The sequence below is a fragment of the Anabrus simplex genome, chromosome 1, assembly GCF_040414725.1.
Source record: "Anabrus simplex isolate iqAnaSimp1 chromosome 1, ASM4041472v1, whole genome shotgun sequence".
NCBI classification, from domain to species: domain Eukaryota; kingdom Metazoa; phylum Arthropoda; class Insecta; order Orthoptera; family Tettigoniidae; genus Anabrus; species Anabrus simplex.
The window spans coordinates 1,525,812,265-1,525,956,443 of record NC_090265.1 but is presented as its reverse complement, the minus strand read 5'-3'; positions in this window follow the sequence as shown (position 1 = coordinate 1,525,956,443).

Genomic DNA, 144,179 nt, shown 5'->3' with positions numbered 1-144,179 from the left:
AAGTTGCAAAAAATAATAAACGCGTATATGTGTAGAATTATTATTATTATTATTATTATTATTATTATTATTATTATTATTATTATTATTATTATTATTATTATTATTATTAATATATATTAATACTACTACTTGAAAACAGAAAAATCAAGCAAGATAATATCTAATAAGAATAGTTACTCTACATTTCTAAACTGCAATTAACCCTCTCCAAATTACAACTGTAGATTTCTAGTAAGAGCTAAATTCTTAGAGAAATTTCCCCCTACTACATAAACATAACACAATAATAAGCGTGTTAATTTCAAATAAAATCACTGCACTACTATACTTGTAAATTTCGTTTAGATGTCCCCTAATTACAATAGGATAACTGAAACAACAGAAATGCAGTTAAAACTAAATACTTATTAGAATTTTTTTCAATACTACAAACCGACAAAGTTACTAAACATGCATCATACGACAGTAAAGTAAGCAATACACTAACTAATAAAATACATACACTACAATACGAATTATGTTATTATTATTATTATTATTATTATTATTATTATTATTATTATTATTAGTATTATTATTATTACCGAACGACTTGGCCGTGCGTTTCGGGGCTCGCAGCTGAAGTCTTGTATTTGGGAGATAGTGGGTTCGAACCCCACTGTCGGCAGCCTTGAAGGTGGTTTTCCGCGGCTTCCCATTTTCACACTAGGAATATGATGGGGCTTTACACTAATTAAGGCTACGGGGCCAGGGGACAACATGTCGGAAACAACAAACTTTGTAAACTGTTCTCGTGCCTCTGTGGTAAAGGTGTATCTTTGGGTGTACAATGGCACCATTAGGTATAACTGTCGCGTCGTGGAAACTGTGGAACTCCACCCGCCTTTGACGTCGGAGGTGAATGTCAGCTACGACGGAACGCGAAGGCCAACCAATATGCTACAGTGGAACAGTTCACCGTCCAAATAAATCAGGCGGCTTCTAGAAACGTTTCTATCGCAAGAGTTCAGCGATTCCTTCTACGAATGGGTCTCCGGAGGGTGACAGCACCCATACTAGCACAGGTGCATCGTTGAAAACGGCTGGAATATACTCGACGGTATAGTGACTTGATCGCTGCTGATTGGCGACGGGTAGCCTCCTCTGACGAGTCACGTTTCCAGCTGCATAGAACGGATGGACTTTAGCGTATCCTGTCGGAGAACTATCAGCCTGCAACCCTTGCTGGATGAACACAAGGCGGTGGGGGTAGTTTTGTGATTCGGGGAATGTTCCCTTGGTGTGTTGAAGGTACTCTTGACCGATTCAGTTATGAATCCATCCTAGCCCCAGTTTCAATAACGTAGAACATCTATGGGACCACCTCGATCGTTGTGTTAGCCGTCAGTCTCCTCCATCACTGCACTGCAGACTGCACGCATCAGTACCCGTGGAGACTTACCAGCACCTGACTAAGTCACTGCCAAAACGTCTAGCTGGTCACTCTGGATACCAGAAGGTGTTCATAGAAACGTGTTTCGACTGTGTATATGGTGCGAAATTTGGGTTTGGTATTCCCTGCCTCAGATTTAACAGAAAATATTCAGATCAACGTGTTTTATATCGCTCCGTAACTAATTAGTGATTATGGTATAGGTTATTACTAAATTAAGACGAATATAATATGTTTCATGTCTGAAAATAACACTACGAGCTAAATACTGAAACACCATTGGCCTGTTAAACAAGGGCTTACATTTTGTTCAATTTAGCCACTATGAACCGATTGATTAGGAAACGTGGCCTTTATGGATGTAGAGCAGGGCTCGTACACACCATAGCATATCTCGGATCTAGTTGTCATGTTATCTTTAGGGAGACGATACCAATTGTCTACACAGGCATCACTGATCACTTTGTGGGTCATGGAAGGTGTATTCTCTGAGGAATAGTACAGTTCTTCATTTCTCACGTACAGTATGTTCTATACCATTTATGTTCAGAGATAGTGTAGATCATTGTATTGGAGCATTACTGGACTTCTTCAGATAGACCACTGTGGTCTTGCGTTGACATTCAAGAAAATGAACACATCGCAGATTTCTTACCATGGGAGCATTTTTCACAGCAGTATCTCATGATATAGCCCTGACCCATCAGAGTGCCGTCAATAGGCACAAAACGGGTCCACCATCCTACCATTATCCCTACCCGAAACTCTGCGTACGCTTCCTCGACGTGCAACAGGCCGGCACGTGAACCATGCTGCCTCCGGACCTTTGTGTGACGAGTGCCAGGATGAAATACAACCCTGATATTTTCCCTGAACGTAACTAAACACCACTCTGCAAGTTTCTAATCATGGTGTGCTTTGGTCCACATATGACGAGTAGCTCAGTGGTTGTCATGAGGGAGACACGGCAGAGGAACCTCTTCGAGTCTAGAGTCCTCGTATGCCAAAGATTGGTGCTAGCGTGGTTGAGACATTGGATACCTGAAACTCATCGCAGGTCATCGCAAACTCTGAGACGCTGGCCATCGTTTGCCTCCTGATGCTTACCGCAAGAAAGCGGTCTTGAGCCAATGTTGCTACGTGAGGATGACCTGTACGTGGACAGTCTGACACTGAATCTGTCTGCCGAAACTTCATCCATACCCCTGATACGCCACTTTGGTTGACTTCAAGGAGGTTTGCAAGACTATGTGACGATGGCTGCCTCGCTGAATGTGTGACTTCGTCCGGGCAGGTACAGGTGTGACACACAACACGCACCGAAAGTGCTGTAACATGCGCAGTCTACACATTTACTGCAGGCAGTAAAAACTGGGGAAAAGGATTGGTCACAAAAATAAATAAATAAATAAATAAATAAATAAATAAATAAATAAATAAATAAATAAATAAATAAATAAATAAATAAATAAATAAATAAATAAATCAATCAATCAATCAATCAATCAATCAATCAATCAATCAATCAATCAATCAATCAATCAATCAATCACAACTGGCCTGCATTTAGGGCAGTCACGCATGTGGCAGATTCCCTATTCGTTGTTTATCCAGTCTTTTCGTAAATAAATTCAAATAAATTGGAATTCTTTCGAATATTAGCCTTGGCCAGTTACTCTAATTCCTAACTCTTCTTCCTATAAATGAATATTTGCTCCAATTTTTCCTCTTGAATTCCAATTTTAACTTCATGTTGTGATCTTGATCTTCCCTACTCTTAAAAACACCACTCAACCTTATTCGTCTGCTAATGTCATTGCAAGGATATCTCCACTGACAACTCGGAATACGGTATTCCGCTTAGTTGAGCAGATTATATCATTACTCCCAAGTCATCCGAGCCCAAAGTTATTTTCATAACACTATATTTTTGTCCACAATAACCCATAAAAAGAATCCTGCTGCGTTTCTTTTGAGTTTTTTAAGTTCTCGAATCAAGTAATCCTGTTGAGGGTCCCATTCATTCGAACCATACTCTAATTCTGGTCTTACCAGTGACTTATACGCCCTCTCCTTTACATCATCACTAAAACCCCTAAATATCCTCATAACCAAATGAAGGAATATCTAAACTTTATTTACATAAACGCGTATGTGATTGCCTCAATGCAGATATTCCCTCACATTAACACCTAGGCTCTTACAGATATCCCTGTGAATTACTTAACCCCATCAAAACTGTAATTTAAACTGAGAGAACGTTTCTTCTTGGTGACACTCACAACCTACATTCCCACCTCTCTTCCCATCATACCACTGTCTGCTGCTCATCTCACAACATTGTCGAGGTGTAAACAAGCCGTAGGTGAGCCGGATTTATGGATGTCTCACACCGCTACATTTCATACCACGAATGTCATTGCAGGGGCCCAGCAATTTGATAAGCCTATAGGTTCATTTTATGTGAACTGTCTTCATGTGTATAATTTCGTGGCTTATGTATGTGAGTTTGCGTCAGTAATATTCTTATACTGACAAGTGGTTGGTTATCCAGAATAGTAATATCCTTGGAATCACCACAGTACATAAACCACAGTATGTTCACTTGCTTCGTATAACCAATGTTTGGTCCCTTTGAAGATTCACATATAACGGTCTCGGAGAGTATTTACTTTAACTGTGCGTGTGTGTGTCTGTTCTGTATGTTCATGGATCTTCAATATCCCAAGTTAAAACAGAGACTAGTTACAGTCAGATAGCTGCAAGCCCTTGGGCATATATTTGGAATTCTTTGAACATTTCATGATCTGGGAAGAAACACTAAGTTTTAGTCCTATATCGTTTCCTGTAGACATTAATTCTACTATTGAAATGCTCAGTGGTTTATTATGCCTCTTTGTTTGAGAATGGAGTTAATAATAATAATAATAATAATAATAATAATAATAATAATAATAATAATAATAATAAAAGAGCAAGTTACTTATCTCATTTCTGTCGTAACAGTTGCTGGTTTCCACAGATACCCAATAGTCAGTTTTCCCTTCAGAAGCTCTTTAATCTGCGTGAAGTCACCGCCGTGGTGTGGTAACATTTAAAGAGCCGCAAGCAGTACCAACTTCAGCCTGGATATAACTTGCTATTTTAAAACAACTGGCCAAAAATTGCCGACTAAACCTCTCAGATTTCCATTAAACTGTACTAAAATTTTCTCACTTGGAGAAAAGGAGATCTGTGACCTAAGAAATACATCGTTCGACCTTTAATACGTACCACATTCAAGCACGTGTACAACTTAGTTAATAACTCGCTGAACTGGGTGTCCTTGCTTACATATACTTCCCCTTGCAACAATTATCACCATCACCACCACTTTCTGAATGCTCTGTGTTCCTCTGTAGAACATTTCTAGAAAGGAAAAACTAACAATAATAGTAATTATTATTATTATTATTATTATTATTATTATTATTATTATTATTATTATTATTATTATTATTATTATTATTATTATTATTGCCCACTCCTTAGCTGAATGGTCAGCGTTGAGGTCCTCGGTTAAGGGGGTCCCGGATTCGATTCCCGGCCGGGTCGGGGATTTTAATCGCTTGTGATTAATTCTTCTGGCTCGGGGACTAGTTGTTTGAGTTTGTCTCAACACTCTCCTCCTCATATTCAGACAACACACCACACCACCAACCACCACAGGAACACGCGATAGTGGTTACTTCCCTTCACATAGGGTTGGCGTTAGGAAAGGCATCCGACTGTAAAACAAGGCCAAATTCACATGCGTGACATGGTTCGCACCCGCTATCCCATATGGTGTGGAAAAGCGGTAGATTATTATTATTATTATTATTATTATTATTATTATTATTATTATTATTATTATTATTATTATTATTATTATTATTATTATTATTATTATTAGCAGCAGCAAATGTACCCATGCTTCGCTACGGTATTCTACATTGTAAAGGGATTTCTCTCTAAATTAATGTAAAGGCAGTGAGTAAGATTACATTAAATTGCATCTACAAACAGACTTCACCATGAGATGCCCCGTTCAGTGTTCTACATGGTTGGTCCTATGACATTTTCTCGTATCTCCTATGTTTATGGGTTAGATCCAGTTAGTCATTGAATAGGGTGAAATTTGGTACAGTTTTCACATACTACTTTATGTTGTTGATACCCATGTGACACTGGAATCATAACATTTGGCGAACATATGGTCACAGGTCATGTCAATGTGGGTGCCCAATTTCATGATTGGATCTTTCCTATAAGTAAGCCCAACGATAACATAAATGTGTAAAAAGTACAAAATTAACTTGAAATCGAGAAATACAGCTCTATTTAACGTATAAGGGATAGAAATACGATAAAAAGTCATAGGACCAAAGTTATAGATCTCCCAAAAATGAAAGGCGATTGTGCTTTCTGTTTTGTGATACGACTTACCGTTTAGCCACCAATTATCCCGATACGAAGGTCTGCAACGTCGTTAAAATTGCATCCATATTCCGATATTTTCCGGAGCCAAAAGTTATACATTCGTACGGCTTAGAATATTAGAAAAGAGTGTTCAGGCTTCGGGATTAGCATTCGAATATGCACGGAGTAATTGAAGATGAAAATAATACAGTTAAGAAAGTTGAAATTAATAGAAAATAGATTTATAACTGAGGACATCCGGATAGGACAATAACATGTAAATACCAAGTGAATGTATTGTAAAATCAAATTCCCCTCAATAAATTATGCTGATATGAGTTAAGGATATAGGAAAGTGGTAACAGGATAAATTCAGGCAAACAGATAAGAAGATGACCAATGGTGTTATTACTTAAGCTATTCGAGGACGGTTATAACCTCAACCGATATTCCGCCAATATCCCGCAGAATGGACGATTGACGCCTCTCTCGCTTTCTACCCAAGGAACAACCACGAATTTACAGTAATGATGACGAAAATGGCAATACGTTACTTCCCTGCTGGTAAGCAGTCAGAGACGTTACTACGGTAACTTGTAGATTCGTTGTCGTTCGGTGGGTCACTCAATGTAGAGCATGATACCCGAAGAAAATAGTAGTTTTCTCTGTCATTTGAAGAGTAAGGTAAATTATGAACATAACAAAAGTTGTTTACGATGAAGAGACGTTTCACATACAGTCCACGGCACTCACAGGAAGTCAATAGTATAAGAGAAAATGGAGGGAAACGGTTCTGGTTTTCCTATAAATCCCCCGTTTGTTCAAATATTCTAAAATGATATGCATATCAAAACCTTCCCCGGGATGTGTACACACTAAATGCGACGTTTGGTCGAGATCTATCCAGCCGTTTCGCCGTGATGGTGGAACAAAGAGACAAACAGACAAACGGACAGACACGAAAAATAAAAACCACCGATTCGGTATTGAGTTGACCTAAAACGGATAAATATCTAAAAAAATTGGCAAAATAAACGAAACTACAGACAGCAGACCCCCTACAACTTTATTGATATAGATAAGCATGGACACATCTAGAAGTGCAGGCCTTTATTTCGAGAGTTACTGCTTTGAAACTGTACCACATATCTACAAACGGACTTCACCATCAGACGCCCCTTCCAGCATTTTACAAGGTTGATCCTATGACATACTCTCGTATCTCGTATATTTATGGATTAGATTGAGTTAGAGTCATTGAATGTGGTGAAATTTTGTACAGTTTGCCCACACTACTTTACATTTTTGATACTCATGTGACAGCTAGAATCATAAAATTTGGCTTTCGTATGGCAACTGGTCATGTCAACGTGCGTGCCAAGTGTCATCATTCTATCTTTCCTATAAGTGTGCCAAACGATAACATAAACGTGTAAGAAGTACAAAATTATCTCGAAATCGAGAAATACAGCTCTATTTAACGTATAAGGGATAGAAATACGACAAAAAGTCATAGGACCAAAGTTGTAGATCTTTACAAAATGAAACGCGATTGTGCTTTCTGTTTTGTGATACGACTTACCGTTTAGCCACCAATTATCCCTATACGAAGGTCTGCAACGTCGTTAAAATTGCATCCATATTCCGATATTTTCCGGGGCCAAAAGTTATACGTTTGCATAGCTTAGAATATTTCCTCAAAGAAAAGAGTGATCAGGCTTTGGGTTAGCATTCGCATATATACGGAGTAATTAAGGAAGAAAATAATACTGTTAAGAAAGTTGAAATGAATAGAAAATAGGTTTATAACTGAGGACAGCCGGATAGGACAATAATATGTAAATACCAAGTGAATGTATTGGAAAATCAAATGCCTCTCAATAAATTATACTGATATGAGTAAGGATATAAGAAAACGGTAACAGAGGAGAAATTTAGGCGCAGGTATTCTCAGGAAAACAGATAAGAAGATGACTAATGGTGTTATTACTTAAGCTATTCGAGGACGGTTATAACCTCCAACGATATTCCACCAATATCCCGCAGAATGTCCGATTGACGTCTCTCTTGCTTTCTACCCAAGGAACAACCACGAATTAACAGGAATGATGACGAAAATGACAATACGTTACTTCCATGCTGGCAAGGAGGCCCTGACGTTGCCATGGTAACCTGTAGGTTCGTTGTCGTTCGGTGGGTCACTCAGTGCAGAGCATGATACCCACAGAAAATAGTAATTTTCTCCGTCATTTGAAGAGTAAGGTAATTTATGAACATAACAAAAGTTGTTTACGATGAAGAGATGTTTCAATACAGTCCATGGTGATCACAGAAAGTCAATAGTATAAGAGAGAATGGAGGGAAACGGTTCTGGTTTTCCTATAAATCCCCCGTCTTTTCAAATATTCTAAAATGATATGCATATCAAAACTTACCCCGGGATGTGTACACACTAAATATGACGTTTGGTTGAGATCTGTCCAGCTGTTTCGCCGTGATGGTGGAACAAAGAGACAAACAGACAATCGGACAAACAGACACGAAAAATAAAAACCACCGGTTTGGTATTGAGTTGACCCAAAACAGATAAATATCTGAAATATTGGCAAAAAACGAAATTACAGACAGCGGACCCCCTACAACTTTATTTATATAGATTATTATTATTATTATTATTATTATTATTATTATTATTATTATTATTATTATTATTATTAAAACATTCATCACTATATTCTGACCGGGATATTCCGCTACGGAATAAAGAGTAGATCGTATCGCCGGCGACTCAGCGCCTTGTGTCGTGAGCCGGGAAATACCTCGACTCCCAAAACAGGCATGACCCTCTATGTGGGGTGACCATCTAGAATGATGGTTCCTCGTGTGGAAACAATTCCGCTAGAATCCATCTGCGAGAGTTTATACTCTGTGTTAGGAGTGGCTACAAAATGCTTTAGTAAAACGTGACAGCGGTTTGAAATTACTATCTATGATTGAGGAAATGACACGCACGTTAGTTGCGTTATCATCGTATCTATGGCTCCGTCCCATCGGAAATTTGACAATGCTAGGGAGTTTCAAGGGTGGGGTGGCAAAGATGTTAGTGGAAATTAACAGGTTTGGATAAGGCAATTATTATTATTATTATTATTATTATTATTATTATTATTATTATTATTATTATTATTATTATTATTATTATTTACAAGTTGATTTACGTCGCGTCGACACAAATAGGTCTTATGGCGATGGTGGGGCAGGAAAGGGCTAGGAGTGAGAAGGAAGCGGTCGTGGCCTTAATTAATGTACAGCCCCAGCATTTTCCGGGTTTGAAAATGGGAAACCATGGAGAAAACATCTTCATGGCTGACGACAGTAGGGTTCGAACGCACTGGATACTGGATACTGGCCGCACTTACGCGATTGCAGCTATCGAGCTTGGTATGATTAGTATTAGTATTAGTATTAGTATTAGTATTAGTATTAGTATTAGTATTAGTATTAGTATTAGTATTAGTATTAGTAGTAATAGTAGTTTTTAATTGACGTCTTGTGTTCTCCGGACAGGCCTGATGCAGGACTTTCTAGCTGACACCTGTGGACGCCCAGCGCCTCTGGGTGTGGAATGATGATAATGTCGTTCCCGAAAACTCCAGCAACAGCTGTCAAGCTGCCTACGCCACACAGAAGAGGTGTACTAGAGAAATGTGGAGTGAGATCCTTTCCAGTCGCTTTCGTCACTAAGCCAGGGGGAGCAAGTACCTACCAATTTGCCAAGTCCACTGAAACGTACACACCAACCGACACTATAAGAGACTTTTCACACCATTCAAAACGGGGACTGACTGCATAAAGAGTGGCATTTCTAACATCACTCCTTTTTCAGTCATTTCCATATTTTCAAATCAAGAATGAGACTGATGTGTAGAAATTCGATTTCGTGACCTTGAATATTGAAGGTTAGGAGAACAAGCAACTGCTCTACGAGCTGGGGCTGTACCTTAATTAAGGCCACGGCCGCTTCCTATCCACTCCTATCCCTTCCCTGTCCCATCGTCGCCATAAGACCTATCTGTGTCGGTGCGACATAAAGCAAAAAAACAAAAAACAAAAAAAAACTGCTCTACGACCCAAGTCCTATGTATCGCTTTAAGGTTTCCCTTAGTTACGTTTTAAACAAACTTACAAATAAGGATGTTATTACAGCAGGTGTGATAATCGAACAGAATTACTCGCACTGCTGTAGTTGGTAATGGGGCTGAAGACACATCGCGTGTCCAGGGAGTGTCACCACACTATTAAACATTTCAGCTCGCGGGCTTCAGCAGCAAGAGTAATGGCCATCACTCTGGCCTCGTATATCTTCTGCCTGGTTACCAGGTAGAACAAATCTTCCCATTGCGTACGTTACACAGTTACACAAGGACTAAGTGAATCTGCAAGAACTTAAACTTCTCTTTATTTTGGCTTATAGTCATGATTCCACGTTTAATAGCAAACTTCCATTTAATAGTAAACTCACCAAGTGATCGAGCTGATTACATACTATCGCATTCTATACAATGAATTGTGATTTTATTACGAACTAGCAAATGTACCCGTGCTTCGCTACGTATTCTACATGGTATTCGAATATCGAAGTAAATACTGTACATGAAGTAAATAAGATTGTTTTAAAATTGGATGTCTCTTAGCGTTATCCGAGAAACAGCATGGGGAGGTCCCTATACGTTGTTTCCAATGTAAAGTGTTTGTTACGGATTTGTGATATAACAGCAGGCTCACTTGCCTTCTGCCATTCACAATCGAGTTGGGAAGTTTACATTATAATTGCAGGCTCCATTGCCTACTGCGCGGACACAATCGATTTGGGGAGTTTCCGTTAAAATGGCAGCCCCACTTTCCTACTTCCAGACAGATTACAGTTGAGGTGTTTTTATTATAATGGCAGGCAATTACCCTACTATCACTCGAAATTGAGTTGCGCAGTTATCATTATAATGTCAGGCCCATTTTCCTACTGCCAGCCAGCTTACTGCCAGTCACACCGAGCTGGTGAGTTTCCATCAAAATAGCAGGCCACTATGCCTAATGCCAGTCACATATTAGATGAGGACATTTGTTTATAATGGTGGGCACCCTTGCCTACTGCCAAACACAATCGGGTAGGGGAGTTTTAAACAAAATTGCATGCTCCCTTGCCTTTTGCAAGTCAAATCGAGAAGTGAACTATCCATTACAATGGTAGGCCTTCCTTACTAATGACAGTTACACAGGAGTTGGAGAAGGACCCCTTTCCTACTGCCAGTCAAAGTCGGTGTGGGGAGTACTGATTACAATAGCAGACACCCCCTTTCTCGATCGCTACAAATCGACATCAGTGAATATATATAGATCGACATACGAAAGTATATGCGTGTTTACAATATTGCAGGCCTTCATTTACAGATTAACTGCTGCTATACGTACGTCATATCGAGAAAGGATTATAACATAAGACGTCAGATTTAGTGGCCTAAATGGCTGGTCCTATGATATCTCAAATTTTCTTGGGTCAGACTGAGTTAGAAACATTGAACAGGGTAAAGATTTTGTAAGATTATCTCACATTGCATTACTTTTCGGATAATTGTGTGACAGCTACATACATAGCATTTGGCTCACATATGGCTACTGGGTGGGCCAATTTTCGTGAAGAGTTTGATGATTCTGTATTTCATATAAGTAATTGAAAGTATGAGTTATGCATGTGAAAAGTCCAAATTTACTTAACATCGATTAATAGAGAAAAATCAAACGTAAAAGGGATGCAGATACGGCAAAAAGACGTAAGACCAAGGTTGAAGATCATTCCAAATTGAACGGAGATTGTGCAATTCGTTATGGGTTAGGACTTTCCGAGGTCTGCACCATCATTAAAATTGCCTGCATCTTTCGATATTCTTCGGGGATAAAAAGTGAAAAAATTAATGATCTTGGAAGTTTTCAGTCCGTTACAGGCTAAAACGTATAATTTTGTCTACTTTCAATTATCTTTTTTCTTCTGGCAGATTATGTCGCAATCTGTATTTTGGGCGAGGAGGGTAAAAATTAGGATTTTAAGGAAACTAAACCAAAAATTTTGCAGATGGTCATTATTACCCCTTAAACGGTAAGCTGTACGAATATTTCGCCAAATTAGTCATTGTAGAGGCACACAGTCGTTACGATTTGATTTATATAGATAAGGAATCTGCTCCATCTACAACACCTTTTGGGCTATGTCCGCTGGACTTAACCTGCAAAACTGACCATTCATGATATCTCCCTTATTAATCTTCCTGACGAGAAAATGCACATGGAAAAAAGTTTTAGAGGTGGAATTCCATCACGTTTGGTCGATTTCCAGTCAGGTTGGTCTTGTTCTGTATATATTGTGGAAGAGTAAAATCACCATTTCGGTTCCCTATAAACCGCCAGTCCATTCCGAAACATGAAATGTTATTGACATTTAAAACCTACCTTTGGACAGGTGAATGATAAATATAAATTTTGGTTCGAATATCTTGAGTAGTTTTCAAGTTGTAAGGAATACGCTTTACACGCACCCGTTCTTGAGTTAAGTCCGATGGGACTTGCACCGAAAAACGGTCCGTTAATGATATCTCCCTTATCAATCCTCGTATCGAAATGATGCACATGAGAAAAAAGGTTTAGAAGTTAATTTCCATCAAGGTAGGTAGATTTCCATTAAGTTTGGTTGTGTATATTTTGTGGAAGTGCAAAATCACTGCTTCGGTTTCGTATAAACCCCCAGTCAGTTTAGGGATTTGGAAACAATATTTGCCCTAAAACCTATCAAGGACAGGTGGATTCTAAATATTAAGTTTGGTGGAAATATATCCAGTAGATTCTAGCACTCGCGTACATACGGGGTAATTAAGGAAGGAAATAATACAGTTAAGAAAGTTGAAATTCATAGAAAATGAATTATAACTGAGGACAGCCGGATAACGACAAATATGTAAATGCCAAGTGAATGTATTGGAAAATCAAATGCCCCTCAATAAATTATGCTGGAGTGAGTTATGGATATAATAAAGCAGTAACAGAGGAGAAATTTAGGTGCAGTGATTCTTAGGTAAACAAATAAGAAGATGACTAATGGTGTTATTAGTTAATCTATTCGAGGGCGGTTATAACCTCCAACGATATTCCGCCAATATCCCGCAGATAGGCCGATTGACGCCTCTCTTGCCTTCTACCCAAGGAACAACCACGAATTTAAAAGCATGATGAGGAAAATGGCAATACGTTACTTCCCTGCTGGCATGCAGTCAGGGACGTTGCCATGGTAACCTACAGGTTCGTTGTCGGTCTGTCGGTCACTCAATGCAGAGCATGATACCGGCAGAAAATAGTAAATTTCTCCGTCATGTGAAGAGTAAGGTAAATTATGAACATAACGAAAGTTGTTTATAATGAAGAGGCGTTTCACGTACATTAAACGGAGTTTACAGAAAATCAATAGTATAAAAATGGAGGAAAACCATTCTGATTTTCCTATAAACCCCCCCGTCTATTCAAAGTTTCAAAATGACATGCATATCGAAACCTTCACTGGGATGAGTATACTCTAAATATGAAGTTTGGTTGAGATCTATCCAGCCGTTTCGACGTGATGGTGGAACAAACAGACAGACAAACAGACAAGCAAACAGACACGAAAAGTAAAAACCACCGATTCGGTCTTGAGTTGACCTAAAACGGATAACTATCTGAAAAATTGGCAAAACAAAAGAAATTACAGACAGCGGACCCCGTACAATTTTATTTATATAGAATTCATCCTTTACTTTATGAAAACCGAGTGAGTTTGCCGTGCGTTAGGGGCTCGCGGCCGTGAGCTTGCATTCGGAAGACAGTGGGTTCGAACCCCACTCACGGTAGCCCAGAAGATGGTTTTCGGTATTTTCACGTATTTGCACCAGGAAAATGCTTTGGTTGCACTTCATTATAGCCACGGCCACTTTCTTTCCACTCCTAGCCTGTCCCATCATCACCATAAGACCTATCTGTGTCATAAAGCCAACTGTAAAACAACAAAAAACTTTAGCTTATGACGGCATAATCAGTTTCAATACATGGGCGATTGAATTTAGTCCCTTCTCAGAATTTTCTGATATATATATAATGAAATCTCGACGTAATACGTACAACACCTATGCACTTAAGTAGCAGCATTATCGTCGATAGCATAACTGTACGGGGCGGAAAACAGTTCGTCCACTGGAAATTTGGGAATTTTAAAATTCTATATAGTTTCAGAGATTTTGAGTTTACAAAGCAGTTCATATATCGACATCCTGACAATTGCAAATCAATGGGATATCTTTCTCTCTCCTTATTTACATCGCACCAACACAGATGGGTCTCAAGGTGATCATGGGGCAGCAAAGGGCAAGTTGTGAGTAACTATAGACCGTGGCTTTCATTAAAGTACAGCCCTGGCATTTGCCTGATGTTGAAAACGGGAAACGACGGAAAAGCATATTCAGGCCATTGACAGTGGGGTTCGAACCTACCATCTCCCGAGTGCAAGCTCGAAGCTAAGTCACCAAAACCCTGCTAAAATGGGATGTCAACAGTATATTCAACCACTATAAGCTTTAAAGAACAATATAAAATACTCGATCCATTCAAATAAGTGCAAATCGTTGTTGCGGCCAGAAAAACCGCTATGTGATAATAGTGCATTTTAGCTTAGAACTCTGACGAGAAAGGTTCTGTCGTCTGTCTTCACACGTACCGCTCTCTAACCACATCACAACCACACATCAGTGTGTGGCTCTGGGCAGTCTCAAACTCTTAGGGAAGTGATATATTGCTTTCGCACGTACCACACTCTGCAGTCAAGTTCAACCACTGCCGCAATCTGTGGGCGATATCATCCGCAATTGTCGAATACAATTCACACGGGCGACACGCCAACCACACGCCAGTGATACTGCTGCGAACCTCGAGCACACCCACTCACTTCAATCGTTCTGTTTGTTTCCAGCCGGTGGTACGTTGAGTACTCCCACTCTAGTGATGCTGCAAAAATGGCGAACGAAAGTGATACCTTTAATACGGAATTATTTATTGAAGACGTACGAAACTATCAAGCACTTGGGAGTTTAAAACTGTTCCTTATAGCAGCCGTATAGAAAAAGCAAAAGCTCATGTTTTCTATAATAGGATAAATCCAATAAAGTCTATTTCGTTGACGCCGTGTTCGTCGACATAACAAAAGCAACAACAGTACTTCCACTTCGAATTCCAATTCAGTACTGTATACTTATGGGTCTACACCCATGGCTGGAAAATTTGTGGTCGATACGAACTTCAGATAACAACAAAGAACCACGTAAGTGTGGTTAAGAGCGGTCGATTGTAACCACAGATGAACCACTCAAGAACCACCGTTTCGCAGTTGCAAAGTGGTACGTGTCAAGGCAGCCTAAGGTTCAGTATTGCATGATACATATCAACGAATTTTCGTTGTAAATGGTGCATGTGCTGCGGGTCAGTATTTCTCTCCTCAACGTTGTCACTTAAACGGTATTTCGAGGCGCAACGACGAAATGCATTTATGTTACAATTACTGTCCTTTATTGAAATCTGTCTTATATACTGCACCCGCCCCCTACCCATAGCGTCTCCGGCGATAAATCTACAGGGTCGTTATCTGGGTTAAAATCAAGTGGGCATCAAAATATATAACTTAGCGGCATAAAGGGTGGGAGAATACGGGTGTCATATAACTACAATCGATGAGAACAATATTTTAAATTTTAAAATGCAGTACGTACCCATGGCCAGTTGGCAGTAATGTTCGGTCTTTGAATGTTAAAAGCTTAGCGTGAAAACGTGAAAAATCGTATATATACCCCGTTATGGCAATCCACATCACCTATGAGTGTTAAGCTATAAGCCCCAGTTAAGAATTACTGGTAAATCTAAAACACTGAACGTAAGTTGAATGTAATGTTACCTCGACGAATGTATTGCCAAAATTTCCGTATTCTACTTTCCTTATTTCATGGTGTTTGATTTTTATCGCCAGTGTGCATCACGGAATTGGGCGAAGGGTGCTTTAACAAGTACCCCTACTTCCCTCCTGGTCGCGTCAATAAACCAGACCCCCGAAGGACGAACAATATGCTTATTAATCTTCCAAAATGATCTAGGAATAGAGATCCACTTTCACATGATACTTGCTTTAGCTAACCATAATCTCTTCTTAAAGACGTGATACTGTATAGGTTTTTGGATTTATGCCGTGTCAAAAAATTAAGGTGAAATTAACGTTTCGCAGGGAACTGTGCTCTGCGTCCTCAGAAGAAATCTCAACTGTCCACGAGAAAGGCTTCTTAAACAATGACACTTTTAATTTTGAACGTTATATTAGAAGTAGAAGATGGTATGTTTATTCGCCACCAGATGGCACCCAGGACGTGGCAACGGTAGCAAACTTTTATCTTATATAACAATTGTGTCTTATGACAAGCACATGTAAAATAATAAAATTTTGTCAGTGTACCGGTGTCCAATATTTTAAAGGTCGTGTATTTTAATTAGTCCACCTCTGTGGTGTAGTGGTTAGTTTGATTAGCTGCCACCCTCGGAGGCCCGGGTTGATTGTAATTCGTCAGTCGGATGAAAGCGTTAAGCTTTGAGCAGACCATTTGGTGCTATTCAACAGGAGTAGGCTTTATGCCGTCACCGGGTTTCACCCTCTCCCTCCATACTAACATATATAACGTCATTAATTTCATTTAACATATGCCCTCATTCCGAATGAAAACTGCGGGGAGGTTTGGAACTGAACGCAGGCTTTTGGCAAGAAATCTAGTGATTAGAAATTAGATATCACCCCCTCTCCTAACCTGCCGGCAAATATTCTGATGGTGATTTTTTCCACCAACGAGCTAGTAGTAGTAGTAGTAGTAGTAGTAGTAGTAGTAGTAGTAGTAGTAGTATTGTACCCGACAGGGACATGAACCAAGGACTGGCGATCAAGTGGACGCGCATTTATTTGTCTGGCAGCGAGTTCGTGGGGTTCGATTCCCGGCTCTGCCACGAAATTTGAAAAGTGGTACGAGGGCTGGAACGGGGTCCACTCAGCCTCGGGAAGTCAACTGAGTAGGATTAGGTTCGATTCAAACCTCAGCCATCCTGGAAGTGGTTTTCCGTGGTTTCCCACTTCTCCTCCAGGAAAAATGCCGGGATGGTACTTTGATCGTTTACGATACTGTAAATTGCATGTCGTGACACCCTGTGAAAGTAATATGCCGTTTTCCGCGTCATTCTATGATGATTAGTCCCATAACTAGCATATTTTAGCACTATACGGGACACGAACGCCTCGCCGCTGTTTCAAGGGACGAGAGCCTCATCACGCGTAATGAAGAAAGCAAGTCATGCGCTAGCCATCAATTAGAAATTTTCTCTCTCTTGTGGGAGTAGGTAAGAAGAGGCAAATACCACGTGACAGCCAGTGGCTGTACTTATTTAAGTCGGGTTAACCTAGGGAAATATATTTCCCTAAATATTTGTTAGTGTATTCAGTGATGCCAGCCAAAAACCTTCACTTGTTAAGAAAATCACAACGATAAGAATAATAACATTAATGATGTGGATCCTGACAAACGCAACGAATATTTACAAGTAAGAGCTCGTCATAATTAAAGAATTTTCTATTTAATTATGACGATAAAAATGTATTCCACTTACTTAATGTATCATCAATTACGCGATGCTTATGGGTACGGCGAATTACGAAAAGACGTCATGAGTCTGGCCGTGCGAGCCTAAGCTGATTTTTTCCAAGGCGTAGTGTCAACTACCAGAAAAATACTAGGTGACGCTTTGAAGATTCTGATTAAACCTATGATCCGGCGAGGATGAGATTCGATCAATGGGATACAGAAGGTCAGAGCTATCTTTTGATACGTTAATCAATTTCGAGAAATGGTTATTAGCGGAACGATGTTTAAGAAGTAGGCGTTCATCCACATAAATCTTCTTCTCAACGCCAACTTAAAATTCATAAATCTTACAATGGACTATACATCCATCCCTAGTTAATACTTTATCCCCCATACTGAGAACCATAAGTACAATCTATCTGCCGTGCTAACTGAAAGCAATAAATATGGTCACTTTAAAAAACTTTTCTCCTAAAAACGTTAAACAATTTATACAATTGCAAAAAGTTTGGTTAAAATATGCCCTAAAATGTTTTAAAAAAGGCTATGTCCCACAAAATCGTTAAAACATGCACAAATAAAATGCCACTAAAATAATTAATTTGGCTTCTTTGTTGTCTAAACCACATTTATAACTTGTTTTGCGATATATCTCCAACGTCAAATAATAAATAACGTAAAAGTAATCGAAATCTCAACACTTATGATGATGATAAATGCAATGTAGTCTGATTAAGTTAAATGGTTATATGGTCACAGCTCAAAGACAAGAGACAATCTTATAGTTTCATTAAATTTGAGGAATAGGAAGGAATGCGAAACAGAAAGAAAAACCACGCCCTTGAGGCACAACAGCACCATCCCTCTACTTACTGGGAGTACAGTACCTATTGACAATAAGAAAATAAATATAAATAACCCTAAAATGCCCGACCCCGTAGCATAACGGTTAGCGCTATTAGATGCCCTCCTCGGAGTCATGGGTTCGATTTCTGGCACTGCCAGGCTGAGGGGACACAAATTTACTTACCATAAAATCACAATGGTGGTTTTTGTATGAGTCTAGTGCAAATACTGTAGTTAATGAAATATCGCCCTTTGAATCTTTTGTCTTGTTCATACTAAAAACATAAACTTCATGGTAGAAGTCCACTGTTCATTGTTGCGAGCTCTGTAGAGGCTATATTTCTGAGCCACTATTTTCACTTCTGTTATGTGAAAATAGCGTATCAACTGCCCTTCTTTCAATAATCTATGTTATATGGGTCCACCAAGTCAGTGCTTATTTATGACAGCAAATTGTTATCTACATTTTATATACTTCAGTACGTGTTTCGGGATTCTATTACAATTCCTTCATCTGCCTTCTTACAAAATACTCTTAGCATATTCAAACCTTTCATTCTATTGCTATTAAATGTTTACAAAAATAATTTAAATACTTCTTCTTCTTTATCTGTTTACCCGCCGCCCCCCCCCACCACCCAGGGACGGTTTTTCCCTCGGACTCAGCGAAGGATCCCACCTCTACCGCCTCTAGAGCAGCATCCTGGACCTTCAGACTCTGGGTCGCGGGATACAACTAGGGAGAATGACCAGTACCTCGCCCAGGCGGCCTCACCTGCTATGCTAAAGGGGGGCCTTCCGGAGGGGATGGGAGGATTGGAAGGAATAGAAAAGGAAGAGGGAAGGAAGCGGCCGTGGCGTTAAGTTAGGTACTGCACCTGTCCAGGGCTTCAGTGCATAATAATAATAATAATAATAATAATAATAATAATAATAATAATAATAATAATAATAATAACACGTAAGTGCATTAGCTGAAAGGAATGTACATGATGAGATCTTCGAAGAACTACATTAGAGTCGAAGTCCCATCACCCCCACTTCATATTAACCGCGACTAGACTTTAGAGCAAACGGGCCGATGGAACGTCCTTATCAATGGGCATTTTATAAAACAATATAATGTACCCACCCCCTACCCAAAAACAGGCTTCGGCAAGAAATCTACAGGGCGTTAACGGGTAAAAATAGGCGCTTATCTAAATTTATCTTAACGGCATACAGGGTATATGACTATAATGAGAACACATTCCATTAAAGTTTAAATTAAAGCAAACGGTTTATTAAATCCTGATGTTTATGGTAATGATGCATATATACACAAATGAAGTACATAATTGGTTTTACATCTGTCGTGGTTTATTTATTGACTTGTAGTCTTGTGTGATAGATCCGAGTACTGTTTATCGCGAAGCGATATGCCATGACCCAACGTAAACGGAAACATTTATCATAAACACTGATGCTATCTCACATTATTGAAAAATGAAATTAACACTCATGCCACAAGTCTAAGCGATCCATACTCAAAAAGCACACAATTATTTTCCCAACGAAATACCATAAAATAAATTATACAAACGTGGATCAAACACCCGGGTTTGAACCAAACCCTCGCTGGAATACAACTCGCCGTGCCGATGAGATAAGCCATCGCCGACGCCAATTACTTTCACAGCATGTTATACAAAACAACATAAAGGAACACACATTATGTACAATAAACTCGTAAGGCACACATCCTTCATTCCAGCATTGTGGAATACCAATGCTCATGTAGAGGACTGAACTGATGACCACAGAGATGAACATGTGGCACTGAAAACCCTAGCTAATTTGTACTCAAATAAATAATAATAATAATAATAATAATAATAATAATAATAATAATAATAATAATAATAATAATAATAATAATCTAACAAATATTAGCACCAATTACCGTGCCAAGTATTAGCGAATACATTATTCTGGCGTGTTGAATATTTCCAACTGTGAGCCTATTCACTCAGGCCCTGTTCGCAGCAACACGCTACCTCCTTTAGAGGCGAGACACACCCAAAAACACATCTGGCGCAACGTTAAGCATTTCCTCCCCCACATCGGGTGGTCATTAGCCTCGGCCTTCACAGGCATAACAAACCATTTATTTAAAAACACCTCGTCCCGAGGTACACTATCGATAATACTGGCCAACCCATGACTTCAAATATCACACCTATCTCACATCACGACACCGGTTTTATAATACTAATATTTGCATAATTACTATCATCATTATCGTTATTATTATTATTATTATTATTATTATTATTATTATTATTATTATTGGTTTCAGCTGTCCACTGCCTTACGTGATTTACCTGGTAATTAAATCATATCATCACACAGTAACTCCCTCATAATTACAACGTAATTAAATAATCACACGATAATTAGCTCTTAATTAATTTATTATTAAACTCTTACACGGTAATCAACTCATAATTAAATATTCACATGGTAATTACTCATAATTAAATAGTAACTCAATTGTCTCACGGTAATCATCTCACAGTTAAATATTCACACGGTAATTAATTAATAATTAAATATTCACACGGTAATTAACTCATAATTAAATATTCACACAGCAATTAATTCATGATTAAATATTCACAGAGTAATTAATTCATAATTAAATATTCACACGGTAATTAACTCATACTTAAATTGTAATTAAATTATAATTAAAATGATCAAAATAATACAATTTAAATTGAAACACTCCCTAACTAAATATTTCAATGGAGGTATGGGGTATCAGTCCTGTAGACATCTCTCGAAACTCTGGGACTCCTCACGTAGCTTAATTATATTACTTACCACTCATGAAATTATCGATACGGTATTAACTACAACGTAAATTAAATTATCAATCCTTGAATCTACTGAACTACTGGTATTCTGACGCATTAACTGACTACAAGTTTCCCAAAATTAAGTAAATAAGTGAATCTTCTCCTGCATGCAAATCTCTCAGAATAAAAGTATCCCTATTTATAATTAAAATCACTCTGACCTGTTCTTAATCAAATTAAGTGAGAAACAAAAACTACGTGAACATCTTTGGCACTTCTACATTCGAATAAAGTTACATCCCTAACATTATAGAGTCAGCTTATGATAAATAATTCCCGTCCCCTCTATCCATGCCATTTACATATGAAAATAATCATCTCTATCATCTGACGACAACTTGGTCAGCTAGGGTGATCCATATCGGGGTTTACTGCTGACCCATTGGCACCAAGGCGATCACTGGTAGCTCTATTTCACCATCAAGATGGAAGTCCATGGTCCTTGATCGATGAAGTCACTTACAGTATCCTAAGCACAGAACAGGTCACTATTTTATTTCCACAATACGGTCAATTGCGTTCAGCGTGGGCGTCGGGCCACTTTGTAATCCGCGGTTCGGTATCGAATTCCTTCTACTTCTCAGCCACAACTCATTTATTACTACCCGACACGGTCGTGCAGTAGTAATAATAATAATATTACAATTCGAACTGAGTGTTCGCGACACGTCACAGTTTTAAATGTTTAATTACTAGCGTTACGTATGTCAACTCTATGCGGTATTCACACGAATCACTCTATTGCATTTGAAATTTAAGTTTGAAGTCACTAAACAAAGAATTAATACGAGCTCAGCTAAGCATAGCTTCGCCCTTGGTGAGCTGAGAGTCCCGAATGAATAGCTGAGCCCTTGGCAGTGTTTTTTACAAGAAGGCTGTTTCCCCCACTCAAAATCTGCATATGGCCTATCCACGGCTCACTAAAGGTCAAATAGTACGATCATCAGGTGACCAGTATTCACACGATGTGATTGAGACATATCCGTACGATTATTATTCATAGGATCTCCTGTCATTAATTAAAGACTTTCCTGCTACCCCCTTTACTCTGGCGTAACTTCCGCATTAAGGAGGTGTTTTGACACTAACCAGATGGCCCCTGGTAATTTTCAACGCACCGGGCGAGTTGGCCGTGCGTGTAGAGGCGCGCGGCTGTGAGCTTGCATCCGGGAGATAGTAGGTTCGAATCCCACTATCGGCAGCCCTGAAAATGGTTTTCCGTGGTTTCCCATTTTCACACCAGGCAAATGCTGGGGCTGTACCTTAATTAAGGCCACGGCTGCTTCCTTCCAACTCCTAGGCCTTTCCTATCCCATCGTCGCCATAAGACCTATCTGTGTCGGTGCGACGTAAAGCCCCTAGCAAAAAAAAAATTTCAACGCAGAAATAACGAAGTATTCTTTCTCCATCCGTAAGTTATCAACCAAGAGGATATTAGACACTCTAAATAAACGCCCCAATTATAGTTATCTCTTCTAAATCGGAAAACGACTCCAGTATTCAGATTTTATTAATTTTCACATCGTAGACAATCAAGTTGGCTAGGCTGAATTAAAGACGGCTTCCATATTTCACTTCGCAAAAGTTTGCCTCCCTCGCTTCCTTGGTCGTGAGGTCGGGATGACTTCTCTCAAGTTACGTCACGGTGAACCACCGATTGCAGCCCCACCCAAGACTTCACGGGCTTTACTCTCCTGCGGGCTCCCCGCTGGACAAAGGAAGATATTGTGCAATAGATCGCAAATAATAAAATTATGTAGAATAAATTTTGTAGACTTATTTTATAGGCCTCAGTGATAATGATATTAATTAATTTCGATATTCCTTTCCTCAAATAGCATTGCGTCTGCTATTTAAATGATCAGTCTTAACTAAAGGTCCTTGGATCATGCTCCTGTCGGGTGCAATAAGTAGTGGGTTCTAAATATAAGAGGAACACAACGTCACTACTAAATTAGAAGAATATTATCCTAAGTTTTAACAAATATAAATTTTATTGAACTGAGAAAAGAGAACACATAAAATACTGCTATAGAGTGTGCCATGAAATTTAACATTAAACATAAAGGATTTAAATTAATGGTATTATGTTCATCTTTCCTTTCAAAAAAAGAAATGCCCTTCACTTGGTGTTTCGTAGATCGAACTCGACTGATTGTATTTTTCGCCCGCACACGAATTACTTCTCTTTACACCACAATATTTTAAATTTACAAATACTATTTCGGTATCTGGACCGTCTTTACATTAGATTAATCTTGTGATTAACAACTACCTCCACTTGTAGTCAAGACCCAGCCATATCGGCCCAAATATATGTTCGTGGGACTTAGTCTACTTCTTGACGACCGATTTACTGAACAGTTCAATCCTCTCTCTCACGCTTCAATAATATAAATGCCGGGGTTTCAATATGGCTTCCCTTCTTATTTTATAGGCGCAATATCCTCTCTTCAGGCATTTCTCCCTTGCCGCCAAGAAATTTGCATACTTTTTCCGACTTTAGCGGAACTGTATAAAAGGAGTTTTTTGCTGGAACCGCGTACTTGCTAACTTGCTAGCGGCAGTGTTCACGAACATTTAAAATTTATTCTTACCAAATTAACTGGTTAAATGACCTCATTTGATAGGCACTATTTTCTGTCGACTTAGCGTGGGTAAAAAAGACACGCGCGTCCTACCTGGAAAATCCATAGAAATGGCTTAACAGTCTCAAATCTGTCTTACTAAAGACCAATTATCTAATAGATAAATGCAGGACCTTCATTATACTGCGTTCACCACTAATTCTTTCATTTAAATATACTTATTCAACCTAAACTTTCTCCTGTATCCATCCACTTTCGACACGTGCGGATGACGTCGCATCTCATAGCGTGGGACGGAAGCTAGCCACTTTCTTGCCTCGTATCGCCTCTGCGATATAAAAAATATGCTCGAGATTCTTATTACAATTGACATGGGCCTCCAATGGTAACTTTATTACTTAAAATTCCTAGGGCACAAAGGTCATGGGTTCAGTATATAATCCGAAGTTCTGTGCGTTCTCAGAAATACGTATTGGAAATTTTATACAGACTCTTCAAGAGAAAAATGTATGTAGGTTAATGCGAAAATTATGCTGCTGATGAAGGCAAAAATGGCAGGGAAACAATTCTCGGTGTATAATGGCGAAAATACAGACTCGATAGGTTGCTATGTTGTTAACGTTGGTGCAGGAGTATTCAAATAAACTATTCTAGGTGAATGTTTTAGTTAATTGTGAACAGCTGGAAAAACTGATTTTAAAAAATTGGAAAGGACGATGATGCTTGCTTGTTGTTTTAAGGGGCCTAGCATCGAAGGTCATCGGCCCCTCAGAAAAGACGGAAAACCATCTTTAGGGCTGTCAAACTCCTCACCTCCCGAATGGAAGCTGACAGTTATGTGACTCGTGCCGCGTAGCCAATTCACCCGATACACATTACACAACCAACCACGATAGATGCAATACTCAATACATAGGGTTGGAACCACGAAGGGCATCCAGCTCAATGAACAGTGCCATGTTAATGAGTGTGACAGTTCGCACCACATCAGTATGTGGGAATAGCAACGAGAGAAGAAGCAGAAGAAAAGAGGGACGTATGCAGAAATTATTCTTGGGGGGGGGGGGGGATATTAAATATTAAAATTTCAGGTCTTTTATAAAATAATGTTGGGTGCATATTATAACCTTCCAATGGTCTGCGGGTCAGAGATAGAGGAACCATTGAAGGTTATGAGAACAAGGAAATTAACGGAAATTATACGGAAGTATACGTCCAGCTGTTATACGTCCAGTCACCATTAGTCCAGCTCTGTCTGTGGGCCGAGATAACTCGCTCATTTGAACAGAAACGTTGATGGAAATGGGATGAATGCGTACATTCATAAGCTCAGTACCCCGTGGTTTTCTGATAATTATGTTCAGAAGCGTACTGTCTAGTTTTCAGGCGGAAACTAGTAAATGAAAAGATCACATATCAGCGGAAAAATAACGCAACTCTTTATATACGACATTCAGGTACAGGAATGACATATACGGCGGAGGCCATGGAATGGTTTGAATGATGCAAATTCAGTGATCAAGAAGGCGTTTGTGAAATAATCGATTTGGATTTATAAATTATGGAGATTTGAGTTTAAGTTAGTCAATCGCCAACATATTATTAATTTTATGATGAACGAAACCAAATTGCATATAGTGTTAATTTCCTTATTTTCCAATCATGTTGTCATGTTAAACATTATTATTTTTATCTTCTTGTGAAAATATTTAAATTTGGATATCCTAAAGAAACTGAAATTCTCAATATTCTCATTTTTTTCTAGTTTAAGAATTAGCATAGCCTTACACAGTTAAGTGGAATGGATTTTCATTATATTAATAATAGCCTGATGTTGAATAAAAATGGATTGTAACCGGTGCTCGTCGAATGTCTATGCCCGTGAGTGGAATATCCTGAACTCCGTTGACACCAGCCGAGGCGCAACTACATTATTTCGAGTCCTTAATGAAACCACCCACGAACGGTTACAATATTTTGAAATTGGAAACACTAAATTGAAACTTTCAAAATAGCACACTAATTTAATTAAGACACATTTGTGTTCGTGATGATTACAATAGCAAACGTCTCCTGGCATTTTTGACCGGCTCATGGATAATATTTTCTACGGGCACATGTTCTCCTTTGTTTATATACAAACGAGGTAACAATTTCAGTCTTTCCTGTGCAGTCATATTCTGCAAATAACCTTTTAAATACCGTATTTCAAAGTTGAGAAAGAACGTTCTGGTGTGGCAGTGGTTACTAGTAATACAGCAAATAGTTTTAGTACTCGATCTATTGTTGGGAAAATATCACTGTCGTAAAATGTTTAGTGCAGAAATGAAGTCCATTGGTACAGGATGATTGCTTTTAAAAGAAAAATAACATCTAGTGGAAGTATCAACACGTTGTTGGAAAATGCATAGTTCAAATTACAAGCAAAGCAATCAGCTACCTACAATCTTCGTTTACATGGTTGCCACAATTAACCACAAGTTCTAAACTTCAAAATCTCGGGGGGGGGGGGATTTATTCCCCCAATCTCTCCCTTTGCGTACTGCCCTGGAAGAAGACTATCTAACGCTGGCAACCAGGAATGAGTTAGCCGGAAAATGTATAATATCCAATAACGGACCATTTATATTGGTACTGACACTTCTGTTGGCTCCTTGACAGGACTACCATCGTTCACTTCCAGCACCGATGAGGGTGAGTTATTCAGTTAGTCAGTGGCTAGTAATAAATGCACTTCGACGCCACTTGTGGTCCGTTATCACCACAAAGGAGGTGATTAAAAATCCCCATGATATTAGCAGTGCTCTTAACATGTTTTCCGGTCATGAGAATTTAATTTTCATTAGGATGAAACAGCTTAAATATTACGATATAAAGTAAACTTTTCATTTGGAATAGTTGGATTATTTTATAAGACTCTAAAAACAAATGGTTTCATTTTTATGAAATGCAATTATATGTAATCTATCTTGTTTATCTATCCCGTTTATTGAAGTACAGGATAATGTATCACCTCGCAATACCGCTATGATGCGAATAAAAGGTATTTCAATATTGCTACCGAGTGAAGTGGCTCTAGGATCATATAGCCTTCTAATGGTTTCAACCACTAAAGTAAATTTTTTTCACTCCTCGCCTTTCACTTCTCACCTAGGGTTGACCTTCGTCCATATGACTATGGGACATGCCATAGCTGTAGTCAAACACGCTCCAGTATCGCGAGATAAGTGGGTTCGATCCCCATTGTCGGCAGCCCTGAAGATGGTTTTCCGTGATTTCAAATTTCCACACTTAGCCAATTTTAGAATGCGCCTTCAATAAGCCCACGGTCACTCTCTTTCCATTTCTAGCCCTCTCCTATCCCATCGTCGTCTGTATCAGTGCGATTTAAAACAATCCATTATTTCAATCCCTTCCATGTTGTGCAAAATATTGTCGCTACATTTGATTGGGATGGAACAGTTGAAATGTTAATCTACAAATTAACATCATTTGCAATCGTCTTGTTATTTTATGCTAAATACAATATTTTAACATTGCTCCCACTCGGTGGTATAGTCGAATGCACGGTATCTTGCGTATCGTAATTTATGTCGGTAGTGTACTGTTGCATCGCCCCTGCCCCTCCTGAACCAGCACCTTATTTGATTCTAGCAATTACCTTGTGCTGATTGGCAGTCTAGCCTTACGCTTAGTTCGCAGAGTCCAACGAGCTCAAGATAGCTAAACTATCAACGTAAAAAAATTGATAGGCTGGAAAAATTAATCAATATTGAAAATTAATCACATATATATCCGTTTAGTCATACGGCCAGTGATTGAACAAAAAAGTGAGGTGAAAGCCAATATTTCTACCCTGCAAAATTCTGTGGCTGCTTTTCATTAGGATGAAAGAGCTGAAATATTACGCTATAAAGTAAACTTTTCATTTGCAATAGTGTATTATTTTATAAGACTCTAAATACAAATGCTTTCATTTTCATGAAATGTAATTATGTGTAATTTATAGAAACGGTTCCTTGCCGAAGGAACTGTAACAGGACTAATATAATAAATCATAATTATTTTATGTTTCATAAAGATTTGCTGGCGAGACCTAGTGTTTACACTGCACTAAGTCTTCTAGTGTGGGCTAGAACAAATCTGGTACTTACATTCACCTGTCTCAGTCTCGTTCTCGGCTTTGACAACTTGAAATTGACAGAGTTATGAATGATGCTATTGATACCATTCCGTATGCAGCCAGTCCCTGTTATGAATCGTGTGAAAATGTTGCTCATAGGGTCGGTTGATGTGGGCATTTCAGTGGGCTTGGCATACTTGGCAGACTTCTGGCTCAGAAAGGAAAACAACGTGAAACTACCTCACTCGTCTCATTTCCCTAGTACGGCTCTTCAGCGACGCCTGGGTCATCTATGATGGCAGATGGTCCAAACCAGCCTTCGGACTGAGAACACAACATAACATACACAAAGAAAATAAATACGACAATAGGACGCGCCACTGCTACGGTAAACCTCGCTCCGCTGCGTGGCTGTTTGTGTGTTAGTGTCACTGAGCTACTGTTAGTTGGGAAATCTTCATTGGGGTAATCACATAAATTGGATTGTAAATAAAGGGTACAGATCTCTGCACATGATTTTGAGGGGGTTTAGGGGTTTAGGGGGCATATAAGTCTCTGGTAAGACCCCAACTAGAGTATGGTTCCAGTGTATGGGACCCTCACCAGGATTACTTGATTCAAGAACAGGAAAAAATCCAAAGAAAAGCAGCTCGATTTATTCTGGGTGATTTCCGACAAAAGAGTAGCGTTACAAAAATGTTGCTAATTTTGGGCTGGGAAGAACGGAGGGAAAGAAGACGAGCTGCTCGACTAAGTGGTATGTTTCCAGCTCTCAGCGGAGAGATGGCGTGGAATGACATTAGTAGACGAATAAGTTTGAGTGGCGTCTTTAAAAGTAGGAAAGATCACAATACAAAGATTGGAATTCAAGATGACAAATTGGGGATTGGAATAACTTACCAAGGGAGATGTTCATTAAGTTTAAAATTTCTTTGAAATCATTTAAGAAAAGGCTAGGAAAACAACCGACAAGGAATCTGCCACCTGGGTGACTGCCCTAAATGCAGATCAGTATTGATTGATTGATAATGTCATTTTACTCTTTGCTTTTCACTTTCACCTAGGGCTGTCGTTCGTTTGTGTGCGGGAATTCACTGCAGAGTAATGAGGGACTGGCTCGTCATGAGGCTGGTGGTCCAGAAGGTTCTGCCAACATTACATAGAGAAAACACTATTGGAGATTAGATGCATCGACACAGTTCCGTGCCCATAACTGTACCTCCCAATGTTTTGTCATATAAGTGTAATTTGAACCTATTTGTCGGTACGAAGCTTAGGTCTGGCTATTCCAATTCCCTACGGAATGCTGTATTCGCATAAGAAAGCTCTTCGGAAATGCTTGGTGTAGGAAATATATGAGGTGAGCTGACGAAGCTTGTGATAATCCATTGTCTCTGAATTAATTACGTTCGAGCTAATTAACCACTGACGCTGGTAAGAACCACCGAGCAGTAAAGCGGTGACAACAACGTGCCGTACTTCCTTTCACTTCACATGATCTCTTAAACCACCTGCGCTGGATTCCTTCTGCTTCCCTAAAATCAACCCCACTCCCTAAATAAGGAAAATAATATTCTTCCCCCACCAGCTCACCCTTCTAACGCGAGCCTCTGTTAAGTGAATTTGCGTCCTCCGAGGCTTCTTTATAGACCCTGTCTATTTTCTTCCCTGTTTTCTTTCTTTTAAAAATATACAATGCTATTAAATCTTTGATAAACACAAGCGAAGGCTTCCTCTACATTCTCTTTGTGGGATTACAGCAATACAGACGCCCTCCACATCTTCCCCACCGTAAAGACGACAATCCCTTCTGCTCCCTACCTTACCTCATCAAGGCGCCTTCAGGAATGTACGTACGATTACCAGCTACAGGTGTATATCAGACTTCAACATCATGAATATTTGAAGCACTTCAGAGTATGTTTCACAAGTTCAACTCAATATTATCTAAAATTATTCTACTCGGGAAATAAATCATCATCAGATTAAAAAGCATTCTGTCGAATGTTTAACAATATAGAGTATCTAAATGTCGGGATGACTTTGTCACTAGTGCCTCACTGAGGGAAGTAGTATTCAAGTTCCATTTTTGTACAACATTTTAATGTAAAAATGATCAACACTAGAGTTTGGTCTCTTTATATACATGTATGTCGCAAGCCACACCGAAGAGAGGAATAAAACAATCTACTCCCTTAACCACGGGTGATGGGCTGAGAGAAGGCAGAAAGCCCATATAAGTGCAGTTAGTAACGCACAGACATTTCTTAGTTTACAAAGCGCGAGTAACATGCTGAATCATGATATTAACAAGAAACAGGTTAGAGATGCACAGTGCTTTCAACCTTTGCTCACAACCGGCACGTCGAAGTACGGAATAATTTTCATTAATAATCTGATTCACAGCCATACTTATAAGAAATTTAACGCGTACTATTCCAAATGTCTAACATATTGAAATTAATTCACACTCTCTTCTATACTTACCTTAAAATGAAGGAGAAAATTCATCTATCACTCCGTATTATTTACCATTGCCCTAAAAAACAAAACAATATGCATTCGATAGTTGTCAATAATAAAGTTCCTGCCATTACCTAGACAATGCTCATATTATGGAAAACACCCTTGACATCTTCTGAAGTTGTAGCACATATTTAAAATGTAATGCATCATTAAAATTTTTATCTTGCCCACTCTTTTGTTCAAAATTACCACGGGTAAAAAATACTTACCGTACTGTTGTACTTTTCCTTTACATTTTCAACAACGGGTCCAGGTTCTGCCAGATCAATGTGTGGCAGCTTTTCCACAATTTTGGGAGCTGTGGACATTCGTAAATTGGATGTTTAGATTCGTTTAATGGTTTTTAGTAAATTTAGTTTTGATGAAACTTAAATTTGTTAATGAATTTATAGAAACTTCACATTTTACCAAGTTAATTGAAGATACTTCATCGTTTAAACTGTCGGCAATCGTTGCAGTTGCAGTATTCAAGTTTCATTCAAGTTCCTACCCAATTTCTTAGGGTCATAAAATACATATAGCATTTTATAAATATCTCGATTGTTGCCATATTCAGTATAATGTATAACGACTTTCTACCAGCTCCCACACCGGATTAATGCAGGTTGAGGAGAAGGTAAAATGTCTGGTACTATTTCTTTAGATTTTTGAATTTGTAAGGGGCTTTTAGTATAGGATATGTTCCTACATTCGTTTTAAAAAGTGTCAACATCGGCAAAGGTAAGACGAACCACTTCAGCCACTGTATGTAGGCCACCAGGTAGTCTGGTCAGGTGAAAAATTCTTGAAATCGATCTTGTATGTGCTTACCTGTCTTTACCATGTAATGGGAAGCATTCGTTATAAGTTGCAAAATTATTTCTTATCTACTATTTTTAGAAATATAATCGATTGTTGCATGGTTTACCTTTTCCATAATTCCAGAATCCTATAAGAAAATCCCCTGAATTATTAGATGAATATTTGCCAATACTTTTTTAGTTTTATCGACTGAAACCCAAAACTCATTGCAATTTATCCTTTGTACACATGAAGGTAATATTTGGCTTCCAATCACCGTTTCGCTAAGTATCTGATTGTTTGTGTATTTCTATAGGAACGCTTTAAATTCCTAACTTTCTGAAGCTTTATATGGAATATTATCACGGACTATCATTCTGCACAACGTTTTGTCAAATTTAGAGATCATATGTACAATGGAGTTTACTTTTGAACCTGTATTTACTTTCATAGTACATTCAATGTTATGTGCATGTTTCTACTACTGAAACATCCAGCACCGAATTCCGATATTAATGCACCGTCTCGATGCAGGGTGTGTCATGAGACCCTCTGAGATCTTACATTTCAACAAAACAAAAGCCAAATGAGTTGTAAAGAATGAAACTATGTCAACAGATTGGAAAATTGCATAAGTTTTTACCTTATCTCACAAACGCTCGATATGTGCACCGTTAATAACCCAACAGAAATCAGTTCTATAATCAAGTTCCTGCCACTCACGTTGTAGCAAACCAAGGTCGAAGCTAGCCACACATTCAACGTTTCTTTTCTGAAGCCTTGGTAAATCCTGAAGTTAAAAGTAAAAAAAAAAAAAAAAGTGACACGATATTCACAAAACTCCTCAGTAAGCCTAAAAACTCAGATGAAGTCAGGTCGAGTGACTTCGGGGGTCACGACATGGAAGTTAAGTCTTCCGATCCAGTGCTTAGGAAGACCAGCATTAGAATGCAATGATAATGTGGCGGTGCTCCATCCTGTTGAAAAATTACGTTAGTAAAAACGATGGGGATAGGAATAAAAAATGGGACTAATTAGTTTCATTAAACCGAGAGCATTACTCTGAAGATCCAGAAGAAGAGTTCGAATACAAGCTTCCGTACATGAAATCAGAGTTTAGGCTCAGATGATAGCTGAACACAGGTAAAATGATGTGGGCCTGTTTCTGAAAAACTACAAAAGTTGATTTGATTGTGTGTTCCAAATACGGTCAACAGCAGCTCGATTGAGGTATGAACGTCCAAAAAAAAAAAAAAAAAAAAAACAGAAGAAGAAAAGATACATTGTAATGGATTGAGCTATCGAAGTAAAAGTAGAAAACAGGCGATATTTGAGCCAGTGCTGATGCACGAGAAGTAACGTTTACTACTCAAGTTAACCTGAGAGCCGAAGATAAAACTGACGTATCCAAGGTAATAAAGAATATCATGGTTCCACCAAAGAGAGCAACTAAATACGGGAATGCCTCCAAAGCTACTGACAATAAGAAATACCAACTTATACCTTTTCAAGCACTCTAATTGTTTCTGAAGGCAGGCCTGTTGAAAAGATTTAGGGTTAGGAATACCGAGGCAAAAATATATCCGTGCTACTTAGTTATACAGCAGGCCAAAAAGGAACCTTGTCCAACTCCAGATAAAGAGTTGCACCTAATCATGCTGAAATGAATCTGCGCCATCCGTTGTATCACACCGCCTCGAAATTATTGATCTTCTTAAATTAAATGATAGAGACTAGATGAAACAGTCGCTAGAAAATGGGGATTAACTCGAAATTGATACTTATTCCAGTGCGATAATCATTCAAAATTCATTTGTGCTCCTACAAATACCCTGTGTTACGGGTAATAAACAAGTTATTTGGAATAGTCCTATATCTTCATCTTTGTGCTTTTTGCCGTCCGATAGAGATAAGATTCACAAAGAAGGGTTCAGATTTATCCACCAAAAATGTTAATCACAGGATCTGCTCCATGAGAGCCAGTTTTTCCCAGAGGACGCGTCATAGTTCAAAGCTCTTCTTATGAGATCGATTGGTGACGGCGGTTCCGTAAAGTCTTCTTCATTAGACCCCAAACATTCTCAACAGTATTCATGTTAGGACAAGCTATCGCCTCGATCCTTTCCTGCGAAGCAAACTATCGCTTAATTCTCCTTGAGTTGTGAACAGTGTGATTGTCCTGCTGGAAGCTAACACTCAGTCTTTCGGGATACATTATATTCAATGTTGGAATCAACCAGAGATTCAAAAGCTGTTTTTTGTTGTTGTGCTATTTTGCTTCACGTCGCACCGACACAGGTAGGTCTTATGGCTACGATGGGACGGGAAAGTCCTATGAATGGGAAGGAAGCGGCGTGGCCTTAATTAAGGTACAGCCCCAACATTTGACTGGTGTGAAAATGGGAAACCACGGGAAACCATCTTCAGGGCTGCCGACAGTGGGATTCGAACCCACTATCTCCCGGATGCGCGCTCACACCTGCGCGCTCCTAACCACACGGCCAACTCGCCCGGTAAAGCTGTTTGTGAAAGTCGTCGTTGTGAGTTCTCGGAATTATCAATGGCATTTCGGCACCGTGTGAGATAAACGAACCCCAGCAATCAAAGCGAAATTGACCACTTCTGTGAGAAGTAGAAATGTATTTAATATAATTTCCGGCGTTGGGCTCTCGGTATATGCGAATTTGTCCCGTATCTCCACAGGAAAATGTGATTATATTGCTGACTATTACATCTTCCTACGCGAAGTTAAGCATTCCTGTGGACTTTACTAGCGGCGTCATAATTTCGGAGTCCCGCACGTACACATACCAACTAGTGAAGGACACTGCAGCCATTCACACAAAATTTCCACATATTAAGTACCGGTACACGAAAAACTTATCCACGAAATTCTAAATCCCTACACGAAATACTGTCTACAACAACAACAACAACAACAAAGGGAATAGGTACACTAGTAACTACGACTTTTCCACATCTTCGTCAGCCGTTACCATTCCTATTTCTATTTCGACAATCTTATGGTTTCGCGGTCGGTGTTATTATTATTATTATTATTATTATTATTATTATTATTATTATTATTATTATTATTATTATTATTATTATCTCCCTAACAATAAGTTTGATGGCCTCGTACTTAAATTTCAGTAGTTCAGTATTCATTATCTCATGAAAGAAGAACTCTCTTCCTCCGACACCGAGCTTGGTAACTGCAGTCGCTTAAATGCGGCCAGTGTCCACTATTCGGGAGATACTGGGTTCGAGCCCACTGTCGGCAGCCCTGAATATGGTTTTCCGTGGTTCCCCATTTTCACACCAGGCAAATCCTGGGGATGTACATTAATTAAGGCCACGGCCGCTTCTTTACGACTCCTAGGCCTTTCCTGATCCATCATCGCCATAAGACCTATCGGTGTCGGTGCGAAGTAAAGCAACTTAAAGAAAACTTCCTCCGAGTATTATTCTAGAACAATTATGGGTGGGCTTGCCGTCGACGGACAATGAGCAGCTGACGCTGGATATTGGAATCCGTGACGTCGCGCACTAGCCTGTTGCGTGCATCTAGGTTAATTTCGGCACAGATCTGCACGAGTCGGTCAAAACATTTGTTTACCAGGTCGTTGATGTAGTGATATAATTCGTAGCTGTTTTGAGGCTAAAGCATGCAGAGAATATGACTGGAATTCCAGGTAAATGTTAGGTCTCATGAGCAAATTTGATTCCAGCGTACAATTACGTTCCTTCCGTAATGTTTCCGCATTTACCTAACTAGCACCTGACTCCAGCCAGTCCTTACTACTTATGACTGTGTTGAAGTAAATCCGGAGATACGAATATGAGCCAGTGAGCGATGTTACATTCGGTGATTTAGAAAGAGCCTCTGCTGTGACTGGAGAAATAACGTAAGGTGGGGCTAGAATAATGTAATGTGATTAGAGACTTGACCTTGTAGACGGAGAGGTGTTTATTTTTTCATCCTCTCATCTTTTGGGGAGAAGTAAGTAACTTTTCAATCATGTTGATAGAAGGATAAACAGGTAAAAGGAGGTTGACACTTTGTTTAGATCTTGATGGAATTTTTTCTGGCTGTCCTGGAAGAAGAAGATCTTGTTTGTTAACATTTCTGGATCCATTTATCATGTGTTCATAGAACGCCAAATCTCCTATTTTTAATCGTGGTTAAAGATCTTCACGAACTTTCGGTACAACTCTTGATTCGGTCCTGAGCTGTCAAGGTTTCTCCACACAGAAACATTCCCTTTTAACCAGTGCACAATAATGCTTTAATTTAACTCTAATACAGATGGACTTCAAATTTTAAGTACCATAGCACAGGCGGAAAGCCATCTCTATTTTTGTTATTATACACGCATTCAATATTTAAGTGTTATGGTATAGCTTACTTTGTCGAATTTAGGCAGCCTATCACCGTAGGGAGTACAAATGCATATTAGTAGTAGTTGGTGAGTTTGTAACATATTTGAAATTAAATTTAATATGATAGGGTTGGCAGTAGAAGAAAAAAAGGTGAATGTCTGACATATTGAAGTGCTTGTTTTTCCTTCTGAATAAATAGTAAATGAAATGAAATGGCGTATGGCTTTTAGTGCCGGGAGTGTCCGGGGACAAGTTCGGCTCGCCAGATGCAGGTCTTTTGATGTGACTCCCGTAGGCGACCTGCGCGTCGTAATGAGGATGAAATGATGATGAAGACGACACATACACCCAGCCCCCGTGCCAGCGAAATTAACCAATTAAGGTTAAAATTCCCGACCCTGTCGGGAATCGAACCCGGGACTCCTGTGGCCAAAGGCCAGCACGCTAACCGTTTAGCCATGGAGCCGGACTGAATAAATAGTAAAAATGTATGATTTCAGCGGGGTGTTTCCTGACTTTTAATTGGTGAACCAATACATTCGGAGTCCATCAAGAAACTACTTTGCTTGAAGATATTCGTTTATAAGCAAAGAATGACCTCGGCTCAACAGCTCGGTTCCGCCGTCGACCCTCGCATCAGAGAGAGATGTCTACTTATACAAGTCAGTTTATGCAGGGGCCTTCACCTTCTGACAGACATATGCTTTCCTCTGTATCATGGGACTGCAGGATTAACATAACGCAGCTTCATCAGATTTGTAAATGGAGAATAATTCGTGCACACACCGCTGCCGCCTGAGCAGCTCCTACAGTATTTATGCGCAGTTTGGTGCGGTCATTAAATCAGAAGGACGGACAGGCAGACAGAAAGGCAGGCAGGAAGGAGAAGACGAGAGCTAAACTTAGTCTCCCTTGGGACACAAGTTCGCACTCGTTGTGCAGTGCGTCCGTTTGCTCCCCCCCCCCCCCCCAATGGCCTCACACACAATTTACTACTATTGTCTTCTTCTCCTTCCACAGGATGTGGAAGAGAATGGAAAATTCCCTCCGTCGACATCCACCATTCATCCAGTCGCTTTTTACGTGTTTGTGAATTCGCCTTTCAGCTCATAATAACATAGCACAACATAACCCATGCATTATAAACAATGAATTTTCAAATATATTTCCCTGCAGCTTCTGACATCAAGGAAACCATTGCAGTCTGCTGATAATGGATATTTCTGGACCTAAGGATATTTTTGCCATCAATTCAGTCCAGATGATCCGATCTACCTTAAGTTCATTCTTCGGGAAAACTATATTTCATGGTCTTACGTTTTCATTCTGAAACCGACATTTCCGTGTTTCAGTTTCATATAATTCTATACAAACGACTTCAGAAACATATTCCTAATATACAGTAGAGTCTAGTTCAACATTCTTCATCATTGGTTATTCTACATGTAACAAAAATCTTTTACGTACTCAGCTATAAAGAGGATCGGAGTAATTAAAATGACGTTAGGAACCAATCTTCTAGCCCACAATTTTAATCTATTTTCAACTGGAGAAAGTAATGTAAGGACATTTTAGAAGAAGTCTGCAGCACAAAAATCCTTTGAAATGCCAGAAATGGAGCCATCGCAACGTCTTTCTTCATAGCATGTTACATGTTGGTTTCTAGGGCTCATGGAATCTTAAGAACCCTAAAAAATAAAAATAGGATGTGAATCTTTTTAAGAATGCATTAGCCCTTTCAATACTATTGTCGTTTGAAGAAGAAATGGATTTGGGACGAAACAGAACAACCGTAGAAACTCCCATCTAACAAATTATGGTTGAAAAACTACCTTACATTACGTTCCCTCAGTTGACTCGGCATTAACATTGTGAATTAGGCAGTTGGTCCCTATCCTTATGCGAGCCCGGTGGTAGCGAATCAACATTTTACCAAGGTGATTCGGGTTCGATCTCCGGCCAGGACAGAGATTTTCAGCCGAATCTAATGCTGGTTCTAAATCCACTTAGCTTAGATGAAAACAACTGAGGATCTATATGATGATGATATACAAGCTCAGGCTTAGAAGACCAAGAATCCGTTGTGCTGATCATGCATCAATTAGTAATTCGTACACCTTCGGGCTGAGGTGCGGTCGTTTGATAGGCCACTGCCAGTCTGGACCGTAGGTCCTTGGAGTTTATAAGTTTGTCCCTACCCTTATTTAAATTGTCTTGATCCCCGTTTCCACGATTTGTGATTTTTTTTTGGGTGGGGCAGTTTCGTCCCACTCGAAATCTATATACTTTTTTTTCATTTATAGAAACGTTTATTAGGGTGAGGTTTAATAAATTGTCCTTTTTTCCTAAATCCAGCTCAACCATAAACTGAAAAATACGTTTATCAAGACATGGTTTTTTGAATATGGTAGAAGAATAATTTTTTTGTAGACTAAGAAGGACCGAGCTCGATAGCTGCAGTCGCTTAAGTGCGGCCAGTATCTAGTAATCGGGAGATAGTGGGTTCGAGCCCCACTGTCGGCAGCCCTGAAGATGGTTTTCCGTGGTTTCCCATTTTCACATCAGGCAAATGCCGGGGTTGTACCTTAATTAAGGCCACGGCCGCTTCCTTCCACCTCCTAGACATTTCCTATCCCATCGTCGCCATAAAACCTATCTGTGTCAGTGTCAGTGCGACGTAAAGCAAACTGAAAAAATACGAAGATTAAGAAGGATGAGATTAGCCCGCCTGGTGACCATGATCGTTAAGGCGTTGAAATCTGACATCGTGGTTATCGGGTTCGAGTCCCGTTGGTTGAAAACAGTTCCACAATCAGATTGTTGGCCGGCACGGGAGGGGAGGTAGTGGTATAAAGTTTCTAATCACTAGATTGTGTACCAAAAGCCTGAATTCAATTCCAAACCTCTCGACAGTGCTCATATGGAATGAGGGCATTTGGCGCTGTTGGTAGTGATTCGTCCGTCGGATGGAGACGTTAAGCCTTGATCAGACCCCTTGGTGCTTTTCGACAGGTGTAGGCTACGTGCCGGGACCGTATTTCATCCTCTTCCTTCCTAGTATCATATATCACGTCATTCATTTCATCTCATTAACTCCTCTGATGAAGTTCACGTCAGGAAGGGCATCCGGTCATAAAAGCCCTCCACGACAGATTCATCTCACCTCACCTTATACCCGACCCCGTAGAGAAACGGGACAAAGGTTGGATAAACAAACAAACAAACAAACAAACAAACAAACAAACAAACAAACAAACAAACAAACAAATAATGAGAAGGATGAGAGTAAATTAGCTGAGCTCATAAATAAATATTGCAGCTTTTGATGCGTTGTCTTACAGCACTTCTTGAAACACAATCTAGTTCAGTACAGGTCAAAACAGTGCTGAATGTTTCATAGGGCATAACCATGTGCATATGTAATTCAAAGAAGCATGTGTCTCGAAGGGAGCCACATCGTCTGCAAAACGTATTCTATCTCGCCCTCTATCAATCTTCGGTTAGGGAGGATGTGGCGCCGAGTGTCCATATCTTGAATTATAAACCTTGCTGGAGTAACATCTGGTGGCCAGCCCAGCTGAAACATGTGTGCGCCTCTAATAACGTTCCTATAGCAATAGAGAACTTGCTCACTAAACATTAGACTAGTTTTACTCCACTTCCAATTAGACAGTTTAATTAAATAAACAGAAACCTCAGCGCTATAAACTAGTGATTTATAATCCTTTAGTTTCGAAGTGCCCACCTCCAGAGCCGAGAGCGTTAAGAGACAATGCTTCTTGGTATGATTCGTAAGTTTAATTGATATTGAATGTCTTCCACTTCCATCCCTTGATGTAGCCAATTTTCTCCCCAACTTTATATTTCCGGATAGGAGGGATTGTAAAATACTCCTGCGAGGGTTTATTATGCATTAGACCAATAGAAAGAAAAGTGGTGGGGATTGACAAACGTTCTGTCAGAACAAGAATGATAACTAAACAATTACTCTTAAGGAACATCTTTTATTCCGTTAAAAGTTCTTAACGTCCTTCGGAACCTTCATCAAGCTGAGGAACCAAAAATGTGTTATCCAAAATGGCTAAATATAGTATGTATTTTACACTTACAACAATGCACAGTAATCTTAATTTCGTTGTAGTTCTTATAACCTCGAAATTAACACCGTTTCACCCTCATTTTATGTAAATTTTGTGTTTTTGTTATTGTTGTTTCGGTCATCAGTCCATAGACTGGTTTGGATCTATCTATTTCCATCGCGTATACCTTCTCCAAGAATCTGTCCATAACATTCACCAATTTCTCCAGATCTTCAACAGACTCAGAAAAAACTGACATAGACAAATCTGAGAGTTCTGATTTCCTCTCCTTGGATTGTGATTTCATTTCCAAATTCCTCTTTGATTTCCTGTACCACCAGTTTCACCGCTGTAAGGAACATAATAGATGAAGAAAGAACAAACTAAAACCCTGTCTCACTCCTTTCTGGATTTCTGCTTCTTTTTCATAGCTAATATTTTCATTTCAACGAAACTACTATATCCTGCATATTTTCTAATTACATTCGTGCCTACATCTAGTATTACCGATCTTATTACCTACGTTTCTCTCAATAATTAACTAAACATGTCTTGGGTACTTTAAGGCGATGTCCTGTCATTATATTTCTTCATATGGTCAAATTTCGCCAAATCTTTCTCTCTCACAAATTTAGTACAGTATCTCTTAATTCGTAATTCGATCTGCCTATCTATCCTTCAGCATTCTTCTGTAACACAACAACTCAAAAGCTTCTATCATCCTTCTTTTTTGAGCTAGTTATTGTCCGTGTTTCTTTTTTTTTTTTGCTAGTTGCTTTACGTCGCACCGACACAAATAGGTCTTATGGCGACGAAGGGACAGGGAAGGACTAGGAGTGGTAAGGAAGCGGCCGTGGCCTTAATTAAGGTACAGCCCCAGCATTTGCCTGGTGTGAAAATGGGAAACCACGGAAAACCATCTTCAGGGCTGCCGACAGTCGGGTTCGAACCTACTATCTCCCGAATACTGGATAATGGCCGCACTTAAGCGACTGCAGCTATCGAGCCATACTCAAGATGAAAGTATTCAAACCTCCTGAATTCTGCCATCGTTAATCACTCTACATTCAAAGCAACAATATCATCTACCTCGTAATTTCTTTAAGACTTCATTCCCTAATTTAATATTTCCAACAGCAGCTGATTTTGTTCGACTCCGCTCCAGTGCCTTTGTTTCGGATCTCTTTACTTTCATCGTGTACACCTTCCCCAAAAACTCTGTCCATGTTATTCAGCAATTTCTCTAGATTTTCAACAGACTGATACAACAATGTCATCAGAAAATCTCAGAGTTTGATTTCCCCTCTTTGAATGGTAACTCCATTTCAAAATTCCTCTTTGATTTCCTACACCACCTGTAAGGAACACAGCAGATGAAGAAAGAACAAACTGCAGCCTTGTGTAACTTCTTTCAGGATTTCTACTTCTTTTCATAGCCCTTGATTCTCATCACTGCAGAGTGATTTTTGAACAGATTGTACATAATTATTCTTTCCATTTATCCATTCCCGGTAACCTTCAGAAACCCAAATAACTTGATCCAATCAACATCGTCGAATGGCTTTTATACACAAATGCCATGTGCGTCTTTGTCCTTCTTAATTCGATCCTCTAAGAACAAACATAAAGGAACGAAAGAGCTGACCAATTGGCGAAAGAAGCTTGTAATTCAAAATTTCAAAGAGTTATATTAAATGCCCAATTTCTTTTGACAAAAGAAACGTAAAGGATTAAATTCTCTCACGTTGCAATGAACTGTGGTTAGCAAGCAAAAATGGCTTAGTAACCAAAGACTTGTTCTTTTCCAAATGTGAAGAGTAGGCTGCGATGTAAATATATAGTGTGAACTTTTATTTAACTCAAGTGCTTTCAGGTCATAGTGAATTCAATCCTTACTTCGAGCTATTCAAAATTCCAACACAAAATCGCTCACAGTGCTTCAAATTTCATAATTTATATTTTATGTATTTAAACACATAAAATTTGATATTGTCTTCTTATTAGATGTTTAACATATGTATTGTATAAATTATGATCTGATGTTTTAAGTATTAATACTCTAGTATTAAGGATTGTACATATCATACTTTTAACTTTCCATTTCTGTTCATGTCTATTTTACTGTTTATCTACGGAATTTTATCAGCTAAATTGTAGATTTTGTACCAACTACAACTATGGCATACCTTATGGTAAAAGAAGGTTCACAGCACTCTGGAGATTAAATAATAATAAAATTAAGGATTGCTGGACGTGTTCCTACATTTCTTGTGAAGCCAAACTGATCTTCTCCTGACTCAGCTTCTATTTGTATTTCCATTCTTCTGTAAATAATACGTGTTAATATTTTGCAAGCGTGAGATGCTAAACTAATATCGCGGTTAATTTCACACTTTTCACCACCTGCTTTCTTGGGAACAGGTATAACAACATCCTGTCTAAAATCGGATGGCACTTTTCCTGTATCATACATCTTACACACTAAATGGAATAACCACGCAATGCCAGATTTTCCCAAGGAAGTCAGTAATTCTGAGCGTATGTAATCAATTCTAGATACATTCTGGATACCTTGCTCCTCTTCAGGTTTCTCAAAGCTCTGTAGAATTCCGACCTCAAGAATGGGTCTCCCAATTCATCAGTAGCAACATCCTATTCTTGTTCCGGAACCTTAGCATCTACTTTCGTCCCTGGATATAATTGCCGAATGTGTTCCTGCCATCTTTCCGCTTTGTCTTCCCCAGAAGTGGTTTTTCATATGAGCACTTAATGTTCATACACCTAGTTTTTCTTTCTCCAACGATTTTCTTGAAATCCCGATTCGCAACACTTACATTTCCTACAACCTTCAACATCCTTACACTTCGGTTTCAGCAATTCTTCCTTAGCTGTCTTGCACTTTCTGTCTACTTCATTCTTTAATCACATGTATTTTCTCCGACCTTCTATTTTTTTTCACTTGAACTTTCGCCGTTCGTCAATCAGGTCTAGTATCTCAGGAGTTACCAAAGTAAGACTTAATCTTGAATTTATTCCCAACTTTTCTTCAGCAGTCCTACTGTTTTCATTCCTTCAGAACAGTCCCTTATTTGTGAATTTTGATACTTTCAGACTTTTAATCTATGCAACATGTTCCTTCAAACTTTAACTTATCCAGATCCTGCGTCCTTGTATCCCTTCCTTCAATGTATTCAACTTCGGACGGCATTTCGTGACCACCATGGTGTGATCAGAATCCACGTCTGCTCCTGTGAACGTCCTGCCATCCAACAGCTGGTTACTGAATCTCTGCCTAATCATAAACAAATCTGTTTGATACCTCCCAGTGTCTCCATTTCTTGTCTACGTATACAGCTGTTGTTTGTGGTGTTTGAACCTAGTATTAATAAGGGTTAAATTATGATCGGTGCAGAATTCTACCAGCCGACTTCCTCGTTCATTCCTTTGTCGCAGCTCAAATTCTCCTACTACCTGTACATTACTTTCTCGTCATTGGCCTATCACTGCAGTTGGCCGTGGTATGACGGATGTGAGATTTGTGATATGTCACGTCCGTGTGGATCGGATTCCTCATGAAACTGAAGTTTCCATGGCTATGATTACGATATCAACACTCAAGTTAAGCTGAAAGATTTATTTGCTTGCTTTTGTACGTGGACAGCCAAGAATACCAAAGGGAATGTCGAAGGATGAGTGCGTAAGGTGTGCTTCAGGATTCCTTTATATATCATTCTATGGATTTGACTCAACTCAATTTTCGGCACTGAATGTAGAATTAGGCCATTGGCACTGAACTTCTGAACACTGTAAACTAGCTGTCGATACGTCATTCCGTGATAATACTTGTTCCTTTGCAGATGCCCTCTTTCTTTGAACGGTTCGAACTCTTCCATATTTTTTCTTTGATTAATGAGATTAATGAGAGGGTATGATTCCCCAGTTGTACTTTCCCTTCAGACGATAATCACCTCGACCACTACCTCTCATATCTCTTCACAATGTACTGAGAGAGTTGGCAGTGCGGTTAGAGTTACGCTGCTGTGAGCTTTCATTCGGGAGATAGTTGATTCGAACCCCACTTTCGGCAGCCCTGAAGATGGATTTCCGTGGTTTCCCATTTTCATACCAAGCAAATGCTGGGACTGTGCCTTAATCCACCCACGTGAGTTTCTGAAGTCTGTCACGGTGGCTTGGACTTAGTTTAAAGTAACTCATTATGCTTTTTCTACTGCTGATTTTTTCGCAAATTTAAATTCCTCAAAGTAGATTATTATTAAACATAATTACACAGATGTATTTGGTATGAAATTAAATACATGGATATATATTACAAAGAAATACACAATAACTATACTTTTCTAACAAGTCGTTTTACGTAGCACCGACACAGATAGGTCTTATGGCAGCAATAGGACAGGAAAGGGTTTCGAGTGGGAAGGAAGCGGCCCTGTCCTTAAGTAAGGTACAGCCCCAACACTTGTCTGGTGTGAAAACGAGAAACCACGGAAGAGCATCTTTAGGGCTGCCGACAGTGGGGTTCGTACACTATTATCTTCCGAATACTGGATATTGGCCACACTTACGCGAATACAGCTATCAAGCTTGGTACTATGATTATAGTCGTAGTACGATTTTCTCATTTCCTGAACAAACTATCATAGTGGATTTGGTACCTTTTGGAATCAAGATACACAATTGAGTAGCTAATATCTTGAGGGCATTTCCTTTAAGTTATCATACCAAGATTCATCTAAATTCACCGTATTACTTTTCCGCGATGATCTGATATACAAGTCCTTGCATTGCCCATGGTGTCCATTGCTACCCCTGCCAGACATTAAGGCAAGTATCTGATTAATATTTATGTTGACGACTCTACACACGGAGAAAGAAAACGCTGCAATTTTTCCACCCAGAAGAGCGATATTATAATCCCAGTGGATCTTACGATCGAAGTGGAAGTGTTCATCAGTTTAAATGTGGCGTGGCATCTGGAAGGGTATGTGTCTTTAAATCCCCGGCCAAAACACAAAATGACCGGGCGAGTTGGCCGTACGCGTAGAGGCGCGCGACTGTGAGCTCGCATCCGGGAGATAGTAGGTTCGAATCCCACTATCGGCAGCCCTGAAGATGGTTTTCCGTGGTTTCCCATTTTCACACCAGGCAAATGCTGGGGCTGTACCTTAATTAAGGCCACGGCCGCTTCCTTCCAACTCCTAGGCCTTTCCTATCCCATCGTCGCCATAAGACCTATCTGTGTCGGTGCGACGTAAAGTCCCTAGCAAAGAAAAAAGAAAACACAAAATGAGATCATGTGGCTTCAGGTACCTCAGAGATACGTTGGCAAACTGAGAAAAGTTCTATTGAGAGCTAGCTGTTGATGGGTTAGTAATATCATTTGGTAGAAATCGAAGAGATACTGGGTGCATCTCAACTAATTAACTACAATAGCCATCCAGTATAGTGTTGTTGACAAACTCTGTATTATATTCCACGAGGAACTAAACGAAGCTACAGAGCTAGTTGGAAAGCGGATTGTAGAGGCGTTCAGAAGCCTGCACACTGAACGCTGAAAGGTATAACAGTATATGATAAAGATGTATGCATGATGTAAGCTATGAACATACGTGTTAAAATAAAACTTTTCTCGGGAAGCATGTGGCGATAGTGCTAAGTATGGTCAAGATGAGCAAAATTGTGACGGAATGAGGACGATGTTCGAAAGTATAATTCCATGTGCACTGTTGTGCAAAATCAGTTACCGCAGTTTATTTGACGTCTGGCTGAAGATTAACGAAACCCACTGTTGATTTTCTCCCTCTTATTACGAGCTTTATAAAAAAAGTACTTTGGTCTTCCTGTAAACTCACCTTGTAGTGACTCTGTATTCTCACGGAGCTTCGGCTAAAAATCAAAGTTTAAAAAATATATCCGTTATTAACTGTCGTACCATAAATTATGTATATGCCATAAACGATCGAAAATTTCATTTCCAATAAAGTTTGTCATACAAGTACCCGACAGACATACAAACGGATATATTTAAGAATAAGTGATTTGATAACATTATCGTAAACGCGTAGATTCCATGTAAGGAGTTTGATTGATATATGTAAAGCCAATTTTTCCAGCTTTAGGAACACAAGCAGGCAGGCAAGTAGACGGATAAACACCAAAGGTATGCACTTTCAGATGATCATTACTATATACGAAACAAACAAATTACCAGGGAAGTTTCAGCAAACTTGATCTTCCGAAGCCCTACTCAGTGATATGGCGTTTACACACTTGAAAACACTATCCCAAATGCGGAGATTCAAAGTAAGGAAGGCATTCACAAGCCGGCACACTGAACACTGAAAGGTATAACAGTAGGCCTATATGATAAAGGTGTACATGATGTAAGCTATGAACATATGTGCTAAAATAAAACTTTTCTCGGGAAGCATGTGGCAATAATGCGAAGTATGGTCAAAATGCGCAAAACGGTGACAGAATGAGGACCATGTTAGAAAGAATAATTCCTTGTGCATTGTTGTACAAAATCAGTTACCGCAGGAACGCTTGTACAGACGCGCGACAACTCCAATTTTATATATGTATATAATAGATTTTTTGGTGAGAAATCAGGTAGATTATGGGCGCATCAATAATAATCCCTCACAGTACGCTGATAATTAGGTATATGTTTGAAAATCTGAGTTTTCTTATTTAGAGTTGTATATTATGTAAAATATTGAAATTTCCCATCTGTGTGTCAGTCACCCTGAGAAGCCTTTCACAATTATGATTTCATTCGGTAATTAATACCTCCCCGTTATTGTTCTCTACAAAATGAATGGCATTGCGTTTTGCTTTTGGAGACATTTGTCGTCGTTGTGAAAGCTAATATGTCAGTGTACGTTGACTCCAACAAAGGGAAGCACATGACAGGTGAAACCTATAGTAACAAATATAGCTCATACACGAGTACACAATGACAGTGACTGCTGTCCATGTAGTGCTCTATTCATATTGGAGGTTACAGTTGTAAACCTTTGAAGGTAAATAAAGATTCACCGCAATTCACTACAACGCTCAGTGAACGAGCCTGATGTATAGGATTGTAGTTCAATATGATGTCCCACAGGGGTTTATGTCGGCTGTGGATATAGCTAACAGAGTTGTAAAGGACCATGACCTCACTGTAAGCTGAGTGTCGTATTTGTTGTGGCTTTATCTACAAACCATTTGACACTTTTGTTATCCTTCAGAGTAGATTAAATATGGAGATCACTTAGTTCTAACTGGTGGCCCTGATTCAATGAATCATACACACTCACATATGTACACCTCCTTCAAAAGATAATTACTAGCGTAGCAAAAATACAGAAATCATTACGAATGTAACTTTAACTTTTTACTTATAAAGTGGGCATTAATTAATTAATTAATTTTAATTGTGGACCTCTCGCAACGTATGAAATGATTAAAGCTCTACCTGGGTACACCCAGAAAATAAAATAAAAATTGTCTAGCCATAAAAATCCATGATCAACAAAGCACAAAAATCAATGACACTAAAAATAAATCCAATCAAGCAACGTTGGAGTGCTACTCACAAAAATTAACAGCTGTGAAAGGAGAACCCAACATCAGTTCACAAATATCCTTAAAATATCACAATTGAATAAACCCGACAGTAGTTGATGTAAGCAATATGTAATACACCTGTACATGAACATCAAATACAATAAGCAATAAGGAAAATCAAGTATTTGCGTTCATCATTAAACAAAGATTATTATTATTATTATTATTATTATTATTATTATTATTATTATTATTATTATTATTATTATTATTATTATTATTGAGAACTCCTGAAAAATCCAGATAAATACGAAAATATCAAAGAACCACAACGCGGTCATTAATATCATGAAATATATCGTCGTAATTGAATTATTAAGCATTGATTAAAAGATTAGGGTCACCTGTCTGCATTTAAGTCAGGTGATTCACATGTCTTACAGATGGCACGAAAAACTGATAACAAGTATGAAGAAAAACACGCAACGTGTCGCATAATTCGAAGAATAATCAAGGTAGAGCTGCAATTGCTATGAGCAGGAGACATAATACTAATTAATATACAGCAGTTAACTGATTGAGTGCATGTGAAAATGCACTCTAATAAATAAGCTGCTCAGTGTGGAAAAACACACTTGTCCCCAAATAACTGAGCACAAATTCAATACCTCCAACATTATACTCAGTACCATTTTAAATTCATATACACGTAATGATAACACTCGAGAATAATTTCGTTATTAACACCAAAAATTTTCTAACAATGGCGTTTAGTTCATTATTTATATTGCGTAGGCCTATATTATACAGGCGGGCCATTTTAATCTATCGGAGCAAATATCCCGCAAACTACACATCGGATCAAAAGTAATGGGTAATAAAAGTTGTTTGTTTTGGCAGGGGACATCCAATAATACCAAACTCCACCCCCTGCCCACACCCCATGGGTGTGGGGGAGGGGGGAGAAGAAAATCTTAAGTAGCAACCCCATTTTTATTGCAGATTTGGAGTCCCCAAAAAATTACCCCAATTTGACCAATGATTAATGTCATTTTTGCTGACAGAAGGTGCTGTAATCGACAAAAATTAAATTGGTTGAAAAATCATCAAAAATGGGGATATTTCGAGAAAAACACATGATAAGAGAAAAATAAAAGTAAATGTAAACGATATTTTCAAAATTGATATCCTGGGGCACCATTATTCACCGACGCACCCCATACCCACTCATGGGAGTGAAAATTATTTCAAAGTCTTAAATGGGAAACCAACTTTTTAATCGTAATCGTAATCGTAATCTTTATTTTTCTACCAGATCTACAGCAATGAAGCCTTATTGATCCTTTACGGAAGAAAAATAATAATGCCTAGCCTAGTCTGCTTAAGTTGCTGTACACATATCATAAAGCTCGTATAGTAAAAATAACTAACACCAAAAAAAAAAAAGGTTACTGTAAATGATAATAATCAATTGTCAATAAGTCACTGTTGTCTTTTCATATATAAACCAAACCTCAAAAAAATCTCAATATTGCTGTTAAGAACATGGATAAAACGAAAACTGATTGTATTGAAAATAATAATAATCAAATGCCAATGCTTCACTGATGTCTTTTCAGATATCAACAATCTCAATATTGCTATTGATAAAAAGGGATAAAACGAAACTAATATAACTACTGCTATAAGGTAATTCCATCTATTTGACAATATGGCAATACTAGTAATGGGAAACTAAAACTGGCAACATATAACTGGGCAGAGTACAATGCTGTGTCGGGCTGTATCAGCACTTAGGCCACAGAGTATATCGCTTCCGGCCGGGATCTCATTGAGCGCATTCTCTCTTGAACACTGACCTTTCTTATATTCTACTTATGTTGCACACCTGACTACGTGTTACCTCCACTGTAATGTCTGAGTGCCATTTACTACACCTTAAGATTCTCTACTGGTAATCACACTTCAGCATCTAGTATTACACTATATTAGTTACCTTTAAAGCCCAAGCAATTCGTCAACTAAGATGAAACCATATTAACTCACATATCACTAGGCTACTAGAGCCCCAGCTCATATTCCAACCATCTCCATATATTCACTTTCTCCTTAGCACCTGTCCTAGTTACACACACTCTCTTCCTCATTCACTACACACTTCACCATCTGGTATCATGCCTCTTCAGACCCACTTGTCATTTAACTGCTCTTGTCATGGCTATGTATAACATGCACACACTCCACTATTCTCCAGAACGCAGCAATTTACTTCCAACTACAGATTACCGTTTTTAGTTCTTGTCACTATGCCTTCGTCTTCTCTGTTCTTTTTGCCCCATATCTCTCTTAGGCTCAAACTTCTCCCTTTCACTAGGGCACCTCTTGCTTCTTCTTCCTGACTCCCAGTCGTATTTTCGCTTCGTTTGCGTGTTCTTGTTACATCCTGCGTTTCTACTCCCACAATCGCTCCCTGTTTTCTTCTTTCTTCTTTCCCACTGGCCTCCGTTCTGGACTCCTTCAATATTGCCCTGGTCTCCCTTATTTCCCTCCTCATCTCTGCTAATACCTCCCTGTTCGCTACTTCGAATACTTCAGCTATCGCATCCATCCCTTTCTTTCTTTCTTGCTGCGACCTTGGATCCGGTGCTTTATTGTCCTTGGTTCTTTCTTTACCTCCATGTCCGTCTTCGCCCACTTTACTGTCTCTGGTCTGTCTTACTTCCACACTTTTCCCCACTACCATTTCGTCTTTGCTGTCATTTTCCATCTCTCGTAATTTCTTCGCAGTCCACACTCTGGTCCATATACCGTTAGTCACAACTAATTTTTGACCCTTAATATAGGCTCTCAACCCTTGTAATTTAGCCCTGGCCAAATGTTTCTTCAGTGTGTTAATGTTCTTTACCCCTTCTCTGCCAATGTCTTCTTTGATCCAAATTTTTGTGCTACGTATGGTGTCTGTACCTTTTAACACTGCTTCCGCCATCAAGGTGGAAAACAGCTTCAGTTTTATCGGTCTGTCACCCCTTTTTTTGCCTATCCTTTCCACATCATCAATGTCAACTTCGCTAAAGTTAATTCTCATCATTTTCTGGATAATCTCCACTACTTTGTATGTTGTCAGTACTTTATCTTCTGCTTTATCTTCCGGTACTCCATATATAAATAGGTGTTTCTTCCTCCGTTCTCGGTTACAGTCTTCAATTTCCGATCGCAGCTTCACCACCTCTCCTTCCATCTCCCTTATTCTTGTCTTGAGTGTTATAATCTCTCTCTCGTTGGATTCCACTTTGCTCATTATCTCGTCTGTTTTTCCCTGTATCCACTGTCGTATATGCTCAAATTCCTTCATTTGATCCTTCATCATATTCTTAATCTGCTCAAACGGGCATACTTCTTCCACCACTTCTTTCACCACTTTTTTTATGACCTCCACGTCTTCCCAGTTCATGTTGCCACTAGAAGTCGGGCCAGGGTTTACCTCTACACCTCCTATAGTTAGTAGTACCAATATCACCGCTGCCACTAATATCATCTCGTCCATCATTCTTGCTTCCATTATACCTTCTTTATTTCTAGCTATCTCCTTTCCCTCTTTCCTCTGCCATCTCCCAATAGCTGCACGATATTGCTCCACTCCAATCATCTTCCTCTTCCCACTCGAATTACTATACCACACACCGTTCACATTCCACGCTGACTCTCCTGGCACCTCCACACAATACGTCCGTCCCCGAACGCTGACTAGGTTAGACTGAACTTTTTAATTAAATCATGGTTTTCCAGTACCGGGGTAGAGTTTGGTATCATTAGATGTCCTCTGACGAAACAAACAACGTTTATAACCCATTTTTTTATCCGATGTGTAGTTTTCGAGATATTTGCTCCGATAGCTTAAAATGGCCCACTTTTTATTTACCCTCATTAAAATGACGGAGAATAATTGTGCCCCAGGATATCAATTTTGAAAATATCGCTTACATTTACTTTTATTCTTCTGATATCATGTGATTTTCTCGAAATATCCACATGTTTTATGATTTTTTAACCAATTTAATTTTTATCGATTACAGCGCCATCTGTCAGCCAAAATTACTTTAATAATAGGTCAAATTGGGGTAATTTTTGCGAAGAATACAAATCTGCAATAAAAAATTTCGGATCCTATTTAAGATTTGCTTCTGCCCCCTCCCCTACCCCCAGTGGTTTTGGGTAGAGGGTGGAATTTGGTATCGTTGGACGATTCCTGCCGAAACAAACAAGATGTTTTACCCATTTCTTTTGATCCGATGTGTAGTTTTCGAGATATTTGCTCCGATAAATTAAAATGGCCCTCCCTGTGTATACTGTAACTCCTGTATTCGACAGTCGAAATTGCTATTTAAAATGCAATTGGAACTTTAAATTTAACATATTCGTATACTCTACCTTATAAATAAAAGTTGCACTTACCATGTTATTTACATGTTAATTGTCTAGAATTCTAGAATCAGAAAAGGTATTATAACATATACTTATAAAACATTTAGATTATACTATTTTCGATGGGAGATATTCATTGACGTTTTTGGATTTAGTTGTCCTATGAGTACGCAGATGGACAGAATTTCTCCATGAATAATATATTTGTCTAGCTTCAACACAGCAATCTTGTTGCACATGTAAAGTGCTATGTAAACAGCGAAGAAGGAAATACCATGCATCCAACTTTTAAGTCTAACTTGTGAGGTGGCATGCCTGAAGGATGAATAGGCGAAGAAAATCAACAGGATAATGTACTACTTCATTAGCATCATTCTGCAGAATGAGTACTGATATACGTTACTTTGTCTTCTTCCAAAATGTTCAGATCTTCTCGTTTGATCATTACTGTTGGAATAAAATTGATCCTATAAAAAATTGAATTCTCACTTGGATAAAAAATAGAACCTAATAAATCTTGTACAATATGAAATTAGATTTTGTGAAATTTCGATAGTACAATTTTTGCCTTAGATCTGCGTTATCAAGTTTCTTGCTTAGTTTAAAAATGCTTTTGCAAAAACATAGAATATTTGAAACTTGATAGAACAGAGCTCGTGAAAAGCCTTATTCTGACTGAAGTTTGAACTCATTTGAAGTGGTTCAAATATCGCGCATCTGATTTAACTTTCAGTTTCCTGTCATTTGTATGCACATTTCTGATTTCGTTTCCTAAGTACAACCCTTCATTTAAGTTTCAACTTGTTTTAGAATATCAGCTGCTGCTATTGACACCGGATAAACACTGTTACCTCCCATTTACATTAAAAATACAACGAACCTACCAGGTCCAAGATTTTTGTAGTTTTAAAAGAAAAATTCGTTCCTTCAGAGAATTGATCGTGCCGTTTTGGCCATGTTGACGTGCACAGTTCCAATCTATCGACACGAGTTCAAATCATACTGTAGAATTCTCGTGCTTGCATCAAACATCACACAATTATATGGACAACAACCGGTCTATAATGTTCTAGTCCAAGAAATATGGCGGCCACGCGTGTCCGTTGGCTTCGCCTCTGGCAGCAACTCCAATTCAAAGCAAGTGGTGGGACATAGTTTCCTCATATGTCAGTAGAGGATGTTAATGTTTCCACGTGCTAAAAAAAAAAAAAAAAAAAAAAAAAAAAAAAAAAAAAAAAAGTGACAATTTTACCTCGCTGAATGAGAGGTATTTTATCCAAAGAGAATCAAACATGCGAAATTTCTACCTCATTCGAATCACAAATGAAAAATGCCTATAACGAAGCATTCACCATCAAAACCGGTTATACTGTATACCATTCCTCATTCTCAGCGCTAAGAGTTTCATCTCGTACTTATACGTGGAAGAGGTACCGCTGTATAGGTCATGATGGTGAAAGTTATTCATTCATTTCAGTTGGAGAAGGTACGGCTCCATGGCTAAATGGTTAGCGTGCTGGCCTTTGGTCGCAGGGGTCCCGGGTTCGATTCCCGGCAGGGTCGGGAATTTTAACCATAATTGGTTAATTTCGCCACACGGGGGCTGGGTGTATGTGTCGTCTTCATCATCATTTTATCCTCATCACGACGCGCAGGTCGCCTACAGGAGTCAAATAGAAAGACCTGCACCTCGCGAGCCGAACATGTCCTCGGACAATCCCGGCACTAAAAGCCATACGCCATTTCATTTTTACTGGGAGAAGGTATTTTCGACTAAACATCTGAATATATTATCATTCTATCGTTCTCTTAAACGAACTCTGTTTGGTTTCAATTTCAAACTTCCAGACCTTCTTGTTTCTCAATATCGTTGTGGAAGGCGAAAGAACTCAAAGTTGGGCGTAGTTTGAACTCATGTCGATAGATGGAACTAACTGTGCCCGTCAACATGGTGAATATAGCACAATCAATTATTTGGAGAAAAAAAAATGCACTTTCCTTTTAAAAGCACAAAAAATCGTTGATATCCTAGGTTCGTTGTATTTTAACATAAATGGGAGCTGAAAATGTACAGTAAATCTGGTTCTAATTTCAGATGCTGAGATGTCGTTTTCTCAATATCGCTGTGAAGAACAGAATAGGGATTTTATATATGTAGAACGATGCGTTATTCTGCCAACTTCAAGACTTATGGCCATTTCCCAACATAGTAGCCGTTTTAATTTAAAAATCTTGATAGTCGGTGGTAAAAATTACCACGCTCAGCATGAATAAAGGACACAGAAAATCGGTATGAAACTGAAAATGTAGTCCACGAAGTGGTAGTGAAATGCAGAAAGTAGCAGAACAGGTTCGGTGCTTTGAAATGTTACAAAAATAATTCTTTCACCGAGCAGAATAAATTTCGGCTTAACAGTGGTTCTTCAATACAGCTCTGCATTCGGGAGATGGTGGGCTGGTCCTGCAGTCGGCTGTTCTGAGAATATTTGTTCGTGGTTTTCTTATTCTCCTCACTAAGACGAATACCTGGACAGTTCCTTTTTTATAAGCTACGCCTGCTCCCCTCTTACCTTCTGGGTACCCCAATTCATTGAAACGCATCTCCTGGCCTTGGAGAGGGCGTCACGCTTTTTTTTTTTTTTCTGAATTAAATGAGACCACTTCAATTTCGCATAAATGGTATTTCCGAAAATCCGGAATATATCTTATTCAACATCTACAGTATCGTATATTAAATATATAGGAAATAAGACGCAATAATAACAGTCACCCCACGCCTCAAGAGTACGGTACTTACTTTGTACATACATACATACATACATACATACATACATACATACATACATACATACATACATACATACATACATACATACATACATACATACGTACATACATACATTTTCAGCTCGCCTTTCAGCGTTCATCCTGCAAGTCTCTGTGACTTAACAAACCGCCCACATAATCCTCTATATGTACAGTAATTAGCTCTGTGACCTTCAGTTTCCTAAATTATTAGAACAACAGTCTATCTATCGTCGCCTTGGTCTACTTCTACTTCTCTTACCATCAATGTTCAAGTCCATTTTTCTCTCAAGTAATATATCTCCGTTCATTCGTCCCACATGACCTCACTGCCGAAGCTGTCCGGCTCCATAACTAAATGGTTAGCGTGATAGCCTTTATTCACAGGGGTCCCGGGTTCGATTCCCGGCAGGGTTGGCAATTTTAACCACCATTGGTTAATTTCCTTGGCACGGGGGCTGGGTGTATGTGTTTTCATCATCATTTCATCCTCATCACGACGTGTAGGTTGCCTACGGGAGTCAAATCAAAAACCTGCTCCTGGCGAGCCGAACCCATCTTTGGATCTCCCGGCACTCAAAGCCATACGCCATTTCGTTTTTTTCACTACCGAAGCTGGTTATGCGCGCAACTTCATTCATCGAGTTTATTCGTAACTCAGTCTTTATCTCCTCACTGCTTTGTTCACATTTGTTTTATCCAGCAGTCATTCACGCTACTTTCATTTATGTTGCTTCTTGCATTTATTCTATCCTTGCTGCTTTATGACACGGTCGTTTATCTACCACCCTTTTCACTTCCGAGCGTAATGACACTGCAATCATTGTTTTTATTTTCTTTAACTTATTTATTCGCTACTTCCACAGAAAGATTTCCTTTTATGATAAGATGACTTTCAGATTAATCTTTCCATCTGCTTATTTGTAAATATATAAAGTTTTAAAGAGGGCATAATTGTGAAATTTGTCAATATATATATATAATATATTATATAAAGCCAAGGCAGGTATTTATACAAGTGGAGGTACATACTTCCCCTAGTGCATCATCACTGCATTGTCCTACAAACGAGGCTTGTAGTGGTGTTTTAACGGCGCACTAACCGCCAGCGTCTTGAAAATATGTGACAATCCCACTGATGAGCCCACTGTTACACTGGGGTGAAGCGCTGGTTATTTCACGATTGAATGATTTTAATATCTATATTACTTAGAATTTCTTATTTCATTTATATTGTTAAGTATTATTGTTTGTCTAACCCTTGTTCCGTTTCCCTTCGGGGTCGGGTAATTATTATCCTGATGATAACATTCTGTGTATTTTAGTGTTTGCTGTTCGTTTCAAATAGCTCGGAATTTTGTATGAACTAGTTTTCAACGTGATACTCCTGACACTCCATTATGGCATCTTTCATTCTTTCTTACACATTTCGTTGTGGAAAACTGTTGGGAAGAAAAAATTTGAACGTTCCAAGGAGTACACTGAGATACAGAATATTCTGTAGTATATCTACCAAGAGATAACAGGGAAAATGAACAACAATGGACAAAACTATAGTGCGTCATTTAGTCAACCATCCTGTTCTTCTAGATTCTAAAGGGATTGGACTACCGAGCTCGATAGCTGCAGTCGCTTAATTGCGGCCAGTATCCGGTATTCGGGAGATAGTAGGTTCGAACCCCACTGTTGGCAGCCCTGAACATGGTTTTCCGTGGTTTCCCATTTTCACACCAGGCAAATGCTGGGGCTGTACTTTAATTAAGGCCACGGCCGCTTCCTTCCCACTCCTAGCCCCTTCCCGTCCCGTCGTCGCAGTGAGACCTGTCTGTGTCGGTGCTACGTAAAGCAACTAGCAAAAAAAAAAAAAAAAAAAAAAAAAAAGGTTTGGACTAACAGTGAGACCTGGTTTTTACGTTTACTCCAAGGAATGGTGTAGGAAAACAAATTTAATAAACAAGAGGATATGGTTGGATATGAGTGGGTTTATTCCTTTCGAGATAGGTATACGAATTTAAGTATTCGCGCGGCCCAGAGTCGAACATATGCGCGCTTGAAAGGACTAAACAGAGAAGGTAAAAATTTCTTCACACACCTATCTCGCAGTATGATGAAATGAACTTTAGATAAGAGCGTCGCAGGATTGTTCATGCCGATGGAACTGGTGTCAACTCATATTTAAGGCAGAAAAAGTAACACTAATGCTGTTCGATATGCTATGAAAGGGGTGGGGCAAAGAGACACTTACTCACATGGAATGCCCAATGGATTAGATGTTAACATGTCCGCTAAGGTGTTCTCTTTATTCCTTGATCATCTAAATCATTAAAAATCACAGGGAAGGATTCCATTGATAACTGACAGACGCTCAACTCACACCAAAGTTCCTGGTGTCTTTCATAATTTATCAGCTTTAGGAATAGTAATGCTGTGCCTAATTCTCCCTCACCCTCCCGCCCTCGCAGCAACTAACGCTGCCAGCCTCCTGATGTGTCTTATATAAAGAGCTTCAAACATGTTTACATCGAGGCCACCGGAATCTTTGTCCACTGTCACTCGGAAAAGGGGATCACTAATGATAATTTTGGAGACGCTCTAAAGCTGGCTTATGACAAATCGGCACCGTCGGGAAATTTTACCGGTAGATTTCGGAAATGTGGTATCTATTTGAACAATCCCAATATCCTCCGAGGAGACATTTTTTAAATACGACGTTGTGCTGAATTAAAATGGTTTAAATCATGTAAACATTGGAGAAGTTATCATTGTGGAAGATATCACAGGAATATGAACAGGAACTTGCATTAACATCTGTCTCTTGATCAATCAAGGAACTGTCTCCTAGTCTGATATCAAGGCTGCCACCTGAGAAAGGAAGAGTAAGAGGAGCACAAAAATCTGCCACGGTAACCTCACAGGACTACCGAGAAAATCTTCTTCTTCTTCTTCTTCTTAAGACGCCGTCTCAGAACGGAGGTTTATTCTGATGTACATCTATGCCACGTTTGAATATCCTTCAGCCATGAATTTCTTCGTCTCCCAACGCACCTTTTCTCTGTAATAATTGATACCTTTCGCTTCTCATAACATGTCCTACACGTTATGTTTTCTACTAAGTACCAGTTTTTTTTTTCTTCATCAGATGAAGCAACTCAACATTCTTAAATTTCATTATTCAAAGTATGCACAAGAGACGGCGATACAAACACATTTCAAAGGCATCGACACGCACTTCAGTGCTTGGGTCTAGGGAACAGCTTTTATATTCATATAGGAAAATAAAAAATATGTACAGTAGCAACGGATCTTGCGGATTCGGACCTGCAGACTTCTGGCAAGAAATTCCTTCATGGTAATGAACTGTTTCCTGATTTTATCTCTCCTTTGGAGTCACAATCGTCATTCAATATAATGCTGAAGTATTTGAAGGAGGACACATGCTCATCTTTTACAATTGACTTTACGTCGCGCCGACACAGGTAGTCTTGCGGCGACAATGGGATAGATAGGGCCTAGGAGTGGGAAGTGGCCGTGGCCTTAATTAAGGTACAGCTCCAGCATTTCCCTGGTCTGAAAATGGAAAACCACGGAAAACCATCTTAAGGGCTGCCGACAGTGGGGTTTGAACCCAATATCTCCCGGATACAAGTTTACAGCTGCGCGGCTCTAACCGAACTGCCAACTCGCCCGGTATATATATATCAGTTGTTTTAATAATATTATTTGCTTTACGTCCCACTAACTACTTTTACGGTTTTCGGAGACGCCGAGGTGCAGGAATTTAGTCCCGCATGAGTTATTTTACATGCCAGTAAATCTACCGCTACGAGGCTGAAGTATTTGAGCACCTTCAAATACCACCGGACTGAGCCAGGATCGAACCTGCCAAGTTGGGGTTAGAAGGCCAGCGCGTCTACCGTCTGAGCCACTCAGCCCGGCATATCAGTTTTTATTACGATATTTGATCCTATTGTACTTCTAAAGAGCATCATCATTTTTGTTTTGGGAAGGTTAACAAATAAGCCAAACTCTTCACTATGCTGAACTGAGCTATGTATGATGCATTCGAGGACTGGTAACTCATCTGCACCAGGCGAGTTGGCACTGCGGTTAGGGTCGCGCAGCTATGAGCTTGCCTCCGGGATATAATGGGTTCGAGCCCCACTGTCGGCAGCCCTCAATATGGTTTTCCGTGGTTTCCCATTTTCACACCAGGAAAATGCCGAGGATGTACCTTAATTAAGACCACGGCCGATTTCTCCCCACTTCTAGGTTTTTCCTATCCCATCGTCGCCATTAGACCTATCTGTGTCGGTGCGACGTAAAGCAAGTTGTTGAAAACTCATCTGCTGTTAAAACATTGCCATCCGAATACCTGATGTTGTTAATAACTTTCTCATTTTACTTGATCCCGCAATATTTTGTCAGCGTTTCCTTAAATATTGTCTCAGAATTTTAAACAAAAGAGATAGCAATTCACAACCCTGACGGGCACCTTTTCTTAATGGAGCCGTTTATTAAGTTCCTTGATCGCTTCTGACATCTACAGTTAGATTCCTGTATAGGTTACTAATTATCCGTTGATCGTTCCAGTCAATACCACTTGATCTCAGATTCTCTATCAACTTCCACACCTGACACATTCAAAAGCATTTTGCTTTAAAAATATACCTATTATAGAGCGATCGTAGAACTGACAAGAATCCTAAGCAACATATTGGGAAGAGGAAAAGCTGCCACATGGATGCACATCAGCTTTGATACATCCACTTCACAAGAAAGACGACAAGACAGATATCAACAATTACAGGGGAGTATCGCTACTGCCAGACACATTTTCAAAGGCACTGCTACATAGAGCAGATAAAACATTTGGAACCACAAATTGGTATCAAGGAGGTTTTAGAAAGGATAGATCATGTGAACTGATACTGAACCTAAAGTTGATCATGGCATACCGAAAACAGAGAAACAAGAAATTCATTCTCATATTTGTGGACTTCAAAAAGACCTACGATTCGGTAGAAATAGAAGCAAATATCCATATCCTAGAATAAATGGGTCTAGATAAGAAGACAAGAGAACCGTATAAACCTACGGTGACTGGCACAACATCCAAGGTCAAGCTCAGAATCCTTTTGGATTTAAACAGGGATTGGACACAGAGAAGAACTATCTCCTCTTTTATTCAGCTGTGTTCTTGAAGAAGTGATCAGAGATTGGCGCCGTAAACTGCAAGTAATATGCGGTATACAAATGGGATGCAAGGACAATGAAATTGAAGTTGACTGCTTAGACTTTGCAGATTACGTTGTGGTTTTGTCAGAGTCAATAGTGGAGGCACGGAACCAAGTTGTCCAACTCCAGGAAGAAGCAACGAAGGCAGACCTACGGATCTCCTTCGAGAAAACACAATACATGACCAACCTAGAAACAGCACCCTACTGGATGACAGTTGAGAGAAAAAGGGTTCAGAAAGTGGAGAAATTCAAATATGTTGGAGAGTGGATAGAAAACATCCTGTCAGAACGAGAGGCCATGTTATCGAGGATACACAAAATGAACTTGGCATATAAACTAAATATGAATATTTACAACAAGAAGAAGATCTCCAGTAATGCCAAATTCAGACACTATCAGGTAGTGGTTCGCCCGGAGTTTTCATATGCAGTTGAATGTGTGAACCTGATAACAAAAACAGGATTGTTCAAGATGTTAGAACTGGAGGACAGAACGATTCTGAGGAAGACAGTGTGAACCCAAGGGACAGAGGATGGATCATACAGAAGGAGAGAAAACCAAGAATGATACTCTAGGAAGGAAAAAATCCAAGATACCATCCGGATGAGTAGAGACATATGCTTCGGACATATCTACAGAATGAACGCGAGAAAACTGACCAATCACGTAATAAAGTTTCATGAACACAGGAAAACTACGTTGTGCTCGTATCAGGTGAAGAAGGCTCTGAAATAAATGAGAATGCAAGGAGTGGAAATCAGCAACAGGGATGCTTAAAAGTCGAGGATCTAGATCACCAAGAATTTTCAAGAAATGTTAGATCCCGTACCTTACCACCGTGGACAGAAGAGAGGAAGAGAGTGCAGAGCGAAAGAATGAAGGGATACTAGACGAGGATTCATGCCCAAGAACAGATGAAACTCAATTCGACAGTCAGCCAAAACGACAAAATGAAGAATGACAAGAAGACATCAACGTTCACAGTACATTTAAAGATGAGTTCCTCACGTGTGCCAGCACCATTTCGGAAACCAAACTAATTCGGTTCCATGTGAGATTCATATTTCTTTTATATTTGAATTTGAATGGTTGAATGATACACAGGAATATATTTAGTACACGAGAAATCAAAATAATTATAAGATAATCATCGCATTGATAAGAGTTTGGTTTCTTCGTGAGTGGCATGAAAGTTGATTTCAGCCAGTTAGAGGGTATTCCTCCTGAGAGATATATATTTTATTGAATAACGATGTTAAGATATAGAGGCAGGCAGATTCCTCTTCTGTCATTACTTCGAGTACTTCAGCAAAAACCTCATCTGAACCAGGTGCTTTACCATTCCTATGAAGTTTTAAAGCATGCGAAACTTCATTCTTTATTTCAGGACTAGTCTCACTTATTCTCTCGTAAGGTGAAGAAAGAGCATTTCCGTCATCTTTAAAATAATTTCACTATATCCTTTCTATCTTCCTAGTCTCGCTTCCACACCCGAGATCAGTGATGTGTTCCAATTGCCTAGTAATGTTTCCATCTGGTAACTACAAAACAGTTCTTGATATTAAACTTGCTGTAAGTGTTTAATATCTCACCTTTCAAAAAATGCGTAAATCTCCAGTTTACCGGAGATATGTTGTCAAATATGCTGTGGTGATCTATTTAAGGGACTTAATAGCGTATTCGCTTTTATTTTAATTAGGAATTTACTCTCTGTCCTCCTTCTCTTCCACACAAATCGCAAAATTCTGGAATAAATGTATCAGGTTAATTTTAAAAACTAATAGGCATCAATTTTTCAAAACACAGACGGCTGTGCTTAAAAAGCTTTCAAACGTGATCGGGACGATGTCCATAGAAATACCCCATAAAGTTCGTTACCGGTTATTTTACAACTCATAACTGTCACAGATATCCCCACTATTTTTTACTGTAGGAAGAATATATAATACAGAACGTTTTTAAATAACATTCTATATAAATTTTGTTATGTACAACTAACCTTAAGAGAGATACATCGAATTTCATGTTTCAGGCTCCCTGTGAAGCCCATCAATCCGGTGAATTATTTTAACAATGGCGGCCTCGAGTATTAATATATGTGGATAAACTCCTTGAACTTTGTTTATGTTTCGAAGACTTCTGTATATTGATTTTCTGTGCTTCTAATATTATCTATATTCTCTCTGATTATTATTCATGTTTTACTTTCGTCCCCACGATTCTTTGAGTGTTAATTAAACACATAAATACACCATCCCTTTACTATTATTCATTTAAGTGCATAAACATCATCAATAACTATCATAGTATATAGGTAAGATTACACTCGCTACACTTGCCACAATGTTTCGTGAAAATTCACATATCCATTTTCTCGTGATGCTGTAACAAAGAGACAAAAATCTAAACTGAACCCAATGTAAGCTATTATTGAACCTATCCGATATAGGTCTAAAAATTATGTATCAGGGTAATACTCAAAAAGCACAGACAGTAATATGGTTTTCTATATATGTAATATTTTATTATAACCGGTCCTGCACCGTAATTTAGGGGTAGTGAGCCTGCCTGTTACCTAAAGATCCGTGTTCGATTCTTGGTCAGATGAGGGGTGTTTACCTGGATCTGAACACTTGTTTTAGGCCCACTCAGCCTATTTGAGAACAACTGAGGCGCTGACTGGCTGTGAGATAGCGGCCTCGGTCTTGAAACCCAGGAATAACGTCCGAGAACAACCAAGGGGATTCGTCGCGCTGACCATCGATCACCTATTAATCTGCAGGCTTTCAGGCTAAGCAATACTCAATTGGTAGGAGAAGGTCCACCAGGGCTATAGCGCCATTGGGTTTGTTTGTATTTTTATTTATTTAATTTTTTTGCTATTGGCTTTACGTCACACCGACACAGATAGGCCTTATGGTGACGATGGGACAGGACAGGTCGAGGACTGGGAAGGAAGCGGCCGTGGCCGTGGCCGTGGTGTGAAAAAGGGAAACCACGGAAAACCATCTTCAGGGCTGCCGACAGTGGGGTTCGAACCCACTATCTCCCGAATACTGGATACTGGCTGCAATTAAGCGACTGCAGCTATCGAGCTCGGTTATTTATTATTATTGGTATAGATATTGTTATGGACATTTTTACATTTCGTACTACCGTAATGCAATATTAGATTGAAGTTATAATGATATCCTCGGTTCAAAAAAGGATATGGCTTCGTAACATTGATTATGCCCTGCAAACCAAGCAACTAAATAAAAAAATTAAAATGTGTACAGTTTTTTTATTCGTTTATGATGCTTCCAGCAGTACTTTACAATTAATTCTTCAGTTGCAGGAATGCATGATGTCTCTTCATCGTGTTAACAAACGTTATTCAAAGTGCCAGTAACATGAGTGCGGAACATTCCAGTACAGGTCTTGCGCCGTTGCATTACAAAAGTAATTTATTATCAGCAAAGTGTATGTAGTCCTCCCGCTGGGCTATCGAGTGACTCACCCTCATACCATACCCACCCTAACCTCACAACACAGAGGGGCTAAACTCTGTACACACTGGTATTTGGTTGCCTTAATTGGCATTAGCAAAGCGTATGCATTAATTATATCCCTTCATTGGCGTTCTTTGACATTGTCAAGTCCAACGAAAAGTTGCAAATTAAGACACAATCCCCTTTTATATATGACGGAAAAGCGTAAAGCTCCCTTAAAACCTCGAGAAGGTGAGGGGGAAGCCTAAAACTTCAGGCAACATTTTTAAAAATTCATTCCCTTCAAAGAAAACATGTGTCCTAAAGTAAGCTTAATCTGAGTCCCTTTTTCGTACTATATGTGCTATGAAACAACTAATCAAAGAGCAAAAAGGAATGAAAAATAATTACCGTTTGTTAACCACAATTCCTTCCCTTTATCCCTCTTCCCTCATTTTCGTGGAATGAGGATAAGATTTTTAATAAAATAAGGGGATGAAATATTAAACTGTTTGTGTTTTCGCCGCGCCCTCAGGGTGGACTAGGGATCACATTAAGTCACTAATGCAATATTGGTTTGCTAACTGTTCACAAAGGTAATTGCTAATTTAATAACAGCCAAAGGTCTTGCTCAGGGAAATAGCTAAGCACTGAGTTATGTAATTGAAATAGCTCAAGCAGGCACATGGGGGGTTAATACATGAGGTTAATTTGAAATAACTGCCACGAGAATTGTCACCAAAGTGTTTCCAACACAGATTAAGCAAACTCTATTTAAAGGAATTTCATTTCCTTTTCAAAGTAAAGAACTAAATAAATGAATTAATATAATGTTGATATGAATTATGCCGATCAATATTGCGGGGTACGGTATAACAAGTAAATTGTAAAAACATAATAATTTTCAGTATCATATTAAATACTGTATGAATATGAATATGGAAAAGTAGAATTCCAGTCTATTAACTACTTCTGCGACAGACAAAATTGTTCTTCTCAGGCTCAACACTTAGCAAAAATTTAAACTACAATGAAATTTCAAGGAAATCAAGGAAACCAATTTCGATATTTATCAGTCTATTGAGCCCATACGTAGGCCTATATCGCTGAGTAGTACGACAATGTTCTGCTTTGAAGCGCTTCCATCGTCACTTAGCCATGTGAGCTAGAAATGAATGTTATATCCTGAGAATTCATCACATTCTTTCTATAAATGGTTATCAGGAAGACCAAAAAACGTGCATTGTGTTACCTGAAAATATATACAGTACGGAGAAGAGTGAACGATAATCTACTTTTTCTTAAAAATTGAATTATGACACAAACGAAATTACAATATATTTACACATATGTTTCAATGAATTCGATATTACATGTACATGCATTATAAGTAAAATTTGGTCATTTATTACATACAGCTCTCAATATGCGTGTAGTTTAGGAAATATAGGATGGGATAACCATGTTCAGATACCATTTCAATATGCCGTATATTCTCTTTACAGCACTTAACTTCCCCACACTTCTGTGCTAACTATAGTCATCCTAAAATACATTGTTTGAGGTATCTTGTACTTTTTGGTGTAATTCTGAATGACACCATGAAAATCTAACGAAATGGGGAACGACGTGTCGGGCGTCAACTTCTCCATGTCACATACGTTCTCAAAGGGAAAGATAACTATCAATCGTTGTGATTTCGAAGACCACGAATAATATTTTGATCGCCTGATAGAATGTCAGCGAACATTATTCCTATTACAACTGCAAATCTCCTTCCTGTTGCTGTAATCAAGTTGAAAAATGTTCTGCAAGTACTTGGCTCTGATCAATGTTAACAAAATACTAAATCGCACATCATATAATGTATGTCTCTGACACGATTAAATAAATAAACAAATAAACCGTATATTGACTGTAAGGGATGTGATGTGAGTGACCGCAAAATAGACAAGATCTACATCACACAAGCCAGGCTGAGTAGCTGGGTCAGTCCTGTGGTATTTGAAGGCGCTCAATTAGGACAGCCTCTTGTCGGTAGATTTACTGGCACGTAAAAAACTCCTAAGGGACAAAATTCCCCAACCGCAGCGTCTCCGAAAACCGTAAAGGTAGCTAGTGGGACGTAAAATCCAATAACATTATTACTAAATCACGTAGACGTGCATAATTTGCATGAAGATAGAACCTGCTCTCATCACTAAACACTACACTCCATGGCACCATTGGAGATGAACAAGACGAAGTGGTAAATTTTTTGGAACTCTGTCTAGTGACGTATATGGCCGTAATTCTGCTAACGGTAAACTAGTTCCTATACTCCGCGTTGACAATTCTAGGGACGCATAGGCTTTGGTCTCAACCGTGAAAGTCGTGCGCTCTGCCACTATTGTACAATGGTCTTATCAGGTGTCTGTAAACTCGTGTCCATTGGACCTAACAAAATAATTACCTTTCTGAAATTTCAAAATAGAATGATTTGGTTTAAATGTTCATAAAGACTAATCATTTTCTTGCCAAATGAGATGAAATATGAAAAATATTGACGAATGGAGAAGGAAGTTTTTTGATCGACTATTTCAGTACTCAGGTCTTAGGGAGAGAATTCAATCGAACTAGCCCTTTCCAAACAATTTTTGTCTGAAGATAAGCGAAGGTATACAACCTGATATCAACATTAAGTCTATTTTATCTCTGTACTGTAAATTATAGAAAATATTCTCTAAAAAACTGAAATAGTACAAAATTCTACGCCTTTCAAGAACTTAGCTTTATTACTCATGCAAACCTTTTACATGTAAAACAAGATACTATCTAATCTTGTCTTAAACATCCAAATCCAAAGCTTCATATTAACTATTCAGCATTATACAATTAAAATATCATGTTTTCAAAACTTATTTCAGTAATACAAACAACCTTATTGACCTCTACATTTAAAATATTTAAATTTAAAGAATAAACATGCCAGCTGGCACGACCTTAGATGATCACAAAATAAATTACCAACTTGTATTAATAATCCCACAGTTTCTTCAAAGATGATTCCCAAAATATCGTAATTCTATGTTGGGCTAAATATTAGGTTGTAAAGATGTATATCTATTGTAGAAACGGCTCAGTGAAGTATACTTTTCAGTAAGATATATAATTTGAGCCATTGTATGACACTAACTTGCGAACTGAGGACGAAAAATTGTCCAGGAGAACACTACGCTTGACTGAGGGAAGCAGCAGAAGCCGAGGGTGAATCAGGTGACGATAATTATTCTGATTTGTAATAATCTCCAAGTAAAGGCGAGGAACTAGCAGATTTGAGTACTACTTGCGAGAATGTGCTTAGTTTATACACGGAGTCTTGTAGACTAAGCAATGAAAGGCAAAGCAGCCAATAATTAATATATTTTTGTTTGTATGTATTGTACCCGTCCAAATGGTACATTATGGGAACAAATGGAGATTTGCTTTAATTTGTGTAAATGTCATGCATACGCACGGACCAGTTATCAGCTGATAGCCAGGCCGTCCTGTTGAGAGCAATGTGAGCCGGAATTGGTTCGAGCGGTCAAGGACACATGAGCTACGTCACAGCGGTGTACTCGTCATGCAAGAGAAGTTTGGAGAAGGTGCGACAGATTTTGGGAATGATCCATACTCTCGGAAGAGAGAACAAATCATATTTAAGCTAAAATCTCAACCAATAGAAACTACTCGTATAATCGGGAGACTACGTCACCTTACTTGCTCGTTAGTCGAGAGGTAAATGTTAGTACGGTGTGAGAGAGCCGAAATGGTAGTATGGTGTAAGAGAGCGAACAAATACTATCTTTATCTTGTTTAGTCATGAACAGTCATATTCATCTTCTGGTATTTTCTGAAGAAGAGAGAAGAGATCAAGGGACGAAATTTTCCTTTGAAGGAGTCTGAATGATACAACTTCGTCTGGAAGGAAAAGGTCTTGAAACTTCGTATACGTTTGCCTAATCTCACGGACTTGGTCTGTAAATATCCTAATGAGTTCGCATTATAACTCTGAATTCGAATTTCATTCCACGATTTTGTGTGAATTACTTCGTTCCAAAGTACACTTGGAACATATCAAGTCGTCGAAAACAAATTATTATGTTACGATTGAAATTGTGAAAACGTACAACATAAATTAATACAGGGCGTGAGTCGATAGACAATTTTAAGCACTTTACGGCGTGTGGTTCGCAACTCTAGGTCACCTAATTAAGAGATCAACGAGGAGTTAGATGTATTGGACATTATTTAATGGTGCCAGAGGAAACAGGGCATTAACTGTTGTACGTATTCGCATCAAGTGTTAGACAAGTATGATAGTGCACAACATAGTGATGCAATACAAGTAGATCAAACCTCTAATTTGAATCTCAGTTTCAGCCTAACTAGGGCAGCAAGATCTTCAGTTATAGATCAGCGAGGGAGAATCTTCACAATAATTTGAAGAAATTATTGCTATATTGCCTGACTGTGCAGACATCATGTACTTCTAAGCTGTAATTGTGTGAGCCAGCACAATGAACTTGCACGATCCAACGTAATCGAGAGAGGAGACCTGTGTTCATGTCTACATCTCTCAGCTGAATCTGTCTGCATCGAAAACATGAGTACCCACAAAACCAATTTTTCCTTTTCTGTAGATTTCGTAAGATGGTATTCTAGACATTGATTTCTTCACTATTAGTTAGAATCGATTTTCTTTCACTTTGGTGTTGGTTAAGTAGAGCATGTGTGTTGCTGGTTCATTTGCGGTATATGTGTGTTATTTATGATCTTCAAAGATTGCCACTGATATAATGAGGCCATGATATAATAATAATAATAATAATAATAATAATAATAATAATAATAATAATAATAATAATAATAATAATAATAATAATAATACGTTCAGTAGTCGGCATTAAAGTAATGATAAGTTAGGATATTTATATAAATTGAGACGTATTCTGATTAATTAAATCTGATCGTAAGATTTGTTTCATTTCTTGGCAGCTACGTGATAGGAATATTTCATGAGATCGAGAATAATAATCATGGAGATCAAAGTAAAAGATTTAGGGCGAGATAATTAAACATGTTGTTGAGATATACAGTAAATTTTGTTGAAGTGATTGTTGAAATGCCGAAAATGCCCAATTCGACTGCAATGATGTGGAACTGAATCCATACGGCGAAGGTGGTACATGATGGGCTAATTGAAATTAAAAGTGAATTATAACCACGTGGTGACTACTAGGGTACACGTTGGTCATTAGTGATAAAACTAATATGATTAAATAAACACATTAAACAAATTAAAAATGTGCTGGCTATTATTTAGGATTTGGTTTGATTGAGAATGTGTTACATTTAATGTCAAGAATTTCATTTTTTGGTCCGAATTGAATCGAAATTTACAATTACACAAAAATATAAAGGTTTCCACTTGTTCAATACAATACAATAAAATAGTGAAATTATTAGAATATCACATATTTATTATCTGTCATTTTGGAACTGCTTTCAGCACCTTCCTGTGCCATCATCAGCCTAAAAAGTGTTGCAAGGCTTTTTTAATTAGCTACATGAAATACTTGTACCAGTTTAAGAACATGTCTTATATGATTTAGGAGGCTGTGGATGATCATTTTTGACTGATCGTGATCATTTGTCGTCTCATTCTGTGCTTATTCAATGCTATGTTTCACGTGTGTCGCATTGTAGTGTCATCTACAACATCTCAGGGCTCGTGATATAATGATAAAAATTTATTATTATAATAAAACCCATACGGCAATAAATAAATTCCATAATTTTGAGGTGATTGTGTGGTTGTGATTTATTTATGAATCTGTGTACTTTAATCTTGTATTTACTCATGTGGATCTTCAGATCTCTGTGCGTATTCACATAGCGAGAGATTTTAATCATTGTCGAACTCAGGACATTTGTTTTCTGATAGTTATGCTCTATGTTTCTATATAAGGGTTTAATTATGTAAAGGTAAAATTTATTGATGATTAACTAATTGAATACAATCGAGCGAGATCTCAGGAAAGAGGGAATAAACCAAAGAATCTGAAAAATGAAAGACAAAGGTAGGAATCTGAAAATAAATTGAATTGTAAGAATCTGAAAATAAAGAATCTGAGAATTGTAAGAATCTGTAATGAAAGAATCTGATAAATAATCTGTTAAGAAATCTGATAAATAACTGATAAATTCTTCAAGTGTAAAGTGTTGTAAAGAAATTGAGCTATAGGTATATAATAATCACAGTCCCAGTTGAGTTATTAATGTGAGTAGGATTAAAGTCTCCAGGTAGAAATTGAATAATACAATAAGTGTAGGGTTAAATTGTGACATAAATGGAGAATAGGTGTAAACGTTGCCCATAATTAGTTATGGACTAGAGATGGTAACTTATGACTCAAAGGAACATAATTAAGAGACTTATAAAGCCTAAAGCGTCCGCTTCTGTGGTGTAGTGGTTAACGTGATTAGCTGCCACCCCCGCAGGCCCGGGTTCGATTCCCGGCTCTGCCACGAAATTTTTGAAAAGTGGTACGAGGGCTGGAACGGGGTCCACTCAGCCTCGGGAGGTCAACTGAGTAGAGGTGGGTTCGATTCCCACCTCAGCCATCCTGGAAGTGGTTTTCCGTGGTTTCCCACTTCTCCTCCAGGCGAATGCCGGGATGCTACCTAACTTAGGGCCACGGCCGCTTCCTTCCCTCTTCCTTGCCTATCCCTTCCAATCTTCCCCATCCCTCCACAAGGCCCCTGTTCAGCATAGCAGGTGAGGCCGCCTGGGCGAGGTACTGGTCATACTCCCCAGTTGTATCCCCCGACCAAGAGTCTGAAGCTCCAGGACACTGCCCTTGAGGCGGTAGAGGTGGGATCCCTCGCTCAGTCCGAGGGAAAAACCGAACCTGGAGGGTAAACAGATGATGATGATGATAAAGCCTAAAGCATTTAAATTATTGTAGGTTTCAAATCAAGGTTTTGTGTAAATGTACAATGGTATGGGCATGGTTTAGGACATGAATTAAGTAACATGCTAATTTCTAAAAGGATATAAATATAAATAAATAATAATAAGGAGGAGATTGATTGGGAACTCGACATGGCTGAAGGAACTACTCTAAAGGTAGGATGCTCAATTTCTCAGGGGTAATGTGTCATTGGAAACAAATGGATTTAATTTGAATGAAATATTGTTAATTTAGTATCACGAACTTTCACGAATCTCGAAATTTTTATTTTACAGCTATTTCGATTCGCCATCGATATCTGAAGTGGAGTTACTAATGATAATAAATAAAATTTTGCTTTAAAATGTAAAATCCGAGGAAATTTCAAGAAGCACCTACTTGTAAATGATATTTTTTTTTACATTCAGAGAATTGAACTCTAAAGTTTTGTTTGAAAATGATGTCCAGAAATGTGTTATTAATAAATGTTCGTTGTGGTTTTGCTGGTGATGCATTTTAATGGAGAGAAATCCCATCTTGAAGAATAAGACAATCAACACATTCCTCCTGTGGAGATGTTCTACTGAAGAGCTGCAGCAAGCAACACAAATTGGGGCCTGTAAGAGTCCTTCACTGTTAACTAGCTCACTTCAGGCAACCTTTCACCAGTCCTTTGTCTGTCTTTCACAATATCCCCTTAGTTGAACATCAATACAATCCCTTATACATTCCCTGAGAATATTCTTTGGTGCACTTTAACCATCACCTACGTTTTGGAATAAAACTTCAACCGACGTTGTGTTTAACGAGAAATCTAACGATCCCAGTCTCTGGTATTTGAGATTTTCTATGAAAAAGTACACTACACACATTTCATAATGGTAATCGATATCCAGTTGTGTTATGTCATAGGGGAGCGATATCTTGGGGAGTTTAGAAACTAGAGCTTGATATTGGAAATTTCAGAATCCTCTTATCTGACACCCAATTAACCTAAGCTAGTCGGAGTTTCAATACATGTTTCCTTTGTATTTTGGGAAGGTCATTCCCAACACTTTTCAGACGTAACATTAATAATTTATGCCTAAATCATCCATTGAATGATACAACTCTGGTTTAAAGATTCCTTTTAGTTACTTTGAAGCCTTGATAGATATTTGCATATTTTTGTTCTTTCGTTTGAGACATATTACTGCACATATTATTAAAATGTACACAAACACAAATATTGCCATCAGATTAACACATCACGCATACTCGTACAATTTTTTCAGACTCAGCGAAAAGTCGGCCAAGATTTCCATTCATCGAGCACAAGACAGGAACAAGTTTGCAGCTGGGAATTACTCCCAACCGAAGCGACGTGACTCGAGTGGAGCGAGAAGTGGGCGAGCGCTACCCGCCACAGACCGAGGTAGGCTAAAGAATTAAGACATGCGAGCTGTTGGGTGTCTGCTCCCCCGATATTGCAGACCGGACAAAGTGGAGAACGGGATGCTGAGGGCAACAATCCCAGGAAGAACAAAGAAAATAAGAAAACTCATACAATGAATCATTGAATTACAAACCAAACACCCCATTCTAGGCAGTTACGTTTTATGATTAAACAATGAAGTTGTTTCTTCCAAAACCTTCTCCATCACTTGGTACTGGAAGAGAGTAAGTTACAGGAGAAGTACGTGTGAAATGGAGTAATTTGAGATATAACGGAGTAAATATTAAGAACTTGTTTCGGGAACGAATTTCTTGATAAGTTATAAATTTCATCTGGAAATTGTAAATTTCTTTGAGGGGTGAAAATCTACATACTATGTCCAAATTTCTACATTTTGGGTTGCAACATCCCTTAATGTTCTCCTTAAGTGCATAATGAATAACTGGTACGCATAGTGTATACGATTATCTAACAGTGTTCAATTATCACAACAATAAATGACAGTAATGCTGTGTCATAACAACCGACAAATGTATTTCTATAAGTTTGATCAGAATTAGCAACAGCCACCCGTACTGCCCTATATATCAGATGATCGAGGTATACGTTGAAAACTATAGTGAGCGTGAAGCTTTTTATCTTCTGTCACTGTGATTGCTGCTCTATATAACCCATCCATTCTCTGAACTATGGTGTTATTGTGTAGATAATAACCTTACGGATTATTTATTCGTACATTAAAGCGGAGAAAGTAGATTAAGAACCAATGTCAATTTTGACGTCATTGATAATATTGAGAATTGCTTTCATCAGAAATGCCGTGTGTCAGCAGAAAGTGCACCCGGCCTTAATTTCGTAATTAAGTGTATCATAAAATTGTGAAGAGCTGGATAGGACCTAATAATAATAATAATAATAATAATAATAATAATAATAATAATAATAAAGAAAGGATAATTATACGGAAAATACTCGGTCCGCTAAGAACTACAGAACTCGTGGAAATAAAATGTAATGATTAAACAAACCTTAACATAGAAAACATAATAGAAACAATACGGAAGAAACGATTGATATATTTTGGACCTTTATATAGAATGGATGATAACAGGTTAACCAAAGAGATCTTCAAATATCTTTAGAACAAGAAGTTAGCAAGTGTTACAAATAGAAGGACCGGGCGAGTTGGCCGTGCGTGTAGAGGCGCGCGGCTGTGAGCTTGCATCCGGGAGATAGTAGGTTCGAATCCCACTATCGGCAGCCCTGAAAATGGTTTTCCGTGGTTTCCCATTTTCACACCAGGCAAATGCTGGGGCTGTACCTCAATTAAGGCCACGGCCGCTTCCTTCCAACTCCTAGGCCTTTCCTATACCATCGTCGCCATAAGACCTATCTGTGTCGGTGCGACGTAAAGCCCCTAGCAAAAAAAAAAAAATAGAAGGATAAACTGTCTCAAAATGGTCCGAGGAAAGGGATAGGGGACATAGTGAGCAGATGAAGGGGTATGTGAGGAAGAAGAAGGAACAACAAAGTGTCACCCTAACGAAAAGGATAATAGTAACACACTGATTGAGTAAGCATCGTGGTGCGATCCGGGTAGCTGTGAAGGTGAAATCGGCAAACGATAAGTTAGAAATCCAGTGTCGTTAGTCAGTTGTATCACCGAGCTCGTTAGCTGCATTCGCTTAAGTGCGGCCAGTATTCAGTATTCGGGTGATAGTGAGTTCGAACCCCACTATCGGCAGCCCTGAAGATAGTTTTCCGTGGTTTCCAATGTTCACACCAATAAAATGCTGGTGCTGTACCTTATTACAGGCTACGGCCGCTTTCTTCCCATTACTAGCCCTTTACTGCCCCATCGTCGCTATTAGACCTATCTGTGCCGGTTCGACGTAAAGCAACTTGCGGAAAAGAGTCCCTTATATCCCCGTAATACTACAGAATATTATATTTGATAGATGTCTTTCTCCTCCAGATACTTGTCATTTGCTAATTTCTACATCAGATATTTCATCTCTCATGCCGTTTGTGCATTTCAGATTTGTGTTGGTAACCTTAATAGTCGATATTATTAAATTTATATATCTTATTTCAATCTAAAAAGTGTCTCTACTGCCATTCATGTGATGTGAGATTAACGAGCCTTCCCCAGGTTCGATTCCTGGTATTTCAAGTTTTAGGACACCGAACCTGATCGCGAAAGTCAAGCCATACACCTCTGGCTGTCTTACGCTGACAATCTGACACTCCAATATCTGTAGGCCATTTGGCTGAGCAGCAATCATCTTGGCAGGACAAGGTCCTCAACGAACTGTTGGGCGATGGGAGTATTTTGAGTGTCTTTACATTGTTTAACTCGATCCAGCCTTTAAAACAATTACAAACATAATTATATAATTTCGTGTAGTGAAGCCCTCATAAGGCACACCCTCCGACAAGGGTGGATGGTAGCTGTCGTTATGGGAAACTGCGCGTTATTGTAGTTAATGGTAGAGTTAGGTGTGGTATGAGGTATGGTGATGTTGGGGACAGTAAAAACACTCAGTCTCCGGAAGAGGTGAAAAACATTTCAAGATTTTAAACTCCGACCCAGCCGGAAAGCGATCCCGGGGCTCTCTGAACCGAAGGAAACTGCGGTGACCAAACATCCAAGAAGCCAGATATGATCACATATTGACCGACAGATAACCCTAATTAATACGTTATCTCGTATCTTGGCAAGACAGAAACCAAGGGTCGCTTCATAAGCCTCAAAATTCTCCGAAACATTATCTTACCTAGTTTAATGTCTCAATTTCTTTAATTACCCCTCATTATTTCAAAGATTTAACTAAGTTACCTTAAACGATTTCTAATTGTGACGAATTGTATCTACATAATAAATCCGTAGCATTGTTTTCTGCACAATGCAGCATCAAGTAATGATCGACTTGTGTCTTGAGCACAGCCCACTCGTGATGAATATAGCTCGGAACTGCGACTAATCGCTACACTCCTCGCTCATCAAGCCAATCTCGCGCTATTGGTGAAACGTCTGGCTTCCCTCGCTCTTCACAGTTTTTATAGTTGCCAACCAGCAGACGCAGTAAGTAGCTGAAGTACAACGTCACTGCAACGGAACCTCTAAGATGTCTTTACACCGACAACTCCACCAGCACGTAAAATTAATACATTTTTAGAGTTACGGAGCAAATGTGACTTCAAATACAAGAGAAAATATATGGAGCAAATTAGAAATTAGAGTTGAATAAGACTATGTAAAATTTTGAGATTTACTTTGGAAAGGGAAAAAAATTATCACAAAACGTAAGAGAGATGCAACGAACTGGCAAGACATAACAGCGCATTATGTATTTGCGAACAGAACCCGGGGCCTCCGGGTAAGAGGCAGGCACGCTATCCTACACCAGCGCCGTCTGTTCGATATAATACATTAATGGTATATATTTACGTTAGGTTCATTTTATTTCTAATGATTTAAAGATTATAGTTATAGAACTAACCAGGGCCAGGGAATAATTAAGCATAGAGGATTGTAGGCACGCTTGCTTAATTCAAGACACTTGCAGCTGGAACGTTGAAAGATGCAGCAGTCTGTAATGAAAATATACATACTATGATGTATTTTCATTGTGATTTTCAGTAACAAAATGCAGGATGCTGTCGCGTAATTACCATTCAAGATTGACACATCTGGTAGTTGAATTTTATGGGAAACTAGCTCCGCGCTTGCCGTGGAGACTTTCTCCTACTTCTACCCACAGATGGTTGCATTTGATGTCCAACGCTCTAGTTCAATTTGTTACCACATTCTAGAAATGTATTATGAAACACATACAACACCATTAGTGAAAGTAATAATAGTACCACTAGTACTTTAATTTTACGTCACTAGATCTAGTCCTATTATAATCCCTTCCAGTTTGCTAATTCTGATCTATCCATATACCATAGCAGAAAACAAATCTCCATACAAGAACTCTGGACATCACAAGTAAATTACCATGAGTGACATTTCACTAATTTTACAGGAGATCAGAAAGAAGCTGCTGAGGCACATATTTAAGACAAGTCGAATATACAGTTTTGACCATGGTAAACTGTCTAAAGAGCCAATACGATAAAGATTGCTGCAGACGGCATAAGACTGAATTGATGTATGATTACTTATAACAGTGTTTATCGCTAGTTTCTCCCTGCACATACTATAGTATGACATAGCTTATCTTCGTAGCTGCTTCTTTATTCGTTATGCCCGTTTACAGGGCGCGTTGGAACTTGTTAGATTGATGATGGTTTACCTTTCTTCTTATCCCAAATTTACCTTTCTTCTTCTCCCAAAATCTCTTCATGAACTCGCTGTGCTGTTTCTTGCGTTCTTCCGTCCATTGTCTCCCTGTAGTTCTTTTAACCTTTTCCATGAACGTGTGCTTTGCAACCAGAGTTCCAATAGCCTTGCAATCCCTGATGGTACCTTTTGTGATGTTAATTTATTTTAAGTAATACCTATCTATAAGCAAGGGAACAGGAAGGATTGCAACAACTATCGAGGTATCTCATTGATTAGTATACCAGGCAAAGTATTCACTGGTATCTTGGAAGGGAGGGTGCGATCAGTCGTTAAGAGGAAGTTGGATGAAAACCAGTGTGGTTTCAGACCACAGAGAGGCTGTCAGGATCAGATTTTCAGTATGCGCCAGGTAATTGAAAAATGCTACGAGAGGAATAGGCAGTTGTGTTTATGTTTCGTAGATCTAGAGAAAGCATATGACAGGGTACCGAGGGAAAAGATGTTCGCCATACTGGGGGACTATGGAATTAAAGGTAGATTATTAAAATCAATCAAAGGCATTTATGCTGACAATTGGGCTTCAGTGAGAATTGATGGTAGAATGAGTTCTTGGTTCAGGGTACTTACAGGGGTTAGACAAGGCTGCAATCTTTCACCTTTGCTGTTCGTAGCTTACATGGATCATCTGCTGAAAGGTATAAAATGGCAGGGAGGGATTCAGTTAGGTGGAAATGTAGTAAGCAGTTTGGCCTATGCTGACGACTTGGTCTTAATGGCAGACTGTGCCGAAAGCCTGCAGTCTAATATCTTGGAACTTGAAAATAGGTGCAATGAGTATGGTAGCCTCTCGAAGACTAAATTGATGTCAGAAGGTAAGAAATTCAACAGAATTCAATGTCAGATTGTTGATACAAAGCTAGAACAGGTCGATAATTTCAAGTATTTAGGTTGTATGTTCTCCCAGGATGGTAATATAGTAGGTGAGATCGAATCAAGGTGTAGTAAAGCTAATGCAGTGAGCTCGCAGTTGCGATCAGCAGTATTCTGTAAGAAGGAAGTCAGCTCCCAGACGAAACTATCTTTACATCGGTCTGTTTTCAGACCAACTTTGCTTTACGGGAGCGAAAGCTGGGTGGACTCAGGATATCTTATTCATAAGTTAGAAGTAACAGACATGAAAGTAGCAAGAATGATTGTTGGTACAAACAGGTGGGAACAATGGCAGGATGGTACTCGGAATGAGGAGATAAAGGCTAATTTAGGAATGAACTCGATGGATGAAGCTGTACGCATAAACCGGCTTCGGTGGTGGGGTCATGTGAGGCGAATGGAGGAGGACAGGTTACCTAGGAGAATAATGGACTCTGTTATGGAGGGTAAGAGAAGTAGAGGGAGACCAAGACGACGATGGTTAGACTCGGTTTCTAACGATTTAAAGATAAGAGGTATAGAACTAAATGAGGCCACAACACTAGTTGCAAATCGAGGATTGTGGCGACGTTTAGTAAATTCTCAGAGGCTTGCAGACTGAACGCTGAAAGGCATAACAGTCCATAATGATAATGTATGTATGTATGTTTATTTCCTCTAACCAGCTGATTATGACCTTCTTTGAATTAATTTTACCAAGCAGTTTTTTCATGTCTAGTGTCGTTTATTCTACAGATGTGGCCATAGAATGTCAATCGTTTCCTGCGTACTGTATCGGTGAACTTGTTGACTGTTTTGTACAAATATTCCGTTTTCTTTTGATACATATACCATTTACATGAACGGAGCCATATATTTTCCTAAGAATTTTTCGTTCCTTTTTTTAATTCCATCAATTTTAGAGTGGCCTCCTAGAGATGTGGTTTCTGAGGCATAAAAAGCTTCCGGAAGAACAACAGTCTTGTAATGCCGAAGTTTTTCATTTCGTGACATCACTCTTTTATTGTAGTGATTACATGTTATTCGGTATGCTTTCAGGAGTTTGGTGACTCTTTCCAAATTAACTCTCCTGTCCAATCCGGATGGTACAATGATTTCTCTTACATGTTTGAAGGAAGGGACCTGTGTGATTATTCCATAATTTGTCTGTAGTGAGGATCATTGGATATTCTGGTGTTAATTCGCCATTATATGAGTCTTTTCATACGATATTTGGAGGACTGTTTTTTTATGATATCACACGTAACTTCTCTATGGCACACCTGGTTTCTTCACTAGTCTTAGTAAAGATAGCTAGATCATCAGCAAAAGCTAGGCGCTTCACGTTAATTCTTTGTCCCCGCGTACCAATGTTTATAGCTATGATTTATTTCCCCCATTCCCTGATGACTTTGCCTAATACTAAGTTAAAAAGGATCGGGCAGAAGCCATCTCCTTGTTGATCTCCTGTATGCACTTCAAAAGGTTCTTATAGTTCACCTAGAAACTGCACTTGAGATGTTGTGTCTGTGATAGTCTGGCGGATTAATTCTGTGGTTTTCTTGTCCACACTTAGCTCTCCTAGCATGTCCACAACTGCTTTTCTTTCGATAGAGTCGTACGCCTTCTTAAATTCCACACAGGTGACAAATGTGGTGGTACTGCGGCGTGTCCTTAATGTCGTCTTCAAACTCCAAATTTGCTCAACACGATGTAACTTTTCTGAAGCCCGCTTGGTATTCACCAATCAAATGATCTGTTTGTTGTTCAACTCTGATTAATAGCGCTTTAGACAGAACCTTGTATATAACTGGTAAGAGGGATATGCCTCTGTAGTTGTTGGGGTTTACACGATCGCCTTTCTCATGTAACGGATGGATAATGGCATTCTTCCAGTCCTTCGGAATCATTATGGTCTCGCATATTTCTGTTAAGCGTGTATGAATTCTTCTGATAAGGTCACCCCTCCCATTTTCAACATACCTGCAATTATGCCATCGTCACCAGGGGCTTTGTTATTTTTGAGCGATTGGATTATCTCTTTTACTTCTTGAGTTGTTGGGGGCTGTAAGTCTGGATGTGGTGGATATTTTCCAAACTGTAGTCTTTCAATTGGTGGATCGCAGTTCAGTAGATATTGGAAATAGTCAGCCAGTATCTTGCATTTCTCTTTACTGTTTGTCTTCAGTGATCCGTTAGGTCGACGAAAACTTAATGTTGGCGGTTTGTACTCCGATAGGTCCTCACGGAATGTCTTGCAGAAATTCTGAGAGTCGTCTTTTTCTGGAAATCCTGTTCTATCTATGCGAGCCTGTTTTACTCGTATGTACGTTTTTCGCGGCGGATTGTTTTTGAGGTCAGTTTCTCAGTTTCCAGCGAATTCCCCCATCTGTCGACTGTTCGGTGTCCATTCCAGTAGTATGAAAAATGTATGTTCTAAACCAATGGGTGCTGAGTCAGCATTTTCCCACGAATTCATTGACCCGTAGTTGAGTAGTAAGGCTATGTCGATTACAGAAGGAGGTCATTGACCCTAGTTGAGTATTAAGGCTATGTAGGTTCCAGACCATTGAAGGCGGAATAACGTCATGACCTTGCGTACGACAGCAAGCCTAACCTCACAAACACTATTGGAGGAGCCTAATTGGTCAGGGAATGATCTGGGATGCTTTTGACCCCTTAGTGAGGTTATGATGGCATACACATACATACGAGGGCAATGCTAACCTCACTGGCCAACGTGGAGTGTTTTGACCGCTGGGTGAGGTTATGACGTCATATCCTTACATACGAGTGCAATGCTAACTTCACGGGCCACTTTGGAGGAGCCGAATCGTTCAAACTCCCATGGAGGAGCTTCAAATCGATTAGGTGACCTGAAGATGAGATGAGGTGAAGACGTCATTATGACATGTTAACCTAACCTTGTACAAGAACGCTAACCTTACCTCACACATAAGCTCCCCATCCTCCGTTTCTTGTGAAATTCTACTATTTGCAGATGACTGTAAAATATTCAAACAAATCGATTCTTTATCTGACGTAAACTCCTTACAGAGTGGGCTTAATTCACTCTCTGAATGGTGCTCCACATGGCGTCTTAAGCCTAATCCTGCCAAGTGTTCCTCTATTTCGATCACGCTTCGTAAATCCCCTATTCTCAGTAAATACTCCCTCCACGGTAACCCGTTCCCAACTCTAACAGAACAAAATGACTTAGGAGTGATGTTTGACAGTAAATTGTTTTTTGTCCCCCATATACAAAAGATAACCGCGCGAGCAATGTCACTTTTCGGTTTGTTGTATAGATTTTCTGACATCACCGATATCCACGCCCCCCGAGCCTACTATGTATCTTGCATCCTACCGATTATTGAATTCGCGTCTCCCATTTGGTCTACCTCTTCACCCACTAATCTGAATCATATTGACCGCGTGCAGTCATTCTTCTGTGCCATTGTTAGAGCCAGAGTATCTGATTGTCGAAACTTGAGCAGTAATCAGATACTAGACAAGTTAAACCTTCACCGTTATCTAGTCGCAGGAAAGTAGCCGACCTTAGATTCCTATATAACGCTGTTAATGGTTTATTTCGTTCTCCTGAACCTGCATCTTTCTTTTCCATACATGTTCCAACTCGCAAAACCAGGATTAATACGCCCCTTCATATTCCGTATTCCCGCCTCTCTCTCGTTCAAAGAAGTTTATTTATCCGCATACCAACCCTCCTTAACTCTTTATCTTCTGACAGGAACTTGGACGTTTTTTCTTCGTATGCCTCCTTTAATCGATTCTTACTTAACTTAACCTAGTTCATTTTCTTCATATTCCTTTTTTCTCTTCTCATTGCTGTCCTCTCTTTTGTACATAATATAATATTTATTTTTTACTGTGCTATACCATTACTTAAGTGTTATGTCTGTATTTATCTTACTGTGCCTAGCTATAAGTTCTTCTCTTCGTTTTACGTTCAACAATTTTTCTCGTTTCTTTAGCCTTTATTTTTTGCTTTTGTTATGTTGTGTCTCTAATTATGTTAGTTTTTAATTTTTTCCTCTATATTTATCGTTAGATGTTTTTTCGTCATTATTCTTCCACTTTTCTTTATGCTTGCCTTGTGCTACTCTATTGTAAATATGTATTTCATTGCGGAACTCTGTAATTCGGCTTCTCGCTGTTTTGGTTTCCCAAATAAATAAATAAATAAATAAATAAATAAATAAATAAATAAATAAATAAATAAATAAATAAATAAATAAATAAATAAACGGTTAGGTGATTGGTAGTTGAAGTTATGACGCCATTATGACGTTTTAACCTAACCTCGCTACGAGGAACGCCAACCTAACCTCAGATAGGTTATTTATGGGCTCCCCTTGGAGGAGCCGAACTGGTGAGGTGACTTGTAGGTGTGGTTAACACGTATGTTAACCCAACCTTGAGCACGAAATGTAACATAACCTCACACACAGGCTGTTTGACCGTCTCCCCTCGTAGGAGTGATGGAGCTGTGACGTAATAAGCGCGGGCGATTTAAAATGCATGCTTATCTTTACATAATCGTAGGCGCAGGCCTTCTCCTAACAGAGCTGTGACGTCGCAGTCGGAGTGACTTGAAATGCGGAGTGCTGGCTAAGGGTGCATGTCGTTATAATCTAACGAGTGTCCATTCCTTGTCCCGTTTCCCGGGTTTGTGATGAGATGAATCTGCCAAGAACAATTTTTATAACCGTTTGCCCCTCCTGACGTCAACCTCATCAGGGAAGATAATAGTGTGAAATAAATAATATGGTATATGATAGTAGGAAGGGAGAGGGTAAAACCCGGTAGTAGCAGATAGCCTTATCCTGTCGAATAGCATCGAGATATCTGCTCAAGGCTTTACGGCTCCATCCGACGGACAAATAACCATCAAGAACGTTATATGCCCTCACACCATATAAGCACTGCGGAGAGGATTGGAATTTAATCAAGGCTTTTTGGGCACAAAACCTATTAATTTAAAATAGAATAGCACCACCTACCTTACCCTGCTAGGCTAAATGGCTCTGACGGTTGAAACGGTGGCCTTCCGTCGCAAACTTGCAGGTTCGATCCTGGCACAACTGTGTGGGAGGGGGAGGAGAGATATATCAGCGCATTCTCGCACGACGTCTTCGTGAGTTTCTGTAAACAAATATCCCGCTAGAGACATAACAGTGCGCTCTTTCGACGGCTTGCTGAGGTAGTAGAATAACCAACAACTGATCCCCTGATAAAAGTTGTCACATGAATACGTGTGTTAACGCATTTCGTTTAAAATATATCTTTATTATGAAATATATAGCATGTTACAAGTAACCTTTTTACTTGATGCTCTTTATACTATGTATTTCCTTTTACTTCCTTATCTTATCTATCTGAATATCCTGCTCCTATCAGAGAGAGTTCTATCCTCCTTATAGAAATAGTAGCTTGTATCTACCCCCTAATCCTCATCTTCATGGACTTTGACTTCCTTCTTATCCTCCTCTTTTTCCTCATCCTCCTCCTAAAACGCATCTTTACTTAGTTGTGCACCTGTGCCAGAGTTGACTCCGTTTAGGCCTTGTATCACTTTTCAAATTTCGTTCATGACGTATGTCATTGGGGCTAATTTTAAACGTTTGTTTGCATGTGATTAGAAACAAGAGGATACTGTGCAATCGACATCGAAAAGAACAAGAGATGACTAAGGGAGGTAGGATAGGAGTGTGGAAAGATGATGATGATGATGCTTGTCGTTTTAAGGGGCCTAACATCAAAGGTCATCGGCCCCTAATGGTACGAAATGAAAGAACAAAAATTGCAAAGGCATCCACTGACCAAAATAAAAATAAAATATGGGGTGAAGAATGAATGGATGGACAGGAACTCAACAAAACACAAAACAAACAAACAAAAACCAGTGGATCGGACTCAATACAGATCGAAAATAACATTATTACCGACCAAGGAACCACTTATAAAGCACAATGATGCTTGGTGTCTAAAGAGGGTGCAAAATACAAGTCTAAGGCCCCACAGAATGGTACATGTCGCGAGTAAAATAGAACCATGGTATGTGTCATGTTGGGGTATTAATCAGAAGTAGCGAAGACTCACGGTGTTCCACAAAAGATGGTACTACTCACATGTATTGCAATACGTACAAGTAACGCAGACCTATGGTGTGTCTCACACAATGGCCCAACTCAGAGTCAAAGCAAACCGAGAAGGTTCCCCACCTAGGTGTACTAAACACGGGCGCCGGTATTCCCGTGGTGTTCCTCACATAGTGGGTACTAATCACAGGCAACGCAGACCCACGGTGCTGCTCATATAGTGGTACAACTCACAGGCTACGCCCAGACCCGCGGTGTTGCACACATGGGTACGACGCACGGGTACTGGAATCCACCAGGCCAGGCTTTTACTGCTACTAATCACAAACTATTTCGTACCGAATTTAGTGGTACTACTCGCAAGTACAGGCAACCTATGGTGTTCCCCGCGTGATGGTACGATTCAAAATTAGTTTCATGGTTCTAATTCAGTCAGCCCTTGGTCGCCCCTTTTAGTCGCCTCTTACGACAGGCAGGGGATACCGCGAGTGTATTCTACATGTGCGTCCCCCACCCGCAGGGGGTAGTGTGTTTGGTCCGCGAGAGGTATTTTATTTCCCTCAAGTCCGCCGGCAAGCCGGTTAGGACCCCCCTATCCGCCACCTGGGACGCGCCACGTGGGAGTATTACCTCTCCCCCTGCTACGCCTGGTTCGTGGGAGCGTTGAAAGAGACGAACAATGGTTGTGATAAGAAAGAGAACTAGAAGTTCTTCAGCCCACTTCTTCATAAAAATAAAATGCCAACGACTAGGAAAACATTTCATAGGTTTGAGGAGGCAAAGGCTATGCTATAAGAATAACATTTTAATGTTAATGTAATATTCATTATGTAATTATTTACTAAACTAGCAAATGTATCCTTGCGTCGCTATGGTATTCTACAGTGTACACAAATATCAAAGTAAATTACTGCACTTGCAGTGAATAAGATTTTTCAAATTGCAGATCGCTTAGCGTTATCCGAGGAAAGGCATGGGGAGGTCCCCATTCGTTGTTTCCAACGTAAAGTGTGAATTGAGGAGTTGTGATGATAACGGCAGGCTCACTTGCCTACTGCTACTCACAATGGAGTTGAAAAGTTAACATTATAATGGCAGGCCCCATTGCCTAATGCGAAGTCATAATCGATTTGGAAAGTTTTCGTTACAATCGCAGACCCCATCCTACTTCCAGACAGATTACAGTTGAGGAGTTTTCATTTTAATGGCGGACAACTTCCCTACTGCCAGTCAAAACTGTGTCGTGCGGTTATCATTATTCCGCGTTCCGTAGGTCTGGAACCTACACAGCTTTACTACTCAACTAGGCCTCAATGACCTCGTTCTGTAATCTACATAGCCTTACTATTCAACTAGAGGTCAATGACCTCGTGGGAAAATGCTGACTCAACACCCACTGTTTTAGAACATACATTGCCCATACAACTCATTCCATTGATTCCATGCTTTGATTCTGTTTTCGATAGCTTCATCACAGGTTGGGTTCCACCATCTGTGTTTACGTTCCTGGGTGGCTGTCCGAATTTCATTGATGATGACTGTAATATGTTGCGAATGTCTGCCCACACATTAGTATTTTGATCTTGTATGTCACGTACAAAAACTTCAGCATTTTTCCTCAGGAAGTCCGGATCCACTCAGTTGCTTTTAGGTCTGGATCTGTTTGGTTGGAACCTAACCTTGATTTGCGTAAGGTGGTGATCCGAGTCGACAACTTCCTTCCGTACTATAACATTCTGAATCTCAAGCATATTCTTTACGGAAATAGCAACATGATCAATCTGAAATTCCCCTAGTATTGTGTTAGGTGATCTCTTTCTTTTTATGTAAATGTCTCATAAAGTGAATGGACATGAGTCTCAGCATGGATGATATACAGAAGCTTATTAAACGTTCTCCATTCTTATTAGTCTGCCAATGTGCAGGATGAAGTCCTACGATTGATCTGTATTTCTTCTCTATGGCAACTTATGCATTGAAATCCCCTAATAAGATTTTAACGTGATGTTTAGGGATTTTTAAAGTAGTTTCTTCAAGCAGTTCCCGAAAGTCTTCTACTTTCTGTGGATTTTTTTTGCTGTTTATGTTAGTAGGGGCGTGGGCATTTATCAAGGCGTTATGCTTTCTTCCTTGATTTCACTGTAAGCATTGAGATTCTTTCGAGGGTGATGTAAACTCGATAACTGAATCATGGTTTTCCTTACTGCAAAGGCCGTCCCGAGTAGAGATAAATTTCCTTTGATATTTATGGCTGGTTTATTTACCCTTAACCCTCGAACCGCCGGTGACGATAGATCATCAGGTATACTTTACCAGTAAATACAGGTAGAAGCATTTGTGAATATCTCCGTTGGATGGCATCATTCATCAGGCATATTTTTTCCTTGGAATGTGGAATGTTTCGGTGTTAAATACATCCATTTACGTGTGATACCTTTGGAACAAATGTAGGTCGCAATTCGTACAGCTTTTAAACACGTGTAGAATTTCTTGTGAGTTGCTTTCATTGTTTACTCTGTGTTATGCACAAACAATGGCTACTTTTTTTGGATTTAAATTATGAAGATATTGTAATAGAATTAAATGCATCGGTAAATGCATGGCCTACTGCATCATAATGCATAAGTGTTGTGCCAACTGATGTAGCTTATAAACACCCACCGGGTAGAGCTGTACCAAATACATTACTTTTTATTTATAATGCCTAATGTATTAACACTATTCACCTCAAATTTGCTTGCTTATCATCAGAATTAATTTCTCTACAAATTATGTATTTTTAAAAGTTTCATAAAACTGATTAGTCATTTATATTGGTTGTGTAAGTAAAAATTTTTTTGATTTTCTGAGGTGGGATTTAAAAGGGCGGGGAAAATATTATATTGAGGGTAAATGGAAACCACTTTCAATTATTCCACTTCATGCTGAATGTTTTGGTGTATTATATATGCATATTCTGTGAATAATACATCTGTTAGTGAGACATACATCAGGTACTGCAAATGTGTGCTGCACACCTACCGGTTAGAACTATTTCAACTACCGGTTCAAATGTTCAGAGTCAAAGTGGTTCTCACCTTGGAATCTGGTTTCTTGGATCACTAGGATTTGAATATCATATTTGTCCAGGGCGTCAGTCAGTTGTTTAAGCCTTCCAGTTTTCAGCAAGGTATTGATGTTAATAGTACCAAGGAAGTTCCTTTTTTTGGAGGGGATGTGGTGTGATTTTGAGAAACCCCGATCCTTCTCTGAAGCATGATGTTCCCGATCCCCCAGAATCCGACGATCGGGAGAAACCGAACGTGCGTCCGGGGCATGGGATGGTTGCATTGGTAGCGTGTGTTCCATCTTGCTAGCGTTACAAGTTGAAAAAACAACTAGTGGTGATCTTTTGGGAAAGATCACGAAAATACAACTCGATTGTTGAGATCGAGAGGTGCCTCGAGATCTTCGTGGCTGTGGGTAAGCATTTCCTCCTAACTCAAAAGGTTATGATTTTGCCGCCAACACTCGGGTGGATGATTGCAGTGGTTTTCTACTGGGCGATAGGGTGGCCAAATCCTTATTGGAATAATAATAATAATAATAATAATAATAATAATAATAATAATAATAATAAAACGTGGCTGAAACCTCTGGCTGAGTCAGGAATCAGGCCCAGGGAGATAATAATAATAATTAATAATAATAATAATAATATCTGCACATGTGAAAATATTTATGACACTCAAATAAGGATGAAAGAGAAATTTAATTGTAATTATTTCGCAACAAAACCATTTTATGGGAGCGTGTTTGTACATCAGTTTCGAATTCCATATGCGTAATTAGCACAATGACATTTAACCTCTGAAATGTCACCAAATAGTGGTTACCGTGACATATCATACATTTGATAACATATCCCTAATTAATATTCCTATTGCGTTAAAAGCAGATGAATCCAGAAGCTTTTTTCCCACACTCGTGTACTAAACAGCTTTTAAGAGTTCAGGATTCAATTGATATTCACTTTTCAATTCCCTAATTGTTTAATGAAACTGATGAAATCAATTTCTCATTAGTTTATCTTGTTTCCTTCTATTTCTCTTTCCTTCATTTTTGGTCGTATATATGGCCTTAACTAAGGACCTTCGATTACTTTGGGCCAGTATTGTACATGTATTTAAGCCCAGTTTTTAGACGGTTGTCCCTCCTGACCCCAACAATATCTAGGGGTGATTTATTCGCTGTGGATTCTTCAGTGCTGATTGGTCGTGTGGTATGTTCTTTGTAAGTGAGGAGGTGCTTATTAGGGATAGCACAGACACTTTGATCTAGAGGAATTAAAAAGACGAGGTTGAAACCTCTGGCCGAGCCAGGAATCAAGCCCAAGGCCATTTAACTGGAATGGTATTCAACCAAAAAATTTCACATTAGTTTCCCATTAACAAAAATATCTACTTTGAAAAGCAAGAAAAGTTCAGGCGAAAATCTAGTGACAGGCATTTGACATCATGTTGTAGTACTGATGAAGTATAAGTAATGACCAGGGAGAGGAACTTCTGCAATTTGCTTGACCGTACGAATTGACAATCGTCAAAACACACTTCCGAAACCTCTGAAAGAGAGACGAACATCTGGTCACTTTCAATACACAATCCTTAAATGGCACTGTACAAACTCGAATCGATTTAATCTTGTGTAGCAGGGAGATCCTGGGGATCCACTCACCTCGCAACAAAGGATTCTGCTGGGTGAAGTGGAAATTGCGGGAACTACCTCCAAAGGAACGCAATGTACCTATGGAAAATATTAAACGGTTTGCACTGAAAAATGAAGGATCAAAGGTGTGATAACATACCTCAGACAAGATTCATACTCTAATGCGCAGTTGATTCCACAAAAATCATGGGTGCTGTTTCAACAGTTCTGTGTTATAAAGGCAAAAAACAAATCTGTGTATCTAGAGAAGGGTCAATATGGAAGTGTGGTCGGGGGCAAGAAGGTGTTCAGTCCAAGATGAAGGAAAAGAAGGCAGCATTCAGGGCATGGTGGAAGAATCGTTACAATGGAGACGAAATCAGGTTCAGACAGCTGTACGCAAAGGTACGCAAAGTGGCAAAGGTAACAGTAGCAGCAGCAAAACACGAGGCCCATAAAATCTTAGCGGAAAATGTTAAATAACGACTGAGTGCAGATTATTAAAACATCAAGGTAAGATGGAGCGCAAAATTGATCGCTTGAATAAAGGGAAATATATAGTCAACAGAAGGGTTCAACTTAGTGGACATAAGGGATTGATAAACTGATAAAGGATGGAAGATTTTTTAGGCAAGGGATATCAAGGAAGACCAAGGTAAGAGTAGACAAAAATAATCGCGGGTGATATTAACTGTACAATATCTGAGAGAATTAAGAGGGTAGCTCAAAACTGATCAGTGCAGGAAGCCAGTCTACGAATAGACAAATTAAGAAATAATGGAGAAAATTAATTTGTATTTATTCACCTATTAAGTACATCATGGAATTTATTATTAAAATTAAGTTTAAATTAAAGTTATTATTAAACTAAAGAATTACCGAGCTCGATAGCTGCAGTCGCTTAAGTGCGGCCAGTGTCCAGTATTCGGGAGATAGTAGGTTCGAATCCCACTGTCGGCAGCCCTGAAAATGGTTTTCCGTGGTTTCCCATTTTCACACCAGGCAAATGCTGGGGCTGTACCTTAATTAAGGCCACGGCTGCTTCCTTCCCACTCCTAGTCGTTTTCTGTCCCATCGTCGCCATAAGACCTATCTGTGTCGGTGCGGCGTAAAGCAAAAAAAAAAAAAGAACCTAAAGAATCAGAGTGGCCGACATCGCAGACTGAACGTGCTACAGAACTAAAATCAGCAAGTGGTAAATAGAGTCAGAGAGAAACCACAAGAAGAAGACAGGAGCCGGGTGGACAGAAGAAGGAAGAACCACGATGAGAGAAAAATTTAAGGCTGCCTGGCAAAGGAGGAAATGCACAACTTTTAAGTGAGCTTTGCGTAATCACAGGTGGTGGACTGAAAAATGTGATGAAGCACTTGAAAAAAGATTAAAATCCTGGAAGAGGTGGAATTCCAACAAGACAGAGGAAAAGTGGGAAGAGTTCAGGAATCAAAGGAAGGAATCAGCCAAAATCATACGAGGTGAAAAGAGAAAATATGACAGAGATAGGGTGGAAAAGGCAGAAGAAGAATTTAGAAAGAAGAACACCAGGAATTTTTACAGAATATTCAAAGAGGAACTACAAGGTTATCAACCACCAAGTCTCTGCTTCCAGCGAACAGACGGCAGCATTGCTACCAATAACAAAGAAAACTGCCGACTCCTAGCAGACTATTTCAAAGAGCTGCTAAACTGTGAAGAACCTCTGGACAGACTAGAGACCCAGCAACCAATCCATGAGAACCCAGATTCTAAACCTCCAAATCTAGACGAAATCAAACAGGTAATCAAAGAGCTTAAGGATAACAAAGCGCCAGGTGAAGATGGTGTAGTGGCAGAAATGTGGAAGATTGGAGGAGATATCACAGCGGAAGCAATTCATCGCTGTATAGAAGATATATGGAAAACTGGGAAGATCCCTGCGGACTGGAAATGTGCACATATACATCCGCTTCACAAGAAAGGTAACCGAACAGACCCGAACAACTACAGAGGGATCTCTTTACTGTCAATTGCTTATAAGATATTCTCTAAAGTTCTACTAAACAGAGTTCAGGAACAGACTGACCACCTCATTGGAGAATACCAAGCTGGTTTCCGAAAAGGAAGGTCGTGCGCAGAACAAATTTTCAACCTCAAAAGTATACTGCGAACAAGAGCAATAAGGAGTCAGAACACCGTAGTCATCTTTATCGATTTCACAAAAGCATATGACTCAATAGACATACAAACCTTATTTAAAGTCCTAGAGGAGTTTGGAATTGACAAGAAAACTAGAGAACTCATTAATCAAACCCTGACGGATACCATCTCGAAAGTCAAGTTCCTCGGAGATATATCTGACCCGTTCGAAATCAAGACAGGGGTCAGACAAGGAGATGGACTGTCCCCGATCCTCTTCAACCTAGTTTTGGAGAAAATAATGAAAACTTGGGAAGAAGCTCGAAAATCGGAAGGAATAATAGGAATACACGTTGGAAGAGAAGGCCAGAACTTGGAAATTAAATGTCTAGCTTTTGCCGATGACCTCGCCGTCTTAGCTAAAAATCGAGAAGACGCTATAAAGATGATAGAGAAACTGCACGAAATCGCCGGAAAAGCAGGTCTTAAAGTTTCTTACGGAAAGACGGAGTATTTGGAGTATAGGCACCGCAATGAGAAGTACATGGAGATAAAGTATGGGAAGATTAAAAGAGCACAGAAGTTCAGATACCTGGGAGAATGGATCCAACCCAACGGGCTAGACAAAGAGGCTATCAAAGGAAGAATCAGAAAATTAGAATTGGCCTACAAACTAACCCAGAGTATGTACAACAAACGGGAAATATCCTACATGGCCAAAATCCGACACTATCATTCAGTAATCAAACCAGAAGGATTGTATGCCTCAGAATAAAAAATGGGAGCTACAAGAACTGGAAAAGAAAGAAAGGAAGATCCTAAGGAAGATTCTGGGACCCCAGAAAACTACTGATGGAACCTGGAAAAAAAGGAAAAACAAGGATCTTTATAAACATACGGAAAAGATCTCAGACACAATGAGGAAGCGAAGGTTGAACTTCTACGGACATCTAGTAAGAATGGATGAAAGTAGACTGACCAAGAAGATCTTTAAGTACATTGTAGGATTGAAGGCCACCACTAAGTGGGCAGAAGAGGTCAAAAGAGATGCAGAAGAAGTAGGAATTACACTAGAGGTGATCAATAAAAGGAAAGAGTTTAGAAACAAAAACAACAAAATCAAATTTTTTGAGGACAAACCACCTAAAAAGAAGCCCAACCGGATAATCTCTGAGGAGGAGAGAAAAATACGAAGCGAGAGAATGAAAAGGTTCTGGGAAGAGAAGAGAAGAAAGGCCAACAAGCCTTAAGTTCTATGCGGTCCACAGTTGGCCAAATTCGGAATAATAATAATAATAATAATAATAATAATAATAATAATAATAATAATAATAATAATAATAATAATAATAATAATAATAATAATAATTTCGGCGGCTATTGCCTGCCTGGTGAAGCCTTTGTAAGGCTCGGACAAGGGTGGTCGGCATCTGAGATATGTATCGGAAACTGCTTGTTATTGCAGTGAAGGATAGTTTTGTGTGTGATGAGTGAGTTGCAGGGATGTTGGGAACATTACAAACACCCAGTCTCCGAGGCAATCTCCGACCTAGTCGAGAATCGAACCCTGGGCCATCTGAACCCAAGGCGACTACGCTGATCATTCAGCCAAGGAGTCCAGCATGATTATATTATTATACTGAATTACACACCTCTATACTCAAAGGATAAAATGTCGATTTGAAGAATAGGAAGAAGTGTATTACGAGTTGATGCTGAGTAAATTAGGATAAATATGTATTAACAATTCAAGTTATAATAAACTTTCCTCACGTGAAACTGACATCTAAATGCTTAGCAAAGAAACTTGCAGGAGTGTTGGAGAAATTGCCTAGCATTAAGTTCTGATGACATCAGTTACCTTTACTAATGCATTTCTGACAATAGATATCCACTTGAATATGTTTTCCTCGTCCCAGTTAATACAACTGAGAGTTCAACAGCACTAATTTTCTGCAATATGTAAAATTTCCCTGCTTTTCATGCTAGAAAGTTTCTTTATTCCGTGATGGTTATTGACTCACATGGGGCTAGCCACCCACTTGCTCCGAGAATGTAAAATCTGGCGCTCGGTGACAGGTAGAACGACACAAGGTGAGACAGAGAAGCAGAGAACAAAGAAGACGGAAGAGGGCTGATGGATGAACAGAGTTGGATCAAAAAGTATGCTCAGGAGAGGGGAAGACGTAAGATTGATCGTATATTTAATGTCCCAGTGTTTCCTCTCTAAGTTGGAGGATGAGTGTCACATAATCTCTGCAACTCTTCGTGGACCATTTACACTGATGTATATCATCCTGTCATTGAACAGAAATCTTCTGTATTTTCTTTCCAGACAAAAGCAAGTGCATATTTACATTCTATCCTCTTATCACTCTATCAAGTAGAACTCGTGAATTCGGGTCTGGCGACCTTTGTTTGTAAGATGATTTTGAAAGACACCACACCAATTCAGAGCATTACGTCGAAAGCTAAAGAAAAAACTCACATTTGATCTTATTCAGGAACCACATTTGACTTGCAGAGTATTTTTAATTATTTTTTATTACGCAGTATTTTCAGATAGAACTACGTCATTTCTGAATAGTATTTGTCTTAAACTCACAGTTGAACATTCTAGGAGAAAGTGAATTGTACGAACTTACAGCCGCGATATATTTTGTTTCTATTCAAGCAATTTTTCGACATAATTGTTTATAGGATATTATTTTTTAAGTATTGCTTTTCTTCAGACGTTTTCTATCGTAGCAATGCTTTCTTTTCAGCACTATCAGGGACTAGGAAGAATATATACTTTTTATCTGACTTCTAAGTAATTTAAGGGCAAGAATTTTGCTTGTTAACCCTTTGTTGCCTGACGGTACTTTAAAGTACCATCGTATATTTCATGGCTTTGGAATTATTCAGTAAATCCTACCCTTGTATTTTCCTCATGGTACTTTCAAGTAACTATTTCTTGAATCAGTGATATTTCATTTTTGAGGTTGGTATTGATGAAAAACGCGGGAGATCGTTTTATTCTCAGGAGTGTATTCATAGTGTTACCACAGTAAACAAATGACATTTTGATTGAAAATTTTTTTCTTCTATTGTTACATTCGACCTGCAAGTGATCTTAGTACATGTAAGCATGCTTCTGTAATGCAATAAAATACTCAAATTGATGAAATTTGCAATTGGTGTGGATATATAGCTAGTAAATGGCGAGGTACTTAGAAGTACCGTCAGGCCATATGGAGGGTCTCATGTTAGTCATATCCAAAACCGAAAGTAATGCTTTTCTTCGATGGACATCAGTGTTTTTCCATGGAAAGACAGTAAAGGTGTGTGCTTATCATCTAATTTCCATGGAACAGAAGCCACAACTGTTTCTTGGAAACCGAAGGACGGAAGTAATGTTACTGTTGATTGCCCGGTTGTTGTGCAAGACTACAATCCACACATGGGTGGAGTGGACCATGCTGACAGACTTCGAGGCGTATATGGTTTAGACTGTCGATCCAAAAATGGTGGCATAGATTATTTGGGAATGATTGAGATAGCATTTGTCAATGCCTATATCATATACTGTAATCTGCATGAAAAAGTCCCTCTAATTGCATTCCAGCATAATGTGGCCCTAGGACTGATGAACCAGAAAGAAATTCCTCTTCCAAAAAAACTTTCATGTGATATGACGTCACCAAAGTCACCAGAGCAAACTTGTCTACCAAAAAGGAGGAAAACAGAGTATTCTGTGCCCAGTGATGTCAGACTAAGTAATCGTGGAAATCATTTTGTTGATTTTGTAAAAAAAAAAGTGGTCGATGTGAGGTGTGTTCGAAAAGAAGGTGCAGTCAAGACCGCATTCAAAGTTTACTACATGTAGTGCTTATCTTTGCTGCAATGAAAAAAAGAACTGCTTTGGAGAGTATCATAATATGTCAGCTGTATAGGATGTATGCAAGATGTTCTGCATATGAACAATAATATTAGGAAACTTCACTCTTATTACACATATTTGCTTTAAATTTTGCCTTTACATTTTTGTAATAGTTTTAGATATGAAAAACATGTTCTACTAATATTTTGAGACACTAAATGTGATATAATTCCAAAATGTGAATATTCTCATTTGCCCAAATATGAAGCCTCCTATATGCCTGACGGTACTTAAAAGTACCAGGCCCCAAAAACATACCAAAAATTAAAATTATGATTTGAAAGTATTAGCATTTACTATTTGAACATATTCTATTAGAATAAGGTGAAATAATTATGTATACTTATTATTTTTCACTATGCAGGCAACAAAGGGTTAATATAGTAGATCGGAACATTTATGTAGAGTATTCAAATTAAACAAATCTTCGACGTTCTGAAATATTAATAGAAATTATGAAGAGAGTGATTTCAATGCACCACTGCATAACCCACCGTTTTCTGATAATAGAGTAATGATTTTATATTTTAACATTTTTAACATTAAATTAAACTACCGAAATACTCATTTAAAACATTTATTCATTTTAAATATTCGTGTAAGATACGTAGGAAAGTGAAGCTTTAAGAAACTGGTTTGAGGAACTGAATATTCTGAAGTGTCACAAACACGACCCAAAATATTTCCTTTATGATCGCTTCTGTTCCATAGTGACTGTGGAAAACCAGTTACTAGTGCATTCAGTCGTAGTCCTTCATTGACTGTGGATGTGCACACCAATAACCATTTAGCCAAATTATGTTAAAAGGTTTTAGCATCACACTAGCAGTTATTATAATCCCATCTCTCGGTCCGTCAAGACAGATGGCAACCAGCTCCCGGCCGTAATAACAAATGGGTGAACTGGAATTCCGTGAACCGACTAAGGATGGAAGCAGGCAGATACAAGGTGACCAAGTGGAAGAGACACTTCCCATCTAACATGGAGTTCTGTGATTGCGAAGAACTTCAAGTTACATTATAACGAAGAACATGGTGTTAGCTAAGCCAAGCGTTCTTGAAGTCTCTAGATACGGGACAAAAATTGTTTGACTTTATTTTATCGATATTCTGGTATAATTTGTACCTTTAATTATAGTTAAGTTCGTCCAGGACACTTTAGTGGATGTCACTCTAATATGAGGGCGTAATAGCCAAGTGGCATAGTATCCGACTTCTTATCAAGGCGGCCGTGGTTTCAAACCAGGCCAGTGCAAGCGGACTTTTGTAATGACAACTCACGCGCATGAGATTCTTATTCCACGTCAAACGGAAGATCCTATGGCTATGATGACTATATTGTCAATCATGTAAAACTATAAGCTTGCTTTACTCGAATGCCTGTGTGTATCTCCCTGTGGTTGGAGATGTTAGAATAACACCTACAGTGTCCCCTGCCTGTAGTTGGAGATGACTGAAATGGGCAATGGGCTCTGAATTTGCGGGCGTGGATTCGCTGGCTGAATCTGACTTTGCCTCTACTTACATGTGTCAGGCTCCTCACTTTCATGTTTCTATTATATAGCCCTTGGTCAATTCTTGTCATTTTCCGAACACGATGGCCTAGAATTTCCGTCATTTTCACGCCCTTCAGGGCGTTTCCCCTTCCTTTACCGATACCTTCCTTTTACGAAGTATTGGTCCTCTTTCTTTTCCTCCCTGATAAGTGTTAATAAAGGATGGTTGCCCATTAGTACTTCCTCTTAAATTAGTAATTACCATTACCACCACATGCCTGTACGTACGTATACATTATTACTACTATCTAACTAAAAGGGAAGACAGCGTTCATTTCCTGTCAGCATCAGCGGAAGAAAATCCAGTTGAGCGGAATAGGTCTATTATATTCCTTTCTAGTAGTATCGGATCACGAAAAAATGAAGAGATAGTTTTATTTTGTAGTAACCCAAATTTTTCTTAACACATGCAATGCGCAATAATCTATATTACAACTATTCGTGGCTTCAATAGGCTGTAAATTATAAACAGGACGCTAGCGTAGATGGCTATTATCATCGAAGGGTACAATTTTCTTAGTATTGTATACGTTTTAAAAAATTAATTTGAGTACTTTATATAATCCTCAAGACACAATAATTGTTAAATATTTCTCTAAATTGCAAGGTTAATTTCTCCAGATACTTCCATTATTATGATATCTCAAACGCAAGTGGATGACAACAGTTATCCGTGCGAGTACTGGCTTTATTTTTTTTCTTTAATTACCTATAACTTGTATCATCTTCAAAAAGTTTTGCGGAGTGATTATAGTATACCATAACATGAGACATTACCTACACGGTGGGTGTTAAGCGCTCGATCGTGTTTTCAACGAAACGTTTTCTTCCCGTCCAACTCTCCCAACAAAGCGGTTACGAGAAGCATACGTTTTGATGGTATGAACAATAGACAAGCTTGCACCGGTCACAGAAATATTTGACATGGTTGTGAGGAACTGCCAACAGTGTTTCAAGCCCGGAGAGTTCTTGTGCATTGATGAGCAAATGAATGCATCAAATATGACTTTCAGGCGGTTTATATAAAGAACATGATTATACAAACATTTTGAGAAGAAAGTTCCTGTATGACCTGCCAAAGGATCTCATCAAACTCCATATCTTCAGAAGGATACAACAAGGAATGATTCCCAAGGTGCAAATTATTCGTGGGAATTGAAAATGATGAGAGACCTGCTAATCGCCTGTAAGTCGGAGAGTGAGGACGCTGCTACATGTACGTAAGAAGTCGTAACAAGACCACCCGGAAATCCTACAGTACACGTTTCATATGAATTTTTCTGATTACGCATATGCAGTCTGCCTCCGTTGTTCATGTGAAACAAGAGTGGGGGCAACAGCAGTGCCGTATGCTGGGATCAAGTCTTGGGCTACCACTTTTCGGTGGTTGGTTTAGTGAACGTCAAGTCTTAATCATTTTGATTTGCACCCAATAGCCAAAGGAGAAGCTTGTTGTGTTGTCAAGGGTGCTTCACAAGGTACTGCCCTGGCTTCTGTTACTGTCAATACTCCCTGATCGGTGGAGATGGTAGCCTAAGGTTTAGCAAGTTGAAGTCCTTTGCTTTGTGGCTAAACTGATAGAATGCTTTCCTTTGATCCGATGGTCCCGGTTCGATTCTCAGAATCAATCCCCTCGTACTGTTAATTCGCCTGTCTTGGGGACTGGGTTTTTGTGATGACTTCGCCATTAATTTCATCCTCATTAGGACACCACCAAGCACATGCAGATGCTGTGCACCATTATTATTATTATTATTATTATTATTATTATTATTATTATTATTATTATTATTATTATTAAATGAATGTTTTGAATTTTTAAAGCATAGCCTAGTTTATTAGCTTCTTCGGGAGTGCAGTGGTGCTGACCGTGGGGTTCGATTCCAATCAACAAAAGATAACATTAAACCTGAAAGACTGCATTTCATTTTAGCTGATCTAGCTACAAAAAGAAAGTTACATTACTCCTATAACAGCAGCCCTGCAGTGTCTTCCTAAAAGAACGTAGAAGTAAACGGGATTGAAATACCAGCACTCTGTTGTCTATATAATTAGGTCAGAAGTGTGAGGAGAGGAAATATATACAATGACTAACCCATGGTTGTCAGTTAGCAGTGGCGATCTGACGGAGCGAAGCCTAGCACACCTATCCCACCGGTCTCTGCACCTATCGGACATACAGCAGCAAGCTGGTCGAGGGTAGAGAAACGCAGAGCCCGCGCTACAAGATCAGTCTCCGATGCCTTGCTCTCTCAATCAGAAATACGTGCGACGTTTCATCACATTGCTGTCAAGTTTTGTAAATGGAACAATGTGCCAGATGCTTACATTATAATGCTCTTTAGAATTCCATCGTTCTCAATTTAGGTTTGGGCTTCACCGATAGCCTTGGTAGCCCTCAGTATACGCCACTGGGCAACAGACAACAAAAGTGGTTAGGTACACAGAGAGAGTAAAACAGTTGGAAATTTCTTGGAAGTTCTGTTCGCAGCATACGATACTAAGTTTCGAAATAAAACATATATTTTTCTCAATAAATAAGGTCGTTATTTAATAGATAAAAAGACTTAAGCAATACATATATTAATATTTAAGGTAGAACAACAGAATTAAAATGGATGAAAAGTGTCATTCGCTGGAGCACTCGCGTTAGAATTAACAGTGCAGTGTTAAGTCCCAGGCGTTGAACAGTATTTTTTACACATTATAAAGCCAACATGCATCATTCCGTTCATTACTTAGAGTGATGTTTATTTTCTGTTATTTTCCTTCATACACATTTATTATTCCATATATTTTATCTTGTTTCGCAATTTAATCAACTTTTTTGTCCTTTACTTTGACAATTGCGTGAAAATATTTCTCTTTTCCTAAGTTAGCTTCACCTCCCAGATACTACACTTCAAGTAATTCTTTGTCTCTACACACTTTTATGATATATATTTCTTCCTCTGTTTCTCCAAATAACATAAAGTAATTCTCTCCATATTTCGCTCTTCGGTCTTCATTCTTTTTTATACTTACTAGCTATTTCACCATACCTCTTATTTTTCCAATTTACCTGAAAAACCTCAGCGTCACCAGCATATACTAGAATACACCTCATCATTTACTACTGTATTATTCATCCAACTTTAATAATGTAGATCCCTAATTCAGTAAGATTATGTATATCTCATATAGCATCAACACATAATATTTAATGTTCCGGAAGAACGCCTTAAAGCGAATAACAGCGAATGTATGAATGCCACATTTATAAAATAAGATGTGCCATTACGTTTTAAAAACAAAAGCTTTATAAAAATATAGTAAAATGATATAAAATTGGCATAAAACTAACAAAACCATAAAGAAAATATACTGTAGAAAAGATGGAAGTTTATAAAGGGAGAAATCCAGGACGAGGAGGAAGAAGATAAAAAAGGGTTTAGAAGGAGGAATGAGAGAAAATTTCCTCTGCGTCCGTCGTCTGTCTGAAGGGCTACCCCTATAAACTGGAAGATGAGCGCTTTATCGGTTGAACTAACCCTCTTTCCCACCCCCCGATCGTGGCTTCTTTCTAACACTGATATTCCGCTCGCAGAGAAGCGCCAGTGGCGTCTAAGGGGAGGTATATTCACTGGCAAATGATTGCTGCTGAGGTCTTCACAAATATCTGAAGAAGGTGCTTCAAACACCGTGAATGCATTCATGAGAACTGGATTACATTATGATCATGCTGAATGCTGTCGGTGTCGCTGGAATTCATACATGCTTCATAAGATACACATAGTCATATAAACGTACCCAGTAAATCGCTGAACTACAGTAATGACATGGACTGAATTCTCTTAAAGTTACTCATTAAATCTCATTAACTGTTGAAATATAATTCTTCAGTCTGTCAAGAAAAAATCGAAAGGGATGATCTACAGAGCATTATCCCCTTAAATTAAAGGAGAGTATTTTAACACGCTGTCTTCCATCCAGTGGACAATATCTTAGAGATAATGAAGTCAATACATCCTCGAGATCGGAGATATTAGTGCTGAGAATTAATATTCATCGTTCGGTCTGGGGTACCGCACTGAGTGAAAGAAAAGAAAGCAAAGTTTTTAACTTTACATGACTCTTGATGTCGTGATCAAAGGCACTTGTCATCAAGTTTTAAGAAGAATTCGAACCACTCACAAAGGCACAATTTCATTGCATCCCTTCTCAATTCCCAGAGAATCAGCTGCGGTTGCCTTGATCACTGCATTATCATGTCTCGCAACCAGTCTATTCTCTACTCAATATTTAATTGTGAAAGTCCATTTTTATCCTATTCTGCATTTCCTTCTCCTTTTGGGTGATTATTTTTGTTGAAGGCAACAACGATACGTTGATAAAGTATCACTAAGGGTTAGAGAAAGTTTATCAGGAATGCTATACACCGTCCCCTCTTGGTTACCGTGATACTAGATTTAATTAATAATGAATAAATTGAATAAAATGGGTTCCAACTAGAAATAAACATATTTATATTTAGGAGTTAATTCATGGCAGTAGCGGCGCTTGTGAAATAGAAGTGGCTGCAGGGGGGGGGCGAAAATTTTTATAGGAAACAGAAGTTCCCGGGTCCAAGAAATATCACGTGGGGGTGGTGGGGGGGAGTAGACATCAACATTGAAATAAATTGCCATAAAATGGTAAGTTCTTTGATGCTCTCTGAGTGAATTTCGGCGGTTGACAGTGTACCAAATAAGTGCGCTAATAATATAATATACAATAAAACTTTCACTGCAGGAGCAATAATTTCACATATATTACAATTAAGTAGATTTATGGCGAGATTATACAATTTAAAAGTTATTTAGTATTTGACTGCACACTGACAAAGTGGCAGACACTAGATACAACAGAGCAGAGATATTGACTCGGCGAGCGACAAGCGGGTGACCTTAGCAGAATTATAACCTGACACCCTTCGTCACAGAAGATGCTAAGTATTGCTCCGCGGGTCTCCGCTACTTGCTGCGGCGCCGTACAATTTGCTAAGCCGCTACGAACCACATTTTGTGCGCATTTCCGCTAAGTATTTTTAATACATACATACATACATACGTACGTACATACTGCAACCTTTCCACCCCACGCCATTTGCCGCATAGAACCAAATGACTGCATGATAATCCCTAAAAAATCGGGATACCGCCATATAGCACCATACGCCAAAGCGCCTGATGGAAAGGGACCTTTTTAGTCTAGAGTCAAATGCCACCTCATCAGGAAGGAACAAAAAAAATTCAGAATGATGGGTGAGCAAATGCTCTTCCGACCGTGCAAGGGTCTACTGCACCCTTCCGTTCCAAAGAATAAAACCACCGACCTCCCAAGGCCATGGTGCGTTCGCGGCAGAAGATCAAAGAAAATATCACATAACTAGCTTAAAGGCATAAATGAACGGAAGGAAACCTGGGATACAATGTTATTCGGCAAAATGACAGGCAGACAAAAATTTAAATACCTATTTATTGAGCCTTGATAAATCAAATTAATTAAAGGTTGATCCTGAATATTTATAGTATATCAATGTTGAATATGCAATGTCCAACGGACTAAATATAAATTGTAAAATGTCAAAAAAAAAATTATTTCTCCTTTACTTCTATCTTCTTCCCGACATGATGATAAATATTACATCATAATTTGTATAACATACTTTTCAAAATTAAAAAAAAATCAGAAATATCCTTATAAATGCGACGGTTATCATTAATAGCTTTCTTCACTATCAGAAGAAGCAATTATTTATACAACAAAATAAATTGAAGATAACTTGAAGTGGTCACCTAGCTAAATTAATTATATTACAAAAATAAACAAAGAATAAATGAATGCTAGTCGATATAATCCTAATCAAAATAAAATGACTGATGTCGGGTCCAGAAATCGAACCCACATCCCAATGAATCCAATGACAAAAATTACGAAAATAAAACTCGATTTGTCATCCACATAAAGAGTGAAACACGACTAAAAGAATGTATAAAGAAGGAAAATATGTACACTTTATGAAAATAAACAATAACAATATACACATGCAATTGGCTGTATATAAAAAAAATGTGACAACAAAAATCCATGGTTGCCTCAGAACTCGAACCAATGATATCCAAGATAGCATCGACAAACGGGACTAAAAAAACTGCCTTTCTTAATTAATCATATGGTCAACAAATAAATGAAAATACTGGCGTTCCAGTTAGTTAAATATTATTATAAGATCATACATAAAAAAGTCAAAGAACCCTTTAAACAATAATCGGTGTCGCACGGCCTTCATTCTAAATGGAATAGCTCGAACAATACAGCATACGGTAATCCTTTAAAAGGGACAAACCTTCTTCACTCTCCCCTCATCGTAAATCTCTGGACGTCAAAGTCCGGCTAATAATGGCTCGGTGTGGCAGAAATATCCTTTCAACATCTCAAGGTGAAAGCAAATCGTTTCCCTTGGAACACATATTTGTTAAATAATCTTATTTCATTATATATTCTCATATCATATTTCCAAAGCTCCACTGGCTTATAAATTCACTGTCCTGCCACAATTATATAATACAATATCAATCCACTGTTCATTGTCTCATATTCACATCCATCAACTCAGAATGACCAGCTTCGATTCCATCCGATTACAGAATACAGCCTAGGTTTTTCCTACATTTTAAAATCAAATCAATAAAATCAAATATGGATTTTAAACATATCCATAACGTTTTTCGCATATATAGAAAGGGAAAATATTTCACATAAAAGGAAAACGCTAATCTCAATAGGAAGGCGTCTGTTCGATATCTAGGCATGTCACAAGTTACGCATATAATTAATACAGAAATCTACAAATATATCATCATGCGAATTACATGAAAATAAGAGTGCCTTGCTATCCTAATGTTAACAATCGATAATCCATTTTACAAGCATAATCACCATGCATTATCATAATAAGCTTGGATATCACGTAAATAAATTATACAAAATTACGGCTTGGCTCAGTGCCAAAAACAAATCCACTATCTATTACATTTACCTAATCTAAGCACTCTCAAACTAACTAATATTTTATCATCACGTCAAATACATGCATTACGTTAATTATATATATATATTTAAGCCCATGGAGTAGACTATAAATTCCATGAAATGAACATAAATGAATATGAAGACCACTCACAAGTTCTCTTTCTAATTAAAAAAATACGTGCAATTTACATGTCTAACCTAATTTACGTGATCTGCATAATGAATAACCGCGCATTTATTAAAAAATTATTTCATTTTAGTACTTATCATCATGTCGTAACAATCCAAGGTTCGGGTCCCGGGTAAGACCCTTATTCTTTCCTTTTAAGCTTCCATGGTGTTGACGTTGGTCACGGGTTCACGTCCGTTGCTACTCCCGCTGAGCACGTTCATATTCCAATGGTTATCTTCTACACTTATAACAGTTTTTATGAGATTAAGACTTGTTGCGTCACTTTAACACAAAAAATACAATTAATAGCACTATAATGAAATTAATACTTGTTGCATCACTTAAAAAGTTACAATTATACCGTTCTTGCGATCACATAACTTCAACCTGTTTTTAAATACTATTATTTGTAAACAATTACAATATTCTCGAAGATATAAACTGTACATTTACAGTCTGAAACACTAAATAGATCAGAACACCATCAAACCGTGGTTCTGCTTTGGATCCTTCGCGTGAAGAGGAATGGGTTGTCAACATCGCGGTTCCTTTTATAAACTTTCCCCCTTCCATGCAAGAGACAATGGATAGTCCCCACTACTTTTTTTAATTAATAGTTCCACGTGTCGTATGACATCGGTAATACACTCAAACGTGTGACTCAGATTCTTAAGTAGTCTGGTTATGTGCGGAACCTGAAATGTTCGGCCATTTATTCAAAATTAATTATCAAAATAATGCCCCAACAATGTCTTCCATGAAGGTGCTGCGTACAAGGGACGCTTAGCTTGTTATATAATGCAACGATTGCGTATTCTTCCACACGTTAATATATTATAAAGAATTAGAATTTTGGCAGATGTCTATAATTAAATCATATCACATCCCGATGTTTCCCATATTAAATATTATGCATGTCTCGAAATCTCATCATAATAATGCGATTCGCGAGCTGGCAACATCGTGTTCGGCCATTTTTTTAACGGGTGACGGTATCATTATCGATTTTTCTGCCTTGAGATTTTCTTCCCTCTCTCTCTATCTGTGTATCCTTTTAGTTAAGACGGAGTGGTGTTTAGCAGGTTACAAAGGTTGTGTAAGCATGTGCAACCTAATGCAACTTCTTGTAACAAGTACGAGGGAGCTTTACAAAGGTTTTTCACTGCCAAATAATTAATAAATAAATATGTACATGACCGATAAGGTCACATCTGCCTTTCCGTCGGACTCAAGAAATTTGGAAAGGATTACAAATTTCTTGACTGATTTCAATTTATTGAAGAGACTCTCATTTACATAATTAATTGTGGTCTCTTCGGCAGTGTATTGTTCTCAAGAGCTCTCGGTTTTCAACCCTAAACCTTGGGTTATCCCGTTCGAGTATAAAAGCAACTTGACCCAAAATTACTCGACGTTGTTCTAATTCTTCACAATTTTGACACCATGGGATATCCTCGTCTTCCTGGTTTTCAATCCTTGTCATCTGGACTTCAGTTTCCTCAAGATTCTCATCTTCTTCATCCTGTGGAATGTTGTCATCATCTTCATCTTGATCCTCTCCTTCCTCCTCGGAATTCTGGTCTGGCTGATCCAAATTTGCTCTAATGCTTCCTGGTGGATAATATAATTTTTGATTTTATTGTATCAAGTACAGTTTCCTTCAATCTGGGATCATAATCTGAAATATAGGTATTTACTTTAATGTCTCTTATACTACTACTCTGAAGATAAAGTTTGACACTTTAATCTTTCTTCTCTCTTTTCCTGTCAGAATGTCCTAATGATGTCGATGCTTCTGGATCGTATGTCATCACTAAAGACTTCCATTCAGGATCTCTGCTCATGTCCCCTTGAGTTTCCAACTCTGGACCTCCATATTCGGTTGCTTGCTGCAACGCGGCTTTCTTCCGTCTGTTCTGTCGAATACGTTTCCGCTGCTCCACGTAACGTCTGGGATTCAAAATTCGCCCATCTACTTTTTCTTTCCACTTCGCGGGTTGTGGCTTCGATCCTCTTCTGCGTCGACTTCTCCTCCTCGAGTACCATCTTCTCGGAGTAGTACACTGTCCGTACTTGTAACAGTATAGTTTAATATGATACTGTCCTTTCCGTTGGCCTGACGATCCATTCTTCTTTCTTCTAAGCTGCGGTCTCCAATTCAAACCTTTCGTAGTACTGTGCGTCTTCTTTTTCTTCTTTCTTATGCCTGAATTCTTCGATGAGATAGACTGTTTTGCCTCCTTTTGGATACGCACTTCAGTTTTACCTGACATACCTAATGTCTGAGTCTCAACACATTCGACGCGCTCAATTACCGTTTCCTCTAAATTCTTACTCGTTTTATCTAACTGTTTACATATTTCTTCTTTACCTTCCTCTATAAAACCGTTCATCTTTTCACTACCCTGTCTTATATCTTGACCTAACCTTTGAAAAGTATTTTAATGTTCTCATTCAACTGATCGAATTTCTGATCAATTATATTTTTAATGTTTTCATTACTCTTTTTAATGTCTTCACTATTCTGATCTATCTTCTGAACAATCACTTTCATATTTTTATTAATGTCTTCACTATTCTGACCTATTATATTTTTAAATTCCTCTTTCATGTCCTCTATCAGAGCCCTCATGGCTTCCACATCCATTTTACACAATATTTCAATAAAATGGGCCCCCCTTAACTCGAACCTCGGATTAGGAGAAATCAACTTGAAAATGAACTCAATTCAGGGTTACCTCAATCCAAAATCATAAAATTTTCACATCAAAGTAATTTGAATTAAATTTATAGCCTGAATACAGCTATCTCAAAATTATACAACAGTATAATTTATCAAGGGTACCTTTCATCACAATATTTTGAATACGTAGCCTATCATTACTATAATTTTTATTATTATTATTATTATTATTATTATTATTATTATTATTATTATTATTATTATATTTATTATTATTATTAATTTTGAATAAGTTCGTATAATAAAAATATCGCAAGTTAAATACCAACACAGGTGGTATATGCCAATAAATTAGGCCATCCTTCCAGTACTGAGGCAGATACACCTAATACACTGGGTAATATCGTCCCAAAACTTTCCACATGAATCCTAACTTACTGTCATTTAACAACAAAGACTAAAGGCCTGAGGTAACCTTTACCTACCGCTAAACACTAACACAAATTTAATAAATAATTCACTATGAGTAATGAGGCCTGTTACAACCAGTACCTCCTGACAAGTACCCATGAATACGATTACCTGAAGGGTATCGATATTCATTTTTCCTCAGATTTGGGAAAAACATTTTATTGTTTCCCGGGATTTAATTAAATCCCTACATGATTTTGGGTACCTCAATTACTATGAATGACTGTCCTGGTTATCGTCACATAGACTATAACCACGACTATGTTTTCATTTTGCCACAAATATCACATTAATTTTAATCTGTCATTCACTTCTCATACTGATCCAATTATCAGCATCCCATAAATTGAACAACCATCGTGTTCCTTCATATAATAATTGGTCAGTCCTATATTCCTAAATATGGCATTACCATGCCTGACGCCCATTTTCGCAAAAGTTATCATTTGAAATTATCTCTATCGAAAACATCGAAAAATTCTGAAAATGCCGAAATATTCAAAAATTCCGAAAATTCCGAAAATACCTAACATTGTAAATGCCTAAAAATGCCGAAAATGCCTAAACGCTGGGCGCCAAATGCAACCTTTCCACCCCACGCCATTTGCCGCATAGAACCAAATGACTGCATGATAATCCCTAAAAAATCGGGATACCGCCATATAGCACCATACGCCAAAGCGCCTGATGGAAAGGGACCTTTTTAGTCTAGAGTCAAATGCCACCTCATCAGGAAGGAACAAAAAAAATTCAGAATGATGGGTGAGCAAATGCTCTTCCGACCGTGCAAGGGTCTACTGCACCCTTCCGTTCCAAAGAATAAAACCACCGACCTCCCAAGGCCATGGTGCGTTCGCGGCAGAAGATCAAAGAAAATATCACATAACTAGCTTAAAGGCATAAATGAACGGAAGGAAACCTGGGATACAATGTTATTCGGCAAAATGACAGGCAGACAAAAGTTTAAATACCTATTTATTGAGCCTTGATAAATCAAATTAATTAAAGGTTGATCCTGAATATTTATAGTATATCAATGTTGAATATGCAATGTCCAACGGACTAAATATAAATTGTAAAATGTCAAAAAGAAAATTATTTCTCCTTTACTTCTATCTTCTTCCCGACATGATGATAAATATTACATCATAATTTGTATAACATACTTTTCAAAATTAAAAAAAAATCAGAAATATCCTTATAAATGCGACGGTTATCATTAATAGCTTTCTTCACTATCAGAAGAAGCAATTATTTATACAACAAAATAAATTGAAGATAACTTGAAGTGGTCACCTAGCTAAATTAATTATATTACAAAAATAAACAAAGAATAAATGAATGCTAGTCGATATAATCCTAATCAAAATAAAATGACTGATGTCGGGTCCAGAAATCGAACCCACATCCCAATGAATCCAATGACAAAAATTACGAAAATAAAACTCGATTTGTCATCCACATAAAGAGTGAAACACGACTAAAAGAATGTATAAAGAAGGAAAATATGTACACTTTATGAAAATAAACAATAACAATATACACATGCAATTGGCTGTATATAAAAAAATGTGACAACAAAAATCCATGGTTGCCTCAGAACTCGAACCAATGATATCCAAGATAGCATCGACAAACGGGACTAAAAAACTGCCTTTCTTAATTAATCATATGGTCAACAAATAAATGAAAATACTGGCGTTCCAGTTAGTTAAATATTATTATAAGATCATACATAAAAAAGTCAAAGAACCCTTTAAACAATAATCGGTGTCGCACGGCCTTCATTCTAAATGGAATAGCTCGAACAATACAGCATACGGTAATCCTTTAAAAGGGACAAACCTTCTTCACTCTCCCCTCATCGTAAATCTCTGGACGTCAAAGTCCGGCTAATAATGGCTCGGTGTGGCAGAAATATCCTTTCAACATCTCAAGGTGAAAGCAAATCGTTTCCCTTGGAACACATATTTGTTAAATAATCTTATTTCATTATATATTCTCATATCATATTTCCAAAGCTCCACTGGCTTATAAATTCACTGTCCTGCCACAATTATATAATACAATATCAATCCACTGTTCATTGTCTCATATTCACAACCATCAACTCAGAATGACCAGCTTCGATTCCATCCGATTACAGAATACAGCCTAGGTTTTTCCTACATTTTAAAATCAAATCAATAAAATCAAATATGGATTTTAAACATATCCATAACGTTTTTCGCATATATAGAAAGGGAAAATATTTCACATAAAAGGAAAACGCTAATCTCAATAGGAAGGCGTCTGTTCGATATCTAGGCATGTCACAAGTTACGCATATAATTAATACAGCCATCTACAAATATATCATCATGCGAATTACATGAAAATAAGAGTGCCTTGCTATCCTAATGTTAACAATCGATAATCCATTTTTACAAGCATAATCACCATGCATTATCATAATAAGCTTGGATATCACGTAAATAAATTATACAAAATTACGGCTTGGCTCAGTGCCAAAAACAAATCCACTATCTATTACATTTACCTAATCTAAGCACTCTCAAACTAACTAATATTTTATCATCACGTCAAATACATGCATTACGTTAATTATATATATATATTTAAGCCCATGGAGTAGACTATAAATTCCATGAAATGAACATAAATGAATATGAAGACCACTCACAAGTTCTCTTTCTAATTAAAAAAAATACGTGCAATTTACATGTCTAACCTAATTTACGTGATCTGCATAATGAATAACCGCGCATTTATTAAAAATTATTTCATTTTAGTACTTATCATCATGTCGTAACAATCCAAGGTTCGGGTCCCGGGTAAGACCCTTATTCTTTCCTTTTAAGCTTCCATGGTATTGACGTTGGTCACGGGTTCACGTCCGTTGCTACTCCCGCTGAGCACGTTCATATTCCAATGGTTATCTTCTACACTTATAACAGTTTTTATGAGATTAAGACTTGTTGCGTCACTTTAACACAAAAAATACAATTAATAGCACTATAATGAAATTAATACTTGTTGCATCACTTAAAAAGTTACAATAATACCGTTCTTGCGATCACATAACTTCAACCTGTTTTTAAATACTATTATTTGTAAACAATTACAATATTCTCGAAGATATATACTGTACATTTACAGTCTGAAACACTAAATAGATCAGAACACCATCAAACCGTGGTTCTGCTTTGGATCCTTCGCGTGAAGAGGAATGGGTTGTCAACATCGCGGTTCCTTTTATAAACTTTCCCCCTTCCATGCAAGAGACAATGGATAGTCCCCACTACTTTTTTTAATTAATAGTTCCACGTGTCGTATGACATCGGTAATACACTCAAACGTGTGACTCAGATTCTTAAGTAGTCTGGTTATGTGCGGAACCTGAAATGTTCGGCCATTTATTCAAAATTAATTATCAAAATAATGCCCCAACAATGTCTTCCATGAAGGTGCTGCGTACAAGGGACGCTTAGCTTGTTATATAATGCAACGATTGCGTATTCTTCCACACGTTAATATATTATAAAGAATTAGAATTTTGGCAGATGTCTATAATTAAATCATATCACATCCCGATGTTTCCCATATTAAATATTATGCATGTCTCGAAATCTCATCATAATAATGCGATTCGCGAGCTGGCAACATCGTGTTCGGCCATTTTTTTTAACGGGTGACGGTATCATTATCGATTTTTCTGCCTTGAGATTTTCTTCCCTCTCTCTCTATCTGTGTATCCTTTTAGTTAAGACGGAGTGGTGTTTAGCAGGTTACAAAGGTTGTGTAAGCATGTGCAACCTAATGCAACTTTTTGTAACAAGTACGAGGGAGCTTTACAAAGGTTTTTCACTGCCAAATAATTAATAAATAAATATGTACATGACCGATAAGGTCACAATACATCATCATTGTAGACTCTTATGCCTTTCAGTCTGCAAGCCTCTGTGAATTTAATAAACGTCACCACAATCCTATATTTGCAACTAGTGCTGTAGCCACATTTAGTTTCATACCTCTTATCCTTAAATCGTTAAAAACTGAGTCTAACCATCGTCGTATTCATCTCCCTCTATTTCTCTTACCACCGGGCGAATTGGCCGTGCGATTAGGAGCGCGCAGCTATGAGCTCGCATCCGGGAGATAGTGGGTTCGAACCCCAATGTTGGCAGCCCTGAAGATGGTTTCCCGTGGTTTCCCATTTTCACATAAGGCAAATGCTGGAGCTGTACCTTAATTAAGGCCATGGCCGCTTCCTTCCCATTCCTAGGCCTTTCCTGTCCCATCGTCGCCATAAGACCTATCTGTGTCGGTGCGATGTAAAGCAAACTAGCAAACAAAGATAACTTCTCTTACCGTCCATAACAGAGTCCATTATTCTCCTAGGTAACCTATCCTACATTCGCGTCACATGACCCCACAACCGAAGCCGGTTTATGCGTACAGCATCATCCATTGAGTTCACTCCTAAATTAGAATTTATCTCCTCATTCCGAGTACCCTCCTGCCATTGCGCCCACCTGTTTGTACCAGCAATCGTTCTCGCTACTATCATGTCTGTTACTTCTAACTTATGAATAAGATATCCTGAGTCCACCCAGCTTTCGCTCCCGTAAAGCAAAGTTGGTCTGAAAACAGAGCGATGTAAAGATAGTTTCGTCTGCGAGCTGACTTCCTTCTTACTGAATACTGCTGATCGCAACTGCGAGCTCACTGCATTAGCTTTACTACACCTTGATTGAATCTCACTTAGCATATTACCATCCTGGGGGAACACACAACCTAAATACCTGAAATTATCTACATGTTCTAGCTTTGTATTACCGATCTGACATTCAGTTATATTGAATTTCTTACTTACTGACATCAATTTAGTCTTCGATAGGCTACTTTTCATACCATACTCATTGCACCTATTTTCAAGTTCCAAGATGTTATACTGCAGGCTTTCAGCACAATCTGCCATTAAGACTAAGTCGTCAGCACAGGCAAGACTGCTTACGAAATTTCCACCTAACTGAATCCCTCCCTGCCATTTTATACCTTTCATCGGATGATCCATGTATACTACGAACAGCAAAGGTGAAAGATTACAGCCTTGTCTAACCCCTGTAAGTACCCTGAACCAAGAACTCATTCTACCATCAATTCTCACTGAAGCCCAATTGTCAACATAAATGCCTTTGATTGATTTTAATAATCTACCTTTAATTCTATAGTCCCCCGGTATGGCGAACATCTTTTCTCTTGGTACCCTGTGATATGCTTTCCCTAGATATACGAAACATAAACACAACTGCCTATTCCTCTCGTAGCATTTTTCAATTACCTGGTGCATACTGAAAATCGTATCCTGACAGCCCCTCTGTGGTCTGAAACCACACTGGTTTTCATCCAACTTCCTCTCAACTACTGATCGCACCCTCCCCTCAAAGATGCCAGTGAATATTTTGCCTGGTATGCTAATCAATGAGATACCTCGATAGTTCCTTCCTGTTCCCTTGCTTATAGATAGGTGCATTTACTGCTTTTGTCCAGTCTGAAGGTACCTTACCAACACTCCATTCTAGTCTTACTACTATATGAAGCCATTTTATCCCTGCCTTCCCACTATACTTCACCATTTCAGATCTAATTTCATCTGTTTCTGCTGCTTTATGACAATGGAGACTATTTAACATCCTTTCCTCTTCCTCAAGCATAATTTCACCAACATCATTTTCCTCCTCCCCATGAGCTCGGTTGTTCACGACACCACCAGGAAGATTTACTTTTACGTTGAGAAGATGTTCAAGATATTCCCTCCACCTGTCCAGTGGTTCCCTGGGATCTATTATGAGTTCACCTGAAATACTCAAAACACTGTTCATTTCTTTTTTCCCTCCCTTCCTAAGATTTTTTTATTACTGTCCATAACGGTTATTAATAATTAAATAAATCAGAGGAAATAATCAGTTGAAAAGACAACAGGGTTTGTAGAAATTGCATTTTTAGTAATTCCCAGTTTCATTCGGTTAGAATGGAATAAAAATTTATATTTTCTCCATAAAGTGGGGGCGACTGCCCCCTTTCGCCCCCTAATCGCCGCTAATGATTCATAGGACAGTTTGGAGAGAACATTTGAACTTTTAAGTATGAATATTGAATATCTCCTCGAAGATCCCCATTTCTATCTCGATACTCATCCTATAACACCTGGCAATGCAAGAGAAGCATTTAAAATTACGGGATTTCCTTGTTTAAAACAATAGAACATCATTCAAAACCAAAACGTCCGTCAATATTCAAATTAAATGAAATAATGGTTTTACAATTTGCGTAAATGTTCAGACGAAAGCTTAAATGTACACGAAGAACCAGTAAATCACATTTTTCATTCCATTAAACCAACCCTGTATGGCTCTGGTATAACCAATCATTCACCTCCCTTTCCGCATTAAGGGCAGTTTCCCAGGTGGTTGATTCCCTATCTGTCGTTTACCTGGTCTTTTCTTAAATAGTTGCAAAGAATTTGAAAATGCAGTGAACACCTCCCTTGGTAAAATTATTCCACTCCGTAACTTCTCTTCCTATGAACGAATATTTACCCCAATTTGTCCTCTTGAATTCCAACTTTATCTTCATATTGTGATCTTTCCTACTTTTAAAAACACCTCTCAAACTTATTCGGCTACTAATGTCATTCCACGCCACTTACAGCTCGGAACATACGACTTAGCCGAGTAGCTCATCCCCTTTTTCCCAAGTCTTCCCAGCCCAAACTTTGCAACATTTTCGGAACAATATCCTTTTTTGGCTAAAATCACTCAGAATTAATCGGGTGTTTTTCTTTGGATTTTTTCCAACTCTCGAATCAAGTAAATGTGGTGAGGGTCCCCTACACTGGTACCATACTCTAGTTGGGGTCTTACCAGAAACATATATGCCCTCTCCTTTACATCCTTACTACAACCCCTAAATACCCTCAAAACGATATGCAGAGATCTGTACACTTTATTTACTGTACTGTTTATTGATTACCCCAATGAAGACCATTCCTTACATTAACACATAGGTACTTACAGTGATCCCCATTAGGAATTTTCACCCCATCAACACAGTAATTTAAACTGAGAGGACGTTTCGTATTAGTGAGATTCACAAAATGATTTTAACCTCGTTTATCATCATACCATTGCCTGCTGTCCATCTCACAACATTGCCGATGTCTTTTGGCAGTCACCCACAATTTTGTAATTTATTATTCTGTGCAGTATAACATCATCCTAAAGAAATCCTTATCGCTGATTCCAGTTCTTTACTCATATATTTTATATACAGTACATAAGAAAGCATAATGGTCCAATAATACTGCCTTGCGGAATTCTCCTCTTAATGAATACAGGATCTACCTACTCTAATTGTCTGAGTTACAATTTTTAGAAATAAATCCTCCCACTCAGTCACTTTCTTGTCTAGTCCAATTGTACTAATTCTTTTCCAGCCGTCTTCTATGATTTACCCTATCAAACGTCTTAATACAATTACAAATAATGCTTTCCCAAAGCTTATGAGTAACGCATGTCAAACTGTCTGGCATGTGATTTACAGATTTATGTTTACCACCCTTTCCTTTATACACAGGGGCTACTATAGCAAACTCTCCATTCATTTGGTATAGCTCATTCATGCAAACAATAATCGAATAAGTACTTCAGATATGGTACTATATCCCAACCCATTGTCTTTGGTATACCCCAGAAATCTTATCAATTGCAGCTTCTTTTCTTGTCTTCAAATTTTGTATCTTATTGTAAATACAGCTAACTGAATACTTCTGCCTTTTGTAGATCCTCACATACACACTTCCCCTGTAATTAAATGACTTCTGAAATGTCCTTCCTGGAATCTGTTTCTGCCTTAAAATACCTGTACACACCCTTGCACTTTTCCACTAAAATTTGTATGACTGCCAGTTATGCTTGGTTATCCTTAGCTGACTCCTTCGCTAGATTCAGTTTCCTAGTTAGTTCTTTCAAATTCTGCTTACTCCCACAAACATTTCTATAACTCTATTTCTTTCCAACTTGCACTTCCTTCTTAGTCTCCTTACTTCTGCGTTATTATAGTTTTGTATAATATAGTACCTCACCGCCTTTAAAAGTATATAGCTCTTTTCGCAGTCCTCAACAATTTTTTATAACCCACCCCATGGATAGTTTATATTTTTGTTTACCCTTTTTTGTACCGATCATAATTACTTTTTAAAATCTCAATCAGTTACTACTGATCTGCATTTAGGGCAATCGCCCAGTCTCCCTCATGCCTGTCTTACATTTACAATCTTCCTTTTAATCACATTTAACTACGACGGAAACTGCTTCATGATCACTTGCACCATCTATACATTCAGTTTTTCTGTATAGCTCATCTGGTTTTACCAGGACCTCGTCCAGGATACCTTTCCGTCTAATTGGTTCCATCACTTTCTGATTCAGCTGTCCTTCTCAGATTAATTATTTGCCTTTTGTTGGTCATGCTTCCTGTCGTTCGCATTACATTCCTAATTGACATTTGGTAAATTGAGATCACCCGCTGCAATAACGTTCCTTTCTGGATCATTTCCTAGATAGCAGATTATCTTTTACTCATAGGTTTTGATCCCATTAATACTTCGTTTTATCTACCTAAATGTGACATCGTTTACTGTTTGAATAGCATACTACCCTGTCCCGCTAGATGGCGACAAGGTCACTCTTGTGACCTAAGGTCATTTTTCACCAAGAGAATTGGGAGCGATATCTAATTTTTGTCTCGTATCTGGTTTGGATTGCAACCTTACGATAATTATGGATTGTAATACATTTGGTTAGATTTTTGGTGTCTCCTTCCATCACTATTGCTATGCTGCTATCCGGCATAAAGCCAAGAATAAGGTGTGTGGCATAAATGTAACGAAAGTGATACGTTGTAACAAATAACTCAATTTGATAATAGTGGAAACTCTCCTCGCTTACCACGCAGTGTATCGTTGACAGCGCGTAGTGCTGCATCTAGCGGCTCGGGGAGAACACTAACGGAACGAGCTATTAAAACACTACACATTTCGACTACGAAAACTCAACAAAACACACATTTTAACAATTGCGTCGTTCTTGTAAAATAATATAGGGAAGTAAAAAAGTGGATGTTGATCTGAAAGAACCAGTGGTAAGAATAAACCAATGTATTACCGGTATTAAATTAAAACACTCGATCGTCATGTTATGAGTACAGTCTGATAACATCTCCAAGAGCTCGTCATGCATTATCTTTTACAATTTGATATTTTTACTGGCAAGATTTTTCTCTGTTGAATCATTGGTTCACATGCGCCTTAATACGGACTTGGAAATACTTGTTAGTCAGTGATTTCATAAAGATGTTGCATATACCTTCACTACATTAATTCATTGATAAGAAACTGTCAGTGAATTTGCTTCTAATTCCATATGTGCTTTCCACCAAAAACAAATTTTCAAATATTCCTGATATTTTGGCGGCTTTCTTTTTTACAAATTGTTTTAGGTCTCACTGACACATGTCTTATGACGACGATGGGTTAGGAAAGGGCTAGGAATTGGAAGGAAGCGGTCGTGACCTTAATCAAGGTATGGTCCCAGAATATGCCTGGTGTGAAAATGGGAAAGCACAGAAAACCATTTCCAGGGCTGCCAACAGTGGGGTTCGAACCCAGTATCTCCCGAATGCAATTTTACGAATGGGCACCCATAACCACACGGCCAACTCGCTCAGTGGAGCCAACTTTCTCCCACACATATTTTGAAACATAATTTTAGGATTATCACACTTCTTCATTCGTATGTGCAAATTTTCCAGGCTATAATCATTATCATAATACATCCCTACACTCAGCATGGGGAAACTTGCTACATACACAGCCCATGACATAATGGTCTGCAGTTTTCAAATTACGTCATAGTCATAATCATTTACCTGATAATTTAACTCACACTGTTTAGTGACATTGCTTCATAATTGCACTTCAACACATCATTGTGAGTCAATAGAATGTCCGTAACATCAGATTCACAATTACTGTAATCGGAAGCACAGGGGAACTGATTTACATTTACACCTCTTATGGCATTGCGAAATATTGTGCATCTGGGGTCACAGTGTTACCTCGTTTTGCTATAATGATCGAATAAACGTTTTCACTGCAGTCCTGTCTGTGTGAACAAATAATAGAAATCATAATCATTGTGTAATTCTGACCACAATTGTTTCAGTGCAAAAACACTACAGCAAAAATTATTTATATACCCTTGGCTTAAGAGACTTGTGTTTCTTTATACTTTTCTGTGCAGTGGTCTGGGCATACTGCATAGCCCTTATTTAAACGTTCTGGTCAATTGGTGGTCAGAATTTCATCTAAATCTGCCCTTATGCTCTTCACACACCTAAAAATATATTAAATGCGTAGGTTTAATCATAACCATGTTTTAAAGGAACAATAGAATAAAATAATAGAAAAGTGCAGGCACGTAAACATTAAAAGGTATACTCACAGCACTTTGTTTCTATATATCTTTCCATCCGGGAGATAGTAGGTTCGAATCCCACTATCGGCAGCCCTGAAAATGGTTTTCCGTGGTTTCCCATTTTCACACCAGGCAAATGCTGGGGCTGTACCTTAATTAAGGCCACGGCCGCTTCCTTCCAACTCCTAGGCCTTTCCTATCCCATCGTCGCCATAAGACCTATCTGTGTCGGTGCGACGTAAAGCCCCTAGCGAAGAAGTATATATCTGTCAAATGATTTGCGATCACTTTGTCCTTTGTAAATAAAACACCAGTACGTAGCACAAATAACTACTCTTCCTGCTTTTTCCAATGTAGTGATACGTAACAAGCACAAAGCCATCTGAATTACAAGTGTGACACTTCTGACATACACAGCTGACTGCTGTAGCAAGTGTAGTTATCTCTTCAAACCGCTAGATGGCACGCAGAAGCAGTGTCGCAAGTTTCTCAGAGGAGTTTCCACTATTTATTCGCAGTCAGTTAATACGTGCTTTCACTTTACGTTTTTCTTTTGCCCTCTCCTGTGAAGCTTTGTTGAAAGGAAGGTTCTAAGCTCTCTTATTTTGGGTGTCTAGCGAGTGTTCCCTTTTGTATGATCAATCCCTCCACTTGGAGTTACGTGTCTATTATTTTCCCCTCTGTGGGTGGCCAGGAATTTCTAGCGGTATTATCATTTTTGGTATTATGATTACATTTATATTTCATCCGAATTTTACCAATAATGGGAAGTGTTTCATATGAGTTCTGTATGAATGTGTTTTTTTATCTGAGGCTAACAATTTTACGCGTTGGTGGTTGTTGTACATTGGGAATATTCTGGCATCAGAGTCTGTGCGTTGTCTGTAATACATTTCCCGTGGTATGTCGTAGTGGGATTTCATACATTCACTTACGTACCACAGAAGTATAAGGCTTCCTACGAAAAGCTGTTTCCTCTTGAGGTGACGATGGTGAGGTGCCTGTTGTGCTGCTAAATAATGGCACACAATATTTTTCTTCCCACATGAACTGTGATTACGGTGTCCAGTGATGGACAAAAGACTTTTTCTGTGACTCGTCACATTATTTGGTTTACCCCTAACTCTGTGTACGCTGATTTGAACGGAATGTAAATTTATGTGTGTATCTCTTTATACTTTACCTTATTTCTAGAGTTTTAAATTTGGTAACCATTTTCATTTCCTTACTGTCATTATGACTTTTCCCTGTTGTTTATTATTGGGGTTAAGTTCCTTTAAGACCTCAGGCACCCAAAAGGAACCAATTATTTTTATGCTTCCATGGCTTTCATTTCAGACTCCATTTCACCTCATTTTATATTTTCCCGGGGGACATTTTACATCATGTTTTGTCGAAAATCGTGACATTTACTCTTGATGAAAAGGAGGTTATGTGTACTTGATAATATGTTTTCTAGAAACACTTTGCGGCATAATTTCTACTTACGAGCCCCTTGCAACGCAATAACACACATTTTTAAAGAAGTGTTCCTCTTTCGGGCTCTAAATATTCATCTAGTATCTCAGAAAGGGAATGAGTCTTGTGCACATATATTCTGGAACCATGATGATTTAAATTAGATGAGTTTAGCATGCAGCTTCTATGAATCTTCGTATATTTACGTAAGGGCATGACTATCATTTTACTTCATTAATCTTTATTTTAGTTATTATTAGCCTGTTCCCGCGGCTTCACCCGCGTTTATTAGCTCAAAATCTGGATGTTTTAAAACCATTTATTTCAAAACAGATTTAAAAAATATTAACACACATCGTTTTTACATAAATGGCATTAATTACATTATTTTATTTTTAAAAATATTTAACTCCAATTCTAAAGATGTACCGAGTTGCTGGATGGTACAAATAAAATGAAAAATTTATATAATAGAGCTTCCAGATATAAACTATATTAATAGACCTTCCAGTTTGAAGCTAACATGTGCAGTATGTTTCTGCCTTTCCAACTCTTGAATAACCCACGTACAATTGGTCATAAGAGAAACACCGTTTTCGATGATCGAGTCCTACAACTTTAAGCGATTGCCCTTGTGCCTTGTTGATGCACATATAGAAACTCAAACAAATGGGGAAACTGCAGATGTCTAAATTGAAACGGTAGATCCGATGAGATCATTTTATTCCGAGGAATGAATACAAATACACGCGCAGCATAACCAATCATAATAGTGGCTTCAATAATATTCGGCATCAGTTTCTTGATCGACAGTCATATTCCGTTGCAGAGGGAAAGAGGATTCATATTCCCGAGGAGGATAATCGGTGCCACAATCTTCTACTCCAAGATGTTCGTGGTACTCCAGGTGACTCCAAGTTGTTCAGAAGCTATGTCGTGTAGTTGACAGACTCGTCTGTATTATATGTTGGGTCGATAGACTAGTAAATTTGTAGAACATCAGGTAATTCTTATAAACGTCGCTTGTTGATGACGTTGACAACATTTCTTGCAGCAAGTATTTGTCTTTGACACAGTCATGCGTGATCGGTGAAATGCAGTACACACGTATGAAAAAAATTTCATATCTCTGCGTACCAAACATTCGGCTGGGCATCGCACACATACATACAGACAAATACTTCCGGATATTAGGGACTGACTTTGGCTCCTCGTATCGGGGACCGAAAATGGCTTCCTACGCCAAGGAGTTAAAATGGCTCCTTACCTTGTATTACCTATCTTATGTACGCTGCCTAGCGACAGTGAATCTATGCATTTAATCCTGGTGACAGCACGCTGGATTGCCATAACCCAACACACGCTTTCCGAAATTAAAAATCCGGCCTCAAGGTGCTTTTGGACATTCTTCCATCTACGTATATTAAAAATGTCAGAGAACGGGCGAGTTGTCCGTGCGGTTAAGGGCGTGCGGCTGTGAGCTTGTATCCGGGAGGTAGTGGGTTCGAACCCCACTGTCGGCAGCCCTGAAGATGGTTTTCCGTGGTTTTCCATTTTCGCACCAGGCAAATGCTGGTGTTATACCTTAATTAAGGCCGCGGCCGCTTCCTTAACAGTCCTTGAACTTTCCTAGCCCTTTGTCGCCATAAGACTTATCTGTGTCGGTAACGCTCTTGATCCTGTTTCGAGGCCAGTTCGGGTGACACTGTATTCTCCTTATATACCTTTCGAACTACTGTACTCTACAATCAGCTGATCGTGATGTTGGCCTTGCGCCGCAACATTCATGAAGTGGCGCTATTCAAAATCTACGCTTTCGGCTAATGAATGGTCTTCAGTCTTGCACCATCAATATTTTTCGTCATTCAAGAGCCACGCCCCCTTGCTTATGTAACACTGGAAACATGGCGGGCGTTCGTACAATTGGGTTAAGCGAGTCAGCGCTTCCGCCTCTATGGTATTCTAGCTCGTTTCATCCCCACTTCCAGTTTCTGAGAGAGGGGATATCCACAATTTTGCCTGTCTTTAACTAGTTTATAGTTGTGGATCGGTAGTAACACGTTGAACAATTCAGTAAGAAATGTCTTATAGGGAAGGATACTGCAGCCATTTAAATTGTGTACATTTTTTTTAAAATTTTCTTCTTGCTGTAGTTTCTTAGATGTTACGCTTTCCGTTGTTTATGGCTGTAATTTTTGTTACCTTCTGAAATTCCATATGGAACAACCTGTGCCAGTTGATTGGGGCGTAGGATATGTCTACGGTATCCCCTGCCTGTCGTATGAGGCCACTAAAAGTGGTAACCCTAGGCTCTACACTTGAGATTGAGGCCATGTCTGACATTGCTTCCATGGTCTTCTACCAGCTTAACCACATTCATCTTTCTGTCGGACCTCACTTAGTCAACCCTTGTAGTCTTCCGATCCAGGCAGTATTTAGGTTGCGAGACCTAGCCAAACTTTTAATTTTCTTACTCTGATCGGACCCCAACGTTGTTAGGTTTGTGAGACCTAGGGAATGTACTTGACCGGGTTTTACGGCCGAATGCTCTACATGACACAAACCATCAGAGACTGGCTGAATATGGCTCCTCGTGTCTGGAACTTAAAATGGCTCCTTGACTTGTGTTACCTATCTTATGTACTGCACGTTGCCTAGCGAAAGTGAATCTATGCATTTAATATTGGTGACAGTACACTGGATTGTCATATACCAGCACACGTGTTCCGATGGTTTTTCGTTCATAACTCACCAACGATAGCGGAAATGAAAATACTGCTTCGACGTGCATTCGAACCCGCTTCCATCTACCTATGTAGTGCTGTAGCTTTGGCTGGGCATCGCGCACACGTAGAGACAGACAGACAGACAGACAGACAGACAGACAGACAGACAGACAGACAGACAGACAGACAGACAGACAGACACTTCCTTTCATTATTATAGATTTTCTTTCGTCGTCGAGGGTACTTTTTTCTTTCCTTATTATCATTCATGTTCAAGCCCACCTTCTCATGTTGTCATGGCAGCATCGATCAATATTGTGAATAAATGTTACCCTTGTACTTTGTCCTTTAATTTTTTTCATTTCCTTTTGCTTTTAATATGCCGGTACCTATAGTGTTTTCTTTACGCCGCCTTTATAATCATAGTAGATTGTTTATCCCGTATATGATAGGAGTGGGGACTCTAAATTCAAACCGTTCCATGTCTACCTTGACCAAACGCTCCGGCCTCTGTGTTCCTGCTCTAGGTAAGTATCCCTTGCGTAGGTAAAGTATCTTAAAGTCCAGAAAAGGAGTGGGTGACAGATAGTAGACCATTCATTGAGTTACCAATTTGTATTTTCTTTGACCTGTCCAAGTCTCATCCTTGGCTTTGAGTGAGATGTGAGCCATGCTGGTAATGTTCTTTCTTATGCAACCAGTCCCTCTTATGAATGGTGTTGAAATATCTTAGCTCGTACGGCCATTTGGTGCTTGGCTTGGCAGACGAATTCATTCCTCAAGCATAAGGCTATTCACCGCTACACATGGAAGACTATATCATAACCAAATTCGAATTCAAAAAATCTGTTAGAATTGTGCAGATATTCCAGGAATTTTTCGGTAATACAGACAACTATCTGATCTTCTGTGAACTAGGTATCGCTAGGCCTAGGAATCATAAAGTTCTGCGAGGGTAGAGAACTTCTAGGACGAGAAAATTAGATAGACGAACATGGATATCATTAATGGAAGGTTCAGAAAATTGACAACAATCAGGTTCAGTTGTAGACAAAGAATGAGTGGCATACAGAGATGCTGTAATAGAAATGGCAAGAGCCAGGAGAGACTCTGTGTGAAGATTGGAAAAGTCTTATAAATCTAGGAAGCTTGTGAGTGTAAGAGGAAGGCGTATCAAGAATGACTCCAAAACAAGAACGGATACAGATAGGGAATCGTACGTAAATGACAGAAACAGAACAAATAATTCGTTTCAGAGTCCGAGAAGCAATAGTGGAATAGCTAATAACTCGGAAAGGCTTGGTCAAATGGCAGAGAGACATTTTTGAACAGTAATTAAGAAAGAAAGGAAGAGACAAGTGAAATGAGTCTGTTTTGGGTAAGTCAGGTGAACTCTGGAAGGAATGGTTCGAAAGTCTTCTGAACGTAAAGGGTGATATATTTGTTGATGTTGCAAACAACCATGTTCAAAGGGAGTAGAATAATGATGGCAATGAAATTACCCTCGAGGAAGTGGAAATAATCGTGTCGTATAGTAACAGCAATAGATACATCAGACATGAAATGTCAAATTAGCAGGATTAGCATGGAATGTTAGTAATATACCTTCTGATTGGACGAAAGTAGTAATTACACCTATCTATAAGCAAGGGAACAGGAAGGATTGCGACAACTATCGAGATATTTCACCGATCAATGTACCAAGAAAGGTGTTCACGGGCGTTTTTAATGGAGAGCGCAATCGATAGTGAAGGTAAATAATTACATGATTTACTCTATCACAGTAATCCTTTTTATCAAAGTTTGATGAAATGCGGTGAAGTTTCAGATCAAAGTGTGGTTGTCAGGACGAAGACTCAGTATGCATTAAGTACTTGAAAATTATTATGAGAGTAACAGACATTTATATTTATGTTTCTTAGATCTTGAAACGGCGAATAGCAGTGTACTGAGGGAGTGTATGTTAACCGTTCTGAGGAATTGTAGGATCAGTGGCAAATTATTATGGGCAATCAAAGGCATTGTTCATCTCGGTAGTGTAACCGTTTAGCGCTCTTACTCGCCGTCCTTGAAAGCTCGGGTTGGACTGCGGATACCACCTGAAATGGAAGATCAGCGGGGGCGCGGTGGTAGGTGATGAAATAGGTATTTGTAGTTCACCATAATTGGGGGCGAGCCGTAGAAATATTGCACTACCTAAGGACGAAAATAGGCGTTTACACTACCTTGAAGACATTTGCATTGATAAGAACTGCGCCGCAGTGAGAATTGATGGCAGGGAGGAATTCAGGTAGATGGAAATGTAGTAAGTTGTTTGGCCTATATCGACGACTTGGTTGTAATGACAGAGTATGCTAAAATCTGCAATCTAATGTCTTGTAACTAGCAATGAGTGTGATATGAAAGTAGCAATTATAAAATTAAGGTGATGTCAGTAGGGAATAAACCTAAGATAGTTGAATGTCAGGCACAGAATACAAAACAGGTCGATCATCTCAAGTATTGAGGAGTTGCATTCTGACAGGATGGTGATATAATTGAATGAATATACAGAAAAGCAAATACAGTGATGACTCGGTTGGTATCAATCGTATTCTGTAAGAAGGAAGCCAGCTTCTGGACAAAACTATATTTATACCGGTCTGTTTTCAGAACAACTTCCTGATACGGGAGTGAAAGATGAGCTCAGGATTGCTATTCATAAGTTAATAGTAACAGAAATGACAGTAGCAAGAACGATAGCTGGTACAAACTGGTGGGAACGTTGGCCTACATTAAATGTTGACGGTGAAAGTTCAAAGAGCTTTTGTTAAGAACATTCAGTGTCCAGTTCGAATATCACTGAGTGCCCAAGTGACTGTTACTTCATTGGTTGCCAGTTCTGCATTGTTCAGGAATGTAGAACAAAAGTAAATGAAATAAATTGTCCATTATGTAGTTCCTAACATTGCCAGGTTAGTCCTGATGCAATGTGTTGCGCAAGACTATATGAGAGTTGTAGTTCAACTCAATATGCACTTCAGTTTCCGCGCAACCTTCTGAATCATGCGGTATAATTAGCATTTATCTAGCAAGGTTTATGTTCTCATAGATGGCCCTATTTATAATGATCAAAGGGAACGTCTATTAATGCTTAACAATACCGTGTCACAAAAAAGGAGTCAGGAAGAAGTCCAAAATAAATTTTCTAATCCCACAGAAAGTGTAATGTACTATTTGAAGCTCTTTGATTCAGTCGAGGCACAAATAACGTACACGGAGATTCAGATTTGTTATTCTATTTGTTCTTGCCTACATTCAAAAACTTAGTGATGGACATGTAAGAACATACAAATATGAGAGTCCCTTGGTCTCGTAAACCATCGGAATTGGAAGAGTTATCCACTGGAGATGATATAAACAAAGCATAGCAAAGTCATCGCCGTACAGGCAATGAAGGCCAAGGAGCGGTGGAAGGCAACGGCTTCCACTACCCGCAACCTCCACACTTGATGGCTACCCTTACCCCCAGGAAACAACCTGGAACTCACTTTCGGCGTAGGCTGGGTAAACCTCAGAGCTATGTTCTACTCCTGAAGGGAAAATTCCGTTTCATAAATTTTTTACGATGAATCGAACCCATGTGAGCCGAGTACGCCTTTACCGCCGTGGGCAGGCATCCCCTGGAGGTAATAAATATGATATTTGAGGAGTCTTTTACAAATAAGTGAAAGTAATGTCAGATTCAGCTAGGATGCCGGTGGTCACTATCAAGTTGAAAGTCCCTAGGAAATCCAGTCGAATAAGGAACAAGAGTTTGTCAAGGGAGGAAGGGCGGAATGATCAAAGAAATAAATTGGATATCAAAAGAGCACGATACCGCAGACTGAAGAGAGGCCGCAACATTATCGCATAATATGGACTTCTACCAGCTTCACCACATTCACCTTTCTGTCGAACCTCACGTAGTCAACCCTTGTAGTCTTCCGATCCACGCAGTATTTAGGTTGCGAAGCCTAGCCAAACCTTTAATTTTCATAGGATATAGATGCCCATTTCTTACTCTGATCCGACGCCTACGTTGTTAGCTTTGTGAGTCCTAGGGAGTGTACCTGACCCAGTTTTACGGCCGAATAACCTACATGACACCAACCATCACAGACTGGCTGAATATGGCTCCTCGTGTCTGGGACTGAAAATGGCTTCGTACACCATGGACTTAAAATGGCTCCTTCTGACAAGTTGTTAGCCTTTTGGACACAGTTGTAACCATACACATTCTAACTCAGCATAACAAAACTCTGCAACGCGTTCTCCTCATAGGTACAAATTTACGAGGGCTGTAAATAAAGTATTGGTAATATTGACAGAACGCAATATTTAATGAACTAACAGCATTACATTCCTCCAATGTAGTCACCCGCAAAGACTATTTTCTTTCGCCAAATGTCGAGAAGCCGTAGAGAACCGTTGTCAAGGCGTTCTCTATTGATAACTGCGACGAAGCGTCGTACTGTGCAGAGTACAGCTCCCACGCCACGAAATCCGTGGACTCGGATGGGGTCCTTCAACTTCGGAATCAGGTCGAAGTCACAAAGGCTCATGTCTGGTGAGTACGGAGGGTGTTTCAAGTTCTCCCAATGCCACCGTTGCAATAAGAGCTTGACATTGTTAGCGACATGACAACGTGCGTTGTCACGCAACACGATAGGGCGATCGTCTCGAAATAAACGTGGACATTTGCACCACACAGCCGGACGTAGATGTCACTTCAGAAATCAGCAATACGGTAGTAGTCAGTGTTGCCGATTTGTTCTTTGCATGCATATGAATAACTCCCTAGTAGTCGTATGCCACAATCAGCATAAGCTTCACTCGAGTGGGTTCCTGTCGAAATTTCTGTGGACGTGGTGAACCTGGGTGACGCCATTCATTCCATTGACTTTAATTCAGGTTCGTAGGCACGTGACCACGTTTCATCAATGGAGACAATACACTGCAGAAATACGTCTCCATTGTTGCTGTATCTGTCCATGTGGATGCCAGCCAGTGCTTACCGGTGCCATTTCTTTACGTCGGTGACTCGATGTGGAACCCAGCGGGATGAAATTCTCCTCATGTTAAGACATTTCGTCAGTATGTGGTACAACGTTTGCTGGCTGAGACCAACCTCTACGGATGATTCCCGGACAATGGTCTGCGGAAAATCTGATGTTGAGGAATGGACCTGTGCGGTGCTAATTCACAGTCTCATTCCGATCCACACTAAAGGCTTTGACCCATCGTGCAACCGTCTTATACGGTAACGCATTCTCACTACGGGCTTCACATAACTCTAGATAACATTCTGATGCATTTTTGCCACGCAAACCACGATTTGAATCCGCGAATGCTAATCACCTTACGAAAATATGCTTTAGAGCGGTGAAATCGACACTCTTCACTTCAACTCCACACAACAACAAAAACAACAACAACAAAAACACTCCTAACTGAATGCCCGTCAAATGCAATCTAGACATCGACAACAGCTCCACCTGACCGCTTCCATATCCTATTTGCGCATGCCTGATGTCCTGCGAGTGTCTGAACTACGTTGCCATTACTTTATTAACAGTCCTCGTAATTTTAATATTTTTAAATGTAGTCCGAATGAAATACATTTTATTGTTAAGCCTACAATATAAAATCACTGGCTGTGTGGTCTAGAATGAGCAAGCCTTCCTCTATCCCAGACTCCCAGGGTTCAATTCCTTGCAAGGTTAGGCATGTTTACCTGGATTTGAAGGCTAGTACTAGGAAGCTATCTTATAGTGAGATAGCGGCCCCCGTCTAAGAAACCAATAATAACGGCTGATAGTACTAGCAGTGATGATTCGTGAATTATAAACCACTCTGTATACCTCCACTCTGTATACCTACAATAACATGAAAATAACCGGACAGAACCTCAGAATAATAGAGGTGTCAACATTGAAGCTATATTTTAGTATTTCTCACGGAGCAGTTTCTCTCTCTAGGCTTCCCTTTCCAACACCTTTTCATTCGTACGATCCATCACTGTGGTTTGGAGCCACAGGTTGATAGGTGTCGCACTGTTTTGCTCTGCGGAAGAGGACTGGGCCCATCAGACGTTACACCACCACTGCGCTCTGTGCCTCACCGCTTCTTTTAATTACACCAGCCGGAGCGCCATCTGATCTGGACCCGTCCTTAATGTTACAACATCCATCGTGCTCGCCCGGCTGCCTGGATTCATGACCGTGGTCAGCCGGTTAATATCTCTTCCCCAGCAAATTACCTTCTCCGTGTCTTAATACACCAAGACTGGAGGGAAAGGAATTAAGGTATTTAACTCAACGTTTACAAAAGATTCGCAACGATGCCTCAATTAAGAATTGTTATGAAACATTCCAAAGCTTAAAAACAGCAAAATATTATTATATAGCCTAGAATATAAAATCACTGGCTCTGTGGTCTAGAGTCCCAGAGTCCCAGGGTTCAATTCCTTGCAAGGTTAGGTATGTTTACCTGAATTTGAAGGCTAGTAGTAGGAAGTTATCTTATAGTGAGATAGCGGCCCCCGTCAAAAAAAAAAAAAACAAGAATGACGGCTGATAGGACTGGTTCCGCTGACCACGCTTCACCTCGTAATTTGGAGGCCTATGACTCGTATAGTATTCGCTAACTAGGTGAAGATCCATCAGGGCTGTAGCGTCATGGATTTTGTTCGTTTTTGATTTTGTGTTTGTTTGTTTGTTTGTTTGTTTGTTTGTTTGTTTATTTTAGAATTTTGAAAACGTTACACCCCAGCTGTACATTATAACTCGCGTCATCATAACCTGTGATTACTTGGTATTAAAAGTTGGTAGCATAAAATATGCTCCTCAACGAAATAATCCGGCGTGACGAAAATGAAACTATTCTCGTGTACAACATGGAATTCCTTGCAGCAGTGCACGGTAGGGGCTTCAGTATACATAACCTCACCAGTAGGATAAGTATAGTGTCGGCGACCTGTCCAAACACCTCTAAACAAACAAAAGCTTGGCTCAATAGCCCATTAAGGACCTTATTCAGATGGCCTAAAGATAACGTAGCTGAACGACATTCTCAGGTATTGATTGGATTTAGTGACCGGACATACTGCTTCTCATAATACTCTACTCCTCGGTTCATCCCTCGGTGCTGAGTGAACTTCATCTCAGCCCTCAGTCCAAAATTAAAATCCTTGAAATGGCCAGGAACCAAACCCGGAGCCTCCAGAGTCTGTTTGCATGTAGTGCGTATTCTCAGAAACTACTGGAACGATTTTGACATTTCCTTCACTACTTGAAAGATAATATCATTCCGGTTACGTATTGTTCCCAAAATGTGAAAGAATTCTGCGAGAAACATGATTAAAAGAGAAAATGGCAGCAATGAAAAATATGAATGTTTGCACGTTTACTCGTCTGTATCTTTTCACATAAAAGCTACTTGACAGACTGAGCTCAAATTTTGCAAGCTTATAGCTGATTTCGTTGGTTAACACACAGGCTACTTACCATCATGGTACCTTTTAACTGGGCTACTTAATGAAAGCAGATGTGAAGCAAGTCAGAAGAGAACGTTAGTCCTGTTCAACAATAGGAGAACCAAGTGTATTTCAAATTCGATTTCTCAAAATTAATTTCCTTCGTATCCCTAATATTTTTCAAAAAAAAAGTTTTTTCTGTGTTTTGGTGCACGGTTTATCCTTGATCTCTTTGTCTTGGTTTCCTTCGCGTAAATACTACTTGACGGACAGTACACAGATTTGGCAAACATATAACTGGAACCTTAGGTTAATATATAGGTTACTTACCGTTATGACGTATCTTAAGAGGGACATGTAGGAAAATAAAATGTGAAGCAAACCACAGTAAAATGTACGCCTGGGAGCCTTAAAAGGAAATACCCTGACTAAACGACCAGTTCTATTAAATAATGGTGTCAACGGGTATACTAAAATTTTATTTCCTAAAAAAATGCTTGTAAGCATTTCGTTCGTAATTCTAACAGCATTCTAGAAAAAATATGCTTTTCTGTGTTTTACCATGTGGACCATGTATCGAAAGAAAACGTGAAGAAATCAGAGGAAAACGTACGCCTGGATCCCTTAAAAGTGAACAAGCTGCTTGAATGGTTATCCATTTTAAACTGTGGAGCAGAGCAGGTGTACTTAAAATTCTAATTGCCATAACAAGTTTATGTGGATTTTTTCGTAACTGTAGTGATATCCGAGATATGAATGCCTTTCGGCGTTTTGATTGATAATTTTGAAGGTTGGAGTGTAGTGTTCTTACATTGAATAAATAAGCCACAAAATGAATGATGTACTGATGATGGCTTTCTCCCGGGTAAAATATTCCGGAGGTAAACTAGTCCCCCATTCTGATCTCCGGGTGGGGACTACAGGAGAGGGGGCGATCATCAGGAAGATGGATACTGACATTCTGCGAGTCGGGGCGTGGAATGTTAGAAGTTTAAATCGTTGTGGTAGGTTAGAGAATCTGAAAAGGGAGATGGATAGACTAAAGTTAGATGTAGTTGGAATAAGTGAAGTACGTTGGCAGGAAGAACAGGATGTTTGGTCAGGCGACTACCGAATTATCAACACAAAATCAAACAGGGGAAACGCAGGAGTTGGTTTAATAATGAATAAGAAAACAGGGCAGCGGGTAAGCTACTACGACCAACATAGTGAAAGAATTATTGTCGTCAAGATAGACACCAAACCAATGGCCACCACAAGACTGCAGGTCTATATGCCTACTAGTTCAGCGAATGATGAAGAAATCGAAAGAATATATGAGGAGATAGAAGATTTAATACAATATGTAAAAGGTGACGAGAATCTAATTGTGATGGGAGACTGGAATGTAGTGGTAGGCCAAGGAAGAGAAGGTAGTACAGTAGGAGAATCCGGATTGGGACAAAGGAACAAACGAGGAACTTGGCTGGTTGAATTCTGCAGTGATCATAATTTAGTCCTTGCCAATACTTGGTTCAAACACCACAAACGACGGCTGTATACGTGGACGAGACCTGGAGACACTGGAAGGTATCAAATAGACTTCATTAAGATTAGGCAGAGATTCAGAAACCAGGTGTTGGATTGCAAAACTTTCCAGGAGCAGACGTGGACTCTGACCACAACTTGTTGGTCATGAAATGCCATGTGAAGTTGAAGCAATTGAAGAAAGGAAAGAATGAATAACGATGGGATCTAGAGAAGTTGAAAGAAGAGAGTGTGAGGGATTGTTTCAAGGAATGTGTTGCACATGGGCTAAATGAAAAGGCTGAAGCAAACACAATAGAGGAAGAGTGGATAGTCCTGAAAAATGGTCAGTAGGGCTGCTGAAGAAATTAAGGAAGGAAGAAAACATCACCTAAGGATCAGCGGATAACTCAGCAGATACTAGACCTGATTGAGGAACGACGGAAATACGAGAATGCTAGAAATGAAGAGGGCAGAAAAGAATACAGGCGTTTAAAGAATGAAGTGGATAGAGAGTGCAAGGTAGCTAAGGAAGAATGGCTGAAGGAGAAGTGCAAGGATGTGGAAGATTGTATGATCCTGCGAAAGGTAGATGCTGCATACAGGAAAATCAAGGAAACCTTTGGAGAATTGAAATCTAGGTATACGAATATTAAGACTTCGGATGGAAAGCCACTTCTAAGGAAAGAAGACAAATCAGAAAGATGGCAGGAACATATCCAGCAGTTATATCAAGGTAAAGATGTAGATAATTTGGTTCTGGAACAAGAAGAGCCTGTTGATGCTGATGAAATGGGAGATCCAATTTTGAGGTCAGAGTTCGACAGAGCTGTGAGTGATCTAAATAGGAACAAGGCACCTGGAATTGATGACATTCCCTCTGAATTACTGACTGCCTTAGGAGAAACCAGCATGGCAAGGTTATTTCATTTAGTGTGCAAGATGTATGAGACAGGAGAAGTCCCATCCGATTTTCGGCAGAATGTTGTTATACCTATTCCCAAGAAAGCCGATGCTGACAGGTGTGAAAACTACCGCACCATTAGTTTAGTATCTCATATCTGCAAAATTTTAACACGTTTTATTTACAGAAGAATGGAAAAACAAGTTGAAGCTGAGTTGGGAGAAGATCAATTTGGCTTCAGAAGAAATGTAGGAACATGTGAGTCAATCCTGACTTTACGTGTGATCTTAGAGGATCGAATCAAGAAGGACAAGCCACGTACATGGCATTCGTAGATCTAGTAAAGGCATTCGATGTTGTTGATTGGACCAAGCTATTTAAAATACTGAAGGTGATTGGATCAGATACCGAGAACGAAAAATTATCTACAATCTGTATAAAAATAAGTCTGCAGTGATAAGAATCGAGGGCTTTGAAAAACAAGCAGCAATCCAGAAAGGAGTAAAGCAAGGCTGCAGTTTGTCTCCCCTTCTTTTCATTGTTTACATAGAGCAGACAGTATAGGAAATCAAAGAGGAATTTGGAAATATAATCACAATCCAAGGAGAGGAAATCAAAACCTTGAGATTTACCGATGATATTGTTATTTTATCTGAGACTGCAGAAGATCTGGAGAAGCTGCTGACTGGTATGGAGGAAGTCTTGGGTAAGGGATACAAGATGAAAATAAATAAGTACAAAACAAAAGTAATGAGTGCAGTCGAACGAAGGCAGGTGATTCAGGAAATATTAGATTGGGAAATGAAGTCTTAAAAGAAGTAGATGAATATTGTTACTTGGGTAGTAAAATAACTAACGATGGCAGAAGTAAGGCGGACCCGAAATGCAGACTAGCGCAAGAAAGGAAGAGCTTTCTTAAGAAAAGAAATTTGCTCACTTCAAACATTGACATAGGAATTAGAAAGACATTTTTGAAGACTTTTGTGTGGAGCGTGGCATTGTATGGAAGTGAAACATGAACGATAACTAGCTCGAAAAGAAAAAGAATAGAAGCTTTTGAAATGTGGTGTTACAGAAGAATGCTGAAGGTGAGATGGATAGATCGAATCACGAATGAAGAGATATTGAACCGAATTGGTGAGAGGAGATCGATTTGGCTGAATTTGACGAGAAGAAGGGATAGAATGATAGGGTACGTCTTAAGACACCCAAGACTTGTTCAGTTGGTTTTTGAAGGAAGTGTGGGTGGTAGGAACGGAATGGGAAGACCAAGGTATGAATATGACAAGCAGATTGGAGCAGATGTAGGATGCAGTAGTTACGTAGAAATGAAAAGGCTAGCACAAGATAGGGTAGCATCAAACCAGTCTGTGGACTGATGACTCAAACACAACAACAACAACAACAACAACAACAACAACAGTTACATATATTCGTGTGTGATTCACGGCGCCCACCCACACTCTTGCCTTTTATTTTATTTTCTCAGTAACCAAGTACAAACCATATAATATAACTGACTCCACTTCAATTTGAGGACCGTACATTGGCAGCGCGTGGGGTTCTATCTTATTTTAAATGACATTCATTTTCTAGAACATGAATAGATTATAAACAAAAAGCAGAAACACACTCGGACAGCTACCATAGCATTCAGGTTCACTACAAGACACTGCAAGGAATATAATATAACAGGGATTCATTTACCTCTCGCTCATTCACAGCCTACCTGATTCTTAACATTCTCCAAGTTGTTGTGACAAATTTTACGATATGTCCTGGACACCGATTTATACTATATCTGTACGCAGGCCAATTATCCCATATATATTCCAATAATTATTATTAATGATCACTTATATTTTTCCTTGGAACTTTCACATGAGCAGATACGTATTGAAAACCGCTATATTGCGTTAATATTGCTGTCATGTCTGTCCATTGGTAGATCCTTTAAGACTTTCGGAAAACAACAGAGACAAATGAGAACTTCCCAACTCGATTGCGACTGACCGTAGGCAAGGAGACCTGCCACTACAATGAAAATTCCCCTGCCCAATCATTACATTAAGAAGGATATATAGCGATCTCTCCGTCATGATTTTGTGGTAACGCTAAGAGCTATACAATTTAATACAATCTTACTCACAACGTGTACATTACTTCATCTAAAATTCTGTATAGAATGTAGAATTCCGTAGTGAAACACGGGTACATCAGCTAGTAATAACAGTGCAATATAGCCTGCAGTGATGCCTGGTGTAAGTCTTCCTTTCTGGCACCTCCTGCACGTCAGTGAGGATGGGGCCACACCTAGAATGTAATCTAACGTCAAAGATGGCACAAACGCCCAGGTTCTGAGCCTGAAGAATTATCCAATGAAGGTTAAGTTCCCCGATTAGGCTGGGAATCGAAACCAGAACGCATTGAACCGAAGGCTAGCATATTAAACTTTTAGCCATGGAACCAGGCACCTGATCATCATTTCTGCTGCACGCTAAATCGAAGGCCGTAATCGTCTATGTATGTTGAAATCCAGATTTCTAACTTACTCGACATTCTCGTGAGGAAGTGGAAGAACATCCTTCTGTGTAGAGATGCGCACCTTCTTATTACTTCTATCGAAAGGTACAGTTTAAAACTGTGAGTTCTCAATTCCATTAAACAGTTTTCGATAAGGAGATAGGTATCGTAGAAAAATTACACTTAAACGTTGTATTATCTTTGAATATTATTGACAGTATAATATTCCGGCAGATACCCTGTTTGCTGATTAGTTGTAAAATTATACGATTCTTTCAAATGCTAGTTCATGATGCAGGAAGGAAGTAATAATTGTAGCTCTTGAAGAACTGCAGATCAAACAATATTCAGCATTTCTCTTCTGCGGACACCATCGGTTCTGTGGAGGATAATGTCCTCTACTAGAGGTGTCCGCTGAAACAAGGTCGTAAAAATTAATCGAACATTTGAACGACAAAGAATATCCACCTTAAATATAAGCCTATATATTTTGATTATTCTAAATCATTTGTAACTAAATATTTGCATGGGAATATTAGAACTTATTTTACAGCCTTTACAAGCGTTACAACTTGGGAAAGTAATCATTCTGCTGTTTATGTAAATTTAGCACATATTTTCTTAATTTCGATATTCCCGATAAGATAATAAATTCGGTCAAATGGTTCCATTGTTGTATTCCCCTACACGCAATCCGGCGTGATACATAAATTCTTCATCTGCTCAAGAATCTCAGCTTTCAGGGTATTTGCGATTTCTCGCTATTTTTTCTTATAACATTGGCCCATTCGCACATAGTTTCTTTGTTCGAATACACTTGAACCACTTATATTTCTCCAAAAATGACTCCCATTTTCTTTTCACAGCTTGGTGCCTACTTTACTCCCACTCACGTAAAATGCAATTTTAATTTTTCACAGTTGTGTTTAACGGATATTTCTCACTGAAAGTCCTTGTCCATTTTATTCATGTTTATTGGGCGCACGTTATTTCTGTCCAACAATAGCCCATAAATCTCTTCCTTTTCGAGTTTAACTGAACTATGTGACCTCAACCTTATCAGCGAAAATCTGAGTTATGAATAGAATAATGCAAGCTAGGTTGGATAATCTCTTCTTACCTTGTGAGTAAACAGAGTCACTGACAGCATTTCCGGGCAACTAGAATTCTCAGAATGTACACTAATTACAATGTAAGACGACCATAACGAAAGGTTTGGAAAGAGCCTTGTACTGAAGAATTAACTTGGCTACGTGCATTTCTTTCTCTCTTTTCATTGGGCGCGAAATATTACGAAAATTCATAAGGATTACCTGTATAGTTGGGCCAAAAGATGAAGGTCTCAGTTCCTGGAAGCGAGCTGGAAATCGGCTGTCAATCATACCCTACACCATGCTGATCTAACGAGTTCTAAGTGATCCTTGCTGGGTGCGGAGAGGTTGGCAAACCACTTTCTTCCACACTCTCTTCAGTATTTACTCCTGCTTCGTGTCGAGTCCAGTAGACGATTTGGCAACTCCGACTACAGTAGACGTAGTAAAACCTTTAAGCCGCTAATAGATATCGGGCTGCCACTGGAGAGTGGTGGTGTGAGACAAGGTCGTCATGATTGTTTTGTCCCCAAGTATATGTCTGCAGAATGGTTTAGAAAGAGAGGAATACACAGCCTGATGTAAAAGTTGTCCTGGAACGTGTAAATTGTCCGCTTAAGACAAGTGAACGAGACTAATGTCGATGTCCGCTGTCCGGAATTCGAGGTGTCCGCTTAAATGAGGCTTAGTTAACATGTGTCCTATGTAAAATAAAATCGGTTCAGTGGAAACAAAATCCGTATAGGGTGGTGTCCGCTGAATAGAGGTGTCCGTTAGGGCAGGTTCAACCGTATTTTATAAATACAATTCCAGGGAGTCCGTTGTCTATAATGCCATTTATTTTGCCAAATTTTGATATATATATATCCGTTTCATATCAATAAGAAGATATCTGTAGTTTCTAGCTTTCGTGTATCTTTGTTTGTTTGTCTGTTTGTTTGTTTATTCAACCATCACGGGTTAACGGCTGAATAGATCGCGGCCAAACTTCATATTTAGAGTCCACTTACTCCGGAGCAGGTTTCGATATGCATATCATTTAAAAATCACTGAATAGAGTGGGAGTTTATAGAGATACCAGAAGAGTTTTTGAATTTTCTCTTATGCTATTGATCGTATGTAAAATCTGTAGACTACATGTGAAAAGCCCCATCATTTTAAATAATTGTTGTACATAATTTATCTTACTCTTCAAATGGACTTCGTGTTCTGCAGCTATTAACGGGCCCCCTCGCAGAAGAATCCATGAAAGGAGGAAATCAGGGGATGCATCATATTTCTCCGGGCTTTCAAATTACCCCCACCTAATATATCTGAACACCGAGCTGTCAATCTATGTGTCTGTCTGTCTGTCTGTCTCTTTTTTTTTGCTAGTTGCTTTACGTCGCACGGACACAGATAGGTCTTATGGCGACGATGGGACAGGGAAGGGCTAGAAGTGGGAAGGAAGCGGCCGTGGTCTTAATTAAGGTACAACCCTAGCATTTTCCTGGTGTGAAAATGGGAAACCACGTAAAACCATTTTCAGGGCTGCCGACAGTGGGGTTCGAACCTACTATCTCCCGAATACTGGATACTGGCCGCACTTAAGTGACTGCAGCTATCGAGCTCGGTGTCTGTCTCTTCCTCAAAGTAGAAAACTGCTCGACTTATTTCAACCAAACTACGTATTTGGATTCTACTCACTCAGGATTGTTTTATCAGGCGCATATGTTAACAGGGTAATCACATGGAGTTGGTATTTATAGGAACATTATTCACAAACATTTTCGTTAACATTAGGTCTATCAAAAGACTGTATACAACACACGTTTAAGAATATTTTAGTTCCTTTCCTTTATGTCATGTACGTATTTAACGTTATTGTTGTTGTTGTTGTTTGAGTCGTCAGTCCATAGACTGGTTTGATGCAGCACTCCATGCAACACTATCTGTGCTAACCTTTTATTTTCTACGTAACTATTGCATCCTACATCTGCTCTAATCTGCTTGTCATATTCATACCTTGGCCTACCCCTACCGTTCTTACCAGCTACACTTCCTTCAAAAACCAACTGCGGAAGTCCTGTGTGTCTTAAGATTAGTTCTATCATCCTATCTCTTCTTCTCGTCAAATTTAGCCAAATCGATCTCCATGTTTCACTTCCATACAATGCCACGCTCCAGATGAAAGTCTTCAGAAACATCTTTCTAAATCCTATATCAATGTTTGAAGTGAGCAAATTTCCTTTCTTAAGGAAGCTCTTCCTTGTTTGTGCTAATCTGCATTTTATGTCCTCCTTACTTCTGCCATCGTTAGTTATTTTACTACCCAAGTAACAATATTCATCTACTTCCTTTAAGACTTCATTTCCTAATCTAATATTACCCGTATCACCTGCCTTCGTTCGACTGCACTCCATTACTTTTGTTTTGGACTTATTTAATTTCACCTTGTACTCCTTAACCAAGACTTCGTCCATACCATTCAGCAACTTCTCGTTCTCTAGTCTCAGATAAAACAACAATATCATCGGCAAATCTCAAGGTATTGATTTCCCCTCCTTGGATTGTGATTCCCTTTCCAAATTCCTCTTCGATTTCCTTTACTACCTATTCTATGTAAACACTGACAAGCCTTGCCTCACTCCATTCTGGATTGCTGCTTCTTTTTAAAAGCCCTCGATTCTTATCACTGCAGACTGATTTTTTATAAAGATTGTAGATAACCCTTCGTTCTCGGTATCTGATCCCAATCACGTTCAGAATCTGAAATAGCTTGGTCCAGTCAACATCATCGAATGCCTTTTCTAGATATACGAACGCCATGTACGTGGACCTTTTCCTTCTTAATTCGATACTCTAAGATAAGACGTAAAGTCAGGATTGCTTCACGTGTTCCTACATTTCTTCTGACCGAGCTCGATAGCTGCAGTCGCTTAAGTGCGGCCAGTCTCCAGTATCCGGGAGATAGTAGGTTCGAACCCCACTGTCGGCAGCCCTGAAAATGGTTTTCCGTGGTTTCCCATTTTCACACCAGGAAAATGCTGCGGCTGTACCTTAATTAAGGCCACGATCACTTCCTTCCCACTCCTAGCCCTTTCCTGTCCCATCGTCGCCACAAGACCTATCTGTGTCGGTGCGACATACAGCAACTAGCAAAAAAAAAAAAAATCCTCTGAAGCCAAATTGATCTTCTCCCTACTCAGCTTCAAATTGTCTTTCCATTCCTCCGTAAATAATACGTGTTAAAATTTTTCAGGCATGAGGTACTAAACTAATGGTGCGGTAGTTTCCACACTTGTCAGCACCGGCTTCCTTGGGAATAGGTATAACAACATTCTGCCGAAAATCGGAAAGCACTTCTCCTGTTTCATTCATCTTACACACTTCTCCTTCAGCCATACTTTCTTAGCTACCTTGCACTTTTTATTCACTTCATTCTTTAATCGCCTGAATTTTATGCCCTCTTGATTTCTATCATTCTTGTATTTATCGTGCGACGGAAAATAACGCAGATGATAACGAACAATTAATTTTAGTCGTAGTCCCGTGGGACATGTTGTGCATGTCACTTCAATGAGGGCAACGGGAAAAACTAAAGAGCCATGTTAGTCTGTTCGATAGGGCAAATATTAAAGGAGGTATCATCAATGTCAGAGATCCATGACAGTGGTCAGATATAAGATGAAATCTGATAACCATGGAGAATTTTGCACAATTCGGACCAGAAACTGTGCCGTACAATAAATTCGGAAATCATCATTCTCTGCCGACTTTATTCAGCTTCATCATATTTCACGTTACTGCCACGCGCTTTCGTACGAAATTATCGTTGTAACATGTCGCATTTAACGTGTGAATAGAGCCATGTTACTTCGCATAAATTCCTGAAGGTAACTTGTAATAAACTGCAAATTCCCGTGCGATGATAGGGTACAAATTCTAGTACCGAATAATTTTGGATCTTAATTAATAAATATCAATTATTCGACTAAGTATAATAAACAAATCTAATGTATTGGGTGCAGTACATCACATATTACAACACGGAGGTAGCAAGACCTTTTGCTTATGTGCATGTGAATTCGCTGCTAAGACGTAAAAGCTAAGTTATGAACAAGTGGTGGTAGAGGTTTTGCGTGTGAACCGGTATAAGAGGTGAGGCGAATGTAAGAGAATAATTAATGTAGGTTAATAATGGACTGGAATTCAGAGTTAATGAAAAAGGAATGGAGCTAGAGGAGAATGGTTAAACTCAGTTCTTATTATGAAGTGTTTGGCGAAACAAAACAGATCTGAAATTATAAATATTCATGAACATTACACAGAAAGAGCCTCCGTGGTTCAGACGGCAGCGCGTCGGCCTCTCACCGCTGGATACCGTGGTTCAAATCCCGGGCACTCAATGTGAGATTTGTGCTGGACAAAGCGGAGGCGGGACAGGTTTTTCTCCGGGTACTCCGGTTTTCCCTGTTGTATTTTATTCCAGCAACACTCTCCATTATCATTTCATAGCATTTATCACTCATTAATAAATCACCTTGGGAGTGGCGACCCCATTGTAATAACAGCCTATATATGTTTCATTCATTACATCCCTGACCCGGTCAATGATTGGAAAACAGGTTGTAGGGTTTTCATTTTCATTACACAGAACTGAACTCCTCCAGAGAGGTGTCACTGTAACGACAAGGGATGCTTCAAAATGGAGTTACAACCCACACTACAAGTGGGTCAATTGCTCTTTGGAGGTAGCTAAATTTGGCGTACCTTTTCCTCCTCACCCCCCTCCTCCCCCCGGCCCCAGATTTCATGCTCACAGATGCCTACATATGAAACTTGGTGAAATAATTTGCGGCAACCTGTGATCACCATGTTCGACGATCTACAGAACCCTTATAAGCAATGCATGAGACGTAAGGGTGAACATTTTCAACACCTGCTTTACCGACACAGATACATAACGTGTTGCTGTAGTCACCATAGGTGTTTTAATGACGTATCTTGATGTTCAGAATAAGTTTTTAATTTCAGTACCGTTTGTTTTGCCGAAAATATATATGTTTTAGTTTAGAGACATCGGAGCAAATAAAATCATGGTGCCAGTTCTTAATTCTGAATATTGAGCGTGTTGCTATTTCATAGAGGCTAGCAGACCAAATATCTAAAGACAACAGTCTACAATGAAAATAAACGAATTATTATAAGTTCATACTTTTCTTTGAAACCTAATCTAGGATACCAATTTCTCCCTGGCATGTTGAGTAACATCTGTGAAGTGTCCAGTTTGAAGACCACAATTCAGAAATCATACCCCACCTAGTCTTCTTTTATTCTCATTGTAGGAAAACCCCGGAATCTTTTATTGCTTAGAAAATTTCATTCATATCTCCGCAGATACATTTGCATAAAAGAACAGGAGATCGTACGAACGTGATGTTGTGTTACAATTTCTCACGGAAGCTGAAATAGAGGTGTACAGTAAAGAATCATTGTAAGAAAATTTGAATTATCACCTCTACCTCTACCTGAATTCAATCGTTCTTAACTTTAAATGTCGATATTCAGGGGCATTTAAATGATCGAATACATAATTTCAGTGCGAACATATTGATTTATAAATTCGATAGGAAATAAATATATTAACATGTATGCATTTGAAAGAATCCGTGTTTCGTAACCAATCGCCTAATTAATTTTGATAATAATTTGATTTTCCCTTTTCATTACGACTTAGAGTTCAATGCTGAAATAATTGAAGAATCCCAAACATGAATGTAAGCTTAGTCTGTATCCATCATCCTCCATACGCACGGACTTAGAGGCTGAATTGACTCATTCATGAGCCCCTGTTGGTTATTTAATAAAGACGACATAGTTCAGTGAATGATAACCAAATCAATTTGTATTACATGTATCAGTCTTCCCTACTCCCCACCCACCACAAAATCGTATATGGAAATTTGTCTAAAGCAGACATATCTGTACACTTGTTCGCGTTTCATGGCACTGGTTTTGATCCCCCATTGAGCACGTGATAGGGTGCATAGTAACGAACAGATATCACGAATTCAATATCCACTACACAGGGGACTATATCTATGTAAAGTATTCCGCTTGTTGCTATCCGACTAAATTGTGATTTTACACAACTCTAATTACACAGTTTGTTTTCCGAGAATGACGCTCGCTCAAATGTATCTTTCAATTCTGCAGCCTTTGTATATAAGTTCTATTTCCATTCTGATGAGCGTATGTTGCTATTCTATCGCGTTGTCATTGTCATCATCGTCGTTCTTGCTGTTGCTGTTGGTTGGTTATTAGTTCAGTTCAATGATTTTTTCTAAGATTCCTTACACCATGAGACATCAAAGTACTGAAAACACACAATATGTACGGTTCTCTTCATTTAATTAATTTCATAATTAAACTGTGTACGGTTAACAATGTCCTCAGTGAAAGCCCTTACAAAGTTTAATAGAACATGTTTTGCAGGTATTCAGTACAGTATGCGTGACATCCAATAGATAGCAGCAGTCAAAATACGGCCTGACAGTACACAAGTCCAGCATGATGACACTAGTACAAAAACCTGGCCTAACATATAGTCATAGTTAATTTAAATTTTATTCCCAAAATCTCCTATGTTCACTTTCGTCAAAACTGAGTTATTTCTTTAAGGGATTATGAAATGTTTGTTCTGTACAGGTGAAATCACTACAGCTCCAACCCATAATATTTGAAAGACAGTTTGTCAGGTATTGTAGGTATCTCCAAGCTTTAGAGGCAAGCTGCAACGGATCATATACAACAGTTTACAGCTGGATATATTATTGTTAAGTCATGAGAGTAGCTACATCTTAATTTTGCTATTATCCGATCCGCTAAAATCTCCCATTAATGACGAATCAACAAGTTCGATAGGAATTTAGTAACTATTATCTCCAACCTTCTCTTCACTGGCTAGGTAGTCGTAGGTTGAATCTGGTTCACTCTAAGTGAGATTTTTGAAAGTAACTGTCATATCTCTATAGTTAGGATACCACGCAAAACAGAAAGTCATGTGTCCATAATCATGTTATTAGCAGTCACATAGAACGTCAAGCTTGGTTGATCAGTCACGTGTCGGTAGATTTACCGGCACGTAAAATAATTACCGTGGGACAAAATTCTGGCATCTCGGCTTCTCCGAAAGCCGTAAAAGTAGTTAGTGAGACTTAGAAACAAATACCATTATTATCATTACTTATGTTAATTTACATCAGAGGTGCATAATTATTTTTATTTCATAGTTCTATCGGTTTTTTTCTTGTTTTGTTTCTCTCATTAGGTATCTTCCACATATTGTGTGAATTTATAATTTTGAATGCGTATTCTGAACTTTTTCCCTACACTTCGCTTTTATCTTAGGTGAAATACACCAAAGTCGGTTTGTTTGCGTCTTTCCTTCTTTCTTTCTGTGCTTTTCTGTTTTCGTCTCTGTATGTCTATTTGTTTCTTTTGTTTGTTCCATGTGTATCTGCTTGTTCATTCGTCTGTTTATATACCTGATGATTGATTGATTGATTGATTGATTGATTGATTGATTGATTGATTGATTGATTGATTGATTGATTGATTGATTGATTGATTGATTGATTGATTGATTGATTGATTGATTGATTGATTGATTGATTGATTGATTGATTGATTGATTGATTGATTGATTGATTGATTGATTGATTGATTGATTGATTGATTGATTGATTGATTGATTGATTGATTGATTGATTGATTGATTGATTGATTGATTGATTGATTGATTGATTGATTGATTGATTGATTGATTGATTGATTGATGTAATAAAAGACATGACACCGAAAACTTACCTAGGCCTCATAAACCCAATACTGTCGAGGTCGGAAGAGAATAAGTGTGACCAAAATGTGTCCAGATCGCTAAGACGAAAGGGAAGAGTCTGGCTCAAGTAAGGTTCGATTAAGTTAGCAGTTTCACTTCTAACGACGGCCAGGGAATTTCATGAATTCATTCTAAACTCACATGGAGTTATTACTTTGCTTCATAACTATCGTTGCACACTGTTGCTGTTGGTTTGGAGCAGGGGAATTATTTCCGAATCATTTAAAACTATAAGATTTTCTCTTTCTTGATTCACAATCGTCGCTAAATCCTTTGGTTCCTTTGGCTCCCTCCTCCACTATTTAAAGTTGAATTCCGTACATTGGTTATCCTTATTCTGACAGTTCTTGATTTTGTTCTGAAAGTATCTCGCTAGACTGTTTATGAATCCAAAATTCTCACAGAAACTGTCTGTGTATTCGTTTTATTTTTGGCTGTTATCTGTTAGCATTGCCGTTGGTATCACTTGTATCGATTGTATTGGACGAACTATAAAATATGATTACTGTAAATCTCCTACCATGTATGGCAACAGCCTGCAAAATTCCAATTAGTAGCAGTATATCATCATCTATTCATTTGCTTTGTAAATTACCAATATACTACGCCCCTTAAAAGAACAGTGACGTGAAGTCAAAACTGAAAATGTCCTCCAATAAAAGTAATATTTCTTGTCATAGAACAAATTTATGAACTTCTGAATTTCTTCTCCCGCTTTTATAGTACCTTAGTGGAGGTACAGGTACGAGCTATGTCAAACATGTAGCTTTAGCCCTGTTTACGGCAGGTTGCCCTTCCTCGTAGGGGAATTATTGGATGTTTCTGTGAAGGTTGGTGGTGCGGTATATTGTGTGTAAATGAATAGTTGTGAATTAAGATTAACACGCATGCCCATACCTTGAGATATAGGAATTAATCGGACTCGGGTAAAATTCCCGACCAGACCAGGAATCGAATTCAGGAACCACTGAACTGAAATCCACGAGGATAACCACTCATCCAAGGAGTCGTACAACAGGCTCAAGAACTGCCTGTTTAATTGTATTAAAACATGGAAGCAATGCTACGTATATCCTGTTCATCTGATTTTTGTATGCTTCGATTACTAGATTCTGTGTTGCAACTTGTAGTCAGCGCCATGTGATACTTGATTAATATAAAATTACAATGAAGAAATAGTTCATTTTTCATTTCAAAATAGGTTACTTAAGAAAACGAAATATCGAAAAGAAGGTATCAAGTCCGTGGTAAAGATTTAAACAAATGAGTACATATTTTACGTCTCCTGAATAAAGTTGTTGGCAGCAATGCATAAAATAAAAACATTTAGACATTAACAGAAGAAAGAATGCTTCCTTTCACAACAACTAAAAGACTTCTCTTGCCGTGTTCCAGTCATTAATTTCATCCAAAACATACTTTTGCTAGGGGCTTTACGTCGCACCGACACAGATAGGTCTTATGGCGACGATGGGATAGGAAAGGCCTAGGAGTTGGAAGGAAGCGGCCGTGGCCTTAATTAAGGTACAGCCCCAGCATTTGCCTGGTGTGAAAATGGGAAACCACGGAAAACCATCTTCAGGGCTGCCGATAGTGGGATTCGAACCTACTATCTCCCGGATGCAAGCTCACAGCCAAAGCATATTAGCTCAACAGGTTCGATAGACAAATCCCCTTATCTATAAAGATGAATGTGATTATATTATAGTCAGAATAGAAGACTTATCCAGACTTATCATGACATTCACACATGTATCATCCGCAATAAAAAATGAAATGGCGTATGGCTTTTAGTGACGTGATGTTTCCGAGGACTTCGGCTCGCCAGGTGCAGGTCTGTTGATTTGACTCCCGTAGGCGACCTGCCCGTTGTGATAAGGGTTACATGAGGATGAATACGACACACATCCAGTCCTTGTGTCAGGGGAATTAATCAATTATGGTTAAAAATCCCGACCCTGTCGGGAATCGAACCCGGGACCCCTGTGACCAAAGGCCATCACGCTAACCATTTAGCCATGGAGCCAGACATCATTTACTTATCATTTTTCTGAGGGTAATTTGACATTCATATTGCAACAGTGGATCTGCCTGACCATGGCTCTGACCGAAGTCACATATAGTTTATATTTTACCGGGCGAGTTGGCCGTGCGCGTAGAGGCGCTCGGCTGTGAGCTTGCATCCTGGAGATAGTAGGTTCGAATTCCACTATCGACAGCCCTGAAGATGGTTTTCCGTGGTTTCCCATTTTCACACCAGGCAAATGCTGGGGATGTACCTTAATTAAGGCCACGGCCGCTTCCTTCCAACTCCTAGGCCTTTCCTATTC